Raw genomic sequence first — 144179 nt, 5'->3', positions numbered from 1 at the left:
AATATTAGCCCTAGTCTTTTTCATGTCGTCAATAATATTGTATTCCATCTCATCCGACACTATTAGTGTTTTTGATGGAGTTGTTTGATCTGATTAGACCGGGCTAGATTGAGTCGCTTTAGTGGTCATTTTTTTTGCTGCGACTTTGTCTTTTGCTGCAGAGTTTGTGCTCTTCTGCTTAGGGGTAGTTTGGGGAGGATCAAGTTGATTTTTGCTTCGTGTGCTAACCGGAAATGCTTCTTGATCTTCTTCTTGTGGGAGGATGAAATCCCACATTCCTTGTAATTCCACAACTTCTTCGTCATCAGTCTGCCCTTCAGTGGTATTCTCTTCTTCTTCATCTTCTTCGGATTCGACATTTGAAATAGCGTTGGGTGGTTTCACATCCATTGAAGGACCTCTTTTAAAAGCTCTGTAGGGTTTTTTTGAAGAAGTTTCTGCTACTTGTTTTTTTATGTCAATCATCTCATTGGACATGGTCTTTAAAACTTTTTGCAATCCTTCCAAATCGAAAGAGTCTTTCGTTTGTTTCTTCTTGGAGTCTTCCTTGAAGGTGACTTTTTTAGACTTGTGTTCCTCTATCGCAGATCTCTTTTCCAGGGCTATTACGCGTTTCTCTACTGCTATCGCCTCTGTCAAGTTTTCAACTAAGGTTGTTTTATTTGCCCTATCCACGAAGATTGCTAAGTTTGATGGTAAGGCCGTAATATATCATTCACATCGTACTTCTTCGCTGGGTTGGGAAGGAGTGGGAATTTTGTTGAGGATTTTATTGAACCGTAAATTGAAATCTTTGATGGGTTCTCTAGCCTCGGCTTTAAGATTGGATAGGTCATTGATTAACGTTGTCGTTGATCTGTCATCACCAAACTTGGTAAGGAATTGACTTTGGAAAATGTCCCAACTTGTGATAGACCCGGAGGGCAATGAAAAGTACCATGACCCGGCTGTTCCTTGCATTGTATAGGGAAAAAGCCGAACAACAACATCTTCGTTAGTAACTCCGTTGAGATTGACAGAAAGCATGAAATTGTTTATGTGTTCTTCAGCTAGCATGCCTGCTTCTGGATTGAATTTGGGTAGCCATTTCTCAGGATGGGCCGGTATTTGACTCAAGGGTGGAGGCATTAAAACTGCCCCAGGATTATTCCATGGGGACTGGGCCATCGTTGAGTTGCTAGTGAATGAAAGTGCAGAAGATGATCCCTGTGGCTGGGAAGATGAAGACACTATGATCGTAGATGATTGAAGAGGGTTTGTGGGAGTTCCAGTAAGCGGATGGATGATGGTTTGGAATGAAGATGTGGGTGGCTGACTTCGCGGTGAGGGAGTTGAAATGGAGGATGTATATGAAAGAGTCTCACTGTCAGACTCTTGTGGTGTTTTCCTCGCTCTTTTCCTGGTGGGGAGAGGCAATTCAATTGGCTGGATGCCAAATTTTTCACTCTTTAATCTGGTCAGGGGATGAGTAGGATTGTACTGCGAAGTCACGTTGCTTTGAGATTTATCAGACCTCTGAATAGAAATGGAAAATCCCTGGATTTTGTGAATCAAAGTTTGAACTTCAGGGGGTTCAATGGTAGATTGGTCTGAAATATTAGGGTGTGTAGCAGCGGTTGATACTCGAGCGACTTCTGACTCTGGATTTAAGCGTACTGGGGAAGTCGGGGGAGTTGATGAGGGAAATTTACTCTCAGAATGGTATTTAGATTTTGATTTAGGTGCCATTCATAGTTCGGGCCCTCCTTCTAGCGCCAAATATGTTGAAGCCCCGAAAATCGGGTCGACAACAAGGGGGATACCCACCCGGTCCGGACCTTGGTTGGCAGCTCCTTATCCGTTTGGTATAGCGGGTCCGACTGGGGATAATGGGACCAGTTTCCCAATCTAAGGGTGTGTGTGTGTGCAGAGTTGGATGTTGCTGATCTAGGAATACTTAAAGCTAATCTAATTCAAACTTTTAAACTAAATCTATGCTATTGTAATCTAATGAAAAACAGCACATCTAATCTATGCTAACCCGGGGTGTATTTCTTCTATTATGCGATCTAAAAAGATTTCAAACAATAACTAGTAATAAAGATCATTCAGCTATCATAAGAATAGAAATCAATTAAGATGAACTACTTTGCCTAAAAAGTTAGGCAAAACAGTTGTGAACAGCATATCGCATAATAAGTTATTCATATATTAGACATAAATAAATGGCTCCACCGTACAAAAGTGCCAAATGGTAACTCACACATTCATGCAATAACATATAAACAACTAAAACTGTATATCACTTTCAGAATATAAGAAGAAATGGTCAAGAGATAAAAGTACCATTTATGACTGATTCTACTCATAAGCCTCAAGCAACAATGATTTATCTCTCCTTGCTCTAACATCTACTAAGAGTACAGAAGTGCAACATCAGTAGCAGATATCAAATGCAAATATTAATAAACCTTGATCCATCCATTCATCAAAACCCCCTCCGAGGGTGCAAAAGTGCATGTTCTGAGGACAAGTTTTTGACAAATTTTTGGACCCTTCTCCAAATGCATGAGAAGGGTTTAAATACTGCTAACTAATTAACTTAATTACATAAATTTAGGATACGGTTCAAATGACCGCCCTTCTTCTAAAGCAAAACTATTTCTAAAAACTGAATCTAATTCCTAACTATTTCTGCATTCGCTCCTTAAATGTTGCGAGCATTCAACATTCGCCTGGGAAGAGTCGGTTGGTTGCCTTCTACTTTTGTTTGAGTTACACAAACAGAAATGGCAAGCGCTGGCACCACTTTTTAGTACACTAGAAGATATTTTTGAGAATTATCTTCTGGTTGGGCGAATTTATTACGTATATACTTGGCAACAACCCAAATTTCCCTCAAACTGCTTCTGCTTTTGCTATTTCAGTTTCCGGACTTGCGAATGACTAAGCAGGTTATAGACTTTGCTTTCTGAATAATTTTCTTAGCGATGCGCGATTAGCGCCATCGAAAACTGCCTCTGTTCTTTGATCCAGCTTTTCTGGTGCGTTTTCCTTCTTTAGCGCCTTTTTCCTTTACTGGGTAGAAGTTTCAGGATTTTTTGTAAACATGCTGCTTTTTTGAGCTTTCTGACCCTGAATGTTGAATCACCTATCGACCTCAGCATTTGTTGAGTGATACTCTGGAATCTATGGTTCTGTTGCATGCGGAATCTGTTCATGAAGGCATCTCTTCTCTATTCTCCGAGCATTGACGCTTTCCCCTTTTCCTTAGTTGTTTCCTGCTCATTGCTTCGTATTGTTTCCTGTTTTTCATTCCTGCAGTTCACGCAAAGGAAAAGAGTAATGATAATAAATATTGATACGAAATCTCTAACCTCTATGAATGTATAAAATCATGACACCCATCGTGAACTGACTCTTCGAAAAACACAAAACCGTCCTTCATTAACACTTTGGCATATGTTCATTAATTTCTTTTAAGGCGCGCGCCTAATTTTTGGTTTACGGACAGCTTTTCTTGAATGTTGAGCCGAGGAAATTTGCAATGGGCGATAGCAGCATCGCGTCATCGCATTACCTAGATATGTCATCGCAAGCTTTTTCAGATCGGATTATCGCAGATCGCAGATATCGCAGATCGCATTTATCGCAGATCGCAGATATCGCCAGATCGCAGCATCGCGGATCGCATGAGTCATTAAATCATTGTGTGCTGCTTATGCGATATTGCGATATGCGACGTCGCACATCGGCCATCGGAGATTTCTTAAGATTTTCATTTAAGAGCGCTTCTTAATGTGTACGATGCGATGATTTCGCGTCGCTTCTTCGCAGTTTTTTATTATGCTCATAAGGGGATGTTTTATCTTCTCCACGCGATGCGACACAATTTCAAGGAGTAGAATACAAAAAGTTATATAAAATTTTTTTTGGATCTTTTATTAAGGGTCCCCATTTGCTTAGTTTTATTGCTAATACTAAACAAAGAGGGGGGTTGTTGGTGGCCACAACAGATTCTGACAAACCCAGGATTTGTTGCACAGTGACTAACAAAAACCCACTCAACATCAACCCTTTCGGCAACACCCACGGAGTGGGTGAAGTATCACCCAAGATGCAAATGGGTGACTGTCAAAACCATGTTTCCACAATCTGATATGATTGTCCATAACTTAAATACATTGAACTCCTACAAGATGGACACTTAACTATCCCCCTAGAACTGCGCTCCGCATAGGACCTTTAAGCCCCTCAGTTCACCAGTTAACGCATAGGTCATAGATGACAATGTGCAGAGGGATAAAACCACTTACACCTTCAGTGATTAGGGGCGACATAAACAACATGATACATTGTTATTTTTACAAGGATGCAATAAAATCTAAAGGCATTACCAAACTTACAAATGCTTATGGCTACAACATAGCATTAAACGCATGTTAACTCACCACATTATAAATAGAAACATACATTCAAAAATTATTCAAGGTATTAGGACCAACCCAACCATTCATCATATTATATCATCATATAAGAAAGGGTGACATCTATTATAATGCAACAGTTACACAACCAGGTTCACCATGTATTGATATTTGCACAATGTACAAAACAGGGAAATGCACCTACAGTGAAAAACCATCAACATAGAGATATAAATTATTTACATTAGGGTTGCATAGCAGCTATAAATTCAAATGTTCATGCTTAAAACTAAAATCAAACAGACACAGACGAACATAGTACAAGCAGAGTAATAGTCTTTGCCTTCAACAGTCATCGATCTATTGTATCCTTCACTGAGCGAGCTTCTAACTCACGATTTCTAACTCCTAGAACCTTCTCGACTTTCTCCTCCATCGTTCCAATTGTCCTTTGGGTTCTTAAGATATTTCATGATCCCTCCTTGAGCTTGCCCATGCGTTCTTAACCGCCTTTTGAAATATCTCCCACAAAATATCTCTAACTTCCTCCCTGCCATGTCATCCCTTACCTACTTTGCCACTACTGTAAAATCCTAAACGTTTTTCCTTAATTCACATGCGTCCCCTCTCTCTAGATGCTAACGTATCCTTTTTCATGCTCCTATATCCTCCTTCGTGGTCCTTCACTCCATGAGAGAATATAAGCAAGGAATTCATCATAAACATACAAGAATATAGTTGTTCCTCCATTTGTTATACAAATTCAACCACTTTCATATCTCATACCAGACATTGTTTATCATCCATGGTACTCACACACATACACAAATAAATATACTCATGTTTAACTTGAATGGTTGGAAACTACAAGAGGGACTTCAACTCTCCTCCCAACCATAGTGTAGCTACACTATAGTCTTTCTTGTAGTTGACCACCCCCGAGCTGAATTCAAAGTTTAAGGAGTTAAGTTTTCAAGGGGATTTCATACCGATATCGATTCAACCAAACGAGAGAGGGAGTGCACTATCTAGGTGTTTTATCAACTGCCTCATGCAATAAGCACCACAATGACTCTTCTACCACTTTGAAATAAATCATAGGGATTCACCCTGGGCTCAGTGAACTTTTGTTCAGTCTATGAGTATGACCTCACTCCGAAGGTGATTTATTAGTTGTTTGAAGGCAAGCACTGCAAGATTCCAAAGCACACTATTCAGGTGGTTTATTATCCCATTCAACAAGATTTAAGTGGCTTACCAACCCTATTGTAACTCAATTTTTCACCGTCAACATTTTGGGGATCTTTTTGCAATTAAGGATGGTGATGGGTCTTCATTTTCCTCGATGTACTATAGGGACGAAAATATGCCCATTGAATTTTTTGATAACACGTGCCAACTTTTATAATTAAAAATTTTTTAAATGTGGTGCAAGAATTGGGTTTTATAACGTTATTGGTGCTCTCGGACATAGATGATGGGTCATTGGTTTTATAATGATCTTGGAGTTTGACGTTATTTTTATAAAAAAAATATTGGGTTCTATGACAACACCCAATTTCCAAGTTAATATCCATGATGGCAATTTTTATATAATAGAAACGCACCAAACCTAACACACAAGGAGCCAAATAAGGGAGGAGCCAATGCACGTGCACAACACATAAAATATCATTAATTGCAATGGCCATTATAAACTATATACAATGTTGTTGTGACGCAAATGTCGGATATATCCCATATTTGCATTATAAAAAAGGAGTAGATGCAAGCTTGATTGAAGCAAGCTCTTCAGCTCATTTGACAAAGTACCTCAGAGATATGTGTGCTTGTGAAATGCAAGGATTACAAGTTATTTATTGGATACTTCATTATCATTGCATGGCTGGTATTTGTATCCATGTCGACTATATGAATTTCCAGTAGAATCTAATGTTGCAATGTGGGAATATTTGTTTGGCATATGTCCACAGGTTGCATAGAGAATATGGTGGTGTGTAGGAGGGAGGAAGCATACATAGTATTTATATTTATGAAATTCAATGTGAAAATAAATTTATTTATATTGAAAACCAATATATTTTTTTGGTTATACTTCTTGGGATTAACGTAGCATGTCGGCTACAATAATATTCTACCGATGAAATGGGCTCTCAAAATTTCCAGGAAAGAAAGATCAGCAAATGCTTTGTGCTCCATATTTCCATTCACATACGATATAAAACACAACAGTCATTCCCAACTACAGGTTATATGATGATATTCTTGAATAAATACACTCAGAAAATTGAACAAAACTAGAGGTTCCTTTAGTGATATTTGAGGGGCTTGGAAAATCTATGACAATGTTCCAAATCTATCGGGATAGTATTGTGTTGTCTCTATGGGATTGGGATGCAACATTCATTTACTATGGTGGATTTCATGTTTACATAGGTTTAAAATACGGGGAAAGTAATTATATATGCAATTCTAAACTATATATAGTTTGAAACTTCACTATGATGTCTCTCTAGTACCTCGTGACAAATCTAGAAGATATTTTCAATCAATACTTAAATCAAGAAGGTGAAAATCTGTGAAATTTAAAAGATAGAAATATGGAGAAAGGAAGAGGAGAACCAAGGAAAATGAATTTGGAGCACCAACTAGTGTTACTATAGAAAATAGACGCTTAAACAAAGGCATTGCTAAATATGCAATGCCTTTAGAAAAATCAGAAAGTATCTTGAAATTTGAGAAGTCATTTTGGACCAACTTGGTCATTTGGTTGCAGGGAACTAATCGTCTCTCTTACCTGGATTTTGTGAAATACTTCACACCAAATGTGAAAACTGTGACAAGAGAATCATTGCCATAGTTTAGATATGGTGGTGGTATCAGAATGTAATTCAAAAAAACTTTGAAAAATGAGTGTTGGGTGTGGAGCCTGATTATCTTCTTTATTCAAAGGTATCACCGCATTGGACCCCATTTCGTAATGTGGAAGCAACGCCACCCGTTTATGTGTGCCGCTAGGGGGGTCCAGGGAGGGCCTCGCAGGGGATCGAGGGTAGCGCCCCTGAAGCTAAAAATAGATGTAAAGTTTCCTTGTAAAATGTCGTAATTTCGTAGTCAATCTAGGCCATTCATTAGGCAGAAATCTCACGGTAGAAGTTATGTTTAATTTAGACTTTTTTTCCCTAGAAGGCAACCCATTGCTATATATGAGGAAATTGTATTGCAGCTATGTAGACCTGTATTATGAGCGAGAAAGAGAGAGGAGATTGTGTGAGAGTGAAGAGAGAATTATAGCGGATCTATTGTAGGTTGTATCTCTTCATTTTGTTGGATAATATAAAAGGAAGCACTGGTTGTTTCTCCGTGGACGTAGCCCAAATTGGGTGAACCACGTATATCTATGTCTCTCTTGTTTTACGCGTTTTCTGTATTTATATTTTTGCAATATATTTTATGTGTTCCATTGATCTGTAATATATAATTTTATACCAAGGAGAATTTTTGTAACCTCGCCTCTATAACAGACCTTGGGGGTTGGGTTGAGTCATAAGTAACACCTCCCACATCCCAAGGCAGAACAAGGGGGTGGGGGGAGTGTTACAAAGTGGTATTAGAGAATTGGTTCAAATGTTGGGCCTAGAGGGCTAGAAATACACCACATGAAGCAAAGGTTCAACATTGGACCTTTGGGGATATAGATAGAGGCTCTGATACATAGTGGTATTGTATCGGAGCCTAAGTTCAACACTTGGGCTGGATAGGAATTGAAGGAGAAATTATAGTATTATGAGAGTCTAGGTTCAACACTAGACCATACAATAGTCTAATTATTACATGCATTAACTTTCATTGGATTTATAGCTAACGAGATTGCTAACCTTGATAGAATGTTTACATGTATTTCATTTATGTAACTAACATGGGTTTTAGATTTGTGAACAACATCAGGTAAACATGCCCGATATCAACATGCTTAGTGTTGGCATGATAAGGAAATAAATTAATGTGTTTATGCTTGATATAACTAATTGTTGTTTGTGTGTGTGTGTGTGAGAGAGAGAGACAACACATAAGAGATACAATTTGCAACATGAAATAGAGGAATGGACATCAATATGGTACAACACAGTATGGACCAAGTCCATCCTAAGAAAAAGGAGGAAATTTTCCTTAATTGAATAGATACTCTCAGGAACTTCAAAGCTACGTTGAAGAGTTGAAAAGCATAGAATAAAATAATCATTATAAAATAAGAAGAACAGTCAAAGTTGAACACAATATTGCTACAAAACTTGTCCCGCATGCAAGGGTTGTTGCAACATGCATCAACTTCTACAGATATAGAAGAGTTTCATACTGACAATATCATAGAGACACCTCATAAGGTTGGGAAGAAGAAAATGTTATTGACATGTTGATGTTGCATAGAAGAACACCCGATTCATGATTTTCCTAACAAACAATAAAAGAAGAATAGTTCATGTAAACTCCAAACACATGAACCAATAACCAACAATATTGAAGGAAGTAACTTAAAGAGGAAAAGAGATGAGGGAGCATCCCCATAATCTCTTTGAAATACTAAAGGTTGAACAATTTATAAAGATTTTGGGATCTTAAGGTTACTATAGACCTTTGGAAAATCTCTAATTAAAATTTTTTGCATGTGCTTAGTGCTCTTGTTGAATTAAATATAGAATGTTGGATGTGTTGTGAATCAAGATGTTTTGCAATTCTTTTTTTGTTGTTGGGCTACATGTTTATGTTTTTTTTTATTTGAGCATGGCCATGCTTTGTTTTGTTTATCACGTGTTGTTATTGTTTTTCCTTGTTTTTCATTTTTCTCAACATTCCCTTTGTGGTTCTGTCTTGGTTTGATTCGTTGGGTGTGGGAAAGCGAAGAAGCTCATGGAGAGGATCTTAATAAAACCCAGTTGGAAGTTCAATACCCTAATTAAATTTTGTGCATACGATAAACTGCATTAGAGGGTAGAAGAGGATAAAGGATCAATCAAGCAGGCCTAACTAGGTCCATGATCAGGTGCTCATGTCCTAAGTGTCGTAAAATGCTCAAAATTTAAAATGCTCAGAACTGGTTCAAAGTTGAACGACTAGAAATTTCTCGTCTTCCTGATTCCGGCACCGCAAACGGTTCGAAAAACGGTTGCTGTATGAGGAAGTTATGGCAAAAAGAAAAATTTCTCAATAACATTGAGAATTTGAATTTTTCAAAAAAAAAAAAAAAAAAAAAAAAAAAAAGAATATTCCATAGAATATTCCTTGGAATATTCTAGGGAATATTCCTTTTCAGCAACCAATCACAGGCTGCCATGTGGCAGGCCCGGAGGCCGCCATGTGGCCTGGGTGACGTCAGCAAATGGCTGTTGGTGCGCATGTTAAAATTTTGGGAGTTCAAAGTTTTGAACCCACGACCTCATCAACAACAATACAACACTTTACCGTTGCTCCAACGCAGTCAGATATATTATGTGGGCGGCATGAAATATTTTTAAAGTTTGAATTTCAGTTGGGCGGGGCCCGAAGGGGGCCAGCCCCCATACCATATGACCATGTGCAGAGAACCGTGGGCTTAGAACCTAACCGCCGGCGCGAAATCCCATGCTAACCGCCAACCTGATTTCTCGGTCACATGCAATTTTAACAACCAGTTAATGCCCGGTTCGTTTGGCGGAGATTCTGGCAGGAGCACCAAAATTGGCGGGCCCGCCATATTTGGCGGGCCTATCTGGACTTAACTAAAGTTAGCTGGAGTTTTTGTAGGGGCAACTGGCAGTTGGGAGTAAATGGCCATAACTTTGGCTAGGAAAGGCGGTTTTGGATGAATTTTTATTTATTTATTTTGGGTATTTTCGACCTTTTGAAGCCATTGGTGCAGGTCTTACAGCCATCTGAGGTCATTTGCAGAGGTTTTGGAGCCGTGGAAGTTCTAGGAGCCACCAGGGCCCAGTATTGGGAAGACTGTATAGGGTTGCAGGTATCCATTGGAGGTGAACCAGTAGTCAATCCTGAAGGATTCAAGTGTTCTGAATCCGTTTTTACCATCTATTCCACCTGTAGATTCTTCTATTCAGCTGTATATTCAATTTGAGCATTTAATTAAAACAAGGACAGGCCCATTTGGGAGCTTTGGACCCAACAGACGTAGCCCAGGAGGGGTGAACTGCTTTATCAACTTCTTTTGCATCTGTGGTTGATTTATTTTGCAAAACAAATTTAGTTTAGTGTGTTAAACAGTAAAAGGAAATAAATCTGCTATGCTTAAATGGGTCATGAACAGTTGAAATTTTCATTTGTTTTCTTTTTGCAAGACATGGACATCTTTTAAATATGTATATATCTGAATTGAATACCTTGCAAACCATTTACAAGTAGTTTCAAATTCAGATCAAGTTGGTATCAGAGCTATGTTTTTGTTTCTTTGTATCAAAAGCAGTCAAATAAATTATAGACAGAGCCTGAAACGAGCCAGGAAGCCTTCGAAATGCTCTTGTTATACAATTGCAAAGTAGATAAATGCTCTTTCAGTCAATCTCTGGTGTAGTTGTCTTTTGATTATTTTTGTGCAAAGATCTTCTAACTGTATTGCAAGTATTGATGCTTACCAGGTTGAAACTTAAAAGAGGGGAAGGACAGTTGACTAGAGAACGAGAGAATCCTCAGTCAAGGAAGGCCAGAGAGCCATCACCTCCACCTTCAATTTCACCCTCAAGAATCTCAGCAGAAGCTTCAAGAATGTCTGCACATGAAGGAGAAATTCCTGTAGACATGGATCCAAAAGAAGAAGAAAGAGTCTTCAGAAAGGCTTTCTTGGACCTCACTGAAATGGTGAGGATATTGTACCAAGAAAGAAATGAGAAATTGGTTGGAGAAGGGTCCAAACATCCACAGGAAGGAGAGGGCTCTTCAGGAGGTAAGAAGGATGATGATCATTCCAAGAAAGGACATGGAGGTAATGGTGATCCACCACCCCCATCGTCACCTTCTTCCTCTTCATCCTCGTCTTCTTCTTCTGTGCATAAGCATAGATCCTCTGGAAAAAGTCCTTTTTTGAAGCTTGATGTAAAATTCGAATTATCTATGTTTAATGGTGAAGTGAATGCAGAAAAGCTTGACAACTGGATTAGGCAGTTGGAAGTTTACTTGAGGATCCAGAATATGCATGATGATGCCACAAAGATTCAGTTGGCTTCTTTGAGAATGGATGGAGCAGCATTGGTCTGGTGGGAGGCCAAGACTAAAGAGGAGATCAAGAAATTTGGTAAGGTTACCTTAACATGGCCTGAATTTCTGTTAGCCATTTAAAAGAAGTTTTATCCTCTTGCTCACATGCAGAAAGCCATTATGAACTGGCAAAATTTCAGACAACTTAAGGGTCAGAGTGTCCAAGACTACACCCAAGAATTCAGGAGAAGAGCTCTCTTGTTAGGGGTAGATTTACAGACCCAGGAAACCTTGCTGAAATACATTGGTGGCTTGCATAGCTACCTTAGACACACCATCTTGATGTTTAACCCTACTAGCCTGGACGAGGTTTGTGTCCAAGCTACCCATTTAGAGGCAAGGGGAAAAAACACATTTGAAGAGGGTAGAAACAAGCCCCCCAAGGAGAAAAACAAAGAGAAAACCTCCAAGGGAAAGGGCAAAAAGAATGCATCTGTCACAGGAGAGTGAGAAAGTGATATGTAAACACTGTTCTAAACCAGGTCATGAGGAGAAAAACTGTTGGAAATTACATCCTGAAAAAAGACCTCAATCTAACAAATCCAAAGGGAAACAGAAAACTGCTGCTACTACATCTACACCACAGGATTTAGGGGATGATTCAGGTGATGAAACCAAAATTGCAGCCATGGGTTTGAAAAACTTGAAGGGAAAAGAAATTGAAACTCAAGCGAGCACTAGTACCTCAAACTGTCACGTACAAGCTCCTAATGAGGAAGAAAGAATTGAACTGTTTCATGTGAGGGTGATTTCAAAACATACTAAAATTGACACACTTTTTGATAGTGGGTCACAAGCAAACCTTATATCAGAGGACTTGGTCAAGCAGCTTAAACTTGAGACCGTTCCACATCCGAAGCCATATCCACTTGGATGGATTTGCAAGGATGCAAATTTACAAGTTTCAAGAAAGTGCACATTGCGCTTTGCAATTACTGCACATTTTATTGACACAGTTGAACTTGATGTGGTACCTTTTGATATAGCAGGAATTGTTTTGGGAAGTCCTTACTTGTTTGACAGGAAAGCTATCTTTCATCGCCATGAAAACAAATATCATCTTTCAAATATGGCAAGGAGTTCATTGTTAGAGCTCATCGCAAGAAGACAAATATAGTGATGGTGAATGCAGGACAGGTAAAAAGGTTGGTCAATTCAAGTAAGAATTTTGTTCTTCTTATGATTAAGCCCAAGGTTGATGTGAATCATGAGTCATTTGACAATTGTGATCCAAAACTTAAGTCAGAACTGTATGATGTCGTTGATGCATATCATGAGATGTTTCAGGAGCCAACAGGTTTGCCTCCTAAGAGGGAGATTCAGCATGAAATCCATTTGCATCCAGATTGTCCTCTTCCAAACATAGGCATGTACCGCATGTCTATTATGGAGAATGTTGAAATAAAGAAGCAAATCAAGGACTTGTTGGACAAGGGTTTCATAAGGCCAAGTACTTCGCCATGTGGGTCACCGATTGTATTGATTCCAAAGAAAGATGGCACTTGGCGTATGTGTGTTGATTTCAGGGCCTTGAACAAGATAACGGTAAAGAATCGTTACCCACTCCCAAGGATAGATGATTTGCTAGACTAGCTGAAAGATGCTCGATATTTCACTAAGCTAGACTTGCGCAGTGGATATCATCAAGTAAGAATTGAAGAAAGTGACATTTGGAAGACAGCCTTTAAAACCAAACAAGGACTCTTTGAGTGGCTTGTAATGCCGTTTGGTTTGTGCAATGCACCTGCAACTTTCATGCGGGTAATGGATGATGTCTTGCGTCCTTTTCTTGATGATTTCGTTATTGTCTACTTAGATGACATCTTAATTTTCAGCAAGTATAGAGAAGATCATGTCATGCATGTTAGGAAAGTACTTGATGTTTTGAAGAAGAATCAGTTAATTCTTAAAATGTCAAAGTGTGAATTTGGAAAGACTTCTTTGGTTTATTTGGGACACATAGTAGGAGGAGGTGCTTTGAGAATTGATCCTGCTAAGATCGAGGCTATTGGTGAAGTGGCCTACTCCCAAATCCATAACAGAGGTAAGAAGTTTTTTGGGTGCAGCTCAATATTGGAGGAAGTTCATCTCTAACTTCTCTTCTATAGCAGCTCCTATGCATGCAGTGACAAGTGTGAAGCATGCTTTCCAATAGGGAGGCAAGCAGCAAAAAGCTTTCGAATATTTGAAAGAGAAGATTAGTTCAGCTCCGGTCCTTGCATTACCGGATTTGAGACAGCCATTTGAGATACAAACCGATGCTAGTGATTATGCCATGGGTGCAGTTCTTCTACAGCATGGTAAGCCTATTGCTTTTCATTCTGAAACTTTTAATGGTGCTGTTGTAAATTATCCTACATATGATAAGGAGTTGTATGCATTGGTACAAAGCGTCAAAAAGTGGAAATACTATTTGATGGGTAAAGAAACTATTATACATACCGACCATCAGCCCTTACAGTACTTGCAATCACAAAGCAAGTTACAACAGTCACGACACTTCAGATGGATGGGCTTCTTGCAACAGTTCCATTTGGTAATAAGGTACAAGAAAGGTACTCCGAATAAAGTTGTTGATATGCTTTCAAGGCCTATTATTGGTGATGTTACTTTACTTAAGAATGATTCCATTGTACATGATAGTTACATAGAACAATATGCATCTGATGATGACTTTAAAGATGTGTATGCTAACTTGAGTAAAGGGAATCATGTAGAGGAAAATGACTATCACATGCATAACAATTTGCTGTTTCATTTGGGCAAGTTGTGTATACCACAGGGGGAGAGAATAAATGTCATAAGAGAAGCTCATTCTTCTCTTATTGCTGGCCATTTTGGGGTAAGCAAAACAGTTGCACATCTACAGAGGTATTGCTATTGGCCTCGCATGGTAGATTATGTTTCAAGGTTCATAAGAGGATGTTCATTATGTGCTACAAGCAAGCCTAGTAATAGGAAGCTTGGTTTGTATACTCCTTTTCCGGTACCTTCTAGACCATGGGAGAGCATCTCTATGGATTTTGTAGGAGGTTTGCCAAAATCTAGAAAGCAGCATGATTATTTATATGTAGTAGTTGATCGTTTCAGCAAAATGTGTATACTTATGCCTTGTAAGAAAACTATAACTGCTGAACAAACTGCTGAATTATTTTTTCATCATGTATGGATTCAATTTGGTTTGCCTACTTCCATTATTAGTGACAGGGATTCCAGATTTGTGGAGAATTTTTGGTCCAACCTATGGGAGATGATGGACACAAAGTTTAAGAAAAGTACTGCTTTCCATCCACAAACAGATGGACAAACAGAAGTTGTGAACAGAACCATTGTGCACCTCTTGAGAGGATATTGCAGCAAGCATCCCAAGATGTGGGATGAACATTTTCACTACATACAACATGCTTACAATCGTGCCAAGCACTCTTCCACAAACACCTCACCGTTTGAAGCTTGTTTTGGTTACTTGCCAAAATCACCTCTTGATTTCATTCTTGAGAAAGATGTTGCCATTGAGGGACATAGTGATATTGACAAAGCTCGTTCATTCATTGAAAGGATTCAGCAAATACATCAGCAAATTCAAGAACAGCTTGAGAAGAATCAAGGCAAGTACAAGGAAAGACACGACAAGCATAGAGTTGATCACAAGTTTCAAGAAGGGGATGGGGTATGGCTGTACATTAGTAAGGAAAGGATGCAAGGAGAAGGTAAAAAGCTGAAGCCTATTCGTTATGGTCCATTCAAAATCCTCAAGAAGGTTGGAAATAATGCTTTTCAATTAGATTTGCCTTCCTACATGCAAATGTATTCTGTTGTCAATGTGGAGAACTTACGTTTGTATGAACCTCCTTTGATTACTGATCATGAAAGTGTTGTTCAGCTGCCATCTATAGAAGATTTCTCGCCAGAATTCTTAGATGAGCTGAAAGAAGATACAATCCTTGACAGAAGGACACGCACTTCAAGGAGGGGCAGTGTAGATTATGTTTGGGTTGGTTTCAAAGGCAGCAAACCGAACAAGGCAAAGTGGATGGAGGTGGACGGAGTGAGGGAGCTGTACCCTCACCTCTTTAACAGGTAGTTGAAGGCTTTTGGGGTCCAAAAGCTTCCCAATGGGGAGGCGTGATCAGGTGCTCATGTCCTAAGTGTCGTAAAATGCTCAAAATTTAAAATGCTAAGAACTAGTTCAAAGTTGAATGACTAGAAAGTGCTCGTCTTCCTGATTCCGGCGCCACAAACGGTTCGAAAAACGGTCGCAGTATGAGGAAGTTATGGCAAAAAGAAGAATTTCTCAATAACATTGAAAATTTGAATTTTTCAAAAATAAAAAAAGAATATTCCATAGAATATTCCTTGGAATATTCTAGAGAATATTCTTTTTCAGCAACCAATCACAGGTTGCCACGTGGCAGGCCTGGAGGCCTCCACGTGGCCTGGGTGACGTCAGCAAATGGCTGTTGGTGCGCATGTTAAAATTTTGGGAGTTCAAAGTTTTGAACCCACGACCTCATCAACAACAATACAATGCTTTATCGTTGCTCCAACGTAGTCAGACATATTATGTGGGCGGCATGAAATATTTTTAAAGTTTGACTTTCAGTTGGGCGGGGCCCGAAGGGGGCCAGCCCCTAAGCGCCAACCCCCATACCATATGACCATGTGCAGAGAACCGTGGGCTTAGAACCTAACCGCCGGCGCGAAATCCCATGCTAACCGCCAACCTGATTTCTCGGTCACATGCAATTTTAACAACCAGTTAATGCCCGGTTCGTTTGGCAGAGATTTTGGTAGGAGCGCCAAAATTGGCGGGCCCGCCATATTTGGCGGGCCTATCTGGACTTAACTAAAGTTAGCTGGAGTTTTTGTAGGGGCAGCTGGCAGTTGGGAGTAAATGGCCATAACTTTGGCTAGGAAAGGCGGTTTTGGACGATTTTTTTTTTTGATTTTGGGTATTTTCTACCTTCTGAAGCCATTGGTGCAGGTATTACAGCCATCTGAGGTCATTTGTAGAGGTTTTGGAGCCGTGGAAGTTCTAGGAGCCACCAAGGCCCAGTATTGGGAAGACTGTATAGGGTTGCAGGTATCCATTGGAGGTGAACCAGTAGTCAATCCTGAAGGATTCAAGTGTTTTGAATCCGTTTTTACCATCTATTCCACCTGTAGATTCTTCTAGTCAGCTGTATATTCAATTTGAGCATTTAATTAAAACAAGGACAGGCCCATTTGGGAGCTTTGGACCCAACAGACATAGCCCAGGAGGGGTGAACTGCTTTATCAACTTCTTTTGCATCTGTGGTTGATTTATTTTGTAGAAAAAATTCGTTTTAGTGTGTTAAACAGTAAAAGGAAATAAATCTGCTATGCTTAAATGGGTCATGAACAGCTGAAATTTTCATTTGTTTTCTTTCTGCAAGACATGGACATCTTTTAAATATGTATATATCTGAATTGAATACCTTGCAAACCATTTACAAGTAGTTTCAAATTCAGATCAGTCCACATGGACTAGTTGGATAACAATATTACAACGATAAAAATGGCATAAGAAGGGAGTTCCCTTAACTAAATTTGTGGTTGGATAATACTTTATATTCTATGAACATGTGTATGTGTTGTAGCCACTTAGCTTGTTTAAAGGTTTGATTGACAATCGTTGTTGTAATCTAGGGAAAAGTATACATGGTTACTAGTAGCAAAGGCATCAAGCATTCACATATAAAAGCACATAAGTAAAGAGAAAGAGAAAAGGCACAAGTAGTGGAGAACCATTATAAGCACACTTTACATTATATCTTTTAAAAGCCAATAAAAATAGATGCATTGATGCATTGATATATATTTATATCACATTGAGATAGTTACAACAATCTAACTATTTGACCTAACTCTAACCTAATCTGGCTTTAGTTATCTTACTCTGTCAACTTGTGTGCATCTTGATCCACTTCCACTTCATGAGATTGTTGCTCTGAGGCTAAACACATGTTGAAATGCTTGGTTCAAAAAATTAATGGGTAGGTCATGGCAATTATGGAGCTGACGCATGAACTGGTGTAGGGGGCGACATGTTCAGAAAAGTAGTCTTATAGATAACTGGTGCTAATATTTGTAGATGCTCATCAAATATGGACCACTTACAGACTACTAGCCTTGATTGAGCACTTGATTCATTAAGATCTTCCAGAAATTGAACTTTTTCTTTCACTGGATTTTCTTCTGAAACCCTTTGGTCGAAAGGCTTTGCCTGCTTAAGTTGCACTTGGTTACGTATCCCTTGTAGAAAATATGAAGCATTATTTTCTTCCAACAATGCTTTTTTCCCTTCTATGAGCCACTAGCATTCATTTTGCATCAACTATGCATGAATTTCTCTTTCATGTTCCAGGTTTTAGTCCAATGCCTACTTTTCTCTCGTAGTTCTTTTCCCAATATGGATCATCTACCTTCACCTATTTGATATGATTCATGTGGACTTCAACCTCTGTTTTTCTTGCGAAATCAAATCTCACCTTGTTTCTTGGCTCGACTATAACATCATCATCCTCAAAGGGAAATTTCCTCTTCACCATTGAAAAATCACTATGAAATTCTGCAATTCTCAAACAATCTAACAATTCAGAATAATAAATCACAGGGCTCGGGATGTATGGTATATCATCAAGGTCGCAATTGACACTTAACGATATTTCTGGCAAAATGTTAGGCATTCCTGAGACTTCATCGGTTATTATGGAATTGGAATTAAATGTGCCATCATTTCTGCTTGCTTCCTCTTCCATGAATTGTCTCGTCGAATTTGATTTCATCTTCCAACGTCACATAACATGTGCATTCCACCTAATCGCCAACTCCTTTACGGGGCGGTAAATGATTTTGTGATGATTTGAGTTGGTGGATGATGTACACTTAACAGTGGTGGGACTTCTCGAATATCTAACATGTCATGAGTAGATTGACGCGTTTGAGTATTTTGATTTTTAATTTTTTAATTTTTGTCTCTTGTGAGCTATGTTCTCAGAGTCATGTGCTTTGTATTTATTTGAAACTTATTTTTCGATACTTCCTTCTAGCACGTGGTTGAAGCCCCTGTCCTGATTATTTTCCCTATCAAGATGTTCTTTATGGTCATGTTCTGTTAAACAATTCTTTTTTTCTTCAGCTTGGTTTTGGGCTTGCTCTGTTGATTCGAATTTCTTATTATAATAGTCTTTGAATATTTCTTTGTGTTCTTGCCATCTTTCATCCTTGGAATGATATCAATCCATATTTTGTTTAGCTTTGTTATTTAAGATATTACACATATATACTTCTTGTTCCATATTTCTATCATATATATCCACTTGATTTGTGCTTTCTCTTATCTTTATTGGATCCCCAACTACTATGTCAGATAATTTATTTCTAATCTATAATTACTTTTTGTGATGAACTTGCTAAATTCTAATTAAAAGAGAAAATTGTTAATTTACAAATTATTTGGTCGGTTAGCCCACCACATAGTGGTTTTAAATCTAACCCATGTCCCTAGCATCTCAAAAGGTTTTCACCAAGAACATTCCATTGTTGTTAAGAGACATACTTCTTGAGTAGAACATCGTTAACAGTGACTTGAACATGTGCCCTTCCAATGTCTTCAACTGTACAACTCCCGAAGGTTGTATGTCTTCAATAACAAAGGGTCTCAACCATGCAATTTCTAGTTCTCTTGGTTTACCCTTCACTCGACTACCATATAATAAAACTAAATCATTGAATTTAAAAAATTTTATTTGCAAATTCCTACCATTCCATGCCTTTTGTTGGTATTTACTAGTTTGTTAGTGACAGAGTGCATGGAGTCGATCTTCCTCTAATTGTTGTAATTGTTGGAGTCGTTCCTTGTGCAATTTTGTATTATACTTCAATGTAGTCAATACACTTGTTGCATTCACCAAAAACTAAAATGGAACGACTACTCCATTTCCATAGACAAGTTTAAAATGTGTTTATCCCATTGATTGTTTGTTGAAATTGCTGCAAGAAATTCCTAATATAATTTTCCCTTGATTAAATTAGGAGAAATTCGAATTTCAATTTCAGCAAAATACATGGAGGTGGTTAACTAAGGTGACATGGCTCTTGTCACTCAGTTAACTCAGTAAATTCGATTTGGAGACACTTGAGTTCAGTTCTACATGATTGATTTCTAATTTGTAGCAATACATTTCAGTTAATTTGAGTTATTGTCAGTGTAACTATTTCTCACTCTCAGTAGAACTAGTGGAGGTCTAGTTAAGGGTGTGTAACTTTTTTCATGTTGAGTGATCATCCAATTAACTCATCAATTAACCCAAAATAATTGTTGTGTGCAAATAATTCAGGTTACCTAGTCGATATTAGAGTTCAAGGGAAGTGTACTATCAATTGTAAACTAGTTCAAGTTGTACAGGTGGTGCATGTAGTCATAGAATTGACCTAAAGGAATTGCACAATCCAATGGGGGGCATTCTTATTAAATAGGGGCCCAATTCCAAAGGGAACAATGCAAGGAAATAGGGTCTTGGAGGCTCAAAATTTTGGTCAAGTATTGGCCAAGGTCAATTAGTTAAGAAGAGGATGGACTATACAGGGAAGGTTGAGCTCAAACTTGAACACAGCATATTGTATTCATCCAGATTCTTTGATTAATGATATACAGGTAGTAAGGGGTTTATAGCAATTGCTTTCCCCTAGATAAATATTTATGTATGTGTGTTAAATATTTATGCATGTTAATTATTTGTGTTCTCTATCGTGAATTTACTTCCGCGGATCAGTAGAGTAGCTTCTAGTCTTGTGATTTAGAAATTTTCATGAGTATTTTAGAATCTACACATTAATTTCTACATGGTATCAGATATAGATTCACAGAATACAAAATATAGATTCACAGTAGAGAACATATTTTGAAGTTGTCATTGCAGGAGGTTCGAATTTGAAGATCAGTGTTACAGGTTTTCTCTAGGACTGAGAAGATGGATTTCAATGGACTCAAGCTCGAGTATGCTTTGGAAGGAACCACAAATTTTGTGGCATGGAAGATCCGAATGGAGGAAGTATTGGATGATAATGGGTTGCTAGAATACACCAATACATATGTATCAAAACTCCCATCATATGATGCCCAAGATCTTTCTCAGTGGAAGAAGCATGTGGCTAAAGCGAGGAGGATCATATTGGAGGGAATTCAGGATCATATTGTCTCGAATATCCATGAGAAAGAGCCTTTGTTCACGATGTGGCAAACATTTACAGAGTTTTTTGAGAACAATAGTGACCACAGGAATATGGCACTCAAGGACAAGCTTCGAAGTATTAAGGTGAAAAAAAATGAAACAATTATGCAGTACCTGAGCAGGTTTACACAATGTTGTGATGAACTTGGTGGGGTCGGTATTACTGCCCTTGAAGAAGATATGGTAGCTTTAGCCCTCTTGGGCCTTCCCAAGAGCTGGCATAGTTATCAATATTTGGTAAATGCTAGAGAGAAACTACCAAGCTAGGAGTGATTATGCTCTGATCTAGTGTAGGAAGAAATAAGGTGGAGCAATAGAGACGGGACTTCATCCAAGGGCGAGGCTGAAGATAATTTTGCCTTGGATGGAAAGGAAAAGAAAGGGAAAGGGAAGAAATCCCAATCCAAATCATAATATGGTCAAGGGGGGAAAACAAATACTTGTCCAAAATCAAGTTTTGTCATTGTCATGAACTGGGACACTATGCCACAAAATGTCCACACAAGAAGGCAAGCAAGAAGAGCATAGGAGGATCAATGGGTGAACCCTTGTCTTCACAGTTCAAACTTGATTTTACCCTCACTACATGCATGGAAATCACAGTGATGGGTAGTGTGTGGTATCTCGACAGTGGTGCCTCATTTCACATGACATGCAACAAAGAATTTTTCAGTGACCTGGAGGAGAAGGACCTCCAGATGCACATCGAGATGGGAGATGATGGAAGGTATATCATGACCGGTTTTGGTACCATTACTTTTTAGAGGGAGTCTGGCTCCCTTCTCAGACTCAGGGATGTGATGTATGTAGCAGGTCTGAAGAAGAATCTAGTTTTCATCACGGTGTTGGAAGATCGTGGCTAGGATGTGATATTCAACAAAAGGAAGGTTTTCTTGACACACATCACCATGGGAAAAGTGAAACAGATCAGGGTTCGAGTGTAGAACCTCTACAAATTAAATGTGGAAGACTGTGCAACATTGAGCACAAAAGAAGAGAAGGTGCAGAGTCGATATGTCGGTGAATTATGGCATAGAAGACTTAGGCATTTGAATCATGGTGCTTTGAATATCATGCAACATATTTCTATAGGCACAAGAGCAGCGGGATACATGCAAAGTCTGTACCTTGGGGAGGTACAAAAAATCCATCTTCAATGATTGAAATAACAAGGGCACATGTAGTCCTTGAAAGGATCCACTCTGATGTATTTGGACCTTTGTCGACAGCCTCCACTGCCAAGCAAAGGTATTATGCTATATTTGTAGATGATTTATCATGGAACTATTGGATCTACCTCATGCAGAAGAAAGACCAAACATTTTCCAAATTTTTTGAGTTTAAAGCACTTTTTGAGAAAGAGACTGACAAGAAAGTGAAGGCTCTTAGGAGTGATAATGGTGGTGAGTACATGTTGAATGAGTTTTAAAAAAATTGTATAAAGGAAGGCATTCGACGGGAGTTGACAACACATCATAACCCAAAATAAAATGGGGTAACTGAGAGGAAGAACAAAAGTATTGTGGGAGCAACATGAGCAATGTTGCATGACCAAAGCCTACCTCTACACTTGTGGATTGAAGCATGCAACACATCAATCTATTTACATAACAGGAGTCCTCACAAGATTCTTGGCATGAGTACACCGGAGGATGCTTTTTCAGTGAAGAAACTAGGTTTGTCACACTTCAGGATCTTGGATCATTAGTTTACTGTCATGTTTCCAAGGAAGCAAGGAAAAATCTAGAGCCGACAGCAGATTTGGGCATATTTATGGGGTACACAGATATGCCTCACAACTATCATGTGTACTTTCCATATCTCAGTATGACATTGGTTAGAAGAGGTGTGAAATTTGATGAGGAGAAGGCAATGAGGTGTTCTCTTGAGAGGGAGCTTTAGTTGCAACCTGATCAAGAGCTTTTGGCTCCAAAGGAAGAACCTCGAGAACTTGTGGAGCAGCCACAAGCAGAGGAGTAGAGAGCAGAGACATCCACTCAAGAAAATACATCCAGAGAAGGAAGGAAGTGGATTAGGGAAGATGATATATTATTGCGGGATGCTAGAGAGAATTTGGGAGCACCCACATCACAGTGCAGGAAAAGGAGGTCACTGGATCGATACACTAGCTACATGGCTCTGATGAGAAAACTTGAAGAGACAGAGCCATCCTCATTCGAGGAAGTTGTAGAGCAAGCAGTATTGGTTGATGTTATGGTAGAGGAATATGATTCCATTGTCAAAAATAGTGTTTGGGAAGTGGTCCCAAGACTAGCAGACAATTCAATGGTTGGTTCGAGATGGCTTTACAAGGTAAAGCATGCAACAAATGGGAACATAGAGAAACACAAATCCAGATTTGTGGCCAAGGGGTTCTCTCGGGTGGAGGGAATTGACTATGAGGAGACCTTTGCTCGAGTAGAAAGGTACTCATCCCTTAAGTCAATTCTAGAACTGTTAGCGCAGATGGGGTGGAAGATCCACCATATAGATGTGAAGACAACTTTGCTCAATGGAGTTATTGAGGAGGAGGTGTATATTGAGTAGTCGGAGGGGTTTGATACTTTCAACAGAGAGTAACATGTGTGCAGACTCAAGCGAGCATTGTATGGACTCAAGCAAGCACCCTATGCTTGGTATACCAGGATCGACAACTATCTCACTAGTTTGGGCTTCACCAAAAGTGAAGCAGATGCAAACCTTTATCACATTGTGGTAGAAGGTAAATTATTGATTATTGCTTTATATGTCGATGAATTAATCCTTACTAGTGATGAGCAGCTAATCATATCTTGCAAGGAGGACCTTGCAAGAGAGTTCGAGATGAAGGACATGAGACTCATGCATTATTTCCTCGGTTTGGAAGTATGGAAAGGAGATGGGGAACTGTTTGTCTCTCAAGGCAAGTATGCCAATGAGATACTGAAGAAGTTCCACATGGAGAGTAGAAAACACATGGACACTCCTCTAGCAGGTAACTAGAGGAAAGAGGATGCCACTTCAAGTGAGGAAGTGGAGGCTACCATTTACAAGAAGCTTATGGGTTCACTTATGTATTTGGTGAACACACGAATGGACATGTGTTATGTAGTTAAATAGCTTAGTAAATCCATGGTTAAGCTAATCAAATTGTATTGGAAGGAAACAAAGCATGTGTTGAGATACCTCATAGGCACTACTCAGTTTGGTCTTTGGTACAGACGGACAAAGGGAGTGAAGCTGCAAGGCTTCATAGATGCAGATTGGGTGAGGATTCCATCAAATAGGAAGAGCACTTCAGGAGGAATTTTCAGTGTTGGGTCAACAATAGTTTCGTGGTATAGCAGGAAGCAGAGATCTGTGACACTCAGCTTAACAGAAGTAGAGTACATGGCTGCAAGTTAAGCAACATGTGAGGTTATCTGGATGAAAAAAATTCTTGTTGGGTTATTTGGTCAAAAGATGGATCTTGCAATGATTTATTGTGACAACCAGAGTTGTATCAAAATATCTGAGAATCCAGTATTTCATGATCGATCCAAGCATATCGACATCTACTATCACCATCTACGAGATTGTGTGCAGAGGCAGATTATGTTGTTGCAGTACATTCCTACAAAGGAACAAGACGTTCATATTTTGACAAAGGCTTTGTCAAGAGGAAAATTCGAGTTTCATAAAAGTAGGATTGGGGTATCTGATAATCCCTTTCTTTTGAGAGGGAGTGTTGAAAATGCAGTGATAAATTCCTAATTTAATTTTTCGTTGATTAAATTAGGAGAAATTCAAATTTCAATTTCAACAAAATACTTGGAGGTAGTTAACTAAGGTGACATGGCTCTTGTCACTCCGTTAACTCAGTAAATTCAAGTTTGAGACACTTGATTTCAATTATACGTGATTGATTTCTAATTTGTAGCAATTTATTTTAGTTAATTTGAGTTATTGTCAGTGTAACTAGATCTCACTATCAGTAGAACTAGTGGAGGTCTAGTTAAGGGTGTGTAACTTTTTTCACACTGAGTGATCATCCAGTCAACCGATCTATGAGCCCAAAATAATTGTTACATGTAGAGAATTCAAGTTACCCAGTTGATATTGGAGTTCAAGGGAAGTGTACTATCTGTCGTAAACTAGTTCAAGTTGTACAAGTGATGCATGTTGTCAGAGAATTGACCTAAAGGAACTGCGCAATCCAATGGGGGGGAATTCCTATTGAATAGGGGCCTAATTCCCAAGGGAACATCGCAAGGAAATATGAGCTTGGAGGCTTGAAATTTTGGCCAAGGTCAGTCATTGAAGCAGAGGATAGAAGATATAGGTGCAAGTTGAGCTCAAGCTTGAGCAGATCATGTTGTATTTATCCATATTCTTTGATTAATGCAATACAGATAGTAACGGTTTTGAGGAGTTGCTTTCCCCTAGATAAATATCTCTGTATGTGTGTTAAATCTTGATGCATGTTAATGATTTGTGTTGTTGATCGTGAATTTACTTCTGCAAATCAATAGAGTAGCTTCTAGTCTTGTCATTTAGAAAATTTCATGAGAAATTTAGAATCTACACATTAATTTCTACACTACTTGTGCGTTGTGCAGTATGCTTAGAGGATGGTTGGTACCTTATCCTCCCAGTTATATTTGTCTAAGTTACAAATATTTTTTAATCCCTTGTGTAATGTTTTATTAAATGGTTCTACAACTCCATTTGCTTATAGGTTGTATGCAGTGGTATTCATGTGTTCGATCATGAAGTTCTTCATTGGTGTTTGAATCGTAGCATTTAAAAAGTGAGTCCCTCTGTAACTGGTTTTGCTTCTGCCCACTTTGTTAGATATTCCACTGTTGTTATAATATATTTTTCTCCTATACACTTAGCTCTTTGAGAAATGGCCTGGTGAAGTCAATTGCCCATATCTCAAAGGGTAGAAACGGAATGATCGAATGTAATGGAATGTGGTGTTTAGGTAATGGATTCCCAGACATTTGGCATATATCACATTTTTGTACTTATAGTCGACAACCTCGAAATATTGTCGGCCACCATAACGCAGCCAACAATATTTTTCTTGTTGTTGTGTCGGCCTGATAATGACCTCCAACTTCCCCTTTATGTGCCTTGGAAATAATATCCTCCCTTTCATGTTCCAAGACAAATCTCTGAAGTACCTCGTAAATACTGAGTTTATATAATTGTCCATTTATCAATGTAAATAGTGTTTCTTTAATAGAAATGATCTTTTTCTTCTTTTCAAATAATCCCTCAAGTGTTTTCTTTGTATGTAAAAATTCTACTATATCAACCAGCTTTGTAGGGATCACTTCAATTCTAGTAGGTCATCTTCAATCTCTGTCTATTCTTCTCCAGATTCTAGTCGAGATAAGTGGTCACGACCAACATTCTTATTTCCTAGTCAAACAATAACTTCAAATTCAAATTCTTTAAATAGTAAAACCATCGAAATATGCGACCTTGATGAACTGGTATATTAACAAGGTAATTTAGTGTTTGATGATCAATGTACAATATAAATGGGGTTTCCATAAGGTAATGTTGAAATTTTTGCAAGGCGTAGATCATGGCTAGATCTTCTCTTCCAGTCGTTGAATAATTTCTTTCGGCCATGTTAAACTTTCGACTAGCGTACGCATTAGGGTGGTCTATTGACTCATCATAAGATTGTGCAAAAAATACTTCGGTTACCACATACGATGCATTTACATGCACATGAAATTTCTTCCACTAGTCAAGAAAATTAAGTATGGATGCTTCGACTAATTTCTTTTTTAGAAACTAAAATGGCTCGTCACACTCTTTTGACTAGATGAATGAGACATCTTTCTTTAGAAGTTCGTCTATGGGAAATGTTGTATCAGAGTAGCACCTAATGAACTATTTATAATAACCATGATTACCCATGAATATTTTAATTTGCTTTTAATTCACAAGATGTTTCAATTCTAAAATAACTTTGATCTTCACCATATCAAGTTTTATTCCATCCTTTGAAACCACATGGCCTAACAATATTCCAATGGGAGTTGCAAAGATACATTTTTTTTATATTCAGTGACAAGTGAATATATTTGCATATTTCCAACATTGATCTAAGCCATTGTATGTGATCTTTTGGCAATGTGTCAACCATCGAGTCGTCAAAGTAATCTTCCATTGCTTTATAAATATACTCCTATAAATATTTGACGAAAATTCATGAAAATACTACTAGGGCATTCTTGAGTCCAAAAGGCATTAACTGATAAGCAAAAGAACCAAATTCAATGGCAAACTTTGTTTTCTCCATGTCTTCTTCTATAATGTGTACTTTATTGTACCCCAAGAAACCATTTGTAAAAGAGTAGCAATCATGACTCGCAACTTCATTTACGATTTCATTGGCACGAGGTAGGGAATGGATCACTCACTATTAACTTATTCAATCTACAGTAATCAACATATATATGTATCTTAGTTGGGTCATGTTTTTTTAGGCTACACGACCATGGGACTTACCCATTCTAATGTTTCAATCGGGTAGATGATGCCAACAACAAGCATCCCTTCAATTTCCTTCTAAACAATGGGTTTATATTTATGAGCAAGCTTGTATGGTATCTTTTTAGTTGGCTTAGTTCATGGTATGAGGTTGGTTTTCTTTTAAAAGCCCCTTTAAGTCTTTATAATCGTGGGAAAATACATCTTAATCTTTTTTGAGTAAGTCTACAAATTTTTTTAATTGTTTGTCTGACAAATAGTCACCAAGTCAAGCGATATTTGGTGAATTATCATTGCATATGTCGACTTCTTGTATCTTTACCCTCATGTTCATCCAGTCGGTTTGCATTGATTCATCGATTTGTTGATCCCCAACTTTTATTTCTTCGTATGCAGGTGGGAAATCTAGTCTCTTGAGTTTCTCGATTCCATGCTTCTCGAGTTTGTACACTAATTTTACTCTTTTGTGATTCTCTAGATGATTTTTGTTCCAACAAAAACTTTGTCTAGGAATAGAGACTTATTCCATTTCTAATTGAATAGTTGTTTTTTTCTTTGATGTACATGGCACATAGTTGCAAGTTGATGGAACATCGACCACTGATTTTTTATTATTAGCTAGTTTTTTCCTTTATGAAATCCTTTATTCTCTGAACTGCGTTGATCAGTTCTCGTTCCTCAAGTTTAAATTTGAAATATTTGATGAAGTTTTCTTTCAGATCTACCCATTGTAAAGAATGCCCCCGAGCTTCCTATAATTTTTACTATTTATTGGGAAATTTGTCTAATGTATTTGAAAACATATGAGGCTAGACCCTCTCATCTCTGTATAATATGATCTAGCACCATTTTGACTCACAATTATGTATATGAAGGATGGGGCCCTGTCTAGGGATAAAGGTGGGTATATTCGCTTGTGAATAAAGTTTTCAACCTCCAAATCGTTCAATAAAACATGTCGTTGTTGTCATTCATGTTTGGAGCTAGGATGAATGGATATCCCACCATCTTATTGCTTTACGTGTAAAGGTTTGGACTAGACTTTGCATCCTCCCCTGTTCTCCTATAGACTTTGTTACTTGTTCAACATGGTTAATTGGGGAAGCCCATTCTTTAAATTTAATCATGTTGCAAGAGTCTTACTTTAAACCAGTCGGTGGTAATGACGATGTTCCTTTGTACATTTTTTCTTTAAGTATAGGCACCGCTTTGATAGAATAACAAGGTCATAATTTTTTCGTTGGGATTACTTCAATCGTCCAGAATTCTTTAGCTTTTGATTCGTAGTTTTTGACTTGCCACTCCTAGAGCTCAGTGTTAGATTTTTGTCCAATGGAGATAGGTGATACTGTCAAAATTTCACCAAAGGAATTTCATTCCACATTGTCTTGATCTTCATCTAGTACTTGGTATAGTCTTCTTGTTTTTTATTCTTCTTCGCAAGCTTTGATCCATGGCTTTCCTTCATGGGGATCCAAAGGAATAATAATTTTATTGTCATTGTCTTTGAGCTTAATTCTATATTTCTCTAATGATATAATCACTTTCATCCTCCATCCCCACGATCCTCCGACTAGTGTAAGATATGTAGGTATTCCATCAACTAAGTCAATGAATTCAAAGTTGACTCTTATCAGGATTCCCATAATTGAACTTTTTATTACCTTAATGTTCCAAAAGGTACAATAAATATTTGATCAACAAGTTTGAGATGATTAGTTTCCCTTTGAAGATTTGGTCTTCCCATGCTAATCCATGTTTCTTGAGGTAGTATATTCACTTGTGACCCAAATTCGACGATGACTTGTCTTACCATGTAGCCATTTATTTTGAGGTCGACTTATGGATCATGATCTTTGAATTATTTTTCTTGTGATAGTTGTCGTACATTTTTACATTTCTCCCTGGTCTCATTGTAGCATGTTCAAGAGATCTACTAGACGTTCAACTAAATGTTCTTCTTTTAGAAACTCCAAAAATTCTTCTAATATGACATCCTTCGACAGTTTCTGTGAGTCAACTTATTTTTAAAAAAAATGATTGCTCTTATCATTGTATCATTTGGTTCCTGCATATTTGGATGCCTAGTAATATTTTTTGTTGGTCGAATGACTTGTTGATTATAATTGTTGTCTCTTCCAGCACTCGACCTTGTAACAACATGAACATGTTTTCGAAATTAATATATCTTGTTTTGGAATAGTTTTGAGTAAGTTCGCAATTATTCTATTCAAAACTTTTTCAATAATCTTGGGGAAACCATCTGACCGATCCTCCAAGTCGCACATATTGTAGAAGCACGGGTTGGTCTTATCTTTTATTGGTATTTTCAGGTTGCATGACCTTTCTTCCAACAGGTGAAACAATAAAACCTTCCTCGAACTCAACCTCTATTGTTGTATCCCCCTTGTCAGTCGCAATATCCTCCTTAATCGTTTCCTCTTCTGCATATGTTGGCGATTCATTAAACTGATTTGCAGTTTTTTAATGATAAATGACATGATAATTTGGCTTGATCTTCGCATTGAGTGAACACTCTTGTGTTGAGTGGCTATTGTATTCGCAAAAGGCGCACCATTTAGGTTTGGTGTTACAAAGATTGTACTGGCAATATTTATTAGTATTATTTGAAGTGATATGACATATATACTAGTATATGTCAAATTTTACCCGTTGGATTTCCAAATCAAAGTAATAAAAAATATTACAATTATCTTTAGTATTCCCTTCAGTCCGATAGTTTGTGCACCATAAATTATTATTTTGATGTGTTAGTGCCAACATTGAGTTTTGTAGTTGCTCAATTTTATCTTCGAGTTTATTGTCAGTCAATGAGATAATCGACTGATCTTCGTCATCTATCTCAATATGCTACGCCAACTTAAGAGCCTCCTCACATGTTTTGAATTCATGCATTCTTAACAAACCGCAAATATTTTGGAGGAAACCAACCCCATACCATTGAACTAATAAATTTCCATCAATGACATATGGGATTTGTAACAACCCCGGGTTAAAATTTCATGTAATAAAGGTTAATAAAGGAAAAATAAGACCAAGGTCATGGAACACGTATTCCAATTTGAATGTTGGGAAAAGCACATAGTGGGCATCAATTTCTGTTTATTAATGACTAAGTGTTTTGGGAAGTTTCAGTGTCTACGGATAAATGCTTACACCCCTAGACTAGTAGTTAAGTCTAGAACAACAGTATAAAGCATTCTCTACCTTTTCTATAGCCAATAGATTAAATAAGACAGTAAAGAAGCCTACCTGTAGCTTTCGCTTACTCCCTATCTCCCTCGACCAATTCTATCGCTCCTTTCCGTACTTAATCCGCTTGAAGAGTACCTGCACATAGACAGAAGACAAAAACCGATCAAAGCATATGATAATGATCTATTGATTAAACATAGAATGGAATCAAGTTCATAATACACATACAAAAGAATCAATGAACAATACAAACATATGGAAAAAGCTTTGAACACTTTATTAGTAAAAGGAAGAGTTACAACCCAATTTTCTTGATTCAGTATCACTTCTCCAGTTCAATCCCATCCTCTCCTCATAACAAGCAAGACATTTTGACATCATTACAATACTTGAAACCAACTCAAGTCTCATACTAATAACATCTCCCTATAATTCAATGATTTCCAGCCTTAGATGAGTGGTCTTTTTATAGGTGAATGAAGGAAGTTATGCCATAAATGGTGATAATGAATGCCCTCCCAAACTTAGGATTTAGTTCCATGGAGGAAGGGATAAAGGGATTGATGTTCCTTAACTCCCTCCCTCATCCAATTTTGAGCCCAAAGGAGTGGATAGCCTTAGGAAACTTCTAGAGGCATCCTATGGATAAGAATATTCAAAACCCCAATGCAGATTTCGCTCAAATCTGCCTAGCACACCCTGGTAGTGTACTGGGTTGCACTGCAGTGCACCCTGGTAGTGTATTGGGCTGCACTGCAGTGCACCCTGGTAGTGTATCTACCTGCGTTGATCCTCTTAAAGACAATTTTTGGATGATTTCAGTCATAGAACTTCTTGGGAAGCTAGTCTCTAATGGTTGACTTCTTTAGGGCATGTAACCACCTAATTAAGGTTTGATGGGCCCTAAAACATTGATCTATAAGATGGGAGTGATGTGCCCAAATGGATTTGTAACACTAAGGAAATTTCCAAAGGCAAAGAGACATTAATTGGAATTTATTTATGAAAATAAAGGAAAATAGGAAAAAAGGGAGGTGAAGAGACACAGTTTTGCATGCTAAGGCAATTGGAGAAAAATGAAGGAAAATGAAGAAAATGGAGACATTAATAATAAAAAGGCATCAGAGAAACATTTCATAGCTTTTGTTAGTTGAGATTTTGGTTATTTAGCTTTTTGTCAATTTGGATGTGGAATTAGTTTCAAAGACATAAGAGAACCAAGAGGATAAAGCAAGCAATCAAGCAAAGAAGGGAAAAGGACACGCAAGGAAATGAACGAGAAGGTTGGATCAACAACTTCAACAGGAGGATTTTACAGGTAACAGGTTGCATGTGTGATTTCTTAGGTTAGGTGTGAATGCATGGTACATGCATTTGTTTTCATTAGCATGGGTTTTGTCGTGTTCGACAGTGGTTTCAGCCTTGCCTCGCCATTTCCTGGATAGCCATGGTGTGATGGGATTCATTTATGCTTGAGCTTCAGATCGTTGGAAGGTTTTGGATCCGGGAGAGGTGGTCTTAGGAAAATTCCCAAGGGTTGGGGGTGGAGATGGTTTTCTCTGGGAAGCCCTCGACAGTTGGGTGGAGACAAGAAAATCCCTCAAGGCGTGGTGAAGGAATTCTGAGACATCCAAGCTTGTTTTTGTTTTGTGATCTCTTGACCAGTTTTGATGAGATCACGATAGTTTGAGGGTGGAGGTGGTTTAACCTCTGGATTCCCTTGGTTGTTTACATCTTGGTTTATCCCATGAGATCCTACATTCATGCTTGGAATATGGCACGATGGTGATTAACAGAAAGAAAAATTTGGTTCAACTCAATCTATGGTCGGGTGGTATGTGGAAGTCCCTGAATTGGTTGGCTTTTGCATATGTTAATAAGAGTTATTTTCCTGTTGTAATTTATGAGTACTTGTACTTGTTATTATGTTTATTTGATGGTTGTTTTGTCGTGGCTAATATTCTTATTATATGTTGGTTATAAGCATTGTTCTATAGCATGTTCTAGCTATGACTCTTGTCATGCTTTGATTAGTTGATAAATTGTTGATGAATGCATGGGCTAATAAGTGTGGTTGCAACTACTTGAGAGGGAATCAAACTTTCTCAGTGATTTGTTTTTCAGATAAAGTACAAATATTTACACTCAGATATGAATTCATGACCTGTAGCTTACATGTTTTCCATGTGTTTGATGAAATTCCTGTTATGGAATAGACATGTCCCGGGTCAATTCTTGTTCAAATTTTGTATAAAAACCTTTTTCATATCTCATTTATCATTATGAGAAGTTACAGGCAGTTTTGGGCAGTGGTCTAGAGGTTGGTCTAGAATAGTGGCTCAAATATTGGGACCACACCCTTTGAACAGGAAATTTTGGGCTATAACCGCATGGAGACAATGTTGTGCATGCGGATAGAGGCCTATAACTACATCCACACCTTGTCATGATGCAATTGGGGGTTAAGTTGTGAGAAAAGTATCCACAACCCAGGTTTTGGTCACCTAGGGTGGTGCTTTGGCCCCTTGAGTGTAATGTATCCTTGAGGGATGTTAGTATGTGTTAAGTTAGTTGGCCCCACTTCCATAATTGGAGCTTGGAGGTCGGGTCATGTAATAGTGGCACTTTGCTTCACATTTACCTGAAGGTCTTGTAAAAGCGGGTAAATGTGGGGTGGCGTCGTTACAGATTGGTATAAGAGCTTCCAAGTTCAAACACTTGGACCGGATGGGTTGGATGTGATTGTTATGCATGCGTGTTAGTGGTTAATGTGTTTTTTATGCATGCATTGTAGTGGCTATAGTTGCCATACATGTAGTCCGTGTCACAGTTGAGTTATCATGCATGATGTGAAATGTTGATAGAATAATGTCATTATATGTGTGTGTGTGTGTGTTGTGTTAATTTGGACTAATTTGTGCAGACGAGATAATCTCCCCTGAACTTCACTAAGGTATGTTTGATTATGTTTATATTTGGTTATCTGACCAAGTATGTTTGCAAGAGATAGAGGATCATAGATGACAAGAAAAATGGAGGATTACAATTCACAAGAATCTCCTTATAGATCAGTTGAGAAATATGGGGAAGAGTGCTCTCCTGACATAACAGATACCTTGATAAGTTTAAAGGAAGAGATCAGAAGTTGCAAGGTGGATAGGGATAGAATTATTCAGTCACAGGAAAGGCTTGTTAGGGCTCAGGAAAAGCAAGAAGAGGTCAATGCAGTGATCCTTTTGAGTTTGTCAGATTTGTAGATACAGGGACAACCATAGATTAGTTATGGGCAGGAGGACAACGCTAATGGGGCATATGGTAGCAAGTATCATGGAGGACACAGGTTGGATAGGGATGACACAGTCAGAGGTGGCAGATGGATGGATACACCCGATAAGAGAGGTAGTGGTTATGGGTTCTATTCTAGTTTTGGGTCAAATAGATAACATGGTCATCATTGTTATCATCCTTATAGGAGGAGTGAGAGGGGATACTTTCCAGATGAGTTCAAGAAAGCCAAGCCTCCTACATTTGATGGAGAGATGAAGAAACTGGTGTTGAAAAGTGTGCAACAAAAAATGCTTGTTGAGAATGCAACAAGATGATGGAGCTTAGTGGAAAGGAGTCGCCTTCACTAAGTGGGCCCGCAGGGAAATTATGGCGCAAGTTCTATTTTTGGATCCCAGCAGGGATGATCACAACAGGAGTGACCACAGCAGGGATGATCACAGCAGGAGTGACCACAGCAGGAGTGATCACAGTAGGAGTGATCACAGCAGGAGTAATCAAAGTCTATTTTTAGACTCGCTGTCAAAAATAGAAAAGTCAAATATTATTGTCTCATAATAATATTTGGACTATAAACTTGATCTTATTCTCTTGGAGAACTTCATTTTGAGCTACAGATGTGGCACATGCAGCTGTCAGAAGGAAGTACGCTTTCTTTGTGGATCAGTTGAGTTGTTGCATGCATGACTTCAGTTAGAACTCAATCAGTTGAGTTTGGTGGAGTTGATTGTAGAGTTGATGGAGTTGTGTTTAGTTTGACTTGGTTAAACTAGTTGTAATTAGTCTAACTGCAAATAGACTAATGATGAGTTGTTAAATTAATTATTAACTCATAATGCAACTATAGAATGCATCAGTTAACTCAGTTGCATGTCAATGCATGTTCAGTTCAGTAGGGACAGGTGTTAGAGGATCAGATTGCTATCAATTGTGACTATAGTTGTGCATGATGATTTGCACAATCAAAGGGATTGAGTTATGCCAATGATATCTGCATAGTGTGGGCCAATACCAAGTGAAATATAGCTTGTTCTCACGTGATTTACAGTGTGGGTGATTTTCACAAGGTAAATAGGAGTTTGGTAAACCATTCTCATTCATTCTCTTGCAGGATTGTGCAGTGGAGGCAGGCAAAGCAGCGAGGGAGATTTGGAGATCAAATCTGAGCTAGTTTTGTGTGTAACAAGTGGAGATAGTGTTGGATACTTGTGAGGAGTATTGTACTATGTAATGTTACATGTTCTCAATCATTAATATACAGATAGTGTGGGGTTTTCAGCTGTAAGCTTTCCCCGGGTTACATACTGTGTTAATGTGTGCATGCGATTGATGTTTCATTGTTTTTGATGCTGCTAAATTGATGATCAAAGTAGAGGAGATTATGTATTGTGCATGTATTCCACAATAGTGTATAATCGGGATAACCTCTGTTGAATAAGTGTTTATTATTCAAAATTTCTACATGGTATCGGAGCCGCTTGATTTGTAGAAGATATTTTTACAGGATATCAAGCAAGGATTGATCATCGGATATATTATTCAGAAAGTGTTTACATTTTATTTCTTCAGGCAGAGTATGTAATCAGGCCAGGTAGCCTCTGGATTCATCCTTCTTTTGGAAGGTGAGATATCCGGTGAATGCCCATACAGTCGATCTATGTACAAGAAATACTTTGTTCTCACGAATTTTAGATCAGAAGCGGTTGAGTTTTTGAGCTGTGGAATGGCGCTCAAGGATAAAACTTGGAAACATTAGGTGTGAGAATGGAGACAGTATGCCCCAGTATCTCACGAAGTTCACCCAATGTTGGGATGAGCTGGGAAGTGTGGGGGTAACTGTTGAGGATGAGGATATGGTGAGTCTAGCACTCCTAGGCCTTCCTAAGAGTTGGCATAGCTACCAGGACTCGGTGAATGGAAGGGAGAAATTTCCAGGATGGGAGAGACTTTGGTCAGATCTTGTGTAAGAGGAGATTAGACAGAGCACCAGAGACAGTTCTTCATCCATGCAGGATGAGGAGAACTGTGCCTTAGCGAGTAAGGCAAAGAAGGGGAAGGAGAAGGTTTCTCTTTCCGAATCCAGTTCTTCCAATGATGGGAAGAAGGTTGACAAGTCGAAGGTGAGATGCTTTCGTTGTCATGAGATTGGTTCACAAGTCAGGAACCTGTATGCTCTTGAGGTTCAAGATGCATGCGAAGCCTTGAGCAGCGAGGCAACTGATGGAGACTTGGTGGTTGAGAGGGAGCGTATATTACCTCTCAACATGTAGAGCCAGACGAAGTCTCAGACGATTGTGGAGGAGCCACGATTGGTGCAGTAGCTTCAGGAGGTTGTGGAGGAGCCACAACAAGGGAAGCTGAGAGGAGATCGAGTAGAGACATCTACTCATGCAGAGACATCCAGTAGGGGGAAACTTCGAGCCAGGTGGGTTGAGGGATCGCATGCAGCCATACCTCCAGGTAGGAGGTGGGGTGATGTGGATTGATCGTCCCAAGGAGGAGGGGCAAGATCCTTGAGGTACCCAACCTCTTGGATGAGACCTTGCTACGGGAGCCCCAATGTGTAGTAGCAGGAACTGACTGATTGGGTAGAGACAGATGCAGATGGAGCGGCAGAGAGAGCGACAGTGCAGGGAACCCCAGGACAACGCATAGCCAGCAGGCTGCAGCAATGCAAGAGGCACAAGTGTTTTGCACAGTGCTAGGTGGCACAGAGAGGTGTGCAATGGTGTGAGATGCCTGGAGATGTTGCAGTAGCACAGATGTCAGAGAGGGAGCACTTGTCAACAGCAGGTAGAGCTTCAGCATCAGAGGGTGTTTCTAGCCCAACAGGGAGGTCAGTTGGGAGGTGCAGTGCAAATGCAATGCTGGGAGATAGAACTAGCAGCAGCACAGATGCAGTCAGAGATCAAAGTGACAAAGGCTAGAGCAGTCAGATACTAAAGAGCACAGAGATGCAGAGTTTTCAATCGACAGAGGCAATAGCAGTCAGAGACTTTGATGACAGAGCAAGTGGACCGGCCAGATGTGTTGCATGGAGAACATTCCAGAGTTACAGGATCGGGTTTGAGAGGAAGCCTTTCTTGTTGAGAGGGAGTGTTGAAAATTGTGCAACAAGAAATGCTTGTTGAGAATGCAACAAGATCATGGAGCTTAGTGGAAAGGAGTCACCTTCACTAAGTGGGCCCACAGGCAAATTATGGCGCAAGTTATATTTTTGGATCCCAGCAGGGATGATCACAGCAGGAGTGACCACAGCAGGGATGATCACAGCAGGAGTGACCACAGTAGGAGTGATCACAACAGGAGTGATCACAGCAGGAGTGATCAAAGTCTATTTTTAGACTGGCTGTCAAAAATAGAAAAGTCAAATATTATTGTCTCGTAATAATATTTGGACTATAAACTTGATCTTATTCTCTTGGAGAACTTCAGTTTGAGCTACAGATGTGGCACATGTAGTTGTCAGAAGGAAGTACGCTTTCTTTGTGGGTCAGTTGAGTTGTTGCATGCATGACTTCAGTTAGAACTCAATCAGTTGAGTTTGGTGGAGTTGATTGTAGAGTTGATGGAGTTGTGTTCAGTTTGACTTGGTTAAACTAGTTGTAATTAGTCTAACTGCAAATAGACTAATGATGAGTTGTTAAACTAATTATTAACTCATAATGAAACTATAGAATACATCAGTTAACTCAATTGCATGTTAGTGCATGTTCAGTTCAACAGGGACAGGTGTTAGAGGATCAAATTGCTATCAGTTGTGACTATAGTTGTGCATGATGATTTGCACAATCAAAGGGATTGAGTTATGCCAATGATCTCTGCATAGTGTGGGCCAATACCAAGTGAAATATAGCTTTTTCTCACGTGATTTACAGTGTGGGCGATTTTCACAAGGTAAATAGGAGTTTGGTAAACCATTCTCATTCATTCTCTTGCAGGATTGTGCAGTGGAGGCAGGCAAAGCAGCGAGGGAGATTTGGAGATCAAATCTGAGCTAGTTTTGTGTGTAACAGGTGGAGATAGTGCTGGATACTTGTGAGGAGTATTGTACTATGTAATGTTACATGTTCTCAATCATTAATATACAGATAGTGTGGGGTTTTCAGCTGTAAGCTTTCCCCGGGTTACATACTGTGTTAATGTGTGCATGCGATTGATGTTTCATTATTTTTGATGCTGCTAAATTGATGATCAAAGTAGAGGAGATTATGTATTGTGCATGTATTCCGCAATAGTGTAAACTCGGGATAACCTCTGTTGAATAAGTGTTTATTATTCAAAATTTCTACAACTGGAATATGCAAAAGAATGGTTGCTTGCGATAAAAAAATTCTTTGAGATGCATTATTATTTAGAGAACATGAAGGCCATGACAGTTGTTTTCAATCTCATGGGAAAGGAAAACATCTAGTGGGAAGATGTGAATCATTTCAGAGGCATCACGTCAGAGGAGTTGACTTGGCATGAGTTCAAAAAAAATCTTCAGGAAGAAGTATTTGTGATAGCGATACTATGACAAAAAATCCAAGGATTTCTATCAATTGAAGATGGGGTATATGACATATGAAAAGTACACGACTAAATTTCTAGAATTGATAAGGTATGTGCCTTACCTCAAGGATGAGAAGACGAAGGTTCAAAGGTTCATCAATGGATTGCCATTAACATTCAGGATCAGATTGAGTATGATGATTCTCGCTCATTGGAGGAAGTCATCGAGAAGATGAAGCACTGTTATGAGCAGTTAAAGAGTAGGACTGAGACATGACTACAAAGGCAATGACAAGACCAAAGGAAAATGGCCTTCAAAGTAGGAAAGACCTCAGAATGCAGGTGAGAAAGAAAATGTGGCTCCTTACAAGAAGTTCAACACAACAGAGAAGGGACAAATATATCAACCTAGAGAGAAGAAGAATAAGGGAAGTGGTAGAGAACCGTTGTAGTGTTAGATATGTTGCAAAGATCATCGCAAGAAGGATTGTTTTTTGTATTAGGGTGGTAGACCTCATATCTATAGTGCTCAAGAGGCGCAGACAGTTGGAGATGTTGGTCAGAGCATTCCTCAAATCAACGCAACATTTGATAACAAGTAGGCGGATCACCAAGCATCTATTATCGAGATGGAAGGTAAGCTCTGTGATCGATTTGTTTCCATTTCTATTGATCTTGGATCTAATTATAGTTATGTTAATCCTGACCTAGTGGATAAGTGTGGCTTGAGTAAAGAAGTGCATACAGAGTCTTGGTTGGTGCAGTTGGCTATAAGGACCAAGAAAAGAATTCATCATTGGGTAAGAGCTTGTGTTTTTGAGCTGAATGGTATGCCTAAATCAACACATCTAAATGTGACTCATTAGGGCTTGTACAATATGCTTTTGGGTATGGATTAGTTGTACCTTCCCAGGACTGAGATAGATTGTTATCACAAGGCTATTGAGTGCTTGGATGATGATGGAGAAAAGAGAATCTTGCAGGGTAAGAAGAAGCCTACATCAGTAAGAATGGCTACAGCTATGCAGGCAAAGTAAAGTTGCAGGAAAGGGTGTGTATTGTTTGCAGTTCGTATTTCTAGTGAAAAATGGAAGGACATTGAGGATGCTAAAGTCTTGAAGAGGTATTCAGTTTTGAAGCAGTTTTAGGATGTATTTCTAGCAGAGATTTCAGAGTTGTCGCCTCATAAGGAAGTGGAATTCTCTTTTGAGTTGGTATTAGGAGCAACACCAGCATCAAAGGCACCATACATGATGAGCATTATGGAGTTAGTGGAATTGAAGTTGTAGCTTAAGAAAATGCTTAATAAAGGATACATAAGGCCAAGTGTTGCCTTGGGGTGCATCAGTATTTTTTGTGAAGAAGAAGAAAGGTACTCTCAGGTTGTGTATTAATTAGAGGCAGGTCAACAAGGTGACGATTAAGAACATGTATCCTTTGTTGTGGATTGGTGATTTATTTGATCAGTTGAAGGGAGCAACAATGTTCTTGAAGATTGACTTGAGATCATGATATCATCAAGTACACATCAAAGAAGAGGACATCTATAAGAAAACATTTTGTACCAGGTATAGGCATTATGAGTTTGTAGTAGTTCTTTTTTGTTTTAATAATGATCCAACTACTTTCATGTGTTTGACGAATAATTTGTTGCGTCCTTATCCAGAAAATTTTGTGATAGTATTCATTGATGACACATTGATGTATCTTAAGAACGAGGAAGAACATGTAGAGCACCTAACATCAATGTTACAATTGTTGAGAGAACATCATTTGTATTCCAAGCTTAGTAAGTGAATTTTATTTCAGACAAAATTCCATTACTTGGGACATGTTGTTTCTAAGGAAGGTATAATAGTGGACCCGGAAAATATCCAAGCTATATCATGGAATGGGCAACTCCTAAGAATGTGGATGTGTTAGGATATTCCAACACATAAGAAATAGTTAAGTATAACTTGGTCTAGTGTAGAGTTAGGTAAAGTGTGTTTCTTTACTATGTACATTTGTAACTTAGAATCCAACGGTCACAATATGTTCTAGACATGAAGTGATCTGACGGTTCATTCTCTCCTCGGTATTACCGACACTTGATCCATGACTTAACACCTGATTGGTCCGTGATCTCTATTTAAAGAGCATGGAGGGTTATTTGTAGGGCAACCGTTCATGAGAGAAGCTTATGTAAGTTTTAATTCTTTTATTAATAAATTACCGGAAGTGGCCACGTTGGCTCAGGCCGTGGATTGTTTCCCTCTTTGAGGGTTTTAACCACATCAAGAATACTAATGTATTGATCTATGATCTGTTTGTGAGTGGTGTCCTTTGGTCTTCTATCCGAGGAACTTACCCTATAAATTCCTACATGGTATCAGAGCTATTTGAGGGCTGCATCCGTTGGTGATCCAAATCCGAAGCCGGTACAACTGCATCCGACTGTCGTTTCCTAGATCTACTGTTTATGACTACTTTTGGGCCGAGAGGACTGCTCTATTGTGTTAGGAGCATCTGTTCTAGTGAGGAACCCCTTTCGTTTCACGTGAAAAGGTTTTCGGTAGCCCTAGCTACGCCATTTTTAAGATCTAGAGGGTTTTAGTTATCCATCTCTCTATTTATTTCGATTTATTTAGCTCTATGTTTTTCATTACCAAATCTATACCTTCTGCATATTCTCTTTGCCTCGCAACTCTGTGCGATCTGAGAAAATCATAAATAGAAAGGAATAATTTTTCTCATGCGTATGCTCTTTTCCACCACGCCTTAGTGTGATCTCGGAAAATCAGAAACATTGAGAAAAATATTTAGTTTCCGGCGAAAGCCAATTTCAAGCCATAAGGTTTGGTTTTTTTTGCATGTCCGTGTTGGGTTGTGTGGTTTTTTGTTTTGTAGGAAAAATGAGCTTTTTCAAGTAAGCACGCACCCCAAAGCTTCAGTGACTTACAAAAAAAAAAAAAAAAATTGTTCATCTTCTCTAAAAATTACTAACTTTTTAAACTAGCTCACTTGGTCCAAAGGTTTTTTTATGAGAATAGAGGTCTTAAGTTCAAGTCTTTCTTTTTGTTGAGTTACTTTTTCAAAAAGCACATGTAACTTATGTTTTAAAGTTACTTTATGTAAAAGTGTTCTCATCCATTATAAAAAGTGAGTCACTTATAATTCTAAAATTTCTTTATCTTTTATTTAAGTTACAATTTAGTGGGTGACTCATAAAGTACCATTGTAAAAGTGACTTTTACTTATTTATAAAAGTGGGTCACATAAAATCTTTCTTTTTTTTTTAAGTGAGCTAATTAGATTAAGTTTGGGGGGGGGGGGGGGGTGTTTAAATATAACATTATCATTCATTTCCGCACATTCACGCACTTCGTCAGCATCTTCAACAATTTTTTTTCAAAAAGCCATAACTTCTTCATCCGGAAGCTGTTTTTTCTTAATCAGCCTAATTTTTTGAGATCTTTCCATTGGAACACTTATTTTTAGCATCTACAGCTTCAGTTTCTATTAAAATGGAAAGTCCATGCCAAGTTATTCTTGACAACACCAACTACTTCAATGGTGGTCTTACATTGTGGATTTACTTAGAAGTAAAGGTCTTTACAGAATAGCCTCAGGCCAAGAAACTAAACCTAAAGATGAAGATAAGACAGCTAAATGGGAAAATAGGCAAGATCAAGCACATGGGTTGATATGGATGTCTATTTATCCGAACCTTAGATTCCATATCGCAGAACTTGATACCCCTAATGAAGCAATGAAACAACTCACTAAAGTTTTTGGAATTAAAAATGAAATTAGAGCCCATCAACTCGAAAATGAGTTGCTTACGTTGGACCCCAATAAATTTTCTTCCATTGAAGATTTTTTGTCCAAGTTCAAGACCCTTAGACTTCTCTTGGAAGGTGTTAAGGTTAAGAAAGAAGATGCTAGCCTTATTTATTCAATTCTTACTAAGTTGGAACTAGCCTACTTTGTGTTTGTTTCCACTTTCCATTCTACTAGAGAAGCCTTTATTTCTCAAGAACAAGACTACAAGTCCCCCTATTTTGATGCCTTTTGTGATTATTTAATAAGAGAACAAGAAAAACTCTTACATATTAGTCTTCTTAATCTTGGAAACTCTTCTAAAAAAGCCATAGCCACACAGTATCAACCAAATTCAAAGAATCCTAAGAATCAGTATCCTAAAAAGAATGGTCCTAAACCAAACAATGGTCCTAAGCAATTCCAGCCTCAAAATGAAAAATCATTTCAACAAAATGATAAGGCAAATAAAAGCAAAGGGAAGAATACTGATAGACATTGCAACTTTTGTAATCGAGATGTCCACATCGAATCCAAATGGTTTAAGAAGATGGAAGCAACAATGAAGAATAATAACATCCATTAGGAGCACTCTTCAACTTCAACTTCATCTTCAGGAATAGCACTTTCTGCATGTGGTTGTCATGCATCTCGGTCTGGTTATGCACTAAATGTATCTTCTTCTTCTCATTCTCATGAGTGGCTCATTGATTCCGGAGCTTCTTATCACATGGCCAAAAACAAAGCCATGTTTTCTTCTTTAAATGATTGTAACACCAAAAAAATATATGTTGGTGATGATAGATCTCTTAGTGTTTTAGGGACTTGAACTATTCATCTAGACAATGGTCAATTTAATGATGTACTATGTGTTCCAACCTTATCCTACAACTCATTCAAGTGAAGGTAAAATCGTTGAATTTTCACATCACGATGTTGTAATTAAGGACCTAAGAGATCCTAGACAAATTTTAGTTATTGGAATTGCTGATGATTCTACAAGGTTGTATAAGTTTAACAAATTTGGTCATCCACTCTTCCCTCGGTATTTGTTGCTCATAATGATGAAGTGAGCAAACTTTGTCGTGAGTGATTTGGTCACTTAAACTATCGCTCCCTTTAAAATCTATGTAAAGAAAATATGGTGACAGGTCTTCCTATGGTATCTTACAGAGATGGTGTTTGTTCTGGATGTGTACTTGGAAAACATCATCGGGATAGTTTTGAAAAAACGTGCCTCTTGGCACGCCTCAGCCCCTTTACAGCTTGTGCATAGTGATTTATATGGTCCACTTCCAGTTGTTTCATTCTCTGGCTACAAGTATTTCTTAACTTTCATTGATGATTTCTCCATACGCACTTGGGTATACTTATTAAAACTAAAGAGTGAAGTATTTAACATGTTCTTGGTGTCGATTCCACTTGCTACCACTATAACCACTAAATACACCATGCCTAAAATTCAAATGGAGATGTTCACCGACAACAATTACTAGAATTTCAAGTGGGTCTCTATATAACATAAACAATTATATTCTCTTAAATAAGTTTTACATACTTCCAACTAGGATGACCTCATACTAGCATGACATGGTGTCGATTCCATCCACTACCACTATAACCACTAAATACACTATGCCTAACCTTAACATGAACATAAATAAGTTAGAATTTTGAGCCAAAAACTTCATAATCTTTACCTAACATATTTTATTAAATAGCATACACATTGAAAATAGATACAAGGTTAATCTCTACATGAAATAACAAATTTGCAAAACTAACTTTGACCATTACTCAATTAACCAAACCCGGAGACCCAACACATGAAATTAATATTGTTTGAGGATTACCCGAGGAAAGGGGTAGATTTATTGGGCTCTACGCACAAGTGCAACTCTAAATGCCATGATACCCTCTATAGCCCCAAAAGTAGGTAAATAATCATGATTCGATAAAAGCAAAAAAATATTATTGCATAATGTTTTGCGAGCAAGGCATTTGTTTATATTTAACAAATAATAAAGGATGGAAAGGCGGAAATACGGATCCGTGCGATGGGTGAGGTGGAGGAGTAGGAAGCGTCGATTAGGGGAGTAAATCGGACGGTCGTGATGTGTTGGAAATGGTGCGAAATTGAAATTCGAAAAAATGTTGAGGAAACTGGTATATAAAAGGGTAAACGGTGTAGAGGCCTATGCATTCCGTGTCTCAACATTTTCGATTCAAGAAGTTGTAGAGAAGAGGGGAAAGAAAAAATGGCTCGAACGAAGCAGACTGCCCGTAAATCCACCGGTGGAAAAGCGCCGAGGAAACAGCTTGCAACCAAGGCTGCCAGGAAATCTGCACCGGCAACTGGTGGGGTGAAGAAACCTCACAGATTCAGGCCGGGTACTGTTGCTCTTCGTGAGATCCGAAAGTACCAGAAGAGTACCGAACTTCTTATCCGGAAGCTGCCCTTCCAGCGTCTGGTCAGAGAAATTGCTCAGGACTTCAAGACGGATTTGAGATTCCAATCCTCTGCCGTGGCCGCTCTGCAAGAAGCGGCGGAAGCATATCTTGTTGGCCTGTTCGAAGACACTAATCTGTGTGCCATCCATGCCAAGAGGGTTACTATTATGCCCAAAGATATTCAGCTCGCTCGCCGCATCCGTGGAGAGAGGGCTTGAAATTTCTGTAACGTCAGCACTAATAAATGGTGTGTTTTCACACCACTAATCGCTTTAAAGATTTGTTCATCCTATTTTCCATTTCTTGATTTGTCTTTGGTGAGTGAAGTTTATTAGGTTTTTACAGATGTTGCAAATGCATTAATCAAACATCGGTAGTAAGGCTATTTTCATGATTAACTGCGCTGTTATGGGTATTAGGGCTCCTTTTCTTTTATAACTAACTGTTGTTGACTGTATTAAGGTCACTTTTTCATTCTGTCAATGCTTATTTCTTCTTCTGCTAAAAGCGCTAAATGGAGTTGAATGGTATTCTTCTTGCAGGAGTTGTCCAAATCAAGTTTTGGAGTCTCGTTTCTTTTTATTTATCTTGGGATATGGTTACTGCAATGCAGTTGAATCCTTTAAATATCTCCTACAGTGTAGGGTGGGTGTTTATTTATTGTGGAGTATGCCATTGCCTGGTTGAAGGTTTTATTTAATGGATAATTTTATATCTATATTACGTTACTCCCTTTTTTTTTTAGTGACTTCATCCAGGCTAATTTTCATTCCGTCGAAGGTTATTTTTCTGCGAAAAGCATTAAACGAAGTTGAATAGTGTACTCATCCCAGAGACTGTCCGAATTAAGTACTAAACTTAGGCTTGTTTTTATTTATCTTGATATATGGTTACTGTAAGTAGAGTGCTGCGACTGATATTTTAATGGTGTTCACTAAATGAGTAGTTATAAAACTTCAAGTGAAGGTGGCTACTGAATGAAGTGTTTGTAGAGTTTTTAAAGTGCAATCAATATATCTACATGAATGAACCGTTGCTTTATTTGTTATTAATGGTTATTATGACTTTATTTTGTTTATTATTTATTTTAAATACATTTTCTTAGTTTAACCATGTTACTGAATGAAGTGTTTGTAGAGTTTTTAAAGTGCAATCAATATATCTACATGAATGAACCGTTGCTTTATTTGTTATTAATGGTTATTATGACTTTATTTTGTTTATTATTTATTTTAAATACATTTTCTTAGTTTAACCATGTTTTGTTTGTTTCTTAGTTTTTTGGTTGGTTTATTTGTTTATCTTAAATTTTATTTTATTTTATTATTATTATTTTTTTTTTTTTTTTTTTTTTAATCTCTTCCCTAAGTTTGATCTCTTTTACTGCTTTAGCTTTTAGTATTTATTTATTAGGTTTGACAAAGCTGTTTTCTTTATAAATAAAGCATTTTATTATTTTAAACTACACCTAAACAAAATTATAAGCATTTTGATTTCAACTTTGTTCACTGTCAGCTCATTTTATTATTATATTATATATTATAATAATAATAATAATAATAATAATTATATACAGAACTTGGTTGACCAATATTTAAATGAACTCAAACAAAATTGAAATCTGGGCTATTAAATATACTCTAGTTCACACTATTAATTCCTTTAAATTTTAAATGCAAGTGTAAATTTTTTTTTTTTTTTTTTTGTTTTGTTTTGTTTTGTTTGTTTGTTTGTTTTTTTTTTTGTTTATTTGTGAGTGTGTACCAAGTTACTTCATTTTGGATGCTTCTAGTAGAACGTGGTTTACTACACATGTTAATAACAAAATTGACAAAACTAATCCAAGAAATAGAATGTGGTTTACTACATATGTTAATAACAAAATTGACAAAGCTAATCCAAGAAATAGAAATGCCTTTTTACTCTTAGTAAATAGAAATGGTAGTTGGCTCTCAATACTTTGTACATAAAACAAAATTATGAAAGGATTATATAAATGGCTTTTGACACTTGATAAGTGGGGGTGTCAGAACATTGATAATATTCAAATGAAACCAGAGACAAATAAAACCATGACTATTAATTGAAAGGAACCCAAAAACAAAAATGAATTTACACCTTTATATTGAATCTTTAAAGGTGCCACTGCCTACTATGAAAGGGGCATGTATCTTAGTGGCAGAGTAGGCCATTGGTGAAGGCCAAATTTTGGGTTCAACTCCTAGTCCAGTATTAGATTAGGTAGGCTCAATGCAACTAGGAAATTGGAGCCAAAAATTGGTTTGCAAAATAGGGGTTAGAGGTAGCAATCCCTATCTTCAATTGAACCATTAAGGGTGTCATTCCTGAAGGGGGCGTGTAACTTAGTAGTAGAGCAACATGTTAGTCACATTATATTATGCCCACTTGGCCAAAGAGGTATTAGTTTATTTCTTTAAACTTGTAGACAATGCAAACATCAATCATCATAATAGTTATATCAGTGCAATATTTAGTAGCCTGTGTCCAAGCCTTTTTTTTTATGGTGCCAATCTATTTCTGCCATCAAAACAACGATTTAAACACTCCCATGGATTTCCCCAAAATTTTCTCATAGATTTTGTACAGAAATTCATGGCATGGACAATTTTGGGGTCATGAGACAACACCCAAAAGTTTTGAATTGCAAATTTTGGGAACATCTAGGGTGGACAGCAGCAAAGTCAAACAATTTATTTTTTTTACTACAAATTTTGCAAACATCTAGAATGGACAACAACCAAGCTAAACAATTTATGTTTTGGATTGCAAATTTTGCTAACATCTAGGCCACATGTAGTATGGTTTACACCACTGTTATTCTAATGAATTTATCACAACCAACATACCATGAATGGATGAAAGAGAAATGCCTTTTCCATAATTATAATGAAAGATGTTGCACTAATTATTTACCTAAAGACGACTCACTTTCATGTTCAAGTAGATTCAACAACTGATCTAGTTATAGGTGTGGGTTCAATTCCAGCTTCTAGGTCTTGGGTGGGTGTCATTATCAATTTTATAGTTAGCATACCCTATAGTTCACCTGTTTCACTTCTATTCATATGTCCAAATTGAGATGCAAGGCTGTAGTTCCATTTCCAATTATAGTGCCAACAAATCCCATTGTTTCATATCCTAGTTCAAGTTCAAAGGCAAGGAGTTGGACCAGTCCTTGCCATAGTCTCATCTTCCCTTCACACTTGAGCTAGCTCTTGATTTCTCTTTTGATTCATCGAAGTAAAAATACTTAGTTATCCCTTGATTTATAGTGACAACACTAAACCAAGCAATGAAACAAGGCCAATGTGGATGACTGTCACCAATGGAAATGGTCTTAAGCATCCCCACAAATACACCAACAATTTGAGGGCAAGTATTGAAGTAAAAATACGTAGTTATCCCTTGATTCATAGTAACAACGCTAAACCAAGCAATAAAGCAAGGCCAATGTGGATGACTGCCACCAATGGAAATGGTCTTGAGCATCCTCACAAATACATCAACAATTTTAGGGCAAGTATCGAAGTAAAAATACTTTGTTATCCCTAAATACTTAGTTATCCCTTGATTTATAGTGACAACACTAAACCAAGCAATAAAACAAGGCCAATGTGGATGACTGTCGCCAGTGGAAATGGTCTTAAGCATCCCCACAAATACACCAACAATTTGAGGGCAAGTATCAACTTGGATTCTAGGTATTGATTTGCTGACTTCAATGAAAGGTTTGAAAAATACAAGGAACAACAATGTCTGCAGGTTTAACAACAACTAGGCTTAAAGCCACTGCCATTGTCAAGCATCTTGGTAAGTACTCTGAGCATTACTCTTTCATAGCTTTGCTTGACTGCAGAAACCTTGTTGGCAACAACTTGTATAATCATATTTTTGGTATGGATTGCCAATTTTGAATATGTATTCATTTGTTCTGAATCACAGTTGGGTCTGCTTCATAACTTTTATTTCCAAGGTTTTCATACAATGGTCAAAGATATAATATCTTTGACAACCATGCAGTAATCTATCTTTTGTTGCGGTTCTTGTATAATTTGACATATTGTTGAATATCAAGCAGTAATCCTCCTTCGGCATGGTTCTTTCTGACTTCACCAAACCCTTGAATATCTTGCAGTAACCTTCTTTGGAGAAGTCCCCTTTTATAGAGTAGTTTATAGTCCTGTTCCCACTTTCAATTATAGGTGGCACTAAGAATGTTCTCCTTTTGTCTTTCAGTGTGAAGCTCCAGCAACAGAGTTGTCCATGTATACCTTCAATCTTCTACCATGCACTCATCTTGGAATCAATTGACTGTTTAACTTCGTGAGCTGAACTATGCCAACCTCAGAGACATGTTTGGTGATATATCATCCTAACCAAAGTGTCTTAAATTTTCCTGGGAACTTCGTGAATTTGCTATCATATAAGAGTACAAGATCTCCTTCCCAGAATGTCTTTTTCTTGATGTGGATGTCATGTTAGGATTTCTCCCTCGCTTTTTGTAGTTGTTGACGGAAACATGCTATAAACTTTTCCTCTTCCAAAGAAAGCAATTGCGCTATCATCTCCTCCATTATATCAGAATCTATAATGTCCCTTAAGGATGCAATTATTAAACTAAGAATAATGTACTCCATAGGCATGACTGCTTCTTGTCCATATACCAACCTAAAAGGTATCTAACCTATCAATTTATTGCATGTTGTCCTATATGCCCACAACATTGCTGGAATCCATAGATCCCAATCATTTTTGTTCACATTGCACAATTTTGTGAGTGCATTCTCCATAATTTTATTAAAAGCTTTGATTGTCCCATTCGCTTAAGGGTGATATGGGGTACTTTTCTGATAGTGTACTTGAAACTCTTCAGTCAGTGCCTCAATAGTTTGATTCAAGAAATGTGAGCCTTGGTCACTTATTATTATTTATGAACACCCAAATATGGACAGAATGTATTCAAAAATGAACTTTGTGGCAATATATGTGCTGCAATCCTTCACTGGTTGTGCCTCATCCCACCTTGTCAAATAATCAGTTGCAGTGATTATGTATCGTGTGTGAGTCTTCTTTCCTAGTGGGTTAATAGGTCCAACAAATTCAATAGCCCATTTGTCAAATGCTTGCAACGTCACCTATGTATTTAATGTCATTTTGTCTCTTCTAGATGGCCTTCCTGTTCTTTGACGTATATCACATGCTCGACAAAACTATTTTGCATCATTATGTCTCGTGGGCCACCATAACTCGACTCTCAAGATTTTCTGTGAAGTGGCCTTTCCTGCATAATGTCCACCTATGACTCATCCATGAGCTTTTGCTAGAATACTCTGCCTTTCATGTTCTAGGACATATCATATGTGTATTTCATCCGATCCCATTTTGTACAAGTGCCCTGCAATCAACGTGAAATTAGTTGCTTTTACCACCAACTCCTTCTTCTATGTAGTGTACTCTGCGGGTGCGATTCCTATGGCCAGAAACTTAATATTATCCATGAAGTGATCATCTGTGACCCTTATTGCAAACAAATATGTGTCGAGAAGGTTATCTTTGATATTGGTGGGTTCTTCTCCTGTATCCAATATCGACAAATGATTGGGTCTGACATTCAATCTTCCTGGCTTTACTATAACCTAAAAATTGTAGTCTTGGAACAACAACAACCATCAACAAATTTTTCCTCCTAAAACAAGCTTATTCACCAAATATTTTAGCACAAAGTGATCAATGAACATCTTGAAATGTGCTCCCGACAAGTAGTGTCTGAACTTCTATAATGCAAAAACCATAACTAACCCTTCTCTTTTTGTTGTAGTATAGTTCTTTTTTGCCATGGATAATTTTTTGCTTGCAAAATCTATGGGGTGATCAACTTTGCCTACTCCTAGTTGTGCCGACACTATACCCAATGCTATGCAAGATGCATCAACATGTACATGAAATTCCTTATTATAGTACGAAAAAACTAAGATCGACATAGTTACCATCTTTTCCTTCAGTATATCCAGACTCTTCTGACATTCTTTGTCCCATTTAAAAATGACATATTTCTTCAATAACTTCCTCATTGGCGTAGTTATCTATGCATACCCCCTTATAAACTTTTTGTAATAGCCAGCGTGTCCAAGTGTCGTGCACAATTGTCTCATTGTTTTCGGTGTTGGAAAGTTCACAATGACTGCTATCTTCGCGGGATCCATCAAAAAACCCTGTTTGCACACAATATGCCCTAACAGTATGCCACAAGGCACACAAAATATACACTTCTTCAAGTTTAGTGAAATCTGATGTTGCCTACATGTATCCAACATAAGCCTTAAGCTTGCAATATGCTTCTTTAATAGCCCAAAGACTGTCCAATCATCAAAGTAAACTTCCAAGAATTTGTGTATGTACTCCTTAAATGTTGCGACTACAACTCTAGAAAAGATGGAAAGTGCATTCTTCAAGCCAAAAGGCATCACTATGTACTGAAATGAGCCCCACTCTATTGCAAAAGTTGTCTTATGTCTATCTTCTGGTGCAATTCTGATTTGATGGTAACCCGAAAATCCATTTGTAAAAGAATAGGCCTCGTGACCTCCTACATTGTCCAATACTTCATCTATAAATGGTGTAGGGAAGGGGTCATGCACACAGTATGCCCTAATAGTATGCCACAAGGCACATAAAATATACACTTCTTCAAGTTTAGTGAAATTTGATGCTGCCTACATGTATCCAACATAAGCCTTAAGCTCGCAATATGCTTCTTTAATAGCCCAAAGACTGTCCAATAGTCATAGTAAACTTCCAAGAGCTTATGTATGTACTCCTTAAATGTTGCGACTACAACTCTAGAAAAGATGGTAGGCGCATTATTCAAGCCAAAAGGCATCACCATGTACTGAAATGAGCCCCACTCTATTGCAAAAGTTGTCTTATGTCTATCTTCTGGCGCAATTATGATCCGATGGTAACCCAAAAATCCATCTGTAAAATAATAGGCCTCATGACCTCCTACATTGTCCAATACTTCGTCTGTAAATGGTGTAGGGAAGGGGTCATGCACACATGCATCTTTTGGTTTTCTCAAGTCAACACAAATTCTAATCTCTCCTTTAGTCTTCTTTTCCTGAACTATCATGGGACTTACCCATTCAGAGTCTTCAACGGGCTCGATGATCCTTGCTTCTAGCATTTTGTCTAAATCTTCCTTCACCTTTTCCTTGTATTTTGGATTCAACCTATAGGGTATTTGCTTCACAAGCTTTGCGTTAGGTTTCAGATGGATCCTCATAACTCATAGGTCTCCTAATATTCCCTTCATTTATGAAAACTTCGTAGGGAATAACTCTTGGAATTCATGTAGTAGCTCTATGATTTTACTAACTGTATCTATGTCCCAATAGTCTCCAATCGTCGCGAACTTCGGGTCTTCCTCTATCCCAATATTTTCTTTCAATGTTTTTACGAGCTCCATTATATCCAATATTTCTAGTGCTGGTCCAACAACTTCGTGATGTCATTTCGATTCTGGTATATCAATATTGAGTGACTATTCATCTTCTTTGGCAGTGATATTATAACATTCCAATGCATTTTGTAACTGCACAACCCAATCATGCTGCCAAGTTAATGGAGCTTCATTCTAAAAAATCTTTGCTTTGATTTGCTGAAGAGTTGAGTCTATACATGGGTAATCATCATCAAAATTGAATGTTAGTATTAACCCTTCAACTAAATCTATCCAATTCACAGTTCCATGTCGCATTTTTGTTTCAAGATACCAATTCATAGGAATCGTTTCAGTTTGTGGATAAACCCATGTACCCACTCTTGTTCTGGAATTTCTTTCCAAACCGAAGTGCAACAACTAATATTCTCCCTTTGATCAACCTTACTATCATACTTCTATTTCTATGTTGATTGAGTCAAACCTGATCCACATTAATCTTTGACATTGCTGTCAATTTTCTATATTTATTTTATGAGTACCCCACCATCTAGCAAGTGTAGCCTTCAGGGCTACATCTAAAGCTTGCACCGTATGTTCTTCTAGTATTTCTCTTTCATATTCATCAAGAAATTAGCTTACTTCTCCAATCCTATCATAATAAGGCAGATCACATACCTCAAAAGTTATGCAATGAAGTGATTTTGTGGTAGAGACTTCATATAACCTATTTTGCCAATTTTCCACTTCTTCCCCAGAATATGAAGTACAAGAATTGCCATATTCCTAGCTCAATTTACCATTTGTAGTGGGATTAATCCAATCTTCCTCCTTAGTTGTTATCTGATAAATGTTGTCGGCACCTGTGTCGCAACACTCATCGCAGATAGGCTTTGTATAGTGCAATGCTTCTGAGGTGTCTAAAGGGACAATGACCCTCATATCATATTTTTCGAACACCATTTGTCTCTTCTTTAGATCGATTATCACCAAATTATAGAAAGCCCAATCCAATCCAAGAAGCATCGATAGGGGTTGCTATCATATACAATTTCAATCACTTTGAAGTCCGCAATGGTTCAGACACCTTTGATGTCTATTATGACGCCAGGTAACCTTCCCATAGGGACAATCTTCTTGTTGGCTTTATGACAAAGGTGTTGTCCTTGATGGAAACTAACTTAGATGGCAGATCACAGTTTAGAAGGTTAACAACACAGAGTTCAGATCTGACTTCACAGGATGAAGAAAGAGAGGTATACGCAGGTTCACCATTGGCTAAGCCACGTATACATGTGGGTTCTATGTATACAAATTGTGTATACGTACATGCACTTTCACTGAATGCAAGGTGCATATATCTTGGGAAACTAAGTTTTGGTCCAAGGTATTTGGTCCATGGTATTTTGAAGGTATCTGGTCCAAGGTATTGACCCCAGGTATTGGGTCCAAGGTATTGGTCTTAAGTGGTTTTGTTCCATGGTATTGAGTAAGGTCTAAGACAATAAAAGGAAGGGAAGATCATTAGGCCAAGGCACTCAAGTATTGAATATCTGATGAAGAGTCTAGTATACAGGTTATTGGGTTATGGTGCATAGCTGGATCTAAATCAAGGATGAACCTTAGCGCTTGATCAAGGATAAAATCTAATGATGGGTCAAGATCTTAAGGCTTGAAGTGAATTATCTTTATGTGGTTTGATCATTTATCTGCATAACTAGCGCATGTTGTAGTCTGTAAATATGATGATCTGGGTATAACTAAAGTCTGGAATTGTGGTAATGTTTAAATCATCATTTACAGATCTGTACGCAGGTTCACTTTAGAAAAGGCGCGTATACACGCCGGTTCTGCATATCAAAATAGCGTATACATCATAAATTTGATTTGCAAATCTGTACGTAGGTTCGCCTTGAGGAAAGCATGTATGCACGCAGGTTCGACACATAGAAGTAGTGTATACCTTATAAAATATGTTTTAGCTGCTTCTATTTGTTGCTGCAGTATTCTAGGTTCTGGCTTGGGTTCTAGTTACTGTATTCTGGTTACAGCATTATGAAAAATCAGATTGAAGGGTTGTCAAAGTGATTGATTGATTCAGTTGTGATTGGTGCAAAGGAGATTGTTTTATGCAAATATATTTGATGATTGAATGATGTTATTGATGGATCCAGTCTGAAAATTTATGAAACATGGTCCCTGGAAGAAAAGAGAAGGTTGTAGCCTTCTATACGCCGTCGCCTACGTACTAGTAAATATATCAGCTAGTACAAGAGCTAGGGGGTTGTAGCTCCCTTCCAGTAGAAGCTGGAGAACAAGAGAAGGTTGTAGCCTTCTATAGGCCGGCGCCTATATAATAGTAAATATATCAGCTAGTACAAGAGCTAGGGGGTTGTAGCTCCCTTCCAGTAGAAGTTGGAGAACGAGAGAAGGTTGTAGCCTTCTGCAGGGAGAAGCCTGCGTACTGGTATAAGACTGCACCAGTACAAAAATTGTAAACATAATTTTCTTATTATTAAAAATAAGACAGAGACGATTGCAGTAGGTGGTTCTCACCCACATTGGGTTTCCACCTTATATCTTGTGTTCATATGTGTGATTGAATGTTCTGTTTTTACTACACCTAGTTACTGGTATATGGTTCTGATGCACTGATTAAAGATCAATATATGATGAATTAACTGAATCATAAGTTCACTGGATATACACTAGTTGCCTTAAACACAGTTGTGTATACACGTGAGTTCCATTAACTGAAGTAGCGTATATGAATCTGATTATGGAAATGAAAAATTATTGACTTGCTAATACTGATTCCCCCCCCCTCTCAATATTATTTCCAACAATTGGTTTCAGAGCAGGTCCTTCAGAAGAAGCTTGATCGCTTGAAGGAAGATCCATCATCATGAGTAATCAAGAAAGAAAGGGATCCATCAGACTGCCAATCTTTGATAGGAGAAATTTTTTTTATTGGAAAGTAAGAACCACAACCTATCTTCAATCTCTTGGAACAAATGTTTGGGAAATCGTGGAAGGAGGATATACATTTCCATCAACAATTCCTACATATGCAGCAGGTAAAAATAAATATGAAACCAATGCCAAGGTTGTCAATACATTATTGGGAAGTCTATCACCATTATAGTTTGTCAAAGTTATGCAACTCAAATGTGCCAAAGAAATATGGGAGAAAATCGTTCTAAGCTACGAAGGATACTCTCAGGTAAAACATGCTAAACTGCAAACTCTTAGAATTCAATATGAAACTCTCAAGATGCACAATGATGAAAGCATAGCTAGTTACTTCTTACGTATAGATGAGATTGTTAATTGCATGAATAATCTAGGTGAAGAGATAAAGGAAGTTACTTTAGTTGAAATGGTTTTAAGATCCTTGTCTACTAAGTTTGAATCAAAAGTATCTGCCATAGAAGAAAAGCAGGATCTACAGACTAATACTATGAGACAAATGCACGGAACCTTAACTGCTTTTGAGATGAGAAAAGGAGGTCCATCAGATGTGAGATAAGTTGCATTTAAAGCTTCAGCAAAAGGAAAAGAACTCAATGAATCAGAACATATTTCAGAAGGAGAAGAAGAAGCAAACTTTGTCAAGAACCTTCAATGGCGTTCCAAAAGATTCAAAGGTAAACTACCCTTCAAATGTTTTTCTTATGGAAGAGTCAGTCATTATGTTGCCAAATGTCCTCATAAAGATAAATTTGATAAAGGTAAGGAACCTAAAAAATGGAATAGAAAACAAAGTGTAAGTAGGAAGAGCTACTGTACTCATGAAGATAACGATGGTTTATCAATTAGTGATGAAGATGAAAATAGTAATGACTATAGACTTCTGATGGCTTATGAAGATGATGATTTCTTGGATGCTTTAGATGAAGATGACCTTTATGAAGAAACATCTAAACTCAAAATCTGTTTAGAAAAAAAGAATATGATTAGACACTTTGACATTCCAACTTGCTGAAAGAGAAAAACACAATGAAAAACTAGAATGTGAAATTGTGGGTCTAAGAAAGGATATTGAGAAAACAAAAGCTCTCAATCTTAGATTCGCTAAAGGATCAGAAACCTTAAATGAAATTATCAAAGTACAACTTTCTCCTCTGATAAAGACAGGTCTTGGATATACTAAAGAAGCATCTCAATCACAGAAGCCGTCAACCTCCACTAAAAGCTATCTTGATGCAACAAAGAGCAGTGAACAGTTTGACAATCGTTAGCAAAGGCATAAAGCAGATCACCAGGAAAATCAGGCTCAATTTACTTCAAGGATGAACAGAAGCCACAACCAACCCCAGGTAAATCATACTCAATTTGCTTCAAGGATGAATATCAATAGAAACTACAATCACCAGGTCAGTAGATTCAGTAATCGCAGGAACTTCTTTAATGGTCAACGTTTTTCATGTCATAACTTTGGACGCAAAGTTGCTCAATGTGTTGCTTACAAGACCATCATGACTAGAGAAGCACGAAATCAAATAAATGTAACAGGGATCAAGAAAAGTTCCTATAATAACTTTTCTCCTCTTGAAAATGAAATTTAATGATCGATCTGTAACAACTTTGGCCATGAAGAATCTGAATGCAGGAGAAAATTTCGGCAAGTATCTCAAAAGGAACAAATTTCTTTAAGTCCCAAAATATGGAGAAAGAAAGAACCACAAACAGAAAGATGTAGTATAGCCTTGTATGAAGAAGGACAAGAAAATCAGTGGTACATCGACAGTGGATGCTCAAAACACATGACAGGGGACAAAGAAAAACTTCACTCATATAATGCCTTAGAAAAGGAAAAGAAGGTCTCATTTGGAAATGACACTCCTACTGTCATAACAGGTAAAGGCTCTGTTCTCTTAAAAGAAAAAGTAAAATCTAGGAATGTTATGTATGTTGATGGTCTTAAGCATAACCCGTTGAGTGTCAGCCAAATGTGTGATTAAGGAAATGAAGTAGTATTTCGATCAAATGGATGTGTTTTTCGTGATCTTGATACAGGAGAAACCATGATCAAAGGTATAAGAACTCCAAACAACTTATACATACTCAAGGGAGGACAACAACAATGCTATCTAAGAAAAATGATGAACACTGACTATGGCATAGCATATTGGGGCATCTAAGCTTTTCTCAAATAAGAAAAGCATGCAGATTCCACGTTGTTCGTGATCTTCATGATATTAGCATTCCAGAAAATACAATATGCAAATCATGTCAATTTGGTAAGAAAACCAGATCGTACTTCCCTGAAAAGGAAGGATCAGCTCGTAAGCCTCTTGAACTTGTTCATACTTATTTATGTGGACCATCAAGGAAAAAGTCACCTCGTGGAGAAGAATACTTTATATACTTTATATTGTTCATTTATGATTTTTTCAGAATGTGTTGGATAGGACTTCTAAAGCATAAAGATGAATCATTTGAAAAGTTCAAAGCCTTAAAAGCTTTGGTTGAAAATGAATCAGATCGTAAAATCAAATGCCTCAGATATGATTGAGGAGGGAAATTTACCTCAGATGAATTCTTTGACTTTTCTGAAGAACATGGAATAAAAAGGCAATTCTCCACCACAAGGACTCCTCAGCAAAATGGAGTGGTAGAAAGGATGAACAAAACTATTCAACAAATGACTCGTGCTATGCTAGATGAGTCTGGAACTCCTGCAACCTTCTGGGGTGAAGTTGCATTCGCTGCTGTCACTATTCTCAACCAAGCAAATGTTTGGGTAAACAAAACTCAAACTCCACATGAACTTTGGTATGGTAAGACTCCTACTGTAAAATACTTCAAATTTTTTGGAAGCAAATGTTATATCAAAATGACTGATGAAAATCTTGGTAAGTTTGAACCCAGAGCAGATGAAGGTATTCTCCTTGGTTACTCTTCTCGAAGTAAAGGATATAAATGTTATAATAAAAGAATTGGGAAAATTATTGAAAGTATTGATGTTGTGGTTGATGAAGCATGCAAAAATCCAAAACAAATAAAAACCGAAGATTATGAAGAAGATGAGAATTATCCTCCCACATCAAATCACACTAATTCTGAAGAAGAAACCAATGAAGCACCAGAAGAAGAGATAACGATAGAAGAAAAGACTCTGTCCAGGTATGTTCAGAAAAATCATCCAGAGACTCAAATTTTGGGACAGAAAGAGGCAGGTGTGCAGACAAGAAGAACTATTACAAAAGCTTCAAGCTATCTAGCATTTCTATCCTCCACCGAACCTCAAAATGTAAATGAAGCATGTAAAGATGACTGTTGGGTCAAGGCCATGAATGAAGAACTTGAGAAAATTGAAAAGATTAATACTTGGGAATTAGTTCCTAGACCTCATGATAATAAAATCATAGGAACTAAATGGATATTCAAAAACAAGCTAAATGAAAATGGAGAAGTTATTAGAAACAAGGCCAGACTGGTTTGTAAAGGATATTCTCAACAAGAAGGTATAGATTTTGAAGAAACTTTTGCACTTGTTGCTAGACTTGAAGCCATAAGAATGTTCCTTTCAAAGTATACCAAATGGATGTAAAATCTGCGTTTCTTAATGGAGACTTAGAAGAAGAAGTCTATATTGAGCAACCAGAAGGATTCATTCTTGGAAATGATGCAAAACTTGTATGCAGACTCAGAAAGGCTCTCTATGGTCTAAAACAAGCTCCAAGGGCCTGTTATTACCGTCTTGACAAATATATCCATCAACAAGGTTTTTCAAGGGGATCAGCTAATAGCAATCTATATACAAAGATTGACAATAATAAATTGCTAATACTTGTTGTGTATGTTGATGATATCATTTTTGGTAGCAATGAAGAAGCCATGAGTCAGAATTTTGCTTCGGTAATGCAGCAAGAATTTGAAATGTCCCTGCTTGGTGAGCTTACATATTTTCTTGGTCTACAAGTTCAACAAAATAAAGATGGTATTTTTTTGTCACAAACCAAATATCTCAAATAGATCTTGAAAAAATATGGCATGGAAGATTCTAAACCAGTATGTACCCCAATGGTAACAGGATGCAGTCTCAGCTCAAATGATGAATCAACAACAATACATCAACCAACTTATAGATCCATGATTGGTAGTCTACTTTATCTAACAGGTACGTAACCAGACATCATGCATGCAGTAGGAATAGTTGAAGATTACAAGAAAATCCAAAGGAATCACACCTTCAGGCAGTCAAAAGGATTTTCAAATATCTTCAAGGAACACAGAATTTTGGTTTATGGTATCCTAGAGATACAGATCTTACACTTCATGCATATACAGATGCAGATTGGGTAGGAAACGTTGATGATAGAAAAAGAACTATTGGTGGTGCATTCTATATGGGTTCCAGATTAGTGTCTTGGTTCAGCAAGAAACAAAGTTCAATTGCATTATCTATAGCTGAAGTAGAATATGTGTTAAGTTATGGTATGTTCTATGCTTATAACAGTTTACTTCTTTTTCTTATTATATTCCACCGATTAGCAATCACATGTACATAAAGTAAAGTGCAGATAGAACATTAAACGATTGACAGAAAACAAGCCAAGACAAGAGACACAAGATGTGGCGGCTAGCCAGGGAAAAACCCCACAATGTGTGGGGAAACCCTTTGATCAAATCTTCTTTTATCTTCAATAATTCAGCAGAGAGAAATAGTACAATAAATCTGATTCATATTAGCAGTAGCAAACCCTAGATCAGCAGCATCAGCATTAGCGACTTCATTATCAAACTAGGGCAGACCATATCTCACAAACCGACCGTCGGATTGACTTCATTCCACCACCAAAAGTTTCGACTTCTAGAGGAGGTTCAGATGAACCTACATCACAGTTTAGATGAGGAGATCTTCTAGGCCACGCAAGTCAATCTTTACTTCTGCAGTTGCAGCTTCAGTTTCAGCAGTTTCCGGCTTCAAACTAGGGCAGTCGATATCTTGCAAACCGTTCGTCGGATTGACTTCATTCCACCACCAAAAGTTGCGTCTTTTAGAGGAGGTTCAGATGAACCTACAATGCAGTTCCAAAGAGGAGATCTTCTAGGCCATGCAAGTCAATCTTTACTTCTGTAGTTGCAGCTTCAGTTTCAGCAGTTTCCGGCTTCACATGTGTGAGAGAGAGACCCATTTCAGCGCAGTAGAGAAGAGACTCATTTCTGCGTAGTAGAGAGAGAGAGAGATGTGATGAGATGAGTGAGTCCAAATGAGGAAAAGTCCTCTTATATTTATACACAACGTTGGTGGGTGAATAGATGCGACTGTTGGGCTTCTGAGCCTACATGAGTTGTAGGTCGGCTTGATAATAATTCCATAATCAAAATAAATTCATATCTCTATGAATACTTATCGGAATCGGATGATCTTTATATAAATCCTACACCTCTCGACGAGAGGAATCTAATAAAAATATTATCAGCCATGAATAATATGAACCACATGAAGTTTTGCCCTGGTTGCCAATTTTAACACTCCCTCTCAACCATGGAGAACTTCATCTGCAATCTGTCTATCGGTCGTTACTGTTCATCCATCAAATGCACTGCCCTGTACAACCTGACCCTTGCCCTGCTCTGCTCTATTCTACCTGTTATGCTTTGTCTTGTTGTGCCCTGCACTGATCTGTACTGTTTTGTTCTGTTCTGCTCTGCTCTTGCATTGTTCTGTTCTACTCTGCTTTTGTCCGAATTATGAAGAAGAAGAAATGATCGAGGATGTATCATACTGACTCAAAGTCAGTCTCAGAGTATGTACCACTGGTCCCAGACCAGTCTCAACCAACCCAAAGTCAGCGTCATAGTGAGTACAACTCCAATGGTCCCAGACCAATATCATCCTCCACTGACTCAAAGTCAGTCTCAGAGTATGTACCATTGATCCCAGACCAGTCTCAACCGACCCGAAGTCAGCGTCATAGTATGGTACAACTCCTACCACTGGTCCCAGACCAGTATCATTGATCCCAGATCAATGGAGGTCATCATAGCGGAGGGATTACGGTAGTTACAACGATGCGTCCATCGGTACTACTATGGTCCCTAACTTCATTTCCCTGCTCATTGATCAGATGAGAGGTACTTCCCATGAGTCCCAGACTGCATGGGTAGGATGCCTCGACAGGAGAACTAATCAATCCTGTCCTCACAGGAGAACACATCAATCCTGCTACAATTTCCATGGAGAACACATCAATCCAGGCCTCACAGGAGAACACATCAATCCTGCTACAATCGTCGTGGAGAACACATCAATCCAGGCTGCCATGGAGAACACATCAATCCAGGCCTCACAGGAGAACTAATCATCCTGCTACACATGAGAGCGAATCATCCTGTTCCACAAGAGAGCGAATCATCTTGTCCCACAAGAGAGCGAATCATCTTGTTCCAGTGTGCACCACCAGGGGAGGGTGAGTCACCTTGTGGTCATATGTTGCTCCAGTAGGAACCGCAAGCCCTCAGAGCTCCCAGAGCTCAATGTATGCAACATGCAGGACCCTTGTACAAGGGTTTCTTGCCGAATCCAAGTCGTTTGGGAAAATCACAGATTAGATCTTTCCTAGGGGCTTTGACAAGGTGTATCAACCTGTACATCATCTTAATGTGATGGAGCTTCCTTGCTCATCGACTTACCATATCCCAGATGATGTCTATCTGCTGGAGCAATTGACGAATACAGGATTCCTCAATAATCGAATCCCACCTCTGGTTGTTACAGAGAATCACAGTGGTATCCAATGTAAATCCAAACAGCTCACTGAAGAGCTTTCGCAACCAGACTGCCTCACACGAGGTTATGCTAGCAACAATATATCCTGCTTCGGTGGTGCTCAAAACCACCAACTTCTGCTTCCTGCTCATCCAGGATATCGAAGCAGATCCCAAGGTGAAACAGTACCCGGAAGTGCTCTTATGGTCCACCACACTGCCTGCCCAATCAACATCAGCATATCCAAGTAGTCTCACATCTCCGGCAGTGTATCTTAATCCATGAGAGATTGTGTCCTGAAGACATCTCAGAAGATTCCTGGCATCAATCCAGTGAGGCTCAACCAAATATGAGCTCACAATGCTAACTGCAAAACATATGTTCAGACAGAGGTTCACCAAGAACATCAATGCGAATGAGTTTTTGAAACTCAGAGGCATTTCCCAAGTTTGGTCCGACATAACTACCATATAACTTCTAAAAGTTAAGATCCTCGAGGTAGTCACAGGCTTGCAGTCCATCATACCGAATCTTTCCAATATATTTACCACATATTTTCCTTGAGATAGGAAAATTTCCCTTGGCTTCTGCCACACTTCAAGTCCTAGGAAGTAGTGCATCAGTCCTAGGTCTTTCATTTCAAATTCAGAGGCCAGCTCCCTCTTACATTTGTGAATGCGAGGGTCTGCACCTGTTAGAAAGAGGTCATCCACATACAACACCAGTATGAGAGGCTTGTCATCTTCAACCTTAAAGTAAAGGTTAGGATCGGCTTCACTCCTAGTGAATCCCAGCTTCATCAAGTAGCTATCGATCCTCTCATACCATGCTCAGGGTGCTTGCTTCAGCCCATAGAGAGCCTTCTTCAACTTGCATACATGAGATTTTCAATCATAAATCTCAAATCCTTCAGGTTGCTCTACATAGACCTCTTCTTTGATAGAACCATGCAAGAACGCAGTCTTGACATCCATCTGATGTAGGTTCCATCCTTGTGAAGCCACAAGGGCTATGATCAAGTGAATGGTCGTATATCTGGCAACAGGTGCAAATATCATAGTCTATACCTCCCTTCTGGGATAAATCACAAGCAACAAAATGAACCTTATACTTTTCCATGCTTCCATTTGCTGCATGCTTTATCTTGTAAAGCCATTTTGAAGTAACAGTTATCTTGTCCAGGGTCTGGGAACTACTTCCCAGATTATTCTACATAATAGACTCATATTCTATGGTCATAGCATCCTTCCATAGTTAATGCTTGATGACATCTAAGAATGATGAAGGTTCATTTTGTATGATCGTGCTCATGATGGTCAGGTATCCCTGATACCTGTTAAGTTTCTTACTTTGATGGAAGGTTCCTCAGGGTGCAGCATGTCCTTCAGCATCATCAAGTATCCCCCTAAGCCATGAAGGCCTCTTCCTAGAAGAGGAAGGCTCATATGGAGGAGGATCAATCGGATCCATGGGTTCTTCTACATCAGGCATTGATTCATCATCCTTTTCTTTCGGTTCCCTGGTGTCGGCTTCTTGAGAGCTCCTCAAAGTCGGAAGATTGATCACCTTGCTGAGAGCCATATCTTCGTCAAAGGTGACATCATGACTAATTATGACTTCCCTTTGATCGGCTACATAGATTCTATAGCCTTTAGTATTTTCACCATAGCCCATGAAAATTCCCTTCTTTCCAGATGCTCCCAATTTATTTCTTTTCTCTTTCGGCACATGAAAGTATACAGGGCTTCCAAAAATTTTAAAATGAGAAACATCAGGTTTCTTACTGGTGAATTTTTCTTTAGGAGTCTTGGAACCCAATGCTTGATGAGGGCATCGATTTTGTACATATACGACAGTGTTTGCAGCTTCAGCCCATAGAAACATAGGAAGACTTTGATCATGTAGCATGGCCCGGACAACTTCCATAATTGTGCGGTTCTTCCTTTCTGCCACACCATTTTGTTCAGGAGTATGTGGTGTAGTAGTCTCCCTCTTAATGCCAACCTCAGGTATGCTTGAGTAAACCAATTGTAATATATCAGAGGTCTTGCTTTGGCTTGAGGGGAATGGTCCCCTTTTGAGCTTTCCTTTGGCACATCCCGGACATACACCTTCTTTCTCTACTTGGAATTCGGGCATCCCTGTTACCATTTGTCTTACATCGGGTAGAGATTTGTAATGAAGGTGGGCAAACCTCCGATGCCAAAGTTCGGACTAAAGAGTTGTGTCACAAGACATGACACCTAGTAGACTTCCATCGACCTGATATAATGAATCAACACTAAACCCAAGAGTAAAGGCATCTTTAACATTATTTTTCCATATACATACCTTGCCATTGCTGAAGGTTACCTTGTAGCCTCTGTCTTCCATTGCCAAGATGGACACTAGGTTCCTTTTGAGGTTAGGTGCGTTTAATACATCTTGGACTTTCTAGCCTTCTTGAATAGTTGTCCTCTTCCTTGATTCCCAGCTCTCCTCTCACCTTTGCTGTTGAATTTGTCATTCCTTTGATTGCCATCAAAGGGATTTCGAGTTGCACCACTACATACTGTACCATGCTTCTCTAATCATGATTATCATCATGCTGCCTATGTCCATGATTTTATCCATCATAATGCTGCTCAAACTAGTGTGCATCATCGTCATGCTATCCTATATGTCCATGATCTCATGTTGCCCTTTATGTCCATGATCTCATTCATCATGATGCTCATGATCTCATACATAGTGACTTGCTTTATCGCAAATGTAACATCGTCATTTTCTTCTAGCCTTAGGTCCAGCCTTTCCTTTTGATTTAGTCCCTGAATTATTTCTTTTCTTTGCATGAGAAGAAAAGGCAGCAGGAGGACCTTTAGGCATGGGCATTTCTTGCACTTCTTCTCTTGTTTCTTCTTGAATGCATCTAGCCATTAATTCCTCGAAACCAGGAATTACATTATAGTTCAAAAGAGTAGTCTTGAACACGTACCATTCGGATGGTAATCCTCCAAGAGTTATGAGTGCCATTTCTCTGTCAGTAATAGTTTCCCCAATAGATAGGAGATCGTTCTTGATCTCAGTGATTCTTAAGAAGTATGCTTGCATACTTTCATCTTTACCCTTCTTGATTTCCCTCAACTTATTTCTAAGAAAATAAACTTGATTTGCATCATTAACTTTAAATAAACTCACCAGTCTGTCGTAGATTTCCTTGGAGGTGTCTAGATCAGAGAGGTATGCTACCAAGCGCTTGTCGATAGAGTCTCGGATGATTTTCTTTGTTTTGACTTCTCCATTTTTCCATTTGTTCCAGGCAGCAGCAGATGCATTTGATGAAGGCTCAACAATATTGCCTCTTACATGGTCCAGCACTCCTTGATCTTCAAGGGTTAGATCGATAGACATCTTCCATCCATGATAGTCAGCTTTCTCACGGAGCTTGTCTTCGGCAGGAAAGAGTGTTGAGGACCCCATAGTTCTTTTAGGATAGCCGTGCCAATCTTCTCTTCAATGATTGCTCTTGCTCTTGCTCGGGCTTTGTCTTCACCTCAGCTCCGATACCATGTTAAGTTATGGTATGTTCTATGCTTATAACAGTTTACTTATTTTTCTTATTATATTCCATCGATTAGCAATCACATGTACATAAAGTAAAGTGCAGATAGAACATTAAACAATTGACAGAAAACAAGCCAAGACAAGAGACACAAGATGTGGCGGCTAGCCAGGGACAAATCCCACAATGTGTGGGGAAACCCTTTGATCAAATCTTCTTTTATCTTCAATAATTCAACAGAGAGAAATAGTACAATAAATATGATTCATATCAGCAGTAGCAAACCCTAGATTAGCAACATCAGCATTAGCGGCTTCATTATCAAACTAGGGCAGACCATATCTCACAAACCGACCGTCGGATTGACTTCATTCCACCACCAAAAGTTTCGGCTTCCAAAGGAGGTTCAGATGAACTTACAGTGCAGTTCAGATGAGGAGATCTTCTAGGCCACGCAAGTCAATCTTTACTTCTGCAGTTGCAGCTTCAGTTTCAGCAGTTTCCGGCTTCAAACTAGGGCAGTCGATATCTTGCAAACCGTTCGTCGGATTGAATTCATTCCACCACCAAAAGTTGAATCTTTTAGAGGAGGTTCAGATGAACCTACAACGCAGTTCCAAAGAGGAGATATTCTAGGCCACGCAAGTCAATCTTTACTTCTGCAGTTGCAGCTTCAGTTTCAACAGTTTCCGGCTTCACATGTGAGAGAGAGAGACCCATTTCAGTGCAGTAGAGAAGAGACTCATTTCTGCGTAGTAGAGAGAGAGAGAGATGTGATGAGATGAGTGAGTCCAAATGAGGAAAAGTCCTCTTATATTTATACCCAACGTTGATGGGTGAATAGATGCGACTGTTGGGCTTCTGAGCCTACATGAGTTGTAGGTCGGCTTGATAATAATTCCATAATCAAAATAAATTCATATCTCCATCAATACTTATCGGAATCGGATGATCTTTATATCAATCCTACACCTCTCAACGAGAGGAATCTAATAAAAATATTATCAGCCATGAATAAGATGAACCACATGAAGTTTTTCCCGGGTTGCCAATTTTAACAATATGTGGTTGCTGCATCTTGCTGCACACAACTCCTTTGGATGATGCAAACATTGCAAGACATTTAGATCACATGTACTCCAGCCATCTCCATTCTATGTGATAATACAAGTGCCATCAATATTTCAAAGAATCTAGTCATGCATTTCAAAACCAAGCACATACCCATCAAATATTATTTTCTACGTGAACAAGTGCTTGAACAAAAGGTCAAATTGGAGTATGTTCCCTCCAAAGAACAGGTTGTTGATATATTCACCAAACCACTGCCCAGAGAGACATTTGAATATCTCAGATAGAAGCTAGGAATAGTTGATGCATCATTTTGCTGTTAAAACCTATTTTTTTTTCAGAGAAATGTGGTTATATGCGAGTTTCATAAAGTGTAGTCACGTACATACGTTGGTTTCCGTGAATACAATTGCGTATATGTTTGTTTGAGGAAAATCAGGGGGCATAACTAAAAAAAAGGGCTCTGATATGGTTCAGGGAATTATCTGCTCTACTTGATGATGGTTACAGTCTGTGGATGACATGTGGAAATATGTTGGCTCTCATAAGTTGTTGATAACTTGATGTATATCTGATTGATGATGATGCCTTGATAACTCTTCTATTATATGAAATGATCAGATCTGACAATGATCATCTGGCACAGGTTCAGGGGGAGCATATGCTTCTAATAATGCATTGTTGGCATTATCTTAGAAGATCTTGGTACAGATTCACACAGTTGTTTTTGATTCAGGTGGAACAGGTTCAGGGGGAGAACATGGTTGCTGGTCTGGATGCTGATTGACAAATGCTGCTGATGATAGTTGTTGATGACTATCATGGTCTTGTTTAAGATATTTTGTCTCTGTTATATATGTCATGTATATCTTTTAATGTAAAGGTCATGAAATGACCTAATTTGTTACCCCACTATGCATGGGATGGATAATGTAATGTTTCTTGTTTTGACATGTATAAACAATTGGTATATCCCCACTTGGTTGGGAGATGGATGTATGTATGAGTCATTGGTGATAGGAAGGTCCTTTATGATGTATGTATAGAGTCATGTTCTTCTTTTAGAACATCTTTTTGCAGACCTTGCTTATATTCAGGGGGAGCATGGACTCGTTCATGGAGCTCAATCAACACACTTCAACATATCAGAGAATTCAGCATGTACTCAGGGGGAGCATGACCCTTTGCCCTTGATGACAAAGGGGGAGAGTGACTTGGGGTTGCCATCAAGTCCAAAGGGGGAGATTGTTGGCTTTATGACACAGGTGTTGTCCTTGATGGAAACTAACTCAAATGGAAGATCACAATTTAGCAGGTTAACAGCACAGAGTTCAGATCAGACTTCACAGGATGAAGAAAGAGAGGTATACGTAGGTTCACCATTGGCCAAGCCACGTATACACGTAGGTTCTATGTATACAAGTTACGTATACGTGCACACACACTTTCATATAATGCAAGGCACGTATATCTTGGAAAACTAAGTTTTGGTCAAAGGTATTTGGTCCATGGTATTGGTCCAAGGTATCTTGTCCGAGGTATTGACCCCGAGTATTGGGTATAAGGTATTGGTCCTAAGTGGTTTTGGTCCATGGTATTGAGTAAGGTCTAAGACTATAAAAGGAAGGGAAGATAATTAGGCCAAGGCACTCAAGTATTGAATATCTAATGAAGAGTAAGATATAGTATATAAGTTATTGGGTTATGGTGCATAGCTGGATCTGAATCGAGGATGAACCTTAGTGCTTGATGAAGGATGAGATCTAATGATGGGTCAAGATCTTAAGGCTTGAAGTGAATTATCTTTATGTGGTTTGATCATTTATCTGAATAATTGGTGCATGTTGTAGTCTATAAATATGATGATCTGGGTATAACTAAAGTCTGGAATTGTGGTAATGTTTAAATCATCATTTACAGATATGTACGCAGGTTAACTTTAGAAAAGGTGCGTATACACGCTGGTTTTGCATATCAAAACATCGTATACATCATAAATTTTATTTTCATATCTGTAGGCAGGTTCACCTTGAGGAAAGCACGTATGCACGCAGGTTCGACACATAGAAGTAGCATATACCTTATAAAATATGTTTTAGCTGCTTTGGTTTGTTTCTACAATATTCTGGGTTCTAGCTTGGGTTCTAGTTACTATATTCTGGTTACAACATTCTGAAAGATCAGATTGAATGGTTGTCAAAGTGATTGATTGATTAGATTGGTGCAAAGGAGGTTGGTTTATGTAGATATATTTGATGATTGAATGATGTTATTGATGGATCCAGTTTGAAAATTTATGAAACATGGTCCCTGGAAGAAAAGAGAAGGTTGTAGCCTTCTGTAGGCCGGCACCTACATACTAGTAAATGTATCAGCTAGTACAAGCGCTAGGGGGTTGTAGCTCCCTTCCAGTAGAAGCTGGAGAATGAGAGAAGGTTGTAGCCTTCTGCAGGTAGAAGCCTGTGTACTGGTATAAGACTGCACTAGTAAAAAAATTGTAAATAGAATTTTCTTATTATTAAAAGGAAGACAGAGACGATTGCAGCAAGTGGTTTTCACCCACATTGGGTTTCCACCTTAGGTTTTCACCCACATTGGGTTTCCACCTTATATCTTGTGTTCATATGTGTGATTGACTGTTTTGTTTTTACTACACCTAGTTACTGGTATATGGTTCTGATGCACTGATTAAAGATCAACATATGATGAATTAACTGAATCATAATTTTGTTGGATATACGCTAGTTGCCTTAAACACAGTTTCATATACACACGAGTTCCATTGACTGAAGTAGTGTATATGAATTTGATTATGGAAATGAAAAATATTGACTTGCTAATACTGATTCACTCCCCCTCTCAGTATTATTTCCAACACTTCTATTGGTTGGCCATCCTCAACTGTATCGGTGACTATTAAAACTTTGATCTTCCCACTAATTCCCTAGTTTTCTTAGGTAACATGTTGGAATCAGATCCTAAATCTAGGATTACCTGATCCATATCATATTCCTCGAGCTGCACAGTTAATCTCATTTCCTTCCTTGTTCTCTTATTTTGTCCATGTAAATTGTTTACTATGCGCAGATCGCTTCACGATACCTTTTTATTAGCGCAAGAGTCTATCAACTCATGGAGTCCTCCGACGACCCTCTGATTCCTCAACAACTTCATGCAAGTCTGTAAAAACGACTTCAAAATACTTGGATCTAATTCTTGCTTCGGAGTAGGAACTTTATCGCAATCCTTCTTTTGCATTAACTTCAGTTGCGCACTAGATGTTGAAGCCCTAGTATCCATGAAGCTTCACTTCACTCCCATAAATTCTTCTTTTTCCTTTCGGATACTAAATGCATGGGCCTTTTCTGTCGTCTTTCTTACCCATGTCTCTTCTACTTTCTTCTTACCTTTATCATCTCCTGTCACAGCTCCACTCCTTGTTATGATGTTGATGCGTGGTTCATCCTCCCTTGGCTCAACGGTCATCATTTGAATATTTTTTGTGGGTTGTTGGTTCCTTTTCTCCTGCATCTTCATGATAAGGATGGGACATTCTTCTATCACGTGATCAAAATATTTGTAGTAGCTGCAGGTTGTAGTAGGGTTCTGACAGTCTCTTGTGAAGTGTCATTCCTATCCACAGTATAATAGATAATATGGCCACATCCTCGACCAACTCCTCCTTGTCCTTATCCTCATTCTTGGAAGCCTCCTCGACTAGCATGCTAGCCTAGCTCCTCATGTGTATGTCCTTCAGCTTGCAGTCTATAAGCATCAACAGTATGCTCCAACATCAAGTCATAACTTTGACAGTTTCTCTCATCATGGCCTACTGATTTACAAAAGTTTCAAAACAACTGCTTTGGGGCCTGCATGTACTTCTGTAATAAATATCAATCTTTAGAGTGATGTTGGCTTCTAATTCTACAAATATCACACCAAAAACTTGATCCTGGGTTTACTGGATTAGGTGCTCCACTTGCCAAGTAATATCTGAACACAGGGCATTGATCCTTATAATGGCCCTCTGCTTTGCATTTTGTACACCACACTTCTGATCTAGTTTCTTTACTTTTCTTGAGATCTTGCAATTCCAAGGTCAAATTTTCTAGCTGACTCTGAATTTGTTGTACTCTTGCATGAGTATCTCCGATTGGCGAGGCTTCCAGCTTCATTGCAATCTCCAATGCTTCGGCTTGAGTCGTTATCTTCTGCTGCATCAAGGGTAACCTGATATGTGGCAGCAACGCAACTATAAACCATTATTTATGTTGTTTTGGGGGTATGTTAAAGCTTACTTGTCCCATTAACACCTTGAATCATTGATCCAACTCCCACACAGACTCAGTAGTCATCTGTTTGATTTCCTTCAGCTCCGTAATGCACTGTGATTCTGATTTCGGCTTCTTGAATTATGATACTAGCACTTTCTTAATATCATCCAACGAAGCAACCTGATTAGTCACATAATACTTCATGTACCTTGTCAGTGCTCTTTCTCAAAGCGTTGTGATGAGATGCAGCTTATTTACATCTTTGTCAGTGATCTTTCCTGCTTTCCATACTACATCAACTACAAACCAAAACTACTCAGGATCCTCTAATCCAAGACCTTTAAAGATAGGAAGCTTAATGTCATTGATCATTTTTCGTCTTGGGGGGTTAGGAGGAGGGGGAGGGGGAAAAAGGGAATTATGTCAAGGTAGATGGGGGGTAAGGGGAGTAGATGGATGGGGAATCCCTAACTCCTAACTTTGATGCACCTCCAAGATGGGATGGGAGATACCACGAGGTTGTGGGGTTACTTCCTTCTTCTTCACTCTCAGACCCACCTAACAAGGGACTATAGTCAGTCTCAATAAATTTCTTTGGTTCATGTTCTATTCTATATCACTTTCCACTTTGTGTAGACCCTGGTCTTGGTTTAGACTTATTCCCTCTTCATCCAAACATTAATTTGACTGCATTCGTAGTATGCCATTTTCACACAAAAGAATTTTAATCCACAATTTCAAAGAATTTAGGTACTTACCTCGTAGAACCTTGAAAAATATTCCTTAGCTTTGTTGTAAGATATAGTCATGTCTATTACGAACTCAGTAATAAATCCTCCTAGGATACTGTCAATCCAAAAAGTAAATCTCTCTTGAGATATTGTTGTTAGTATTCTTAAGTCGATGTATCAATTTAGGGCTTCACACGATAGGCTCATCATTTTTGAAACAAGTCTTATGCTTGATCAACTTTGATATCCATTCATATAGTTCATTAGCAAACATCGCGAAGAAGATCTCGTGTTGTTCTGTAAAGAGATACTTCTGCAACCAGGCTTCAGTCGACAATCATGGATTTCTATTTTCCTGAACTACGAATTCTCATTCTTTCTGATCTACCCAATCTTGTATTTCCTTCTTTGATGGATGCCACATCGACATCCTCAAATAGATCTTGGTCCCAGCAACAGAACCATTGTTGGCTTGGTTGGGCTTGACTCAGGTTCATATTTTCTTGTTTTTATTTTATTTTGTTTTGTTTTGTTTTTGTAGTGAGGTTTTTAATGTTTTACATATTTAAAGAAGAAAGTTGATATTTTGAATTTTCGATATTCTACACATTTATACATCGTTAATTAATTTTTCAATGCACATGAAATAATTGTCTCTAAAAAACAATATTTTTTAACAATTGATATAAAAATAACCATTTTCAGCATAAATATAACTAAAAAACTACACATTTTGATAATTTTCTATAATTTTTGGCTAGAAATGACATGTCAAAATTTATAGGAATTTTTTAACTAAAAATAGTTAAAGAATAATATATATAAGATATATATATATATATATATATATGAATTTCATGTCAAAAAAAAATAATAATCATTGGATTTAAAAAAAAATAATAATTAACATAAAAATTAATGTGAAAATCACATAATACAAATACTGAACACATAACAATATTAATTGAGTGCTTATTCTTCTCATAAAATGTCAAAGTCAAGACATTACAAGTATAACTAATTAATAGTTACAAAAAATGAGCTTGATTTCCAAGCATAACTTAAATTTAATCAACAATATCACGTAATCCAAACTCTTCATCCTCTAGAGTTTCATCATTGTCTTTTTCCACAATATTTTCTGCTTCATTTTACTTATTTTCCTTTTCTAATGGATCTTTGATGTCTGCGAATCTCCCAATGTATGCCTTTCCAATAATTCCATGTAATGGTGGTTAAGGTTCCTTTGCCTTTTTTTCGACACGTGATTCACTAAAGTCCCCTTTCTTGAACCCAATTTCTTGCATTGCATCTGGAAGAAATTTAAGAGCATTAATTCTTCGCTGAATAAAATTGCACTTTATTGGATCTTTTTCAATGGCAATGCAATTTCTTTTGAAGGCAACATGCTAGTGTTGTACCTAATTATCAAGCACAATGGAAATAATGAAGTAAATTAGTACAATGACATATAAATTAAGAAATAAGATATTGAAATTCAATTCCATATAATAAAACTTACCTAAGCTAGAAAATAAATCCAGAACCCAATCTCCTTCATTTGAACATATGTCTATAAGATAGTTAATCAATAACTATGGTTTTTGATAAATGTTAACTATCTCTCCTTTTTCTTCTTTGTATTCATATGTTAGTTTTCTCGCAACAACATCATAAGTCAGTACTTGGCTATGACTCTTTCCATCTACTCGATTAAAAATTATAGACATATAGCTATCATATTTTGCCCAATTATCAATATGGATGAACTCACAATCATTTATAAATGGTTGATCTTCACGGTTAAGAAGATTTGACTTTTGCCTGTAACATGAAATAGTAAAAGTTAAATTAACTTGTACATAAATGAATTTTTAACATTAATCAAATATACATTTTAAATGTCTTACCATGTAAGTTACATCCTTGAGTTTGTTTTCTCCTTGAAGCTTGACAATAACATTGCCTATTGTGTGTCTAAATGAAATGTCACAAATCTCCATAATGGTGATGATGTGACTTCTAGAAATCCCGCAACTAGTTTTCTAAGAGTTTGATAAGTATAAGGGTCACTATCATAGTCAATGTTTGGAATATTGAAACCATGGCGAATGTCTGCAATAACTAAGGCATAATCCCATTTAGGTATGAGTTTAGAAATGTCTTCACAGTCGCCTTGTATTACTTGATATTGAATAGTGTCAAGCCCATTCCCAATGTAATGAGTAAGAGTTGGATAAAGTTCAACATTCTTAAGGTGTTTCTTCTTCAGTCTTTCGATCTTAATTTTTTCAATAAAGGTTTTGAAACTATCTGATGCTCCATTTGCATCCTTTCTCATATTTAATAAAATAAACAAATATATGTGTAAGTTATAAAATAAAAATAGTATACAGATGAATAAAAATGAATGTATAAATCAACATACCTTTTTAAATGCAAGATAATTATTTTTTAATGTTGATGTAGAACTTGAATTTGGATAGTTGCATACAACATCATCCAACTATATTCATTCAACAATTTAATCATTTGTTCTTGAATTTTCATGTAAACTTTGTGACTGCATAGATAAAGTAAAAATTTAATATAATGATATGTATAACAAATACTACTAAGAACAATACGTTATATCTAAAAGAAAATTATAATCTAGAAATAAATAAAAATAATTCAAGAAACTTACTTTTGAGATTCCTTAGACATTTCCTCCAATGATAATTCCCCTGACCTCACAGAGATAATATTGTTTCGACAAATTTTTCATTCTTCACTCCTTGCAATGCTCTCCAATGTGTGATAGTCATATCTTCTGGACGCTGCTTCATTTCAGGACCTGATTTACTGTTGCTACATATCAATGGTTTAGACCTTTTGACCTTCTGGTTTTTAATGCCAATGTTCTCCCACATGCTAAAAATATCATTAATCAATTCCCATATCTCTCTAGTTCTAAATACCAACTGGAAAATGTGATCAATACCTCTAAATAAATCAGTATTTAGTCTGCCGCCTTTTGAATTGATTTTTTCTTCAATTTGATAGCCTATTTCCATACAACATTCCTTTCGGAAATCTACAGTAACATTTAGCTTATCCCCACCACATTTTTCTTCAAATTCACTATGAATAAATCTAACCCTTTGGATGAAAGTCATAGAAATCCTACATTCATTATCTGAATTATGATCCCATGCCACTAACTTTGCTTTTGTATAAGATAAAACAACATAAATGATACATTTCATTGTTTCAAAATGTGGGTTATTGGGATATTCCTCTTTCACTTGCCTTATAGATTTGTCTGACATTAAGATGAAATGTACGACCACCCTTAGTTAAGTTTTTCTTTGTCAAGTTTTGTCGAATGGCATTTTTTTTTGTTTTAATAATGCCATCCTCTAAATCAACTCCTGGTGTAATAATTTCTCTACTTTCTTTTGAAGTTTCACTAGGTTCTTAACTATTGGTAATGACTACTTCAAAATGTTCAACTTTACTTTTCTTCCTCATAACATTATCACCATTAACTGGAACAGATTTATTCTTGGGCATTGTTACTTTTGGTCTTTTACAACTTTTCTCCTTTCTAACATCAGTTTCAATGTCATCCTCAGTAATGAAAACATATTCTTCAGTGCCAGTTTCAACTTCCTCATCTTCAAAAGTATCCTGTCTACCTTTGCTAGATTTATCCACTAGAGGCATTTTTTTTCTAATCCCTTGGATGTAGTTTTGCAACATCATGACTTACTACATTTTGCTTGTTTGACATATCTTCTTTTGACATTGAGTAAAATTGTTGACAAATTTCATAATATCATGCTCTATGAAATGAATGCCTCCCAACATAATTGAACAACTTTCAACAAAATTCTGCAAAAAAAATATCATATGTCAATAAAAACAAAGCTATAAAAATATAGTGAGATAGTTACAAGAACGCAAAACACAAATATAAATAACAATACTTACGATATTTTGTGTCATCTCATTTACGATTTTTTTACACAAATTTGTATATACCTCTCTCGTGTCATACAATGAATATGATAACTGGTATTTAATCCTTTCATGTGACTTGGGCGGTTTTGTAAGTATGTAAACAACTTCATTGTCCGATATCGAACACATGTATATGACCTTTCCCAGCACATCATAAATTTCATTATCATTAGGTATATCAACATATAGATATATCTGCAATTTTGGCTTTCTCTTTCTTTCACATACCATACATTAGATGGAAGTTTCACTTCTTTTGATTTCTTCCAGTATGAAATCATCTTCTTCTCGTTTGGGGCACTTGAAAGATTTGTAGCCATCAGCTCAGGTGGGGTTCCTTCAACAATGTTTTTTGAATATCCACCTTTAAAAGTCTTTGGTCCAGAAAGATTCACAAAAATCTTCTTTGATGCCATTTTCCTGGAAAAAGACACATATAAATTAATTAACCACAAAAAGTAAGAACATAAATTAACAAAGAAAACAATAAATGATAATTAACTTCATAAAACATAACAATTTTAAATAAAAAATATCAAATTAAACAAATACATCGCCCTACCACCCACCCAGGAAATCGGCAGACCAACCAAACCGGTAGTTCGGCCCAACCCCCCTACACCACTCTGGCAGCCCCACCAATTCCGGGAATCGACCTGCCACAACGGCCCCACCCCTACAGGCCGTTGGGCCGCCAGGGTGGGGCAGGGTATCGGGTAGCCAGCCCCACCACCCCTAACCCACGAGCCCATTTGGCCGCCGAGAGCTTGATCGGGCCCACCACACCCACTGCGGATGTAGTGGGTAAATTTGTCCTACAAAAAAAATTAATTTCTAAAAAAAAAAATTAACATTCATTAAACATTTTTAATTTTAAAATTTGCAAAGCAGAAAAATTAACTAAATTTTCAAATGTGATAATCTTCCGTTGAATATGTTGTTGATAGCAATGTAGTTGCTCCACAAATTCGCTCCAAGTCTTTTAACGAACCTCGAAAAACCTTGATGTGATGTGAGTAATAGTGATAATGAAATTTATTATATAGGTGAAATTACAAAATTGTTTTACGGTATGGTTAATGTGGGATTAATTTGTTTTTATAAATTTTAACATGTTAATTTTGTTATGGTGATATAGGAAACTAAGATAAAGTGAATATTACAGAATTGTTTTACAACACAGTGAATGTGGGATTAATTTGTTTTAGAAGGTATAATAAAAAATATAAATATAAAACCATTCAAGTGTCTAGTAAATATTATATAGTTTAAGTATTAAATTGATTTAGGTAAAAGGTTTAGTTCACAATTTTAAATTTAAAGATTTATTTCAAGAAGAAAATTAGTTAAAATTTTTCAATAAATTGTAGAAGAAAATAATGGAGGGAAATACATGAAACAAAATTTTTGGAGGGAAAAATTTTGGAGGGAAATTTTCATTCTTTAAGCTATATAATATCATTAGGAGAGTCTACATTTGTATCATTCAACCTCTTTTATTTTAAAGGGATGGATTCCTCTGATAGTGAAGTTTCGCTTTGTGAAGTATCAACATCTTCGTCGCATAACAACTCTATTCATATTGATGAATATAACAAAAATTCTTCCACTTTAGTCATTAGGAGAGCAGCACTGATGAAAGACATGATGAAGAATTTCAAATAAATAAAGAGTCACAGTTTCCACTTAGTCCTAATCCTAAGGATTATGAGAGCAATAGTGATGAAGAGCATGATGAAGAATTTCAAAAGAATGGAGTGACACGATGTCCACTTAGTCCTAATCCTATAGACTATGAGAGCAATAGTGATGAAGAGCATGATAACGAATTTCAAAAGAATGGAGTGTCACGGTGTCCACTTAGTCCTAATCCTATGGACTATGAGAGCAGCAGTGATGAAGAGCATGATGATGAATTTCAAAAGAATGGAGTGTCACAAAGTCTACTTAGTCCTAATCCTATGGACTATGAGAGCAACAGTGATGAAGAGCATGATGATGAATTTCAAAAGAATGGAGTGTCACGGTGTCCACTTAGTCCTAATCCTATGGACTATGAGAGCAACAATGATGAAGAGCATGATGAAAAATTTCAAAAGAATGGAGTGTCACGGTGTCCACTTAGTCCTAATCCTATGGACTATGAGAGCAGCAGTGATGAAGAATTTCAACTGAATAGAGTGTCACAGTGTCCACTTAGTCCTAATCCTATGGACTATGAAAGTAGTAGTGATAAAGAACATGATGAAGAATTTCAAAAGAATGAAGTGTCACGGTGTCCACTTAGTCCTAATCCTATGGACTATGAGAGCAGCAGTGATGAAGAGCATGACGAAGAATTTCAAATGAATAGAGTGTCACAATGTCCACTTAGTCCTAATCCTATGGACTATGAAAGCAACAATGATGAAGGGCATGATGTTGAATTTCAAAAGAATTGAGTGTCATAGTGTCCACTTAGTCCTAATCCTATGGACTATGAGAGTAGCAGTTATGAAGAGCATGATGAAAAATTTCAAAAGAATGGATTGTCACAGTGTCCACTTAGTCCTAATCCTATGGATTATGAGAGCAACAACGATGAAGAGCATGGTGAAAAATTTCAAAAGAATGGAGTGTCATGATGTCCACTTAGTACTAATCCTATGGACAATGAGAGTAGCAGTGACGAAGGAGAGGAGGAAGCACTTAGTCCTAATCCTAAGGACTATGAGAGCAATAGTGACAAAGGACAAGATGTAGAATTTCTAGTAAGTAAACAGTCACATTTTCGACGTAGTCCTAATTCTATGGACTATGAGAGCAGTACTGACAATGCACATGAGGAAGAATATCCAATAAAATTTGAGTCAAATTTGTAGAATTTTCTCTACAAATTAGCTAGCTCACTGATATTATGTAGAAATTTCACATGTAGATCAAACTAATATATGCAATGTACTAAAGCATAATACTAGATCTAAATCTACCATAAACTTTGCAGAAGCTAATCAACCATGAGAAACATCAAGCATGAACACATATAACTGATAAGAAGGAATCAATCACACATAACATAGAATATATCACTGGGGAAAGTTCCAGCCTAAAACCCCAACATTGTATTATCAATCAAGTGGAAATCCTCAACAACATACAAAAATAATCAGCTCAAAAGCTATCCTGCTCTCTCTCTACTTTGATGATGATGATCATAGACTACCTAGGCCTCAATATATAGGCCACAAGTCCTCCAACCCCCTATTTCCATGCACAATTTTGATTGGGGTCCAATTACAAAACACATGTAAATTGGCTCCAGTCATACCTGCAGTCAACCATAGGTCCAACTACACAATCCTTGAGGATGTTGTTCCTTATGAATGCAAGGAATATTCCATGGGAAGATCCAAGCATCTGATAGTACATTGTCCCTCATCTGATCTCAACTGGGTCTCTGTCTGAACTGACATGCATCAATTATCCATGAGTGAATCCTCATTTATCTAAAATAATAGTTGTCACATGCATGCAAGCATTAACAAACTATTTTCCACAAATTTAACAACTTGTTAAACTTGTCTAACTAGACTTGACTAAGTTAAACTAAGTCAATTGATCCTCTCAATATAGAACTGAACCTTAATTCCTCAATCAGTGGAGGAACTAATTGCATGTTCTCACAAAGACTTCAAGTTTGTTTTTCCTTAACTAATTAACTCATGGAGAATTAATTAATTAATATTCCCAACTGCTGGTAAGACCAAAATCGAATTTACTTCCTATAGATAGACCAGGGACTGCTATAAATAGGAAGGGACCCAGAAATGCTATTTTTAGAACTTTCTATTTTTAGCAGTTTCACCTCTCACCCAAGGTGGCCAATGACCTCACTGGCCAAATTGCTATTTTTAGACATGCTATTTTTAGGAGTCCTATTTTTAGCACATTCTAAATTTAACATTTCTTGTTGCACATTTTCAACACTCCCTCTCAACAAGAAAGGCTTCCTCTCGAACTCGATCCTGTAACTCTGGAATGTTCTACATGCAACACATCTACCCGGTCCACTTGCTCCAACAACACTTGGAACAAAAGCACTCCCAGCTGACCACTCTGTTGGGCTAGAACATACTCTGATGCTGAAGCTCTACCTGTTGCTGACAAGTGCTCCCTCTCTGACATTTGCGCCACTGCAACATCTCCATGCATCTCGCACCATTTCACACCTCTCTGTGCCACCTAGCACTGTGCAAAACACTTGTGCCTCTCGCATTGCTGCAGCCTGCTAGCTATGCGCTGTCCTGGGATTCCCTGCAATGTCGCTCATGGACTACCTCCATCCGTATCTGTCTCTACCCAATCAGTCAGTTCCTGCTATTCCACATCGGGGCTCCCATATCAAGGTCTCATCCAAGAGGTTGGGTACCTCAAGGATCCTACCCCTCCTCCTTGGGATTATCACTCTATATCACCCCACCTCCTACCTAAAGATATGGCTGCATGTGATCCCTTAGCCCACCTGGCTCGAAGTTTCCGCCTACTGGAGGTCTCTGTATGAGTAGATGTCTCTACTCGATCTCCACTCAGCTTCCCCTATTGTGGCTGCTCCACAACCTCCTGAAGTTGCTGCACCAATCGTGGCTCCTCCACAATCGTCTAAGACTTCTTCTGGCACTGCATGTTGAGAGGTAACATACCCTCCCTCTCAACCACCAAGTCTCCATCAGTTGCCTTGCTACTCAAGGCTTTGCATGCATCTTGAACCTCAAGAGCATATAGATTCTTGACCCGTGAACCAATCTGCTTCAACTGTCTAGTGATGATGTGTCTAAGGAAAACCTTTCCCTTACTGAAGACTACATCATAGCCTCTGCCTTCTAGCATCACAATCGACACCAAGTTTCTCTTCAGTCCTGGTACATACTTGACATTGGTCAAGTTAATTAGAGCTCCATGCTCCATTTGAAAAATAATTGTGCCTACACCTGAGACACTATACTTCTCATCATTACCCATCGCTATGAGTATCTGGAGATCTTTCTCCTCCAAAGTACTAAACAAACTCTTGTTGCCGGTCATGTGGAAAGAAGCTCCACTATCAAGAAACCAACCACTTCCCACCATGGATGAAACCATGCATGCAAAGAGTGTGAAATCCAACTCAAACTATGAAGCAAGAGCCTCACCTTTAGATCCTTCCCCAGATCCCTTCTTGGATTTCCTTTGTGGACAATTTGTAGCATAATGGACCACCTCATGACAACGAAAGCATCGCACTTTCAATTTGTCAACCTTCTTCCCACCATTGGAAGAATTCGGAAAGAGAAACCTTCTCCTTCCCCTTCTTCGCCTTACTCACTAAGGCACAGTTCTCCTCATCCTCCATGGATGAAGAACTGACTCTGGTGCTCCGCCTGATCTCCTCCTGCATCAAATCCGACCATAGTCATTCCCAATATGGTAGTTTCTCCCTTCCATTAATCAAGTCCTGGTAGCTATGCCAGCTCTTAGGAAGGCCAAGGAGTGCTAGACTCACCAGATCCTCATCAGCTGTCACGACCCCTACACTTGCAAGCTCATCCTGCATGTGATGAGCTTGGTCAAATACATAGAGATCGTCTCATCCTTTTCACACTTGATCTTGCGAAGTTTGTCCTTCAGTGCGAGCTTCCTCTGATCATTGTTATTCTGATATAAATATTTCAATGTTTTCCACATTGCACGCAGAGTTTCCTTCCCATGGAGGTTCGAGACAATGTGATCTCTCACTCCCTCCAAGAGAATTCTCCTAGTTCTAGCCACACACTTCTTCCATTCCGCCAGTTGAGTAGCATCAGTAGGTTTCTGGACTTCTTGATCAATGAAGTCATTAAGGCCGTTATCTTCCAATACTACCTCCATGCAATCCTTCCAAGCTATATAGTCTGAGCTTCCATCAAGTGCATACTCAAGCCTCAAACCATAGAACGCCATCGGTGAAATAGATGTGATAAGAACTTGAGATCTATATCAAAATAATAAACTTCGAATTCCTTCTTGTATACTATTCTTCCTTGATTACCTGTGCTCTAATACCATGTAGAATTTTCTCTACAAATCAGCTAGCTCATTGATATCATGTAGAAATTTCACCTGCAGATCAAACTGATATATGCAATGTACTAAAGCATAATACTAGATCTACATCTACCATAAACTTTGCGGAAGCTAATAAACCATGAGAAACATCAAGCATGAACACATATAACTAATAAGAAGGAATCAATCACACATAACACAAAATATATCACTGGGGAAAGCACCAGCCTAAAACCCCAACGCTGTATTATCAATCAAGTGGAAATCCTCAACAACATACAAAAATAATAAGCTAAAAAGCTATCCTGCTTTCTCTGTACTCTGATGATGATGATCATAAACTACCTAGGCCTCAGTATATAGGCCAAAAGTCCTCCAACCCCCTATCTCCTTGTGCAATTTTGATTGGGGTCCAATTACAAAACACATGTAAATTGGCCCCAGTCATACCTGTTGTTAACCATAGGTCCAACTACGCAATCCTTGAGGACACTAGTTCCTCATGCATGCAAGGAATATTCCATGGGAAGATCCAAGCATTTGATGGTACACTGTCCCTCATTTGATCTCAACTGGGTCTTTGTCTAAACTGATATGCATCAGTTATCCATGAGTGAATCCTCAATTATCTAAAATAATAGTTGTCACATGCATGCAAGCATTAACAAACTATTTTCCACAAATTTAAAAACTTGTTAAATTTTTCTAACTGGACTTGACTAGGTTAGACTAAGTCAACTGATCCTCTCAATATAGAATTGAACCTTAATTCCTTAATCAGTGGAGGAACTAATTGCATGTTCTCACAAAGACTTCAAGTTTGCTTTTCCTTAACTAATTAACTCATGGAGAATTAATTAATTAATATTCCAAACTGCTAGTAAGACCAAAATCGAATTTACTTCCTATAGATAGGCCAGAGACTACTATAAATAGGAAGGGACCAGAAATGCTATTTTTAGAACTTTCTATTTTTAGCAGTTTCACCTCTCACCCAAGGTGGCCAATGACCTCACTGTCCAAACTGTTATTTTTAGACATGCTATTTTTAGGAGTCCTATTTTTATCACATTCTAAAATTAACATTTCTTGTTGCACATTTTTCAACAAAATTTTCCATTTAGTCCTAATTGTAAGGACTATGACAGTAGCACTGAAGAAGGGGAAGATGAAGAATATCCTCCAAGTAAGTATTTCAAAAGCACAACTGATCATAGTGAGGATAAAATTCCTCAGAATGATGATGAAAATGCTTATACAAAGGATGGTGTTTCCAGGAAATATTGTATCGAGGAGTAGGAGCAGACCTTTTCGTATCAATCCAAGATGTTCTAGTTATACCAGGGGTAGAGTAGAATATTTGACGAGAAGAATTTCTATCAGTGCTCTCATATCAAGTGAATGTTGTCAAAAATATTGCTTGAAACATATGGATTTCAAATTTGCATTAGAGAAAAGGAAAAGATATCTATCAATGAATAAAAGCATGCAAAATTCATATTTAGTTGGGTGCATGCAATCCACATTGTCAGGTTATGATTATCATATTGGGTATTTTTTATCTATAGAAAGGCTTTCAAAATGTTTCATTCAATGGGTAATTCTCGTCTATCAAGAATCCAAGAAAATTTGGAAAAGGATCCCACATCTTATTCGGAAGTATGTCATAAACGACAGTTTGGGCCATTATCAAATACTGCAATGTCATGGATGAAAGATTAATTTTCAAAGCATGGAGAGCATATGCCAAATAGAGAGACAATACATATTCCAAATAATTTTTCAAGACGAGAAATCTACAACTTATACCAAGAATATGTAGAAGGTTCTGAGGGACATGGTCGGTTTATTACATATCAATATTTTGTGAAGGTAAGGAAGAAAGAATTCAACAATGTCCATATTCCTAAGAAGACAAGGATGGGGATTTGTAGTACATGTGATTCTCTTAAATAAAAAATGGATAAATGTGAAGGGTCAGAAAGAGGTAAGCATTCATAACTTTAACTTTTAAAACTGTATATTCATCAACTATGAAAACATATTTCTTAATGGATTTCTTTTATGTTGTGTAGATTCCATTGTCAAAAAACTTCAGGAGCATCACAAACAACAAACAAGTGAAAGGAAAAAGTTATACAAGCATTGAAATAAGTGTTATGATAATCCAAATAAATATTTGGTTTTGATAATTGATGGTATGGACCAGAAGAAAACACTTTTACCACATTTTGTTTGCACACCCAAAAATTTACAGGAGAAAATTTTATTCAGTATCACATGGTCGGTTGTATGGCCTTCAATGGGAAAATGTTGCCAAGGGTATACTTCATATCTCCAAATATTCACAATGATGCAAATCTGACAATAACCATAATTCATGATGTGCTTTCTCATTAATCTAGTAATCTTCCTGAAGTTTTGTATCTACAATTGGACAACACTTGCCTTGAAAACAAAAATCAGGTTGTTTTTGGATATCTAAACATGTTTGTTGAATTGAGAAATTTTCATAAGGTAAAGGTTGGTTTCCTTCTTTTTGGGCAAACTCATGACCATATTGATCAGATGTTCAGTCGTTTTTCAGTCACATTGAGGAGGAAGGAAGTTGGGAGCTTGCCATCATTAATTGAATGTATTAAGAAATCATACATGCCAAAGCCTACTTTTGATGTGTTGGAAGAAATTGTTGACATGCGAAGGTTTATCCCGGGATCACATGGTGAGGAGAAATGCATTGAAAAACTTAATGACATTAGCTTCCAACATCAATTTCGTATCAAAAAAATTGATAGGAAAACACTAATATGGGGCAAGAAGTATTTAACTACTTCAGAATGGGCACCGTCATCAGGTTTGGAATTTTTGAAGTTCATTCTAGATCATCCAATATTTGCATCAAAAATATTGTTATTACAATCAGTTGATGAAGTTCATAATGCACACAGACATAATAGAGATATAAATTATTCTGATTGCCTAGAAGAAATTTAAAAATGTATTAGATATACATGAGTACTTTGACATTGATGATTCAATTTGGTGGGAGTAATTTTTCAATAATCAAAGTGATATCATTTCAACAAAAACAAATGAAGATATACCTTTGAAAAATCCATTTATTTGGCCACAAAATGTGTCAAATGAACATGAGGAAATAAACATTGTTGAACAACAAAAATCTCAAGGTATTATTAATTTTTCACAGGTAGAGGAAAGAGATATGTATATTGGTTCTAGAAGATCTCATGCACAACATGAAGCCATAGAAGACCTTTACAGGGGTTCAGTACAGGATATTAAGGAGGGTTGCATGATCACAGTTCTAGCAGATGGAGATCCCAATGGCTATCCATTCTCGGTTTCTAAGGCTATAAAGGTCTTTACAGAAAATGAATATGTTATAGGTGTTGAAGTACATTGGTATGCCACAAATACACACCCTTTCAATGGTGTGTATAAGCCAGATATGGTAGTTGAAAAAAAAAAATTGGCGGAAAGAGAAAAAGAAAGGCTACAAATATAAATCACCACCGCACAGACCTCTTAAAATTAGAGGATGTTGACATACTTGTTTATGACTTCAATTTAACAAAGAGAGTAACTCTTCACTTCAAGACGATAGAGATTTTGAGGTTGTTACCAGAAGGAACAATGTTGAGATGGGAGTCTGTTGAAACCAGTTGTAGCTCCAGAATAATTTTGAAACATGAAATGGTGGGCATGCATGTGGACTCAAATGAGGCACTAGTTGATGAAAGAGAAGAATATGGAACATCTTCGTCTGCATCCAATCATTCATCTGAAGATGTGAATTCTGATGGTGTGTAAGAAAATATGAGTGACTTTGGATAATTGTCTAAGGCAGTTTATATAACCGATGTTTGCATCATATATTGACGTAAAAATTTTGATTTCCATATGGTGCTAAATAAGAATTTATGAGTCATTTTTATGTTGTTGGATTATATGTTTTAATTATGATGATTTTTATTGTTTAGAATATCTACAATGCAATAATAAATTAGATATATAATGTATATTTCATTCAATATACAAATAATGGCATTTTGATTATTTTAGTCATGTAATTTGTTCATAATGTCATGGTTTTTTAATTTTATGGTTGAAAATTTTCCAATTTTTTTTTGTATCTTTAGTGTTATGGTTGAAAATAATTATAATTTTAGCGATCTTTAGTGTGATGTTATTATATGTTTAACAACATGGATGAGAACTAACAGATTTTTAATGTGTTTCAGATCCCATTATTTTATCTTTATCGTCATTACTAAAACATGTTGAATTTATACTGAGGAAAGAAAAATGTTATTCTTCCAAAAACATTAGTGCGCTTTTTCCTCAAAAAACAACTCTTTTTTTGCACATAAGAATTCGGTTTTACTGGCATTCTTTAAAAATGTTAAAAATTGACCCTAAAAAAAAACCATCATTCCAAAATCAACACTTTTCATTTTCAGGGTGTTTTTTGCACAATTTTTGCACGAAAATTTCGTTTTCACTACCATTTTTAAAACATGTTCAAAATTGACCCTAAAAAAAGCCATTGTTCCAGTATACACACTTTTTGTTTTTAGCATTGTTTTTGATCTTTTTTCAGGGTTTTTTGCTAGAGTTCCCATTTTGAGTTTATAGTTCCCGTTTCAAAGTTTACATTGTTGTCGGGGAACATGTGTACTTGTGCATCAATCCCAATAAAAGCTCCTTGAGGATTAGGTCATGTGTGAAGCTTGCATCTTGGTATTATGGGCCTTTTGAGATCCTTGAGAGGATTTGACCAGTGGCCTACAAACTTGCACTGCCTCTAACAATGAAAGTCCATGATGTTTTCCATGTTTCATTGCTTAAAATATATGTTAAAGGCGTTGATCATGTTATTGATTGGTTTGTATTGCATGTGGATCTAGAAGGAGAATTCCAGCTAGAACCTCAGTGCATTTTGTATAAAAAGAAGCTCATGCTCTAGAACCAAGCAATAGAGAAGGTTAAAGTGCATTGGAAGCACTTTGGACCCGATGAAGCTACATGGGAGATTGTTGATCAAATGTGGGCTATGTATCCTTCATTGTTTGCCGGTTGAGGCAGAGAAATTTTGGAATATGTATATATGTATATGGGTGTAAATATCACCGCAAGATGTGTTATAAAGCTCCAATAAGTGATATGGTTGTCATGATGCTATGTTTTTCATGTTGGTTTTCTTTTCTGTAGGTTCTTCATTGTAAATATTGCAACCAGTAAAGTTATAAATCTCCATGGGCAATATCTTTTGCTTTTCAATGGTCTTGGTGGTTGTAGGTGTCACTGAACACCAAGGATGGTGTTCCCCTAAGGCGGACGGGTCTAGAACAACCCCGGGTTAAAAATCCATGTAATAAAGTTAATAAAGGAAAAATAATAACTAAGGTCATGGGACATGTATACCAAGTTGAATGTTGGGCAAAAACATAGTGACAAGGATCACTTGTGATTAACTAATGGTTATGAATAGGAAAAGGCAATGGAAAATTATTTGAAAAGGCATGAGGCATTAATTGACATTTTATTTATGAAAATAATGGAAAATATGAGAAAAGGAAGGTGAAAGGTCACAAGTTTCATGTGAGGAGGAAATTGAAGGAAAAATAATGGAAAATGAAGAAACTGGAGGCCTCAATGATAAAAAGGCTTATCAGGATTAGTTCACAGCTTTTGGTCAGTTTAGTCTTTAGCACTCTCATTTTATTCTCTCTTTCTCATACTCTTGGACACTTAGAGTTTCCTTGGAGCACTCTTGGAGGAGTGTGACATAATTGGAAATTGGAGAAAAAGGACAAAGGAAAAGTAGGAAAGTGCAAGAGGACAATGGGATCAACAACTACATTGGTTTTTATTTGGAGGTACCAATTGCATGTATGATTTCCTTGCTATTTTTGGCATGCATGGTACATGCATGTGGTTTCTTGGTTATGATCTGTCATTGGAATGGAGGATTGCTTGGATTGACATTGGTTTTACTTAGCCTTGCCATTTCCTAGATAGCCATGGTGTTGTGGGTTTTATCTTTTTTATTTTATTTATTTTATTTTATTTTTATTATGGTTGGTGCTCATGTTCCTTATGGCTAAGGGTTGATTTATTAGTTCCTGGAGCCTTGGATGGAAAAACGTTCTAGAAACCCTGTAAAAACTTGGGCTGAGTTACTAGTCCTGGAAGAATTGGTTGGAAAAACATTGTGTATCCCTTGGTGGGTTGAGTTACTAGTCCTAGAAGATTTGGTTGGACAAATTCTCTAGAGCCCTGTGACAACTGTGGGTTGAGTTACTAGTCTTGGAAGCATGGTTGAAACAAACGCTCAGGAGCTTTGGACAACTTGGGTAGAGACCAATATGGTGATGGTTAGTGATGTTTGATCGTGAGGTGGAATCACTGGTTGAGGGTTGAGGTGGTTTGGACTCCGAAATCCCTGGTTTTGTTTTGATTGGTTATTCCATGAGATCCCACATTCATGCTTGGAATGTGGCACAAGGGTGATTGGATGAAAGAGAGATTTGGTTCAACTGAATCCATGGTTAGGTGGTATGTGGAGGTCCCTAACTTGGTTGGATTTTCATATGTTAATAAGAGTTATTTTCCTCTTATGTTCTATGTGTAAATGTACTTGATGTTATGTGGCTATGATGGTTTTTCTATTATTGTTATTTATCTAGTTATATGTTGGTTACAAGTATGGTTGAATGACAATCTTGAGTTATGGCTCTCATCATGTTTTGGTTAGTAGATGAAATTTTAATAAATGAATTACATAATAGATGATAATGCAACTAATGTGAGATGGAATCATACATTCTCAGTGATTCTCAGATAAGTATGAGGTCCCTATGTTCATATTTATTTTTGTGACCTATACATTACATGTTCATGATGTGTTTGACGAAATGCCTGTTATGGTTAGGGTGAGTCATAAAATATCCTTGTTCAATATTTTTCATTAGAAGCCTTGTATTCATGTTATTTATCATTTTTGAGAATTTCATCAAGTTTTGGGCAGAGGACTGAGTCATAGCCTTTAAACAGTGGCTTAGATTTTTGGGTCGCTGGCACATAATTGCCTGAAAAAAGCTGCAGTCACATGGAGGCCTTATTGTGGGAGTGGATGGAGGGTTATAGTTGCTTGGAGGGCTTGTCATGGGACTAAATGGAGGTTATTTTAGTTAAAAATCAATTTAACTCAGGGGTTTTCCACCTGGAGTGGTTGGTTAGCCCATGGGGGTGATGTAACTCCTGAGGAAGGTCAGTTTGGTATTTTTTTTGTTGATTCCACTTCCTTAACTAGAATTGGGGAGTTGAATAATATAATAGTAACTCTTCATCACATATTTACCTTGGTGGTCTAGTAAGCTTGGGTAAGTGTGGTAAGAGGGTGTTACAGGATTCTTGCACTCTGCCTTTACCTGTTGACAATCTAAACACCTAGCGACAAACTCAACTACCTCTTTCTTTAGATTCATCCTATAGTAGAACTTCTGTACAATTGTTAGAATGTTTTGAATATCATGTGACATGAATACATCTTGACATGAAATTCCCTCAAGATAAGATTCTTGAGTTCATTGTTTTCCGACACAAATATCCCGTCCCTAAATCTCACCAAAGAATCTGTTATGAGATGATAGTACACATACTATTCACCTGTACCCTACTACTGTAACCTATGCTTAATCTCTCTGTACCTATCATCCTGTTGTCCTACTTGTAAGATCCGATCATGTGAATCTGTCCCATATGAACTCATAGCTGCTATGTGATTTACTTGTACTCTTTTGGTAAGAGCATCTGTAACCTTGTTCTCCTTACCCTTAATGCAGGTGCATAGATGATCGTTGCCAACTTAAGATCATGTGTCACATAGTTCTTCTCATTCTCATTCAATTTCCTTGACTCATAACATATCACCTGTCCATCCTACATCAAGACTCCACCAAGTCCTCTCTTGCAATCAACTGTGCATACCACAAACTCTTTATATGGATCTGCAATCTTTAGAACTAGAACATTTGTAAGCAACTGATTGAACTTCTCAAAACTAGTTGCACATTCCTCTATCCATTCAAATTTATTTCCCTTCCTCTGCAATGATGTAATAGGCAGGAAATCCATGAGAAGTTCCTGATGAACCTCATGTAGTAACCTGCTAACCCCATGAATGATCTAACCTCATCCACATTCCTAGGGGCTGCCCATTCCATGATATCTCTTATCTCTTCCATATCCACTGCTATGCCTTCCTTGAAGTAATTGACCTCTATCTAAAAGAAACTACATTTACTAATATTGGCATACAACTGATGCTCTCTTACCAATCTAAGCATTGTTGCTAAGTGCTTGACATTCTCTTCCTCATTCTTAAAAATATTAATATGTCATTAATGAATACAATCACAAACTTGTGCAGATAATGATGCAACACATTATTCATCAAACACATGAAAGTAGATGGAGAATTAGTTAGGCCAAAAGGAACCAAAAAAAACTCATATATGTCCTCTTGTATATGTCCTTGTTAGCAATGCTAGACGTGCCAACATTCAAGGGGTCTCCTCGATATGAAGTCCCAAGCTAGACTTCACATCATTTGGAGTAGGAGTCATAGTAGTGGGTGGTAATGTAATGCCTTGACCACAGTAGTGCGCAGAGGAAAGTACGATAACTTTAGGTGAGAGCAAGTGTTTGACCCTGCAGAGAGTCAAGTGCAATGCATGGAGGTTCTAACACAAGGAGGGGAAAATTAAGTGCACCCATTGGAATCCTGTAATAGTACGCATCTTGAAAGGAACACACAAGTGAAATGACATCACAAGTTAAAATGCACAATAGTTCACAAGTTAAAGTGATGAGTTAATCCAACAATACAAATTCAATAGGATTTGTACAAATGCATACAAAGTAGTTCATAATCATATGCATTAGTTAAATAACATACATTTCCAATACAACAAGAATAGTCCTCCCATATTAACAACATATGCATGAAAGTGTATCAGCTCTGATTTTAATATTATGTTGTAGCGGCTACAACCACCCTCCAAAATTTTTCCTTAGCTTCATTTTGGAGCCTCCATACCAACCTTTCATAACAACATGCCTTGCTTCATCAAGTATACAAGCTTCAGTGATTTCTTTGCAAAATGACAGCATGTCCATCAAATCTTGTTGCATTCCCCTCACAGGTTGTTTCTCCAGACTTGGTCTAGATGCAGGTTGAGCAGCTCCCTCAAGAAATTGTGCAATTTTGGAGGGAAACCAACCTTCCCTCCATAAATTCCGCAATTTTGTATAGAAGCCTGCTGGGCTCCAAAATTGTGCAAATGTTCTAGTCAAGTTTCACTGAGAAAATTATGCAATTCCTCCCAGCACAACTGCTCAACCCATAATTTGCACAATTCCTCCCAGCAGGACTACTCAGCCCATAATTTGCGCAATCCTAGGTAGCAGTTAGCTGTTGTGCCCAGAAATTGTGCAAGTCTCCTGGGAAGCCTAGCCAACTCCCTCCCAAAAATGTGCATTTTTTCCTCCCAGCTGAGCGGACTTTTTCATGTGCAGTCGAGTTGACCGGTTCCACCCGGGACCAAGAAAAATTGACTTGCATGCATGGGCTACTTTTTCCTGGAATAGAAAAAGCTACATGCAAAAAGCATCCCTAAATTTTAGGGAGTTATTTTTAGCAGCTGGAGGTTACATGCAAATATCATTTAGAATCTTTCCTCCAAGTGTCACTTTTTCATATATTTGTGGCATGCGCGTCATGAGCCTCAAACTTATTTATTCGATGGTTCAAAGCTCATTTCTTCACATCAATCTTGGAGCTCTGACATCCCACAACACATCCAGGACTCTTCAACACATCCTGCTCATATATTCATGGGTAAGTGTTCTTAACTTGTCTTTTGCAGCATTTCTGTCACTTTTTGAGTTTTCACTTGTTTGAGTGTTTTTTGCTTGATCTCTGCAAATTCCTTTTGCCGTTTACATGCATACTAGATTGTACTAGCACTGTTTCATTTTTTGTTAGCATCTCACTACTGTCGCATGCATGAAATTGTTTTGCACGAACGATCACCGATTCAGTGACTCGCTTCACCCATATGCATGTTGTTCCATTTTCTGAATCTTTCATTCAATGTTTGCATGCACAATCATTCACTCCTGCTTACACTCAGTATCACCATGCATTCACTTTCACATTTTCTTTCAATTGCCCGTCGGCGGGTCTAGCCAGCCTTGGATCGGACTCTGCCTCACTAAGACAAAATTGTGCAATCCTGAGAAGGAAGGATCTGTCTTCCCTCGAGGAAATTCAAATTTCTTCCCAGTGACTGTCCTCTAGTCCTTCTTTGCATAGTTCTAAGAGACAGTGACTGTTGGCCCAGAAAATTGCATAATGCTGTCACTGAGCATGCAATCATTGCCAGCTGAAATTGTGCATTGTGCAATTCCAACAGCCAGTCAGCTAGCTGGATTGCACATTTTGCAATTCTAGTAGTCAATCAGCCTCCCAGACAACCCAGATTGCCTTTTGTGCAAGTATGGAAGCTAGCCTCCCAGAAGAAATTGTGCAATCCTTGTTAGTCAATCCCCAGGTATGTGTTATGTCATTCCTCAAATTTGCTTTGGTTTTCGCTGATAGATTTCTTGCCATGCATGTCCCTTTGTCTCCAGATCTAGCAGGTGTTCGTCCACCTCTTAGCATTTCAGGATCAATGGCCTCCAAGAGAGCAGGATCAAAGGACGCTGACAAAAGTCCAACTGGAGCAGTAGTTGAGCGAGTGTCTACAATTCTGCTGATCTATGAAGATAACAAACTGATTGTAGACAAGGACATCACGATAAAATGGCAAGAGGTCAATAATGCATTTGCAGGTACATTTGGGGAAGACCTCGAAGACCACTAGGTATATGTGAACATCCACAAGTCCAACTTGTGCTAGATTTCATGCAGATACCCTGCATTCCAATGTGCGAACATGATACATTGGATTGTCTCGCACACTGATCCCGAGACGATGACATTGAGAAGTGTCAACGGGATGGAGATTGCTACCTTCAAGGCACATGATTATGATTATATGTATCAAATGTCGAAGCATGTGATCATCATGGAGACTCCCTTCAGCTCACCCAACAACAATGCCAACTCCAGAGACATTTTTAAGAACTGGGTAAAGGAGCCTGCAAGATTCAGGATGACACCCAACCAGGTCTACAAGACGAAGATACTACATGAGGCATATCAATACTTTGTCATCTTTACATGTCGACTGTATGGCCAAGAAAGCATGGAAACCTTCCCACAGAGTTGGGTGATCGCGTTGGACCAACTGGCCAGAGAGGGCAAAGCATGCAATTGGTCCAACATGTTGGCTCATCAGCTGAAGGAACAGGTAACAAGGGCTCGACAGGCGCCCAAAGGTATGCAAGCAAAAATCTACATATCCGCCTACATCTTGGATGCAATTTGTGCCTGATAGGAGTTCCTGGGCTTGAAGTGGGCATGGACACCGGCGAGACTGTTGTGAACACTTATTGTAAGATGCTGTCTGAATGCAGCTTCAGAGGAGTTATCACACGATTTTCTGATCATTCTTTCACCCTGGTTTACAAGATGATATTCGAACAGGATCCACCCTACATGTTGAAGGCAGTAATGGAGGCATTGATAGACATAGATGATTGGTATGCCTCACCATCTAACACCTTCATATGGATGTATAGCAAGAAGAAGCCCCCGCATGTTCTATTGAAGTTTTCCTTGGACATACTCATCATGCAAGAAGTAGCATATCACATCTCGGCAAGATTGACAACTAGGCTACATGGAAGAAAAAGGAACCTTGGCCCACTCTTCCACTGCGCATTAGGTTATACAAGATTCAGAGTTTCAAGCAAGTGGATGTCGAAGCAAAACAGATGAAGAAGTATCCATTCGACCTCGAAAGTTACAATCCGTATGAACCACACTGTCTTATGAAAGATCATTGCGCGAGAGTACAATTCAACTGGCTCCATGGGGTATTTCATTGGGTGGATGAGGACCCATGGAGATATTTCTATAGTTTCTCCAAACCCAATGAACAGGCCGACTTCACTATGGAATGGTTAGTGAAGAAATGTGAAGCAACATCTTGGAGAGAAACAGAAGCAGCAACAACAACAGAGGTGAACATACCAGCGCGCGACAAGGGCAAGAGGAAGATTGTCGACCGCATGGAGGAAGAGCAAAGCTGCAAGTTCCGAGTAGATCAACTTGTTGAGAAAGCAACTATGGCTATAAAGGCGCAGAGGAAACAATGCGACAAGAAAAACGTACAAAAGCATAGAGAGAAACAGAGAATGGAGTAAACAGAGAAGGAGTTGCATGAGTTGAAGGAGCAACTCTAGAAGGAACAGGAGATGTAAAAATAGGAGAGGGAAGCACAACAGTAACAGGTACAGCAGGGGGCACAACATGTACATATAGATGAAACTATCCCGTATAGGTAGTCAACTCATTAGAAAAGTTAGCATCAGGCAGACAGGGTGAACCATCGTAGGAGCAGGACTTTGCTCAAGAGATAGAGAAAGTACTTGAACAGATGGATACAGATATGGAGCAACATGAGTTAGAGCAAGATATCAACCTCATGACTTACCACCAATAGGTCAACCTACTAGCTTCACCGCATCCAGAAGAGGTGAAAGACCCAAGTGGCCAAGGAGACACTAAGATCCTTGGAGATCAACCGGAAGAAGAGATGCACAACATCTCATTCAATGAGTCTCAACACAAAGTTGTGTAATCTCGCAAAGTGTCAACTCCAGAAGATGATACATCTCCTACGCAGTATGAGGAATGAGTGATCATGTCTGACATGTGCAAACATCCAGCAGCATTGGCCGATGCTACCAAAGCATATGCTGGAGCCACTACCTCAAGTGTTCGATTTTTGGTAGCTGGGAACGAGAAAATGGCTAAGGAACTACAGACGTCCAAGCAAGGAGGAGATTTGGTTACCACGTCTGCCAAGCAGAACTGAAGAATGAAATATTTGATGAAGTATTGTCCCTTAACACTATCATGCAGGTGTTGTATTCCAAGTTGTGTACCGTGCATAAGGCATTCTTCCATCTCAATGGATGGCAACAACGATGTGCTTGAAGAGCACACATCTTGTTGAAAATGCATGTTGTTGTTGATTACATACAAACATGGATGATGAGATATAAGGGAGCCGCTTCACTTGCCTAAGATGATGAAGCCTAGAGTGGTTGAGCTGAAGGCACTCATCCGAAGTCAGATCTAGAACTATGAAGAGATCCCATAGCTCATCACTAGTCTACATGCTTCCCATGCACATGTATTGAAGAGTATGGATGTTGTGGTGCACACACATGCGATCCCATCTATTGGGACTCTCACCCGGGTGAAGACAAAGGCACAGGTCCAACTAGAGCTTGATTTGTACTTTGATGAGTTGACGCGCATAACCACCAGACTAGACTTGTCAATCAGTGCAGACACCATGCATTAGTATGTTGTTGGTCCAATCGCACTAATGACAATGATGCACATGATATAAGACGAGTTGGACATAGGAGACCGAGCAGTCTACTCGGTTGCTATGGAGGCAAGAGTTAGGTTCTAGAAAGATGTCACCTTGGAGTACATGGAAACCATCGCAGAATACCAATCTTGGCATCAATTTGCTATTGTCGATCATCACGAGGATGTCAAAGAGTTGGACTTCCCACGGTTGTCCGAGTCATAGTGATGCCTTGCATGGCTTGCTCAAGCCATTTTGTTTCACATGGGCACATGTGCATTGTAATGTAACGTCTTGTCAAGTGTAAGTTCAAGTGTTGATAGTTGGATGTAACAGTAATAGAGCATATGAAGAGTCATGAGGGTAGATGAACTGTCACAAACAGGAATATAAAGGGCCACCCACCCTTTGCTATAAATAGTCCCTCATAACTCATTGTAAAGGATTTTGGTCAGCCAAGCTTCCGATAGGACTATCTTAGAGAGATCTTATATTGTAACGAGCCTTGGTTTCTCCATTGCACAAAGCTAGTATATCTCTTTGGAGGAGCAGACGGTTATGGTTGTAATATTCCATTTTCAGAACTAGTAGTTGGACATGGATGTATTGTATGACTGGAACTTACACTTCATAATATAATAGATCCAACATGATTCATGCATATGTTGTATTGTATTTCAGCTATCTTGAGTACTCTAAATGATATATGTATTTGTTTACTTACGCATGTATGTGTAGCTATTTATGCTTATGTATGTATTAATCTTTCTAAAATGTGTTTTTGGTTTAACCATCACTTTGGATTTCTAGCTTACTTGCCTTCCATGTTGTGATGTATCTTGCTCGTGTGTTCCCTTCTTAACTCCGTGCTATAACAAGTTTCCAAGGGGTGCACTCACCTCACCCTCTGTGTGTTGGAACCATTCATACACCTTTCTTAGCTTGTTGCAACTGTCTCACCCTTGATACCAACAAGGACATCTTACTTACCTCTGTGCAAAACCGTGGTCAATGCATTATTGTATGACCCACTGCTGGGACTCCTACACCAAATGTTCTGAGGTCTAATTAGGACTTCTTACTGGGGAGATCCCCTGACATATTGGCGGGTCTAGTACCGTCAACATTTATGGTGCTAGAAGGAGGGCCGGATGACAAGCTATGTCCTCTCATCTTGTTTTGAGCCTTTGCATATCTATCATGGTGTCTTGCACTCTCCTCCCTCCATGATGTTTTTTTCATGTCGAATATGTTACCATCACGAGGGACTTTTTCGATCTCTTGTCCACATACACGTATGGTGGTGAAGGTGAAGTGGCCTAGCCTAAGTTATTAGATGACTTCCTTTCGATGCTTCATGAGGAGGTTTGTTATAGACATTTTTGGGCACTGCAACCCCAATCATACATGTCCATAAAACAAGGGCTCCTAAGTCCCTAAAAGTTTTGTTCTATACCCTAAAAGAACAAGGTCAGTTGATTACATCATCTCCCAGAAGTTCTCCACAGGAAATTGCTCAGAACTGGTCAAAACTGGACCATACAAGTTGCTCAGTGCTAAGGGTACGATGCATACTGAAAAGCCTTTCTGTAGGGTGCGATGGGCGAGAGTGGACAAATGGCAGAGACAGTTTGCGAGGTGGATGATCATAGAATCTTCCAGAAACTTCTCCTATGACACTTACCTCTCTGAATTCGCCCAGGGATGAGTAGGAGATCATCAACCTCCAAGTGGAATCAAGAAATATCAGAGAGAGGACACTAATCAAAATCCTAGAAGCTGACTCACCCCCCCGCAATCATCTATATATGGATCCCTCATCCCAGAGATCCAGAGGCTGGAATTTTGTATCTTGTAAGGAAGTGTTGTTGGTTTCTTGGTGGAATATCATAGTGTTTGGTGATCTAAGCTTTTCATGAGGTGAAAGAAGGGCTTTCATGCTGGAGGATGATGCTGGGTCAAAACAATTGGTTGTAATCCTCTTTGCTATTCTTGATATTAATAAAGCTATTCAAGTTTTCCTCCACATTCGTGTATGTTTGATGATATATGCATTTTGTGTGGTCAATATACATCTGGTCCTATATTGTTTATGATTGTATATCTTTGTTCTTCGATAATGTTATGCTGCTTTGATTCCACAGGTGCTCTTTGAAGCTGGGTAGACGAAGGAGAAGCGGCAAAGATCTGCCAGAAGGGAGAGGAACCGAACAAGGAACCAAACATAAGACTGAGGTTGGTGTCCTTCATTCCCCTCTTATCTACTTCTCATAAAGTAAAACGAAAGTAGTTTTAGTTTGTTTGTTTCTAAGATAGCTACTAGTCTTAGTGGGACTAGCAACTCCGAGTGGACACTAGATTTCCTGATAACAAAATGGCGACTCCGCCGGGGAGCGAATAGATTGTTTGTTTGTCTATATTTGTTTGTTTTATAAACTTACAGACGGAGCCTGAAGTCAAGACAGCTAGCCTTCGAACTGCATTTGCTATGCAAGTGCAAAGTAGATCAATGCTGCTTCAGTCTATCTCTGGGTTTTGTTTATAAACTGAACAATCGATTTGCAAACCTTCTAATTTCCCTATTGGTGGCTCTAGTAACCTCATTAGATCAACCCCTGTGATTTCTATTTACTGAACATCATTAGCTCGGCCTATATCCCTGAACTGAGCTGCAAACTGTGACTCGGAACCCAGTTGAAGTCTCGTCCCTAGACCATCGCACCTTCTCTTCTTGGGAATCTGGATGCATTGCACCTCCCGTGTGCAGTAGGTGCACTGCATCGCACTTGCCCTGTGTTGCGGGTGCGCTGATCAGACAAGACCTCTTCTGCTCTCAGATTTTGGTTTTTGTGTTCACTCTCTTCAACTCTATTCAAGAGTTTTGTTGTCTGTGATCAATATACCACTGTAGAAACTCCCTTCCTTTCCATCATTCCGCCTCCATTGTGCAAAGAACTGTGAATGTTTTTATTATTGTGCACCATTTTCAGTTCTCTTTTACAAAGAAGTAGTATAATCAAACTGTCGTCTTTTGATTTGAAAGTGTCAAAAGTGTCGTTTTCAGTCAAAGAAAATAATTCTATTGTTCTTGATGGTCGATTATATAGTTACTCTTTTATTTGATTTGAATTAGTAGTTTTTCAAGTGTCGAAAGCAGTTTTCAATTCAAAATAGCAAAAGGTCGTCATTATCTTCCTTTCGTTTTTGAAAAGAAATTTGTTAGTACTGTCGCTTTGAAAAGATAATTCAAATTTGTACTTAGCATTATTCTTGTCATTCACACATTAAGAAAGCTGAAAACAAATACATGCATGTGCATTTGCATTTAGACTGCTTGTTGGTTTGATTTAGGACAATGCATCTATTGTGTGCTCTCTGCTCTATGTTGAAAGAATATCATCTCTCTTTCTTTAGTAGCTAGGATTTTCATTGCAAAAAGAAGATTAAACGATTGTTTATCATCTTAGATTGCATTTTGGGAATTATATATACATCATGCGGTGAACCTGTAAGGCAAATCTCTTAAGAAAGATCAATTGTAAAATAAATTTAATGAACCTAAAAACACTTTGGAACCTAACGCAAAACATCTAGAAGTCTAGGCTAGAGATGTATTCTGACGTCGTAAAGCCTGGTAACTATCGCTTTCACTGTTGGTTGGGTGATTCCTCCTCTTTGAGATGACAAGTGCCAGTACGAACTTGTGCTCCCACGTATCGTCGAGTATATATTGGGAGACCACAATAGGCTATATCCTTTATCCATAGGAAGCTGTGTCTGCCGCCCTATAGATCGTAATGCACTGAACGCAGCATTCGGGAAGATTGACTGCCGTACCGTAAAAAGCATTCTGCAATTTTGCGATTGGTTTGGTAATCCCTCTGTCCTAGATTTACAGAGTAGTCTCTTTCGTTCCTTTTCAGACTCCTTAAAGGAAAAGGTCCATCTGAGCACTTGTCACTTCAGGCTCATTAAAAATCGAAGGCGACTAGAGTCATCTTTTGTTTTTTCTTGACTCTTAAAAATTGAAAAAACAAGTTGTGTCAAAGCGTCTAAAATTTATTTTAATCGGAATAATATCACCATTCCCGTGTTGGTCTTAGGTTGAGAAAAATGGATTCCACCAACCAAGGATTTCCCCTTGGAGGAAATCCTAGTCCTTTCTCCTCTTGGGGAGATGTTGGTGCACCTCATATGGCCACATTGTCACTTACAGGATTGATGATTGGCTTGCCAATATGGCTCTTCTCGACCTCCATCGTTCAGAACACCGTGATTCCTAAACAGTCGGGTTGGCAACTAGATGATACTAAAGTTACACCCCAACCTTCTACTTCATCCAATTCTCCCTCTCCTCCTTCTTCTTTGCTTGATGAAGCTGGTAAAGCCAAAAATCAAGTAACTAAGAAGGAGAAGAAGGGGAAGGAGAAGAAAGAGAAGAAGAAGAAGGAGCCAAAGGCAAAAAGGGGTAACCGGGCATCGTCTAGTGAAAATCTGCACACTGCACTGTCCAAGCCTAAATATCCATGTGTCATTTACAAAGGAGACCACTATCATCAAGATTGTCCTTGCATCCCTCGGATCTTAACGGACTGGTCTCCTCGTTTCCACAATCCAGTGTCATCAACCTCTGAAGATCATGTTGAAAGTACACCATCAACTAGTGAAAGCAAAGCATTTGGACAAAAAAGGAAATGTAAATTTCCTTGTAAACTGTGTGAAGGCGATCACATCTTCCACCTTTGTCCTTTCCTAGACGAAGCTAAAAGAGTCTTGGATGACCATCCTGCTTCACCGCTACGGCTTCCTCCTGGATACAAGAAACCCTTGCCGAGTCCATCACTAGTTGAAAATCCGACCGAAACGCCATTGTGGTTAGTTGAAGCATTTGTCATTGAAGATAAACCCGCTGAATCCATACCAGATGAAATTCAAAAGGTTGAGGTGGCAGTCGACCCGTCTTGTCTTCGGAAGGTCCATCTTCAGATGACACAATCACCGAAGAGAATGAGAATGGCATCATTCAAATTATTTTCGTAAACACAGACTCCGATGAACAAGGGGGCAGTCTACCCGTTCCTTTACCATAGGAAGGAAGTTTGTCAAAGTCATATCCGACCATCTATTCGGTCCCACCTCCAAGCAACCTAGTCGTTTCCTTCGATTGGAATCTACTAGGCAGACCCCGTGTACCGGCTAATGTACCATTTCGAATCATTGTACAAGCTTACAAAATGATCATGGTCGGTACCATCATAGATGAAGGGGCTTCTGTGAGTATCCTTTCCTCAACTGCTTGGGAAGCGCTTGGCTCGCCATTGCTTCTGCCTGAGATGAGAAATCTGACAGGCTTCGACAAAGGAACCAGTCGACCGTTAGGGATCCTTCCCAATGTGCCCATAATGTTGAGAAGGAAAACCATTTACATGAACGTAATGGTAGTCCAAGGACCTCTATATTATAATCTACTCCTTGGGCGCGACTATATTTATAGCATGGGAGCCATTGTATCCTCACTCTTTAGAGTAATGTATTTTCCGCATGAAGGCAGAGTGGTCAAGCTCGTAGACCAGATTTCATTCCCCGGCTCACACATAGCTAATAGTCAAATGCCATCCCTAAATGGTCTTTTCATGCAAGGAATGTCTCATCAATCTCCAACCCATCCACCTGAAGAGTGCAAGTGATTCAGGAGGACATGAATAAAACCCAGGGGGCAAGCACCCTTGTCTGTTTCGGTAGGAAAACCTTGGGTATAGGGTAGGTTTCCACGGAGGATATATGACTAGTTTGACACACCCGTCCATTTAGGAAAATGGGATTAGACCAGAATAAGATTCCCTCGTCAAAGTTATGTGAGTGGAGGCGACCGCGCCACTCACCTTTATCTATTTTAGTAGACATCGCCAAGGAAGCATTTTGTCTGCAACACAGATGGAGAGCTTTCATATGGTAACCTGGAAACTCTATTTCACTATACCTGGGGGCATGCAAACCTTTTTGCATGCAAGCGAAGAGCGACCATTTATTTTCTTACTTTATAGTTTCTCAACCCTTTAAACTCGTAGGATTGGTCGTTCCTAGCTTTCATAATGAAAGGATCCGGATCAAAGTTTCAAATGGTGCAAGCTCCCTAAAAATTGAACCTATCGATGAGATATCCTTATTATACAACTGGTACGAGCAGTTTTTATGTGAAGTTCAAGCTCGTTAAAAATTAAACCTTAGCAATAAGCAAACATTCCCCCAGAGTTTAAGCTCAATAAAAAATGAACCAAATTCTGGTAAATAACTATTGTGAATGCATTATCATCAGCTTTTGAGCCCTGGTCATGTTCTTACCATCACCTCCACTCTGTTTTAGCTGATCATTCACCTCCATTTGATTTTTTACCCCTTTTGGGAAACAGTTGCGAAGAGTGATCCTGTTAGCCATCCTTGTGACACTGCCATGATTGGAAAATTCCAAACCTTACCTGGAATTAGCTGCTCCCTGAAATTATCACTCGTTCCTCAAAAAACGAGTCTCCTTTAAGCTCTTTTCATCTGACTCGTAAAATATGAAAAGATTGCCGAGCAATTGGCCTCTCCAGCTCATTAAAGCTATCGAAAGTGTTATCCCTCCTCTAGATTTTAATCTTTTTGGACCTAAGGGATTATTACACAAAAAGATCGAGCACTTGTTTTGTTCGGCTCGTTAAAATTACCGAAAATTCATCCCTTTTATATTATTTTATACTTTTTCCGACTTAAGGGATTATATGACGAAAAAGGATTATTGGAGTTTCCTTTACGTCCCTTTCATACTCTTTAAAATTGAAAAGGACCGAGTTATCTTTGTCGTTAAACTCGTTAAAACCAAATAGCGACAAACTTGTCCATACAGACAAGAACAAGTTTCACTGTCGCTAGGCTCGTTAAAACATAGCAACGGGTTTGCCCGAAGGGAAAAATATAGAACAAACATATGTTGTCCTCCTCAAGCTTGAAAAAAATAAAGAGGTACTGGTCAGCAATGACTGGGGAAAAATTGGGAAGAAAACTTGAAGAAACTTTATTAGTAGCAAGTCGCTCTTGAACATGACACTTTCACTCCGCATTCGAGTCGGGTTGGGTTGTTCCGTTCACTGGTCATATCACCATTGTTCTATCACACCATCCATATTTGGGGTTAACGCTACCAATCCATGTTAGTTTCGCCGGTATGTTCAAGAGAAGTCGCTCAGAGAATTCACCTGTGTCTCATCCGTTGCAATACATTCACGCTCCATTCTTTCACAACCGCCACCCTGAACCCTGTATCAACAGATCGTTTTCACCTCCAAAATCATTTACTCTGTTCCGTGTCGTAGATGTGGGATTCATTAAGGCCCTCCTATGATGGGTCGCTTCTTGTCGACATCAGCTCATTATCCGAGAAGTCGACTTAGGAACAACCCTTTCAGTACTTTGAAGCTTGCATGCCTCAATGGCAAGTTTCTCACTTCCGGCGACAAGTTTACATCAATGGCCTTCGATCGAAAGATTTTGCGTGGTGTTCAACGCCAAGTCCCTTTTCACACCACGCGAATTGTACTATGGTACCTTGAGAATCATCATCATTATCGGTGATTCCTCTCACGCTTGTTAACAACTTACATCATTGGCTGGTAGTCAGGCGATGTCTTTCCATGTTCGACTCCAGAACATCTTTCACATGGATCGAATTGTACTCCGAGTGAAGATTGGACGAGATTGAAGACCCCGGATCTAGTTTCATCCGCCCAGGATGCGATATATTCAGGAAAATAAGGACATCAAATGTACATAGTTGCTACACAGATGATCATCCGAATCAAAGGATGATGACTCTATCAGAATCATCAGCCTTCCGCACAAATGGTTGTCTGTCTTATGTACATGAAAATGAATTTATAAAGCTGAGCATGGGAATGCCCGCCTCGGCTAGATCATGAAAAATATTATGAAGATAATGTATTGTATTGTATCTTATTACAGGTCGCCTTCCAGCTCGAAAAAACTTCGGTTCCCCATGATAAAGCATTTCACCTGACATCAAAAGATTAACGACCTTATGCTTTAGGGGTCAACTGTTATAGACATTTTTGGGCACTGCAACCCCAATCATACATGTCCATAAACAAAGGGATTCTAAGTCCCTAAAAGTGTTGTTCCATACCCTAAAAGAACAAGGTCAGGTGATTACATCATCTCCCAGAAGTTCTCCACAGGAAACTGCTCAGAACTGGTCAAAACTGGACCATACAGGTTGCTCAGTGCTAAGGGTGCGATGCATACTAAAAAGCCCTTCTGTAGGGTGTGATGGGCGAGAGTGGACAAATGGCAGAGACAGTTTGCGAGGTGGATGATCATAGAATCTTCCAGAAACTTCTCCTATGACACTTGTCTCTTTGAATTCACCCAGGGACGAGTAGGAGATCATCAACCTCCAAGTGGAATCAAGAACTAACAGAGAGAGGACACTAATCAAAATCCCAGAAGCTGACTCACCCCCCTGCAATCATCTATATATGGATCCCTTATCCCAGAGATCCAGAGGCTGGAATTTTGTATATTGTAAGGAAATGCTGTTGGTTTCTTGGTGGAATATCATAGTGTTTGGTGATCTAAGCTTTTCATGAGGTGAAAGAAGGGCTTTCATGCTGGAGGATGATGTTGGGTCAGAACAATTGGTTGTAATCCTCTTTGTTATTCTTGATATTAATAAAGCTATTCAAGTTTTCCTCCACATTCTTGTATGTTTGATGATATATGCATTTTGTGTGGTCAATATACATCTGGTCCTATATTGTTTATGATCGTAGATCTCTGTTCTTCGATAGTGTTATGCTGCTTTGATTCCACATGTGCTCTTTGAAGCTGGGTAGACGAAGGAGAAGCGGAAAAGATCTGCCAGAAGGGAGAGGAACCAAACAAGGAACCAAACGCAAGACTGAGGTTAGTGTTCTTCATTCCCCTCTTATCTACTTCTCATAAAGGAAAAAGAAAGTAGTTTTAGTTTGTTGGTTTCTAAGATAGCTACCAGTCTTAGTGGGACTAGCAGCTCCGAGTGGACACTAGATTTCCCGATAACAAGGATGGATGTTGTGACGAACAGGCTAGTCTATTGCTCATACACACTTCGCGAATATCCACATCAATGGATGTGCAGCCTACCGGCTGATAGCATGCATTCACTTGAGCAATTCTATGGTCTCATTGAAGATAACTTTTTATCATTTTGATCCAAAACATCTTGACCAAAGACTCTTTTAACAATGGAAGGATCCGCATGAACGCCTATGGATTTTTTGCAACACTTCCGTGATTTGCAGTTTCAAGCTTCGAAGAGCCATATGAAATTTTTCTATCTTTGGGACTGATTTGAGTACTATCTTAAGAAATATGCTCATCCCAAGAAGAAGTTTGAACTCAAACCTCACTCATTATTATTCAGTGATGGAGTTGTGCAAGCATAGTCTGATGTCCCCTCATCAAACAACTCCACCATCGCAGAGTGATGCTAGAGATCATGCTCACACATCTGTTAAACTGTCACATCCTCCCAACATCACTTCGCTTAATTTTCGTGGAGATTTGGTTGTGATTTCGTCGAGTTTGATATGCATTTTGTACCACAATCTCCATCTTCATACTTGGTTGTTCCTCCGGATGATACTGTATTATGTTCTTCCATTCTGGACTCTACACTTGTTGTGGACGAGGATCAAGCCAATGATGGATTTGGTGTTGCACAACCAACATGCGCTATCATTCATGAAGATCATGAATCGTACCTTGAGCATCAACATTTGATGAAGGATGATTCCCTTCTGTCCAATCCCCCTCCTTTCCTTCTTGAAATCTTTGGTGAACCTGCCATCCATGACTTCGCATGTGTATCTTCATCTATGGATCCACCCATTGTTGATCACTTGCAAGACACACCGGATGTCATTCCATCATCTAACAACGGAGAGGATGAGTTATTCATTGAAAATCCACTTGATCTTTCATCTGCCTTTCCCGAAAACATAGAGGATGAATTTGTCTTCTTTTCATCTACCCCTTTATTTGATTCAGTAGATCATGAGGATGCCGATGGAATCATTGATTTTTCTAATCATGGCTGTCATGATCCATTCACTCCCATATTCGATCACGATGATGATTCTATTGCAGTCAGTTTTTTGAAGCCACCTGTTTATGATGATCTATGTAATGATGAAGTCGAAACACCCTAGAGTGTCGAGGCACTTCAGCCCAAGCCGATGGTTATGTTAGGCCCTCGCTATCTTGAGTTTCACTTCCGATCAAGAAATTGTTCAATCACCCGAGGCTCCTCATCACTCATCTGTATGCATTGAAGATCAATCTCACACACATATCATGCTTCCTCCACTTGAACTGCACGATCCCATCGCTCATGCATTAGAGGAATCTTACATTGCAAGCACACGTGCACCACACAAGTTGTCTTTGTTTCTTTAGTTTTCTTGCATGTCACAATCAAGAGTATGTGTATGCTTCAAAGCTACATGTAGTGTCACACAACACCATGACAATTCCACAGACCACATGTCATGTACTTGCACTCACTTATGTCCCGTGGACACTTTTAAACATGAAGTGTGTTTGTCTTCTTTGTTATATCTTTCTTGTTTGTTGGTTCACACAACCGAGTTTCTCATGGACCAGGCCTCACCAACATGGGTCAACCAATGCACCGGTGGCTACATTGGAAATATCACTTCACGTGATCAGGTCCATGCACCATTAGCTTAAGAGTAGGAGTAGTGTTTTCTTTCATTTTGTTTGCTTGCATGCTTAGTCGCTTACTCTCTTTGCTTGTTTGTTTATTTGCTTGCTTGTTTGCTTACTCACTTTGCTTTCACATTTGCTTCTCCTTCTGCTTTGCCTTGTGGTTTGTTTACTTTTTTGTTAGTAGGTTAGTTTCGCATGAAACCATGTATGACTCTTGAAACAAGTTGGGTAAAGTACAAGAGGCCTTGTACAACTATCACTACTTGGTTATCTATCATCCTATCTCTGTATGAAGAAATTGTTACTTTTAGTCCAAGATATGTCGATTGAAAATACGTACTGTTTGAAGTGAACCCTGGTGAAAAGACAATGCTTGCGCGCTGACTAGTGTCACATACTCTAGTCGGTTGTTTTGGGTTAACCCTTGTTAGCTCAGTCAAGTAGAGTAAGGTGAGGGGGAAAACCTTAATAAGCACGTCAGGGGTATATAATAAACTAATCCTCTAAAGGAACAACCTCATCTGCTCTCAATAAGTTGGGATCCCTTTTCCGCCTCTGAAATGAATAAGTGTTATGCACAATTTGTTGAGATTGCAACAAGATGATGGAGCTTAGTGAAAAGAGTCTCCTTCACTAAGTGGGCCCGCAGGCTATTTTTGGCGCAAGTCTATTTTTAGACTATGTCTATTTTTAGACATATGGATCATGTCTATGGATTGCAAGTTGCTGTTTATGGATGATTGGTCAAGTTGGGAAAAATAGATGGACTTCTATTTTTGATCAAAGTGTGAGTGATCACAGTGTGAGTGATCAAAGTCTATTTTTAGACTGGCTGTCAAAAATAGAAAAGTCAAATATTATTGTCTCATAATAATATTTGGACTATAAACTTGATCTTATTCTCTTGGAGTACTTCAGTTTGAGCTACAGAGGTGGCACATGCAGCTGTCAGAAGGAAATACAATTTTCTTATGAGTCATTTGAGTTGTTGCATGCATGACTTCAGTTAGAACTCAATCAGTTGAGTTTGGTGGATTTGATTGTGGAGTTGATGGAGTTGTGTTCAGTTTGACTTGGTTAAACTAGTTGTAATTAGTCTAACTGCAAATAGACTAATGATGAGTTGTTAAACTAATTATTAACTCATGATGCAACTAATGAATACATCAGTTAACTCAGTTGCATGTCAGTGCATGTTCAGTTCAACAGGGACAGGTGGTAGAGAATCAGATTGCTTTCAGTTGTGACTATAGTTGTGCACTAGATCTTGCACAATCAAGGGATTGAGTATGCCAATGAGTTTGCTCACGTATTTTCCCAGTATTGTAGCCTTTGCTCACGTCCAACAAAGTGTGAGTGATTATTTTGAGGTGAAATACGAGTTTGGTAAGCCTTTCTCATCAGTTCTTGAGCAGGTATTGAGCAGTGGAGGCAGGAAAGCAGTGGAATAGATTTGGAGATCAGATCTGAGCTGTATTGTGTGTACAGGTGGAGCTGGTACTGGATTGCTTGTGATAAGCATTTTACTTTGTAATGTTACATGTTCTCAATCATTAATATACAGATAGTTGGGGTTTTTAGCGAGATGCTTTCCCCGGGTTACATACTGTGTTAATGTGTGAATGCTCTTGATGTTTTATTGTTATTGATGCTGCTATATTGATGATCAACGTAGAGGAGCTTATGTATTGTGTATGTATTCCACAATAGTACATGATCAGGATAATCTCTGTTGAATATGTGTTAAATTATTTAAAATTTCTACATGGTATCAGAGCTGTTGATCATCAGATCTACTATTCAGGAAGTGTTTACATTCTATTTCTTCAGGCAGAGTTTGTAATCGGGCCAGGTAGCCTCTGGATTCATCCTTCTTTTGGAAGGTGAGATATCCAGTGAATGCCCATACAGTCAATCTCTGTATGAGAAATATTGTGTTCTCACGAATATTAGATCCGAGGCGGTTGAGTTGGTTGCTGGTGGAATTCGAATTTGCAATAGTGTTTTCTTGGTGACAACACAACAATGTCTTTCAATGGATTGCGATTGGAATATGCTCTTGAGGGCAGCTCAAACTATATTGCATGGAAGGACAAGATGGAGGCAGTATTGGATGATAACGGGCTGAAGGAGTTCATAGGTACGGATATCCCAAAGCCTACTAATGCTACTCAAGCTGATGCTTGGCAAAAGAATATCGCAAAATGTCGAAGGATTCTGTTGGAGGGCGTGAAGGATCACATTGTGTCCAACCTCCATGGAAAGGCTACTCCATATTTGATTTGGAAATCATTAACAGAATTATTCCAAAGCAAGAGCGATCAGAGGAAGCTGACTCTCAAAGATAAACTCAGAAACATCAAATGCGAGAAGGGTGACAGTATTCCCAAGTATCTCACGAAGTTCACTCAGTGTTGAGATGAGCTGGGAAGTGTGGGGGTTACTGTCGATGATGAGGACTTGGTGAGCTTGGCTCTCCTTGGTCTTCCGAAGAGTTGGCATTCCTATCAGGACTCTGTCAATGGTCGGGAGAAATTGCCAGGATGGGAAAGACTATGGTCAGATCTTGTGCAGGAGGAGATCAGGCGGAGTACCAGGGATGAATCTTCGTCAAAGGGAGCTCATGAAGAGAATTGTGCTTTGGCTGCCAAAGAAAAGAAAGGGAAGAGCAAGAAATCTTCTCAGTCTGGTGCGAAAGGCAAGAAGTAGGATATGTCCAAGGTGAAGTGTTTTCACTGTCACCAGCACGGACACTATGCCACAAATTGTCAGCAGAAGAAGAAGAACAAGCAAGCTGCTGGATCTGCAGGGGGAGAGGCCTTAGCTTCTCAGTTTGAGCTTGATTTTTCATTGATTGCATGCTTGGTTTCAAGTGTGATGGGATCCGTGTGGTTCTTGGACAGTGGTGCATCTTTTCACATGACGGGCGATAAAGATTTGTTCTTTGATCTGGAGGACAAAGATCTTGGAGTGCACATCGAGATGGGCGATGATGGTAGATACAGTGCGACCGGTATCGGTACCATTTCCTTTGAGAGGGAGTCTGGTAAACCCTTCGTATTGAAGGAAGTCATGCATGTTCCAGGATTGAAGAAGAATCTTATCTTAGTGGCGATGTTAGAAGACAAGGGGTATGATGTTGTTTTCAGCGAGGGAAAGGCCTTCCTGCGCAGCAAGACAACCGGTGAGACCCGGAAGATAGGGGTTCGAGTGAGGAACCTTTATCAGTTGCATGTAGATGGATGCGCAACAATGGCAAGCAAGGCAGAAGGATTGGTGAGCCGGGATGATGTCGAGTTGTGGCACAGGAGGTTGGGTCACCTTCACCATGGAGCCTTGAAGATACTGCAGCAGATCATTACAGGGCTTCCTAAAGGCACACTTGCGCAGTCAGATCAGTGCAAGGGGTGTACTTTGGGGAAGTTTGTGAAAGCCACCTTTCACGAGAAGGATAGTCGTGCCACGACGATCCTTGAGAGAATTCACACAGACGTGTGTGGACCTTTCTCAGTTGCTTCGACAACAAAACACAGGTATTATGTGATTTTTGTTGATGATTTCTCTCGTAAGTGCTGGATCTTCTTCATGCAGAAGAAGAGCGAGACATATTCAAAGTTCTGTGAATTCAAAGCACTGGTCGAAAAGGAGTCGGGGAAGAAGGTGAAGGCTCTTAGGAGTGATAATGGTGGTGAATACATCTCGGACGAGTTCAAGGATTTCTGCAAGGCAGAAGGGATTCGTAGAGAGCTCATAGCTCCCCATAACCCACAGCAGAACGAGGTAGCTGAGCGGAAGAACAGAACAATCGTGGGTGCTGCACGGGAAATGTTGCATGATCAGGGCCTACCCCTTCACTTGTGGGCGGAAGCATGCAATACAACAGTTTATGTGCAGAACCGTTGTCCTCATAGGATACTTGGCATGAGTACACCCGAGGAGGCTTATTCTGGTAAGAAGCCTGATCTTTCTCATTTGAGGATTTTTGGTGCTAATGTTTACATGCATGTGACGAAGGATGCCAGGAAGAAGTTGGAGCCGACCGCAGAGGTTGGGATATTTGTGGGGTACACTGATACGCCCCACAACTATCGTGTGTATTTGCCAGACAGTGGTAAAACTATTGTGCGACGGGATATAAAATTTCAGGAGGAGAAAGCCATGAAGTGTTCGCTTGAGAGGGAGCTACACTTGCATGCAGATGAGGAGCTATTAGTTCCTAAGGATGAGCTTCAGGACATGGATCAGCCATAGGACGAGGTTCATGGAGTGGAAGAGACCACTCATGCAGCGCCAACCATCAGAGGGCGAAAGCGCTTGACAGAAGTTGAGGGACTGGCTCAAGATGCAGAGAAAGTTGTAGGACCACCTACAGCCCAACGCAGGCAGAGACAGTCACCTGATTGGTACACTAGATACATGGCTCTTATGAGCAAGTGTGTTGTGACTGAGCCATCCTCTTTCGAGGAAGCTGTGGAGGATCCCGCATGGGTAGACGCCATGGTGGAAGAGTATGATTCTATTGTTAGAAACAGTGCATGGGAGATTGTTCCTAGACCAGAAGGGAAATCAGTGGTGGGTTCGAGATGGATCTACAAAGTTAAGCAGGAAGCTGAGGGGAGTGTGGAGAAGTACAAGGCAAGATTTGTTGCCCGAGGCTTTTCACAGATTGAGGGGATCGATTATGAGGAGACCTTTGCACCTGTCGCAAGGTATTTTTCCATACGGACGTTTCTTGCTCTCTTAGCGCAGATGGGATGGCACATTCATCAGATGGATGTGAAGACTGTGTTCCTCAATGGAGTCATTGAGGAGGAGGTGTACATTGAGCAGCCCGAAGGCTTTGAGGTCTTCAACAGCGAGTCGCATGTGTGTAGGCTCAAGAGAGCACTGTATGGGTTGAAGCAAGCACCACGTGCTTGGTACACACGGATAGACATCTATTTCACAGGACTTGGATTCTCCAAGAGCGAGGCGGATCCTAACCTATACCAGATTGTGGTGGAGGGTAAGTTGCTTATCATTGTGCTGTATGTTGATGATTTGATTCTAACGGGTGATGAGCTGTTGATACTGTCATGCAAGAAGGATCTTGCTACAAAGTTTGAGATGAGGGATTTGGGCCTCCTTCACTATTTCCTAGGATTGGAAATATGGCAACGTAGTGGTGGACTGTTTGTTTCTCAGGGCAAGTATGCTCGGGAGATACTGGAGAAGTTCAACATGCATGGCTGCAAGCCTGTTGATACTCCTCTTCCTGGAGGTTGGAGGAAGGAGGATGCCACTTCGGGAGAAGAAGTGGATGCCACTGTTTATCGACAGTTGGTGGGGTCGCTGATGTATTTGGTCAATACACGACCCGATATATGCTATGCAGTTAACCAGCTTTCACAAGCTATGGTTAAGCCTACCAAGCTCTTCTGGAAGCTGGGCAAGCATGTATTGCGCTACTTGAGAGGCACATCGGGATATGGTTTGTGGTACAGAAAGGAGGATGAGGTGAAGCTATGTGGCTTCACGGATGCAGATTGGGCAGGGAGCCCAATGGACAGAAAGAGCACATTAGGAGGGGTCTTCAGTATTGGATCGACAGCAGTTTCTTGGTACAGTAGGAAGCAGAGATCCGTGGCACTCAGTTTAGTGGAGGCCGAGTATATGGCAGCAAGTTTGGCTGCATGCGAGGCTATATGGATGAGGAAGATCCTGGTTGGTTTGTTCGGTTCTCATTTGGATCCTACTGTGATTTACTGTGATAACCAGAGTTGCATTAAACTCTTGGCTAATCCTGTATTTCATGATAGATCTAAACATATTGACATCAGGTACCATCATATCAGAGATTGTGTGCAGCAGAGGATCATGTTACTTGCGTACATTCCAACGGAGGATCAGGATGCTGATATTCTGACGAAGGCTCTCACCAGGAGCAAATTCGAGTACCACCGAGGCAGGATAGGGGTTGCTGATAATCCATATCTTGTCGAGAGGGAGTGTTGAGATTGCAACAAGATGATGGAGCTTAGTGAAAAGAGTCGCCTTCACTAAGTGGGCCCGCAGGCTATTTTTGGCGCAAGTCTATTTTTAGACTATGTCTATTTTTAGACATATGGATCATGTCTATGGATTGCAGGTTGCTGTTTATGGATGATTGGTCAAGTTGGGAAAAATAGATGGACTTATATTTTTGATCAAAGTGTGAGTGATCAAAGTCTATTTTTAGACTGGCTGTCAAAAATAGAAAAGTCAAATATTATTGTCTCATAATAATATTTGGACTATAAAATTGATCTTATTCTCTTGGAGCACTTCAGTTTGAGCTACAGAGGTGGCACATGCAGCTTTCAGAAGGAAATACGTTTTTCTTATGAGTCAGTTGAGTTGTTGCATGCATGACTTCAGTTAGAACTCAATCAGTTGAGTTTGGTGGAGTTGATTGTGGAGTTAATGGAGTTGTGTTCAGTTTGACTTGGTTAAACTAGTTGTAATTAGTCTAACTGCAAATAGACTAATGATGAGTTGTTAAACTAATTATTAACTCATGATGCAACTAATGAATACATCAGTTAACTCAGTTGCATGTCAGTGCATGTTCAGTTCAACAGGGACAGGTGGTAGGGAATCAGATTGCTATCAGTTGTGACTATAGTTGTGCACCAGATCTTGCACAATCAAGGGATTGAGTATGCCAATGAGTTTGCTCACGTATTTGCCCAGTATTGTAGCCTTTGCTCACGTCCAAAAAAGTGTGAGTGATTATTTTGAGGTGAAATACGAGTTTGGTAAGCCATTCTCATCAGTTCTTGAGCAGGTATTGAGCAGTGGAGGCAGGCAAGCAGTGGAATAGATTTGGAGATCAGATTTGAGCTGTATTGTGTGTAACAGGTGGAGCTGGTACTGGATTGCTTGTGATAAGCATTTTACTTTGTAATGTTACATGTTCTCAATCATTAATATACAGATAGTTGGGGTTTTTAGCGAGATGCTTTCCTCGGGTTACATACTGTGTTAATGTGTGAATGCTCTTGATGTTTTATTGTTATTGATGCTGCTATATTGATGATCAACGTAGAGGAGCTTATGTATTGTGTATGTATTCCGCAATAGTACATGATCAGGATAATCTCTGTTGAATATGTGTTAAATTATTCAAAATTTCTACACAGTTATGAAAAAACGAAAAATGAAAAATGAAAAAAATGAAAAATGAATAAGGTGAAAGAAGAAAAGGCTTCGTACATAGAGAGGTGATGCAAGTAACTCCATCGGGGTACTGACCAGGCTCGCTGGAAGCAGAGCAATGCTTGTGTTCCTGTTAGCAGTGGAGCAACACCAGAGATGAAACTAAGACTCTAACAACTGTACTGCTTGTGCACCAATATACCTCTCAACCCAATCAAAACAACTATGTTGCCTTGGCTTGGAATGTGTGTCAATCGACCAAGAGCATGGCATATGTTACATCCTACAATCAAGCAAGTGCGGGAACCGAGACGATGTGAGAACCGAACAACACTTCGGAGGTGTTAGACTTTCTTTTCACCAAAAATGTCCATTTAGAGAGCTAGAGTTCTACTAGTGTGCCGCCAAGTATTGTACTGGCTATAATCAGCCTCCAAACTTTTGCCTTAGCTTCGTTTTGGAGCCTCCCTACCAACCTTTCACAGCAGCATGTCTTACTTCGTCAAGTACACAAGCTTCAGTGATTTCCTTGCAGAATGGCAGCCCATCCATCAAATCTTGTTGTATTCCCCTCACAGGTTGTTTCTCCGGACTTGGTCTAGCTGCAAGCTGAGAAAATCCCTCAAGAAATTGCGCAATTCTAGAGGGAAACCAGCGTTCCCTCTTGAAATTATGAAATTTTGTCTAGCAGGTTGTTGGGCTCCAAAATTACGCAAATCTGCCAATCAAGTTTCATTGAGAAAATTGTGTAATTCGTCCAAGCAAGACTGCTCAGCTGAGAATTTGCACAATCCTAGGAAGTAGTCAACTGATTTGCCTAGAAATTACGCAAATCTCCTGGGTAGCCAGCCCAACTCCCTCCCAGAAATGTTCATTTTTCCTCCTAGCTGAGCGGACTGTTGCAAGTGCAATCGAGTTGATTGGTTCCACATGGGACCATGAAAACTTGACTTGCATGCATGGGTTGCTTTTTCCAGGAATAGAAAAATATACATGCAAAAAACATCCCAATATTTTAGGGAGCTATTTTTAGCAGTTGGAGGTTACATGCAAAGATCGTTTAGAATCTTTCCTCCAAGTGTCACTTTTTCCTAGATTTGTGGCATTTGCATCATGAGCTTCAAACTTATTTATTTGACGCTTCAAAGCTCATTTCTTCACATCAATATTGGAGCTCTGACATCCCACAACACATCCAGGACTCTTTGACACATCCATATTAGCTATTCACGGGTAAGTGGTCTTAACTTGTCTTTTGTAGCATTTATGTTTCTTTTTGTGTTTTCGCTTGTGTGAGTGTTTTTTGCTTGATTTATGTGAACACTTGTTGTCATTTACTTGAACTCTAGCTTGTACTAGCACCTTTTCAATTTTTTTTAGGATCTCATGTTGGGTTATGTTATATTCTTTCCACAAATAACCTATGTAGTTAACCGGGGGTTAGAGGGGGAAGGAGTCTCCCCTTTGTTGCACTGATTGCGCAGCAGGGGGGTCACAAGGGGGCAGTAGTCACAAACCTACCTATGGTTTTGTGCATGGTTTTCGCACATCGTTTTGGACACGATGGCTTTCGGTCCATTGTTTTGGACGCGATGATTTTCGATCCATGGTATTGGATGCTTGGGCATGTATAAATATGCATTCTGACATTGAAAGGAACATAATGAAAAATCAAACTGGTAGCCCTGGTTTTGGAATCCAGAGGAAAATCTCTATTTATATGTGTTTTATGTGTTATGCTCTCGCATTTTTTATTTTCTGTGTTTTAGAATTCATATGTAGGTAATTTCTGTACGGGGTTAAAACCTACATTTGGTATCGTAGCTGTTTTGGCTTCAAGGGGATGCCTTTGTTGTTGAGGGGTTTCACTCAGGCCTGTGGTAGACCCTGTTCAGTGGCAGATCTACAAGATCGATTTTGGTGGTGAAAGAAGATGGCAATTAGTGGAAATATAGAGACTGAGAAATTTAATGGTTAGAGTTTTGAGTTGTGGAAACTCAAGATGGAGGATAAAGATCATTGGATCACGATAGATCTAGGTACTAAACCAACGGGAGTGTCCGATGAAGAATGGAAGAAGCTGGATCAGAAGGCAAAGAGCACAATATGATTGTGTGTCTCAGATTCAATATTGCAGAATGTATCAGGGGAAGCTACAGCTAAGGCTTTGTGGGACAAGTTAGAGACTTTGTACCAATCTAAGTCTTTGGTGAATAAACTGTTCCTATGGAAAATGTTGTATAACCTGAGGATGAAACATAGAGACTCAGTGACAGATCATCTGAACACATTTAATAATGTGGTAAGTCAGCTATTATCTATTGATATTAAAATTTTAGATGAATATAAATGCATCAATTTGTTGTGTTCTCTACCAGATTCGTGGGATACTCTGGTTATTGCAATAGATAGCAATGCATTTGCCTTTCGGTTTGATGAAAGAGTCTCATCCTTACTGACGGAATGGTGATGCCTTGTCTGTACGAGGATGGTCCCAGAACAGAAACAAAAATAAGTCATCGAGTGAGAGATCTAAATCTAGAGGGAGATCTAAATCTCTAGGAAAACCTATAAATGTGGTGTGCTGGAAATGTGGAAAGGAAGGGCACTACAAAAGGGACTATAAATCTAAAGCTCGTGATAAAGGAAATGGATCTAATGATGCTCCTTCTGCAAAGGTGAAAACCACCTCAGATGAAGGTGGGGATGTGTACTTGGCTTCTTCAAGTACACATGTAGATCATGAGGCATGGTTGATTGACTTAGGTGCATCCTTTCACTTCACTCCCCATAGAGAGTAGTTCTGCGAGTATGAGAAATATGATGGTGGTGATGTCTTCTTGGGGGATGATAGAAAGGCTAGAATCATTGGTTGTAGAAGAGTAAAGTTGAATTTGCAAGGTGGAAGGGTTAGAACACTTATGGGTGTTCTCCATATTCTTGCATTGGCCAGAAATCTGATTTCCGTAAGAAAGCTGGATGATGCAGGTGTAAAAATAGTGTTCGAGAAGGATACCTGCAAGATGGTTTGGGGAGCACTGGTATTGATGATGGGAGTTCGGATTAGAACTTTGTACAAGCTACAAGGTAGCACTGTTGTTGATGGGTGCAACAATTCTGTGGTTCCTGAAAGTGGAGCAGAAAATCTGGTGGTCTCTGGAGAAAAGACCATGATATGGCATCAAAGGCTTGGACACATTGGAGAGAAGGGCCTTTGAATACTTCATGGTAAAGGTATGGTATAAGGTATGACTAATAGCTCTTTGGATTTTGATTTCTGTGAAAATTGTTTATATGGGAAGCAGAATCGAGTGATTTTCCCCTCTGGTGGTAAGAGGGTGAAATGGATATTAGAGCTTGTACACAGTGATGTGTTTGGACCTCTAAAGGTTCTATCACTGGGTAAGTCTGTGTACTATGTATCATTTATAGATGACTTCTCAAAGATAAAGGTGGAGAGTTTTGTAGCAAGGAATTTGAAGAATTCCGTAAGAAGTGTGGTATAGCACGACAGAAGACTACTCCATCACACCCGAGAAAAATGGATTTGTAGAAATAATGATCAAGACGTTGATGGAAAGGGAAAGAAGCATGATCATTAGTGTTGGGTTAGGACAAGAATTTTGGGCAGAGGCGGTGGAGACAGAATGTTACCTGGTCAACAGATCACCTTCATCAACGTTGGAGGATAAGACTCCACAAGAGTTATGGACTGGTAAGAAACCCTCTCTTTCACATTTGAGGATATTTAGATGTGATGCATATGTACATGTTCCAAAGGAGAAAAGAACAAAGTTGGATAGTAAACTTGAAAAGTGCATCTTTATTGGGTATAAGGATGGTTTAAAGGGTTATAAGATTTGGAATCTAGTAAGGAAGGTTGTGTACAATCGAGATGTGATGTTCATAGAGGTGAAATATGTTATTAAACATGAAGTCTAACCAAAGAAACATGAGAGGATAGAGTTTGAGCTTAAGGAGGAAGAATCAGACTCTACATCATAGGAGGAATCAGAAGATGAAGAGCCACAAACTCTGGGTGTGAGAAGATCAGTTCAAGAAAGAAGGAAACCAGAAAGGTATAGTCCATCTGCTTTCTGTTCAAATTTTTCATTATCTATTACTGATGATGATCCCAGAACTGTGAAGGAAGCAATAGATTCAGAGGATGACAAACTCTGGAAAGAGGCCATGGTTGATGAAATGGAATCTTTGCACAAAAATGAGGCATGGGATCTGGTGGAGTTTCCGGCTGGAAGGAAACCCATTGGTAGAAAATGGGTGTTCAAGAAGAAGACAAGTGCAAAAGGAAAGGTGGAGAAATACAAGCTTGGTTGGTAGAAAAAGGTTATTCCTAGGTGCCGGGAATTGATTTTGGTGATATTTTTTCTCCTGTTGCTAATGTAGCTTCTATTAGATTACTTTTATCTGTTGATGTTGCTTTTGATTTTGAGGTAGAACAGATGGATGTGAAGACAACGTTTCTTCACGAGGATATGGAAGAGGAGATCTACATGAAGCAACCTGAAGGCTTTGTGATGAAGGGTAAGAAAGAACTGGTATGCAAGTTAAATAAGTCTCTGTATGGGTTAAAACAATCACCAAGGATGTGGTATCAGAAATTTGATACATTTATACAGGGACTTGGCTTCCCCAGAAGCAAAGCAAGTCACTGTGTGTATTTTAAATTAATTGGTGACTGTGTTATTTATCTGGTCTTGTATGTGGATGATATGTTTTTGGCTGGAAATGACAAAGAAATTATCCAGGATTTGAAGACCTGACTGTCCTCCAAATTTGACATGAAATATCTTGGTGCTGCAAACTATATTTTGGGCATGGAAATTAAAAGAGATTAGGCAAAGAGGAAGCTCTGGTTAAACCAAAGGAAGTATGTTGAGGCAATACTGCAGAGGTTTAAGGATAGTAAACCGGTGAAGGTTCCTATTCCTGTTGGTGTAAAGTTATTTGTTGAATAATGTCTCAAGACACAAGAAGAGGAAGAGGACATGTCTTGTGTTCCATATGCAAGTGCAACCGGTAGCCTAATGTATGTGATGGTCTGTACTATACCATACATTGCATATGCAGTGGGAGTATTGAGTAGGTTTATGTCAAAACCAACAAAGGAGCATTGGATAGCAGTGAAGCGAGTTTTCAGTTATTTGCATGGCACTAGTGGTTATGGTTTGTGCTACCAAGGAAGACCAGGATTGGACAGAGTTTTGGATATCCATGGCTTTGTTGATGAAAATTGGGTTGGAGATCTAGATAAGAGAAGATCTACAAGTGGGTATGTGTTTAACCTATTTTGAGGTGCAGTCAGATGGATGAGTAAGAACAACCTATAGTGGCATTATCAACTACAGAGGCAGAATACATGGAAACCACTCATGCAATCAAGGAATCAATTTGGTTGTAGAGATTGTGTTCAAGTATGGGGTTAGTACAGGGAGCTATAAGGATAGATTATGACAACCAAAGTGAAATTTTCTTGGCAAAGAACCATGCTTATCATTCAAAGACAAAGCACATTGATGTTCAATATCACTTTGTGAGGGATATGATAGAAGACAAAAAGGTGTTGCTAGTAAAGGTGGACACTTTGAAGAATACTACAGATGCATTGACAAAATCTGTGAGCTCTGAGAAGTTCTCTTGGTGTAGAGAAACAATGGGCATTTCAGGGCTAGATAAATGACTAATATCTCCTGTGCCGCCTGTGGAAAGAAAACAACAAGTGGGAGAATGTTGGGTTGTGTTATATTCTTTCCATGACTTTCCTACATAGTTAACCGAGGGTTTAGATGGGGGGCAAATCCCCCCCCTTCATTGCGTTGATTGCACAGTGGGGGGGTCACCAGGGGGGCAACAATCCCACCTGTCCACGGGGTTTGAGGGGGATGGGTAGCCCCCCTCTATGGGGTCCAGGGCAGCACCCCGAGGAAATTTTTTTGGACCCTATATTTGGTTGGGCGGACCTACCTATGGTTTTGTGCATGGTTTTCGCACATGGTTTTGGATGCGATGGTTTTTGGTCCATGGTTTTGGATGTGAGGGTTTTTGGTCCATAGTATTGGATGCTTTGGCATGTATAAATATGTATTATAACATTGAAAGGAACATAATGAAAAATCAAACTATTAGTCTTGGTTTTGAGATCAAGGGAAAAATCTCTGTGTATATGTGTTTTATGTGTTATACTCTTGCATTGTTTATTTTCTCTGTTTTAGAATTCGTATGCAGGTAATTTCTATATGGGGTTAAAACCTACATCTAACTACTATCGCATGCATGAAACTGTTTTGCACGAACAGTCGCCGGTTTGGCAACTCGCTTCACCCACATGCATGTTGTTCTATTTTCTGAATCTTTCATTCATTGGTTTCATGCACGATCATTCACTCCTACTTACACTCAGTATCACCATGCATTCACTTTCACATTTGCTTTCAGTTTCCCGTTGGCGGGTCTAGCCAGCCTTGGCCCAGACTCTGCCTCACCAAGACAGAATTATGCAATCCTAAGAAGGAAGGCTCTATCTTCCCCTCAAGAAATGTGCATTTCTACCCAGTGACTGTCCTACAGGCCTTCTTTGCACAATTCTGAGGGACAGTGACTATTGGCCTAGAAAATTGTGCAATGCAATCAGTGAGCCTGCAACCATTTCCAAATGAAATTGCGCATTGCGCAATTACAGAAGCCAGTCAGCTAGCCTCGATTGCATATTATGAAATTGTAGTAGTCAGCCAGCCTCCCAGATAGCCTAGACTACCTTTTTTTCAAGTCTGGAAGCCAGCCTCCCAGCCTCCTAGAAGAAATTGTGCAATCCTTTCCAGCCAATTCCCAAGTATGTGCTATGTCATTCCTCAAATTTGCTTTGGTTTTCGCTGACATATTTCTTCCCATGCATGTCACTTGTTTCTAGATCTAGCAGGTGTTCATCCGCCTCTTAGAAATTCAGGATCAATGGCCTCGAAGAGAGCAGGATCAAAAGACATTGACGAAAGTGCAACTGGAGCAGCAGTTGAGCGAGTGTCTACAAGTCTGCAGATCTATGAAGATACCAAACTGATTGTAGACAAGGACATCAAGCTAAAATGGAAAGATGTCAATAATTCATTTGAAGGCACATTTGGGGAAGACCTCGAAGACCGCCAAGTATATGTGAACATCCACAAGTCTGGCTTGTATCAGATTTCATGCAGATACCCTGCATTCCCATGTGCGAACATGATACATTGGATTGTCTCGCACACTGATCTCGAGACGATGACATTGAGAAGTGTCAGAAGGACAGAGATTCCTACCTTCAGGGCACGGGCTTATGATGAGATGTATCAGATGTTGAAGCCCGTGACAATCATGGAGACTCCCTTCAGCTCACCCAACAACAATGCCAACTCCAGAGACATTTTTAAGAACTGGGTAAAGGAGCCCGCTAGATTCAGGATGACACCCAACTAGGTCTACAAGATGAAGATACTACGGAAGGCATATAAATACTTGGTCATCTTTGCATGTCGACTGTATGGCCAAGAAAGCATGGAAACCTTCCCACAGAGTTGGGTGATTGAGTTAGACCAACTGGCTAGAGAGGGAAAAGCATGCAACTGGTCGAGCATGTTGGCTCATTAGCTGAAGAATGGGTAGTAGGGGCTCGACAACGGCTCAAAGGTATGCAAGCAGAAATTTACATGTTTGCCTACATATTGAATGCAATTTGTTCCCGATAAGAGTTCCCAAGCTTGAATTGGGCATGGACATTGGTGGAGACTGTTGTGAACACTTATCGTAAGATGTTGTACGAATGCTGCTTCAGAGGAGTGATCACACGGTTGTCCGATCATTTTTTCACCCTTGTTTACAAGATGATATTCGAACAGGATCCACCCTGCATGTTGAAGGCAACAATGGAGGCACTGATAGACATAGTTGATCGGTATGACTCACCGTCTGACACCTTCATACGGATATACATCATGGAGAAGCCTTTGAATGTTCTACCGAAGTTTTCCTTAGACATACTCATCATGCAGGAAGTAGCATATCACATTTTGGCAAGATTGACAACTAGCTTGCAACGAAAGAAGAAGGAACCTTGGCCCGCTCTTCCACTACGCATTGGGTAATACAAGAATTAGAATTTCAAGCAAGCAGATGTCGAAGTAGAACAGATGAAGAAGTATCCATTCTACCTCTAAAGTTACAATCTGTATGACCCACATTGTCTTGTGAAAGATCACTACGTGAGAGTATAGTTCAACTGGATCCATGAGACATTTCATTGGGATGAGGAGGACCGATGGATATATTGCTACAGTTTCTCCAGACCGAATGAACAGGTCTGCTTCGCCGTGGAATGGCTAGCGAAACAAGTGAAGTAGTATCTCAGAGATTACCAGAAGCAACAACATCAACATAGGTGAACATGCTAGCATGTGACAAGGGCAGGAGGAAGATTTTCGACCGCATGGAGGAAGAGAGAAGCTGTAAGTTTCGAGTAGATCCACTTGTGGAGAAAGCAACTATGGCTATAGAGGTGAAGAGGCAACAGTGCAACAAGCGAAACACTCAAAGGCAGAGAGAGAATCAAAGAATGGAGGAAAAAAAGGAGTTACATGAGTTGAAGGAGTGACTCTGGAAGGAACAAGAGCTACACAAATAGGAGAGGGAAGCACAACAGCAATAGGTACATCAGGGGGCACAACATGTACATATAGATGAAACAATACCTATACAGGTAGCATACTCATCAGAACATTTGGAATCAGTCAGATAGGGTGAACCATCGTAGGATCAGGACTTCGCTCAGGAGATAGAGAAATCACTTGAATAGATGGATATAGATATGGAGCAATAGGAGTTAGAGCAAGATATCGACCTCATGCCTTACCACTAAGATTTTGACCTACTATCTTCACCGCATCCACAAGAGGAGAAAGTCCCAAGAGACAAAGGAGACACTAAGATCCTTGGAGATCAGCTAGAAGGAGAGACACACAACATCTCATTCGACGAGTCTCAACACAGAGTTGTGCAATCTCGCAGAGTGTCAACTCTGGAAGATCATACATCTCCTATGCAGTATAAGGAATGAGTGATCATGGCAGACATGTGCAAACATCCAGCAACGTTATACGATGCTACTAGAGCATATTCCAAAGCCACTAACCTGAGTGTTCACTTTTGATAGTTGAGAACAAGCGAATGGCTAAGGAACTACATATGGCCAAGTAAGGAGGAGAGTTGGTTACAATGCCTACCCGAGCAGAACTAAAGAAGGAAATACTGGATGAAGTATTGTCCCTTGACACAATCATGCGAGCGTTGTATTCCAAGTTTGGTACCGTTCATAAGGCAGTCGTCCATCTCAATGGATGGTAGCAGCGATGTGCTAGAAGAGCACACATATCGTCGAACGTGCATGCTGCTGTTAATTACATGAAAACATGGACGATGAGATACAAGGGAGCCCCACTTCACTTGCCTAAGATGATGAAGCCGAGAGCAATCAAGCTGAAGGCACGCATCCAAAGTCAGATCCGAAACTATGAAGAGCTCCCATAGCTCATCACTAGACTACAGGCTTCCCATGCATGTGTATTCAAGAGTATGGATGTTGTGCTGTGCGCACATGCGATCCCATCTATTGGGACTCTCACCTAGGCGAAGACAAAGGAAATCGACTAGAGCTTGACTCATACTTTGACAAGTTGATGCACATAGCCACCAACCCAAACTTGTCAATCAGTGCAGACACCATGCATAGGTATGTCATTAGTCCAACCATGCTGAAGACAATGATGCACATGCTATTAGATGATTTGGACAAAGGAGCCCGAGCAGTGTACCTAGATGTTATGGAGGCAAGAGTCAGGTTCCAGAAAGATGTCACCTTGGAGTACGTGGACACCATCGCGGACTGACGATCTTGGCATCAGTTCACTATTGTCGATCATCACGAGGATGTCGAAGAGTTGGACTTCACACGGTTATCCAATTCATAATGATGTCTTGCATGGCTTGCTTAAGCCATTTTATCTCACATGGGTACATGTGCATTATAATGTAACATCTTGTCAAGTGTAAGTTCAAGTGTTGATAGTTGGATGTAACAGTGATAGAGTAGATGAAGAGTCATGAGGGTAGATGAATTGTCACAAAGGAGAATGTCAAGGGCCACCCCACCCTTTGCTATAAATAGTCCCTCATAACTCATTGTAAAGGCTTTTGGTCAGTCAAGCTTATGATAGTACTATCTTAGAGAGAACTTGGATAGTATTGTAACTTGCCTTGGCTTCTCCACTACACAGAGCTAGTATATCTCTTTGGAGGAGCAGACAGTTGTGGCTGTAACGTTCCACTGTCGGAACTAGTGGTTGGACATCGATGTATTGTATGACTCGAACTTACACTTCTTAATATAACAGATCCAACACATTTCATGCATATGTTGTATTGTATTTCAGCAATCGTGAGTACTCTAAATGATATATGCATTTGTTTACTTATGCATGTATGTGTAGCTATTTTTGGATATGTATGTATGAATCTTTCTGAAATGTGTTGTTGGTTTAACCATCACTTTGGATTGCTAGCTTATTGCCTTCCATGTTGTGATACATCTTTTCTCATGTGTTCCCTTCTTAACTCCATGCTATCACAGGTTTCCAAGGGGCACACTCACCTCGCTCTCCATGTGCTGGAATCATTCATACACCTTCCTTGGCTTGATGCGATCGTCACACCCTTGCTACCAACAGGGACATCTTACTTGCCTCTGTGCAAAACCATGGTCAAGGCATTACCGTACGACCCACTGCTAGGACTTCTACCCCAAATGGTCTGAGGTCTAATTGGTATTTCTTACTGGGGAGATCCGCTAACATGTTGGTGGGTCCAGCACCATCAAAATACTATAAGTGAAATTTCCATCCATACCTACACCATTGACAACCACTAGCTAGTGGAACATTACAGTCAAGAACACCTGCTCCTCCAAAGAAGTATACTCGCTCTACGCTATGGAGAAGCCAAGGCTCTTCACAATACTCCCAAGCCTTCTCTAAGCCTAAGCTTAGCCAAAATATTGGCTCCCAAAAGCATGTTGTATGATTTATGAGATTCTATTTACAACAAAGGGTGGGGTGACCCTTGAAATTCTCCTTTGTGACTCTTTTACTTCAATCATGACTCTTCAAATTATTCACTAAATGACACATTACATTACATGATGACTTTTCATACTCCAATATTGACACTTGGAATTTCACTTACAACATAATTACAAATAATATTACATTTTCCACATGTACCCATATATGAAAAAATAGGGTAGAGACAGACTAAAAAGACACAACACTATGTTTCTGGAGTTTGGGTAAAGTCCAGCTCAACAACCTCCACTTGCTGCTTCTCGGTCACATATGGGTGCCAAGCTTAGTACTATGTGATGGTGTCCCCAAACTTCTTAATGATGTATTTATGGAAGAGGACTTTAGCCTCCATGGCATCCGGTATATTGTCTTGGAACATGTGTCCAACTTGTTCTAAAGCATGAGAAATATTTTCTTGACCTTGACAGGACCACCGATGTACTTCTGCATGTTGTGTGAATTCAACACCAAGTCTTCCCTGGTGGATTCTCAACTTAGCTGCTCCAAGTACTCATCGATCTCCAGCCAGACTTGGTTCTTGGGTTTATCATCGATGAAGGAACCTATTGATGGGATCTGGTGTTTTCTCACCAAGACATCAAATCTATTGTACAACTATGCATATGAGGCCTATGTGTTGCCGATGAATGAGGTGAGTTGCTTGTTGTTCTGAATCAACATTCAGACCTTCACTTTTTCCATTTCTTCCTATGGCTTCATCTTCTTTGCCAAGTTGAGTGGGTCCCTTTGTACCACATTGTCCACTCTTATACATGGGCAATGGAAACATGTATGTTCTTGAGAGTTTGAAAAAACTCTTTGCTCCATTGTTGTAGGCCATGCAAATAGAAAATTGCTTTATGCATGGTGACAAATATGTCATAGAGATTCTACATGGTACCACCGAGTGTTGATACTTCAGAAAGTATCATTGTCGTCATCTCCCCCGATGTGGAAACTGCATTCTGCGCTGATGCTCAGAGATGTTTTGCCTCTTGCTTGGAATCCTGCAAGTTTTTTTCCAGTTTCTCATTCTCAACTGTCAGGTACTGAACATTTGAGCTTGTTTCTCCTACATAGGCCAAGCTAGCTTGGGAAATGACAGTTGGATGCTTCCTGGTTTCTGACACTATCACCCTTTCCTTGATGAATGCATGTGATGCATGATCATCTGGAAAGTGCTTCCCCACACCTGTACAATCCTTGATGATGATCCATTATAGATCATGCCAAGGAACTGCTACTAGACACAGATTCCATCCAATGAGTATGTGGACATGTAAAACCTTGCTTGCTCATTCTTGGGTGGACTCTGAGCCTTAGCTACATGGGACTTTAAATGTTGAGCCAACATATTTGACTAGTTGTATGGCCTCCCATCATTCACCAATTGGTCTAGTAAGACTACCCACCCTTTAGAGAAGGTCTCTGTGCTCTCTTGAACATATATTTTGCAAGGGAAGATGATCAAGAACTGGTAAGACTTCCTGAGGGACTTTGTCTTGTAGACATGAGTGGGTGTCTGCCTAAACTTCAACAAATCTTTCACCTAGCACTTGATAATGTCTCTTGTGTTCACATAGCTATGGGTGGCATAGAAGAGTGAGTCCATTCACTTCACCGGCTCAAGCAAGTGATACATCTACTGAAAGTCTTCTGATGTGAAGGTGGAAATCTCTCTCCCGCTGGCACTGCTCAATGTCATAGTCTGTTCATCTGTATGTGAGACAATCCAACTGATGATGCCCACATATGGGAAGATAGGATACCTTCATGTAACCTTGTATAACCCTAACCACTGGGTGCTAATATAGACCTATCATTCTTCTAAGTCTGCCTTAAAGTCCCTTGTAAAAGTGCCTTTGATCTGCTGCCATGTCAGTGTTGTTCCCTTCTCAATAAACAACTGAGTATCTGTACACACTACTAAATCAGCTGATATATGCTCAACTACTTCCCCAATATTGCACTCGACATATTCCTTTGATGTAGCTCTCTTGGAGTCCATATTAATTGTGACTTCTAGAGAGATGCTCAACAACTGTTTTACTTGTGGGACAAAGAGGACACTCATGGAAAGAAATGTTAGCTAAAAACCAAAACAACTTCAAGGAAAGTTTAAGTAGCAAGTCAGACACTTAATGGGAAGGATTGCACAATTTTTCTTGACCGAGGTGAATGACTATCTGTGGGAACTACACACTGTGAAATCCCCACAGTCAATGTGAGAGCTTGATGACTGGAACTACACAATGTGCAGTTCAACTTGGGCCAAAGCCTGGGACACACTGCACATTGCATAGTCTCAATGGCCAAGCTAGGAGGTTGGCTCTTGGAACTTTACAGTGCGTAGTTGGAGCTAGCTCAGGCTACTCTCTACACAATTCCATAATCCAAGACAAAGGCTTCAGTCTCCAGATTGCATAGTGCAAAGTGGGATCCAGACAAGGGGACCCAAATCTGCCCATGGGGAGTATGAAAAAACAAGAGGATATGAAAGATGGTGTAAATATGAGTGGAGATATGACTAAGTGTTGATGCATGCATGTTAAAAAAGTGCAACAATTGATTAAACCGAAGGAAAACAAAGCATGTGAGGAGAGTCGTCGCAACGACGACCATTGGTGCAAAAACGGGAAAAATCATGCGACACTTGGGAAAGGCAATATATAACTTGAAAAATCACTTCTACAAGTTAAAGCAAGTTAAAACTCCAGCAATCATAAAGAGAATCAAGTGAAACAACACTCACACAAGCTAAATAAATAAAAAAAGTGATAGAAAAAGTGGCAAATGACAACAAAACAAAAACTCACCTAGAAAAGCAATGACGATGACACATAAGGCTCCTTGATCTCCTCAAGAATTATAGAGCTCCAAGTTTGAGTGTGAAAATGAGCTTTGGTAATGTCAATTAAATATATTTGGTCAAGTTAGGGTTTATGACGCACATGCCTAAAATCAAGGAAAAACCGATAAGTGGCAGAAGTTTCTAAAATAACGCTAGTGTCTCCTTCGGGATAATAAAAATAGATCCCTATTTGTTATGGGAAAATTTAGTGTTTCTTCACATGACTAACCCCTAGACCTAGTAGCTAGTCTAGAACAACAACCAAAGTAATTCCAATGATTTTCCTATAGCTAACAGATAAAAGAAAGAGGAACAAAAAAACCAACTGGTATCTCTCGCTCGATCCCTCTTCCCTTTGACCACTTTCGCCACTCCCTTCCATACTTAACTCGCTTGGAAGGTACCTGCACACAAGCCGAGACAGAAAACCATCAAAGCATACATATCGATCTGTTAACTAAACATATTATAGAATCGAAAGTACACTATACATCATATAACACATGAATGGGAAAAAGCATAGAACTCTTTATTAATAGAAGGAAAGATTACAACCCACATAGATGCATGTCTGATTCAGTGTCATCCTTCGAGCTTCAAACCCCTCTCTCCTCATGAAACAAAAATTTGACATGATAACATTACTCTCTTTCAAGTCTCACTCAAACAACATTTCCTTAACTCACAAAGTTCCAACCTCCCCAAGCCTTTGAAAGCTTGGTCCATTTATAGCTGAATGGAGGAGGTTAAGCCATTAGTGGCCCTCATGAATGCTTTACAAAATTTGGGAAGTGGTTCCATGGAGGAAGGGATAATGGATTAAGGTTCATTCATCTCCTTCCTCATCCAAAAGTGAGCCCAATCCATCTAGAAACTTCCAGAAGCATCCATTGGATGAGGAATCCAATGGATTTATTTCACAAAATTCAATGGATCTCACTCATCACAGGTGAAACAAAGGCTAGGTGCAATGCATAGCACCCAAACAGTGTAGTTCCTGTAATGCATTGTAGCCTGATAAAGGGTCATCTGCACTGATCTCTCTAGGGGAATTTTTGGGATGAATGGTGTCATGAAAATCTTGGGAAGCAAGCATGATATAGGTTGACTTCATTAGGGAATGAAAAAAACTGAATTAGGGGTTGATGGACCCTAATTATATGGATCTGGAAGTCGAGGTTGATAAGCCCAAATTTTCTTGTAACAGTTGCCCCCTAAAGCATGAAGTCAAAAATGAACATGTCAAGTGAGATGCTTTACCACTCGGAGAGAAGGTTTCAAAACAGAAGGAGACCTACATCAGTTACAATACATATATCATGATACTTTGATTTTTTCTCACAATTTAGCTGAGGGAAGGCATACCCATGCTCAACTTTATAAACTTTCATTACATGTACAATATACTCATCTACATATACAGACCCATGAATGGATGACCATGAATGTAAATCCATTTGTAAATTTGATATAGTACTCTCGAAATATATTGCAGCCTGGATGGTTGAAACTAGATCTGGGGTCTTCAATCTCATCCAATTTTTCACTCAAGTACATGTCTAACCATGTGAATAGATGATCTAAAGTTGAACATGGAGATACATCATCTGATTACCAGCCAATGATATAAGTTGTTAACAGACGCGAGAGGAATCACCGATAATGATAATGACCCTCAAGGTACTAAAATACATTCCACATGGTGTGAATAAATGATTTTATGTCAAACACCATACGAAGTCTTTCGGTCAAAGGCCATTGATGTCAACCTATCGCTGGAAGCAAGAAACTTGCCATTGATGCATGCAAGCCTCAAGGTACTGAAGGGGTGTTTCTAAGTCAACTTCTTGGATGATGTGTTAATGTCGACAAGAAGTGACCCGTCGCAGGAGGGCCTTGATGTATCCCATATCAATGACGCAAAATGAGGTAAATGATTTTTGAGATGAAACATTGACTGATGACACAAGGTTCAAGAATGGCAGGCATGAAAATGAAGGTTTACAGTATTGTAAAGTATGAGGTTTTGAACTAAATGACTTCTCTTGAACATATCGGAGACACTGAAGTGAATTGGTAGCATTGACCCAAAACAAAGTGGTGGATGGTATGATAGACCAATGGCGTGATAACCATCAAGCTGAATGACCCAACCCACATAGTCACAGTGATGAGGTGAAAGTGTCATGTTCAAGAGTGACCTGCTACCATAAAGTGTTCCTAGCTTTTTCCCATTTTCCCCAGTAATTTCTGATCAGTACCTCTTTATTTTTAATCAAGCTTGAGGAGGATAACATATGCTTGTTGTATAATTTCACCCTTCATGTGAATCCATTGCTATTTGATGTTTTAACGAGTCTAGCGAAGGTGAAACTTGGTCTTGTCTAGATGGACAAGTTTGTTGCTATTAAATGTTTTTAACGCGTTTAACGACAAAGATAACTTGGTCCTTTTCACATTTAGAGAGTCTGAAAAGGGACTAAAAGGAAACTCCAAAATTTCTTTTTCGTACATTTGTCTCTCAAGCCCAAAAAAGCATAAAAAAATACAAGAGAGAACCTATTGACCATGTTTGATCAACGAGTACCTTTTTCGTAGTTAATCTATCTCAGCCTGAAGAAGGGTTAAAACTATACTAAGTAGATATTGATTCTAATCCGTTAACGAGCTAGAAACGATAAACACTTGGCAATATTTTCATGTTTAGGGAGTCTAAAAAGAGCTTAAAGAGGACTCCATTTTGAGGAATGAGTGGTGTCTAAGGTAGCAACTGGTTCCGGTGATGTTGGAACTTCTCAAAACATGTTGATTTATGTGAAGAGGCTGGCTAATAAGACCACTCATTGCAGTGGTTCCTCAAAAAGGGTAAAACAACCAAGTGAAAGTGTATGATTGGCCAAAGAGATGGTGGTGATGGGATGAAAACAACCAAGGCTCATCTAATGAAAATGTTGATAGAATGGTAATCACTGGGGTTTAAAAATGGAAATGGGTTCATTTTTAGACAAGCTTGAACCATAGGGAACTATGCTTGGATTCAGTTTCATTTTTACACAAGCTCGAAATGAAAAACTATGCTTGAGATTGAGTTACATGCCCCCAACATGATGAAAAGGAGAGTCTCTTGTAACCAGATGGAAGTCGCTGCGATGAAGCAGGATGGTTATCCAAAACCTTTTTGGCTTCGTCCAGATTCAAAGATGAATGGGGTGATTCCCTTCACATAACCTACAGGGAAACTTAAATTTACCACTAGGTGCATGCCCCCCAAGCTTCATTACATTCACCTAAGTAGACTACTCATGGCTATCTGGTGGATGGAATGAAGGTTCTTTTACAAGATCAAGTGAAAGACTCGACTGGGATTTTACGAGATCTACTCAAAGACTCGACTTGGAACTTTGCTTCAGGGGACCTTGTTTCATTTTTTAACGAGCTTGACACAAGACAAGGAACTATGCTCATGGACCTGTTTCATTTTTTAATGAGGTTGACACAGTAAAAGAATTATCCTCATGGACCTGTTTCATTTTTCAATGAGGTTGACACAGTAAAAGAACTATCCTCATGCTCCTTGTTTCATTTTTTTAGCGAGGTTGACACAAGACGACAAACTTTCCTCGGAAGTTGTTTCATTTTTTAATGAGGTTGACACAGTAAATGAACTATCCTCATGGGAGCTGTTTCATTTTTTAATGAGGTTGACATAGTAAAAGAACTATCCTCATATTCCTTATTTCATTTTTTAACGAGGTTGACACAAGACAACGAACTATCCTCGAACCCCTTGTTTCATTTTTTAATGAGGGTGACATAAGACAACGAACTATCCTCGAACCCCTTGTTTCATTTTTTAACGAGGTTGACACAAGACAACGAACTATCCTCAAAGACCCTTGTTTCATTTTTTAACAAGGTTGACACAAGACAAGGAACTATCCTCGAACCCCTTGTTTCATTTTTTAACGAGGTTTACACAAGACAACGAACTATCCTCGGGCCCCTTCGATCACAACTCATAAGTGGTCATGAAGGAAAGATTTGGTTTCAATTCCCCCAGTACATGATGTACAACATCACTGAATTGATCATCAGTTGATGTACGTATGGAATAGGTTGCCACATAATTAACCTGTGGCGGGGTTGATACCATTGGTACAAAAGCACCATTTAGGGAAGATGGTTGACTAGGAGCCATATTTGGACTGGGAAATGAAAGCTGGTCAACAGTGACAATTCCACCTTCATGTGGCAAACATATCACTCGAAAGAGTGTTGAAACAATAGCTCCCATGCCATAAACATAGTCGCGCCCAAGAAGTAAATTATAATCTAAAGGGCCTAGGACTACCATCACGTTCAGATAAATGGTTTTTCCTCCCCAAGTAATAGGTAACTGAGGGAGGATCCCTAACGGTTAACTGGTTCCTCTATTAAAAGCCAACAGATTCTAGGTAACTGGCACAAGTGGCGGCGAACCGAGTGCTTGCTAAGCAGTTGAGGAAAGGATACTCACAGACACACCTTCATCTATAATAGTGCCCAATACAATCATATTACAAACTTGTACTATGATCTGGAAAGGCACATAAATAGGAAGGTGGAATGCCGCCAGTCAATTCCAATCAAAGGAAGTGACTAGACTACTTGGAGGGGGTCCTGTAGAAATGGGAGAATTAACCCCTTGTGTTATGAAAGAGGGAGGGGCTTCCTCCTGTCTTGATGGAATAGGAGGATTGCCCCCAAGCTAATTAGAATCTAAAGAAAAAAAAAGAACTTGAGTAGTATCATTTTCACTCTCTCCGGGAAAGGTATGATTAGCTGAAGGTGAAATCGAGTCAACTCTTACCTCAACCTGTTGATTTGGGTCGGGTATAGACTCAAAGGATTCACTTTTAGAGAGAGTGGGTTTGACCGACGATTGATTTTGATCAGTCAAATCATCAACTAGTGAAGGATTTAGGGATAGTTTCCTGTAACCAGATGGAAGTCACTGCAGTGAAGTAGGACAGTTATCCAACACTCTTTTGGCTTCATGCAGATAGGGACAAAGGTGAATGGGGTGATTCCCTTCACATAACCTACAAGGAAACTTGACTTTTCCCTTCTTTCCATGATCTTTACTACCACTAGTTGATGGTGTGTCACCAAGATGATCTCTAGAGGTTGATGACACAGGATGATGTGAATGGGAATACCATTCTTCTAAGATCTGAGGAATATCAAGACAATTTCGAAGAAGATGGTCTCCCGCACAAAGTTTGCATGGATATCCAACTTTGTGATGCTTAACGGACGGTTTCTCATCAGATGTTGCATTCAAAGCAATGGCTGCTTGGTTGCCCTTTTACTGAATTTGCTTCTTCTTCTTCTTCTTCCCTTTCTTCTTCTTAGACACTTGGTTACTAGTACCAATACTTTCACCAAGTGAAGAGGAAGAAGGGGAGGAAGAAACAAATGAGGAAGAAGGCAAAGGGTCAACTTTAGGATCAACTAGAGGTTGATTTTGTCCAGTTGGAGGTGTACTCAATTGCGGAGAAATCACGACATTTTGAACCAAGGAGGTTGAAAATAACCATACTGGCAAGCCAATGGTAAATCCCGAAAGGGACAATGTAGCCATATATGGAGCACCAATATTTCCAAATGGAGGAAAAGGACTAGGATTCCCATCAAAAGGAATTCCTTGATTGGTGGACTCTGAATTTGTCGCCATATGGTTCAACCTAAGATCAACTAAGCAATGAGCATGGAGGATGTTATCCGCAGTCAATTAATTTTTACGACACTAGAACACAACTTTACTTTTTCATTTTTAAAGATTCGAGAAAAAAGTAAAAGATGACTCTCGTCGCCTTCGATGTTTAATGAGCCTGAAGGGACAAGTGCTCAGATGAACCTTTTCTTTTAAGGAGTCGAAAAGGAACGAAAGTGACTGCTCTGGAGATACTAGGAAAAAGGGTTTACCAAACTAATCACAAAACTGCAATATACACCTTGGTGGTAAATGAAAGAGAAATTACCAAGGATTTACCGTATGGCAGTCAGTCTTCCCGAATGTTGTGTTCGGTGCATTGTGATCTTTAAGGCAGTAGACTTGGCTTCCTAGGGATAAAATATTTCAACCTATTGCCGTCCCCCACTATATACTCGATGGTATAGGGAGCACAAGTCCGTACTAGTACTTATCGAATCATAGAGGAGGAATCATCCAACCTCAATGAAAATGACAGCCACTAGGTTTTAAGATGCCAGAACACATCTCTAGCCTAGACACCTATAGATGTTTGCATTAAGTTCCAATGCGTTATTAGGTTAATTGATGTAAATTTTAGGTTGATCTTGCTTAAAATTTTCCTTTGAAGGTTCACCATGAGATGTTTTCCAAAATTCCTAAAAATGCAACTAGAATGAGAAGCACTCTTTCCATTTAATTTCAGCAATGAAAATCCTAGCTATGAGGGATAGAGCATACAAGTACTTTTTGAACAAAGAAAAAAGAGCACAAACTAATGCAATTCCCTAAACCATTCCTTTCAAGCATTCACAAAATTCAAAATGAAAATTGCATGTATTTCTTTTCAGTTTCTCTTAATGTGAATGATGCAATAAGAAAAACTATTGCACAAACGATTCAGAGCTTTTTTCATAGAATATGACGATTTATGAAAATTTCTTTTAAAGGGAAAGGAAGACTATACAACACTTTTGATTTTAAAGAAATGAAGATTTTCAACACTTTAAATGAAAATACAAATCAAATGCACAAGTAAATCAATTGATTATCTATGAAGGAAGACTATATGACACTTCATTATTCGAAGAAAATGACGACTTTACGACACTTTTCTATTGACAAAACAATCGATCAACTATATTTTAACTTTGACTATAGACTGATAACGAAAAAGAAAACATTAAAGAAACATTAATCAATCCAGTCAAAGTAGGGCTGGAATAATGAAATAAAGATGTTTTCAGAGACAAAACCTCATCTAAATCCAACAAGCAATTCAAACAACTGAAAATTGACTAAAGGTTTTAGCTCATAGATGGGAAAATAGGGATCATCGCAGACTAGAGTGAGGAACAGTGCAATGCATCTCACTGTCTCTATGTAGAGGGTGCAATGCATTGCACTGTGTCAATTACAATGGTGCTATGATTGCAGAATGACAATTTTATACTCAAAACTGACTCAATTTTCAGTGAATTGAACTTGAATTCGATGAAAAATAGAAGGTAAAGTATGTCAAAGTGTTTTAAGAGATTGATAAGCTACTATAAGGGATAGGATCGCTCCCCAGTGGAGTCGCCATTTTTTTATGGGAAAATTTAGTGTTTCTTCAAACGACTAACCCCTATACCTAGTAGCTAGTCTAGAACAATAGCCAAAGTAATTCCAATGTTTTTCCTATAGCTAACAGATAAAAGAAAGAGGAACAAAAGAACCAACCTATATCTCTCGCTCGATCCCTCTTTCCTTTGACTGCTTTTGCCACTCCCTTCCATACTTAACTCACTTGGAAGGTACAAGCACACAAGCCGAGATAGAAAACCATCAAAGCATACATATCGATCTGTTAACTAAACATATTATAGAATCAAAAGTACAATATACATCATATGACACATGAATGGGAAAAAGCATAGAACTCTTTATTAATAGAAGGAAATATTACAACCCATGTAGATGCATGTTCGATTCAGTGTCATCCTTCCAGCTTCAAACCCTTCTCTCCTCATGAAACAACAATTTGACATGATAACATTACTCTCTTTCAAGTCTCACTCAAACAACATTTCCTTAACTCACAAAGTTCCAACCTCCCTAAGCCTCTGAAAGCTTGGTCCATTCATAGCTGAATGGAGGAGGTTAAGCCATTAATGGCCCTCATAAATTCTTTTTCAAATTTGGGAAGTGGTTCCATGGAGGAAGGGATATTGGATTAAGGTTCATTCATCTCCTTCCTCATCCAAAAGTGAGCCCAATCCAACTGGAAACTTCCATAACCATCCATTAGATGAGGAATCCAATGGATTTATTTCACAAAATTCGATGGATCTCACTCATCGCAGGTGAAACAAAGGCTAGGTGCGATGCATAGCACCCAGACAGTGTAGTTCCTACAATGCATTGCAGCCTGATAAAGGGTCATTTGCGTTGATCTCTCTAGGGGCATTTTTGGATGAATGGTGTCATGAAACTCTTAGGAAGCAAGCATGATATAGGTTGACTTCATTAGGGAATGAAAACAACTAAATTAGGGGTTGATGGACCCTAATTATACGGATCTGGAAGTTGGGGTTGATATGCCCAAATTTTCCTGTAACACTATTTTTTAGGGATGCTTTTTACTTTTTTATTTTTCTGGGTGAAACTTGCCATGCACACTGCTGGGAAAGATAGCACAATTCCGAGAACTGGGCAACTTTCTAGCTCGGTGTACTGCGCAATTTCTAATCTCAGTGAGGGTTGCACAATTTATGGGCTTAGTGTTGGGCTTCCCCCTCATGACTATGCATTTCCAGAGCTCAAGTCTCACTGGCATCCAGAACTATGCAATTCCCAACAGCAAGGCTAGTTGCCCTCAATAATTGCGTAGTTTTCTGGTGAAAGCTATAACTGTTGTGGGACCAATTCTAGAGATGAGCTTGTGAGTTAGACAAATCAACTAAGTAAGCAAACACAAGAAAAACCTAAAATATAAGTCTCAGTCGAAGCATGGATACTTGGATCAGTGCAAGATGAGTTGTTGTGGTTTAGTACCTGTAGTCAACTATACCAACCAAGACTCTACATGAAATTTTGTTGTCAAACCACACTTATCCACTAGGTAAGGGTTAAAATAATTATAATTATATTTGGCTTCAATAACAATAGAAACAAATTAATCACAAATATTACCTTCTTGCTCAATAATAAATGCTTGGTTAGCTACCTTCCTATTATCCAATGTTGCATAAATATGAGGAATTATTTCTCCAACATCCCCAACTGTCTACACCTATTGAGCACTATAGATATGAGGACTACCACCCTGATACGACATGAAATCCTTCTTGATATTCTCCTTTCCACATATCCAACACTGCAACTGTCTCCTACCATCTCCTCCATTATGATGTTCTCCATGTTGTGATCCATGTTCCTTCTCAACTGCATTAAACTTCTTTTAAGGAGAAACATTTTCCTTCTCACCTAAATCTTGAGGTCTTGTTTTCTTTGGTGTCCATTTACCTATAGTATTATCATTCCCTTTCCAACCCTACTTAGATTCGGTTTTATGCTTTGATTTCTCATATCAATGTGAAAACTTCCCAATGACTTCTTCCAGTGACTAAGGATCATCATACTCAATCCAATCCTTAAATGCTAATGGAAATCCACTGATATATCTCTGAACTTTGGTTTTATTATCCTTAATATATGGCACATACCTCAACAAATCCAAGAACTTAGTTGTGTATTCCTCAACTATGATCGATCCCATATTCAACTCATAGAACTCCTTGGCCTTTACGTCATAGTACCTTTTTGAAACATATTTCTTCCTGAAGAGTCTCTTGAACTCATGCCAACATAACTCCTTTGTCCTAATGTCTATGACACACTTCTCATATTCCCACCAAATTTCTGTTTTCCCTTTGAGACTGAAAATTACTATCTTGGCCTTCATGTTCTCTGTGTAATCATGCAACTCAAATACCTTCTTCATTTCAAGAAACCATGCCTCTGCATCTTCTAGTTTCTTGATCTCTCCATCAAATTTAGGTGGATTAGATTTCTTGAACTCATCTGAAAAATGTTCCTTGTTACTCCTCCTGTAAGGATGATAGCGATGATGACCATGATACTTGTCTAAACTAGAACTAGAGTAGAACCCATGTCCACTACCTCTTCTATCAGGTGTATCCAAGAACCTACCATCTCTGATCATGACATCTATGTCCGACTTGTGCACACCATGAGACATAATACCATACACCTCATTAGTCATGTTCTCCTATCTATAACTGATCCATGATTGTCCATGTCTTTGCAAGTATGACAAATTCTAAAGCATAAGTGCATTGACCTCTGCTTGTTTCTCCTGTGACCTAACAAGTCTGTCCAGTGACTAAATGATTCTATCATTATCTGCTTTGCAACTTCTTATCTCTATCTTTAAACTTCTCAATGTGTTTTCTATGTCCCGTGAGTACTCATCTCTTGGATGCTCAATTGATCTGTAAGGGGAGTCTCGCGAACTATAATCCTCCAATTTTCTAGTAATCTTTGATTATATTCTTCCTTCAAACATACCATGTCAGATAAACAAATATAAACATAATCAACACACCTTAGTGAATTTCAAGGGATGCTATCTCATATGCAAAATAAATCTAGATTAGCATGATATATGTATATACATAATCATACCAATATACTAACATCCTGCATGACAATACCAACTACATACCATGACCTCATGCACGCCAACCATAACCATGACAATGCATTCACAACAACCATACAGAGATTGACATGCATGCATGAAAAGCACATTCCTCCCATTCAATCCAAGTATTGAACCATGCTCTGATACCAATTTGGTATCGGGCATCACCCAAAGAGAATGAAACCCACTCTGATACCACCATGATACCACCCCTCCCACATTTACCCAATTTCATCAGCCTTTCAGGGTAAACATGATAAAGAGAGATGCTATGGCATGACCCAACCTCCTAGGTCCCATTAAGGAAGTGGGTTTGAATACTGATAACCAACTGACATCTCACAACATCCTACAAGGGCTACAGGTCACTAAGAGGTTAAGAACCCACCCCAGGTGGCCAAATCCTACCTTGGACCACCTTTTCCTTTCCCTGGGTCCTCAACCATGCCAACAACAAGGAATCCATGCAGTTGGGAGCCTCCAACCACATGCATAAGCTTGCATCCATGAGGTTTCAACCCAAACATTCCAGTTATGAGCATGCAGTCTCAGATTCTGAGCCTAAATTCCAAGTTAGCCTCCAGACCACTTCTCAAAACTTCCTGTAACTTCTTAGATGCATAAATGACATGACAACAAAGTTAAACATTCAAACTTGAGTAAGAGACTTGAATTAACCAAGCCTAAACATGACAATCATTTTGTCAAACATATTGAGAACATGTAATCTATAGGTCATCAATGCATATCTGAACATAGGGGTCTAATACTTATATGAGAATCATCAAGAAGGTCTAATTCCCTCTCATAATAACTACAATATTTTTTTCAGCTAATGCATTCATTAACCATTTTGTTGGAAATAATATTGAGAGGGGGGGTGAATCAGTATTATCAAATCAATTTAAATTTTTCATTTCGTACTCAGATTCATATACGCTACTTCAATTAAGGTAACCCGCGTGTACACGCAACTGTGTTTAATGCAACTAGCGTATATCCAGTAAACTTATGATTCAGTTAATCCTTCATATGTTGATATTTTAATTGGGGCATCAGAACTTCATTAACCATATAAGTAGTAAATAGGTGTAGTTAAACAGAACAGATCATCACACATAAGAAACACACATGAACACCATGATGTAAGGTGGAAACCCAATGTGGGACAAAAACCACCTGCTGTTGTTTTCTTTAATATAAGAAAAACCTATTTACAATCTTGTACTGGCGCAGACTCATACCAGTACGTAGGCACCCACCTGCAGAAGGCTACAACCCTCTCTTGTTTTCTAGCTGCTACTGGAAGGGAGCTCCAACCCCCTGGCTCTTGTACTAGCCGATATATTTACTAGTACGTAGGTGTTGGCCTACAGAAGGCTACAACCTTCTCTTTTCTTCCACGAAACACGTTTCATAAATTTTCATACTGGATCCATCATTACAAAATCAATCACCACTGTAATACAACCATCAACTATATCTGCATCATCAATCTTTGAATCACCCAACAACTGAGTCACTGAAACCCTGTCATCAAAACACAGTGACCAGAACATAGAACAGAACCCAGAGCTCTACAACAACCACTAGAACCAATAGCAACCTCAAAAATCAAATCTCATAATGTATACACTACTTGGCTGTGGAAAACCAACGTGTATATGCTCTTTCACCAAAGGGAACTAACGTACATATTTGAAAATAATTACTTATACCTTCACTGAAATTTTCTACTTCAGATATACCCAGATCATCAGATATAAAGAATAATACATGCGTCAGTATTCAGATCTAAACTATTTATGATCATACCATATAATGATAATGCATTTTAGTCTTCATGATCCCGGTCCATCAACCTTCATTAGCAAAGCATCACATACCCATAACCTGCATACTAGATCTCACACTTCATCAGATATTCATCACTTACACACATTTTCCCCTTTGGCCTAATGATCTTCTTCTCCTTATATAGGTTTAGGTCTCTCTCAATACCATGGTCCAAAACCACATAGGACTGATACCTTGGACCCAATACCTAGGGTCAATACCTCAGACCAAATACCATGGACCAATACCAAAAGAACATGGACCAAAACTTAGTTTTTCAACATGTACGCGCCTTTCCTTTTGTGAAAGTGTGTGTGTACATTATACGTGCCTTTGTATATAGTGAACTTGCATGTATACGCCACTTGGTATATAGTGAACCTGCGTATACCTTTTCGTATACGCGACTTGGTATACAGTGAACTTGTGTGTATATGCGACTTGGTATATAGTGAATCTGTGTATACCTTTCTTTCTTCATTCTTGTTGTTTACCTGCTATACTGTGATCTTTCATCTGAGAGAGTTTCCATTAAGGACAACACTTGTGTCATACCTATATCATAACGCCAACAATCTCCCCCTTTGGACTTGATGGCGATAACCACAGCAAGTCACTCTCCCCCTTTGACATCAAGGGCAAAGGGTAGACCAAAATATTCTCTCCCTTTGATATACATTGTGCTCTCCATACTCCCCCTGAGTACTTGCTGAAATCTCTGATTGAGCTCCCCTTTTGTACATGCTAAGATGTACCAATTCGTCCATGCTCCCCCTGAGCACACATGCAGAGTCTGCAAAAATATTTTTCAAAAGAATAACATGACTCTACAACTCAAATAAGTGAGTATGACCTTCCTATCACCAATGACTCATACATACATCAATTTCCCAACGAAGTGGGGATACACCATTTTGACTCATCCACCCAACCAAGTGGGGATATACCAAAGGTTTATACATGACTAAAATAGACATTATTACATCATCCTTCTCATGCAAAGTGGGGTTACAATTAGGTCTTTTTATGACCTTTACATCAAATGATATACATGACTTTTATAATAATGACCAGCAATCTCAACAAGACCATGATAGTCATCAGCAACTATCATACACTATATATGATCTGCACCATAAGCATCTGTCACTAGCATCCAGACCTGTAACCTGCAATATCATTCTCTTGGCCAACCAACAATAAGTAGAAAGATGTATCATTTAGCCACATAAGCATCATCACCAAAGATTTCTAACCATAATGCCAACAATGCATTATTCGAAGCATATGCTCCCCCTTAACCTGTGCTAACCAACACATACCATGATTGAAACATATCAGACTTCTTTTCCTGAGTCTATCCTATTGTTTTTTCTTCAAGCACCCTATACACAATCTGTGCAGCCTCTAACTCACATATATACATGACTTCGCTTCATAATATCTGCGTATGAAAATTGGAATACTGAAGGTTTTCACTTTCAGCTTCCCCTGGGTCTGTTATGTCTGCTAACTGAGTTATGCCACATCTTTCTGACAATAATTTTGTGTTCTTTAATACCTGGGATTGGGATGATGTATGCTCCTTTTGCTTTGGCGTCCGAATTTTGTTCCTACATTCCTTTACTTTATGCCCAAACTTGTTACATGCATAACATCTTACATGTTTCATATTCCTTTTATTGCAATCAATAGCTTTGTGACCAAACATATTGCAAGCAAAACAATATCCCTTAAAGTACCTGGAGTGTGATGATCTTTCTGTGTGATGGTCTTAAACCATTCTACTTCTGCATATGGCTGCAACATGTCCAAGATTATGACATACATAACATTCAACATTATTTATCGAAGGAAATAACCGTTTATCACTACCATAGTTAGGAGCAAAAGATTTTCTTTGTAGAATTCTTTCCTTGGTTGTTGTTGGGGTTGACCTCTTATCTCATTGTTGAGAATTTTAGGTTTTGCATTAGATTTCTTTACCTCACCCTGTGAGCTAGATTCACCTTCAATAGTTTCATAAAAACGAAGATCAGTTTTGATAGCAAGGGTTCTTTGACTACTAAGAATATCATCCAAAATCTTAATATTGTCTTGAAATCGTAACAATTTATCCTTTTCTTCTAATTTACCTTTTAAGATATTTATCTCAACCTGATGTTGTTCTTCCTTTTCCAGATATTATTTCTTTATGTTTTCTTCAACTTTTCTTCCTTTTTCCACTTGTTGCCTTAATTCGAACACTTCATGTTCTTGTTCTTCAAGAGCTTCTTCATTCTGCTTCTTTGATTCTTGAAGATCCTATTTTAGAGAGAGGATCTTGGATTCAAGTCTCTGGATAGTTACACTCTTATCATTTATTTCATCTTTTAATGATGTCACTACATCCTGTAGCCGCTCCCTTACTCTGGTTACTCCCTCCAGCTGAACTTTCAATTCCTCCTTTTCTATGTCATTATTTTCATATGCCATGAGAATTTTAATTTCTTGATTATCTTCATCACTATTGGACAAGCCATCACTATCATCATGAGTATAGTAACTACAATTACCTTCTTCAGGTATCTTTCCTTTGTTATGAGGGCATCTAGCAGCATAATGACCAACTCTACCACAAGAAAAACATTTGAAAGGTAGCTTACCTTTGAACCTTCCAGAACCCCGTTGAAGCTTCTTGATAAAATTTACTTCATTTTCATCTTCTGAAATGTATCCTGATTCATTGAGTTTTTCTTTTCCCTTTGTCGATGCTTTAAATGTGGCTTCTCTCATGTCTGATGGTCCTCCTTGTCTCATCTCAAAAGCAGTTAGGATTCTGTGAAGCTGTGTCATAGTGATATTCTGCAAATCTTGTTTTTCTTCTATGGCAAACACTTTGGGTTCAAATTTAGCAGATAAGGATCTCAAAACTTTCTCAACTAAGACAACTTCCTTAATTTCTTCACCCAGATTCTCCATACAATTGACAAACTCATCTATATGTAGTAAGTAACTAGCTATGCTTTCATTACTATGCATCTTAAGAGTTTCATACTGAATTCTGAGAGTTTGAAGCTTAGCACGTTTTACCTAAGAATATCCTTTGTAGCTTAGAACGATTTTGTCCCATATTTCTTGATTACTCATGCTGATGTATCTTCCTTCAAGCGATCAAGCTTCTTCTGAAGGACCTGCTCTGATGCCAATTGTTGGAAATAATACTGAGAGGGGATGGGGGTGAATCAGTATTATCAAATCAATATAGCTTTTTCATTTCATACTCAGATTCATATACGCTACTTTAGTTAAGGAAACCCGCGTGTACACGCAATTGTGTTTAATGCAACTAGCGTATATCTAGTAAACTTATTATTCAATTAATCCTTCATATGTTGATCTTTTAATTAGAGCATCAGAACTTCATTAACCATATAAGAAGTAAACAGGTGCAGTTAAACAGAACAAATCATCACACATAAGAAACACACATGAACACCATGATGTAAGGTGGAAACCCAATGCGAGACAAAAACCACCTGCTGTTGTTTTATTTAATATAAGAAAAACATGTTTACAATCTTGTACTGGCGTAGACTCATACCAGTATGTAGGCACCCACCTGCAGAAGGCTACAACCCTCTCTCGTTTTCTAGCTGCTACTGGAAGGGAGCTCCAACCCCCTAGCTCTTGTACTAGATGATATATTTACTAGTATGTAGGTGCCAACCTACAGAAGGCTATGACCTTCTCTTTTCTTCCACGGACCACATTTCATAAATTTTCAGACTGGATCCATCAATACAAAATCAATCACCACTGCAATACAAACATCAACTATATTTGCATCATCAATCTCTGAATCACCCAACAATTGAGTCACTAAAACCCTGTCATCAAAACATAGTCACTAGAACATAGAACAGAACCCAGAACTCTGCAACAACCACTAGAACCAATAGCAACCTCAAAAATCAAATCTCATAATGTATACGCTACTTGGTTGTGTCGAACCAGCATGTATACACTGTTTCACCAAAGGGAACCAGCGTACGGATATGAAAATAATTACTTATACCTTCGCTGCAATTTTCTACTTCAGATATACCCAGATCATCAGATATAAAGGATAAGACATGCATCAATATTCAGATCTAAACTATTCATGATCATACCATATAATGATAATGCATTTTAGTCTTCATGATCCCGGTCCATCAACCTTCATTAGCAAAGCATCACATACCCATAACCTGCGTACTAGATCTCACACTTCATCAGGTATTCATCACTTGCATACATTTTCCCCTTTGGCCTAATGATCTTCTTCTCCTTATATAGGTTTAGGCCTCTCTCAATACCATGGTCAAAAACCACGTAGGACCGATACCTTGGACCAAATACCATGGACCAAATACCACGGGCCAAAACTTAGTTTTCCAACATGTACGCGCCTTTCCTTCTGTTAAAGTGCAAGTGTACATTATACACGCCTTTGTATATAGTGAACCTGCATGTATACGCCACTTGGTATATAGTGAATCTGCATATACCTTTTCGTATATGCGACTTGGTATAAGTGAACCTGCGTGTATACGCAGCTTGGTATATAGTGAACTTGTGTATACCTTTCTTTCTTTATTCTTGTTGTTTACTTGCTATACTGTGATCTTTCATCTGAGAGAGTTTCCATCAAGGAAAAAACTTGTGTCATACCTGTATCATAATGCCAACACATTCATCAACAAATCAAACACATCAAGAACCATAACTAGAACCTGTTATGAGACCATGCTTATAACCAACAAATAACCATAATAATAACCATGATATAATAACCATGAAATCCAGATGATATCAAGTACAATTACTCATGAGATACAATAGGAAAATAGCTCTTATTA

At 38.8% G+C, this 144179-nt stretch overlaps 1 protein-coding gene across 1 annotated transcript; it reads left to right on the top strand.

The window, feature by feature from the left end:
* Positions 1-44386: 44386 nt before the first annotated feature.
* On the top strand, positions 44387-45344 carry LOC149250445 (histone H3.2). Its single transcript, XM_089456439.1, has 2 exons — positions 44387-44873; positions 45169-45344. Exon 1 carries the CDS (start codon positions 44434-44436, stop codon positions 44842-44844), a length of 411 nt encoding a protein of 136 aa, XP_089312565.1. The 5' UTR covers positions 44387-44433; the 3' UTR covers positions 44845-44873; positions 45169-45344.
* Positions 45345-144179: the final 98835 nt, after the last annotated feature.

Source organism: Pinus tabuliformis, chromosome 7, assembly GCF_031772625.1.
Source record: "Pinus tabuliformis cultivar Carrire ecotype Pingquan chromosome 7, CPIR1, whole genome shotgun sequence".
Lineage (NCBI taxonomy): Eukaryota > Viridiplantae > Streptophyta > Pinopsida > Pinales > Pinaceae > Pinus > Pinus tabuliformis.
This window is presented reverse-complemented; position numbering and strand designations above follow the sequence as displayed.

Excerpts from the sequence above, each read along its gene's own strand:
- LOC149250445 (XM_089456439.1), top strand. The coding sequence starts at position 44,434 with ATGGCTCGAACGAAGCAGACTGCCCGTAAATCCACCGGTGGAAAAGCG.